This window comes from Capricornis sumatraensis, chromosome 14 (assembly GCF_032405125.1).
Source record: "Capricornis sumatraensis isolate serow.1 chromosome 14, serow.2, whole genome shotgun sequence".
In the NCBI taxonomy this organism is placed as follows: domain Eukaryota; kingdom Metazoa; phylum Chordata; class Mammalia; order Artiodactyla; family Bovidae; genus Capricornis; species Capricornis sumatraensis.
The window spans coordinates 54,442,165-54,556,392 of NC_091082.1; the positions used below are offsets into that span (position 1 = coordinate 54,442,165).

A 114,228-nucleotide genomic window follows, 5' to 3' on the forward strand; every position below is an offset into this window, starting at 1 on the left:
GCCCAAGGTTACAAAGCTGCTGAGCCAGGCTCTCCATCCTCCCCTGAACCCAGCTGTCCAGACACGAGGCCTCCTGCCAGGTCCCATAAAGACAGAGAAGGGTAGGGTGGCCAGAGCCTCAGATGCAGGCTGGGCTGACCACTAGTTGGGCTGGGCATATCGCTCTCTGACCCACTGCTCTGGGTTCCAGCCTCCCCTGGGGCCTGTCCCCTATCCTGCTTCAGGCTGGCTTCCTCCTGCCTCTGTGTTTGCAGGCTCTATCCCCTCTCTCCCTCCCTCTCTCCTGTAGCTGTCCTTGCTCTCATTTCCAGCTGCAGGCTGCCAGTACCAACTCTCCCAGGCAGCCTCCTACCCCTCCCATGGGTCTCTCCCTGGGGTCCCTCTCATTGCTGCTCTATCCTCACTTGATTCCTGCCTCACTCTCATCCCACAGTAATTTATTCTGTCATTTGCTTACTTGCCTTTCTCCTCCATCATCCATCCATCCATCACGGGAAGTGGAGGCATTTACCATTTCAAAAAGGAACAATTTTTCTTTCTTTTTTTTTCTGTGACTTGGCATGCGGGATCTTAGTTCCCTGACCAGGGATGGCACATTGGCCCCCTGCATTGGAAGTGTGGACCGCCAGCGAGGAAAGTCCAAAAAAAGAGCAATTTCTAATTATAAAATAATATATATTGATTTGGGCCATATGGGAAATACAGAAACCATATAAAAAAAGATAGCTAAAGTCTCTCAGAGTTCCCCTACCACCAGAAGATTACTGCTGTAAAATAATTTTGGCTTCTATTCCAATCATTTTTCCAGGTTCATCCGTATACTTTTGTTTTTCCCAAGTGAAGTCAGGATCACACTGAAAAGTTTTTCATTCTGTCCTATAAAATAACGTCCTGAGGATTTCCACCGTTGGCCAACATTCTCCCCCAACACGAAGTGAAGTGGGCGGTCATCCTGTTCCGTGAATGCCGCAAGGGCAGTGTCCCTGCAGCAAGGGCCCCCAGCGGGGCGCTTGGAGACCCTCCCGAGGGCAAGGCGGTCCCAGCGCGGACCTTGTGGGGCCGGCTGGGCAGGGTGGGGTGGAGGCGGATCGCCGGCTCGCGCCTGCACGCCCAAGTGTCGGTTTCGAGGGGGACCACACAGCCGGGGAAGCTATAGATTTCAAGGTGATTTCTCCGGACAACGGACATCCTGAAGTTTGGGGCCGACTCCTGGCAGACACCGGCGGTGACTTCTCCGCGCAGAACCAGGCTCCCTGCGGCGCCCCGCTCTGCTCCGCCTGCGTCAGGCGGTCCCTGTTGGCGGCACAGTGGGGCGGGGCCGCGGGGTGGGGCGCTCCCGCCAAATTCAGGCCCCAGCCGCGCGGCGCGGCGGTATCGCGAGAGCTTGCCGGCAGCGCGCAGGTCCTGGCGGCTCTTCGCGGCCGGCGTCGGCGGCGCAGTGCGCAGGCGCGGCGGGCAGGTTTCCCAGGGCTACGGCCGGCGCAGCCGCCGGCCTGTCCGCCTCCCTGCGCCATGGCAGGCTGCGCGGCGCGGGCTCCGCCGGGCTCCGAGGCGCGCCTCAGCCTCGCCACTTTCCTGCTGGGCGCCTCGGTGCTCGCGCTGCCGCTGCTCACGCGCGCCGGCCTGCAGGGCCGCACCGGGCTGGCGCTGTACGTGGCCGGACTCAACGCATTGCTGCTGCTGCTCTACCGGCCGCCGCGCTACCAGGTGCGGGCCGGACGGAGGGCCGGGGCGGGGATGGGGGCCGGGCGGGCTGGGCGTCACGAATGGGCACTGTACCCCCCCGGGGTCGAGGTCCAGGTCGGCCGACAGCGCGGCCCACGAGAGGGGCTGCCTACCCCGGCCGTGTTCTTAAGCAGCTGCGAGTTCAGGCGGCGGGAGGGCGTCCTCCCCGCCAGTCCTGGGGGGCGTGGGGTGCGGACCCCCTTCGCCCGGCGGAGTGGGTGGAAAATTGCAGTTGGCGCGGTTCAGCAGCTGCGGCAGATGAGCGCGTGGGGTGGGAATGAGCGGGCCCACGAGTTCTTTTATGTAATTTGAGCTGTGGAGAACTACCTACCTACTGTCAAGTCTGAGATCAGAGGCCCCCGCAGTAACGTGGAAGGGGCTGGGCGCGGAGTCCCGGCTGTCCCGACCGGATTCGCTGCGAGGATTTGGGAGAATCCGGCCAATACGCTAGGTTTACGCTGTTTTCCCATAGCCCTCAATAACAACAATCCTAATAGTAATGGCAGCTAAAAACTTATATAGTACTTCCTCTTAAGTACTTTATATGGGTCATTCAAACAGCAGTCCTTAAAGGTAGGTACAGTGGTCATCCCCATGTGTAGATGGAGAAGCCCAGGTCCAGAGAGGTTAAGTAACTAGCCTAAGGCCACAGAGAGGTGAATTTTGGATTTGAGTCCAGGCAGCCCTGCTTCACCCCTTTAACCTCTGAGCAAGTCGACTCAATGGACTTGGTGGTGGTCTGCTTAGACCAGGAAATAAGACATATGCTCTGAACAGCCAGGTGACTGAGCCTCTTTTGGGTCCGTTTCAGATAGCCATCCGAGCCTGTTTCCTTGGCTTTGTGTTTGGCTGTGGAGTGCTGCTAAGTTTTAGCCAGTCTTCCTGGAATCACTTTGGCTGGTAAGAAGTGCTTTGGGAACCATAGTTGTGAGTCAGGGGTGGGTGGATCAGAGGGTCAGTAGTGATGGTCCCGCGTCCCTGGCTGGCTGAAGGCTAGTGAGGGTTCTGAGGGATTGAGGCCTCTAGCTTCCTAGATTCCTGCATCCCGGACCTCTAAGGTAGAAGCAGGTCTCTCGTGGCATCCTCCCTGTAGGTGTTCTCATCCACTGCACCTTCAGTAATGTGACCAGCCCTTCCCAGAAAGAGGGTCTTGGTCCTCAGTGACAGGAAGGGGCAAGGCTCTGGCTCGTCTTCACAGGCCTTTTCCGTCTCTAATTTCTATTAGGTCACATCTAATGCTTCCCCCACGGCCTGTGTAGGATTTTCCCTACACTATGATTTCAGTCCCTTGAGCCTTCTAGTCCCTGACCTGGATATGAACCAGTGGCTTCCAGGTAAAAAGCTTTATCTCCTATTGTCAGTACTCTGAGCCATCTAATCCTCCTTTGCTGGAATTATTTCAGTTTTTTGGATTTTTGTATTCGACATACATCACTGCTTTATTTTGATACTTCTCCTCTTTCATGTTTTACTGTGCGTAATGTCATTTTTTTTTAAAGGCAGAAGGCCCATAATGCCTTCCTAACCTATGTTTTTCTTTTTTTTTCCCCCTCCTCCTGTGATGCTCAAAGACGTAGTCCCTTTACAACCCCACTTTCTGCAAACCTCGGGAGTAATGTGGGTGCCTGTGCCTGATATCCACTCTCAGGTGACAACTGAATATCATCAGAGAGTTCAGGGACAGTTCAGAACAAACCAGCGCTTGGACTTACGGCCAGCTTAATTCTCTGGCCTCAACTTACCTTATGTTCTTTTTGTTTTTAAATAGGTATATGTGCTCCCTGTCATTGTTCCACTATTCTGAATATTTAGTCACAGCAGTCAATAACCCCAAGAGCCTGTCCTTGGATTCCTTTCTCCTGAATCACAGTCTGGAGTACACAGTCGCAGCTCTTTCTTCTTGGATAGAGTTCACACTTGAGAATATCTTCTGGCCAGGTCAGTGTGCCCTGCTGTCCCTCTCCTGGGGAGATGGGCGGCCTCCGCAGGGGCCTGAGGACAGTGGCCTGGCTTCACCTCCCAGGTCTAATCTCTCCGAGTGATTTTCCCCAGATCTCTATCCTCACTAAGCTCTTTATAAAGGGCGAGCTTTGCCTGTGAATTCCACCTCTGGATTTTGAATGCGGGACATGTTGACCTTTCACTTTAAGCCCTGTGAGACATAGTTTGCACCATCTAACATGAAGTTCCAGCCTCTGATAGCTGTAACCCCAGTTTTATAATCAGGGGGGTCTGGATCTGTTCGTTTTCTGCAACTTGAGAAATTTCATGTGAAAATGTTTACTACCAAAAACCACTGCATCTGGTAGCTACTCTGACATTGAACTTTGTGCAACAAGTTAAATAACATATATGTAGTTCCTCAGATTCAGCAGAGGGCCAAGGTGGGAAATGCTGAGGCTTCTTTGCCTCACTTAGCTGCTCTAGTCCCCAGAGGAAGGATGGGAGCCCATCAGCTCTTTGCCTCGATGCTCTAACTGGACTGTTGGTGCTTCAGAGTAAATGGATGAACAGCACAGTTTTGGGGGCTGTGTTTTGCTTGTCATTAAGCTTCAGTGTGATGACCGGTGCTGATCCCCCACCCCCAGCATGTTTTCTAGTGTCCCAGTCTTTGGAGATAGGTTAATTTTAAGCCTGCAGAGGGAGAGCTCAGTGGTCCAGGGCCTTCACTCCCCCTTTGTCACCATCTCTGTCCTGCAGAACTGAAGCAGATCACCTGGATCAGTGCCACGGGGCTGCTGATGGTGGTGTTTGGAGAGTGTCTGAGGAAAGCGGCCATGTTTACAGCTGGTTCCAATTTCAACCATGTGGTGCAGAATGAAAAGTCGGAAACCCATACTCTGGTGACCAGCGGAGTATACGCTTGGTTCCGGCATCCGTCCTACGTCGGGTGGTTTTACTGGAGTATTGGAACCCAGGTATGGTGTCAGAATCAATACCAGTCCCCTTTAAAGTTTTTAAAAATAATACCTTAAATCGACAGATAATTCAAATACCGTGAAATTCACCATTTCAGGGTGTACGATTCAGTGTATTTCAGTGTATTTACAAATAATTCAAATACTGTGAAATTCACCATTTCAGAGTGTTCGATTCAGTGGATTTCAGTGTATTTACAAAGTTGTTGGTTCTCTCCCACCTTTTCTTTTTAAAATGTTGTGTTTATTTATTTATTTATTTATTGGTGGTGTCACATGGCTTGTGGGACCAGGGTTCCTTGACCAGGGTCGAACCTGGGCCCTAGACAATAAAAGCAGAGTCCTAACCACTGGACCACCAGAGAATTGCCTGTTGGCCCTTTTTTTATTTTTAATTTTTATGAATTTATTTGTTTTTGGCTGCTCTGGATATCCTTTGCTACTCGTGGGCTTTCTCTAGCTGCAGGGAGCAGGGGCTGCCCTTCCTTGTGGTGCTTGGGCTTCTCACGGAGGTGGCTTCTCTTGTGGAGCTCTGTCTGCTCTAGAGCACAGTAGTTGTGGCGCATGGGCTTAGTTGCTTGAGGCATGTGGAGTCTTCCCAGACCAGGGATAGAACCCTATCTATGTCGGCAGGCAGATTCTTAACCACTGGGCCACCAGGGAAGTCCTGGTCCTTTTTATATAGGTACACACGTTCCCTGCTGTGTTTCAAGTGATAATTGAATAAAAGTCAAAAGAACTGATTTAGTCTTTAACATTTTTTGCTGTATGCTTAAACCTGGGTGTCCCAAACTTGTAAACTCTCGGCGATTCTGGGTGCTGTTGCCCCATCTTTCATACCTCTTTTCTACTTCTTTAACTTAGATTTGGAGCCTCACCCAGTGGGGTGAGGACAGAGATGTGGATGTGGGGAGAGCCCTCTGCCACTCAAGGGGCAACTTACCTGATTTTCATTAGAAGCTGCTATTAATGAGCCCTGATGGCGCAAGTGGTAAAGAACCTGCCTTGCCAATGCAGGAGACATAAGAGATACAGGTTCGATCCCTAGGTGTGGAAGATCCCTGGAGGAGGGCATGGCTATCCCCTCCAATGTTCTTGCCTGGAGAATCCCCATGGACAGAGGAGCCTGGCGGGCTACAGTCCATAGGGTCAAAAAGAGTCGGACAGGACTAAAGTGACTTAGCACACAGCACAGCACACACACAGCACGTTAGTGAGCCCAGAGTCGTGTGTCAGGTTTAATGTGAGTGATGGAGGTTTGCTGGGTCTTAGGCTGCAGACTGAGCCTTGTGTCTGGACAGTTGTCTTTTGAATCTGTTCTCTTAGACCTAGAAGGACTTGGCCAGAGTATGTGGGTAGAGCTTAGAAGATTCATCACCTCTTTGGGAACATCCAGTCTGGGCCCCAGGCATCCCATTGCAGGCTGGTACCTGGGGACCCTCCGGTGACCCTCAGTGGTATACAGGGGGCAGCTTCTTGTGCGGCATTCATTTAAAAATGTGCATTTCTGCAGCTTCCTGTGTTAACAATCACATTCTCTGGATACAGACTGATTGCAGAGGAACCATGTAGTTTGCCATAAATGCTGACTAGTAAGCCTGAGTGCTCTAGGACTCAAGGTTTTGTTTTCCTTTTTAAATTTATCTGGCTGCGTTGAGTCTTCCCTGGTGGCTTGGTCAGTAAAGAGTCTGCCTGCAGCACAGGAAACCCAGATTCGATCCCGGAGTCGGGAAGATTCCCTGGAGAAGGAAATGGCAACCCACTCCAGTATTCTTGCCTGGGAATTCCCATGGACCGAGGAGCCTGGCGGGCCGCAGTCCATGGAGTCGCAGAGTTGGACAGGACTGGGCGACTGAGCACGCACGCGCCGGCTCTCAGGTGTGGCATCTGGCTCTTTGCTGTGTCCTGGGGAATCTCCGTTGCAGTGCACACTGACCGCTAGTTGTGGGCTCAGCAGTTGCGGTGGCATGTGAGGTCTTAGTTTCCTATTGGGATCAAACCCACTGCATTGGAAAGCGGATTCTTAACTAGTGGACCACCAGGGAAGTCCCTCAAGAGGTTTTCACACCTCTTTAACTGTAGATCTTTTTATACTGTGACCCAGCACACAGGTGTATGTGAATACAGAATAAATCTTTTCTGAAACAGCCCTTACCCTGCCTGTGTACAAAACACACTGTGTTCCAGCTTGTTAGTGTTTGTGGCGCTGTTTCTGATGGAGGGGATTGATTTCAGCTCCATGGCGGGGTGTGGCCTAAGAGTGGGAAGACCCACTGTAGGGTCTGCTGAGAGGCCTCACATGCCTGCCGGCCGGGTGGGTCCCAACTCTGACGTCCACTCCTTGGCCTCCCTTAAGTAGGGTGGCAGCACCACCTCAATGGGTTGCTCTGGGGGTTGAATGGCTTACTGGTCGGTGGTAAAGGGCTTGGCCTGTGCTGGGAACACAGGAGACACTCAGTAAACAGTGGTGAGAATAAGAAGTGAGGTCTGGTCACCCACTGGGGGAAACATATCCCGGGCAGGGTTGGGGAGGGGAGGTCAGAAGGCTTCCTGAGCTGCACAGAAGTGGGCCAAGAAGCTCCTTTTCTGGACTTTGAAAGCTGTGCTAAGGAGGCATGATTGAGGGCACAGTGCTTTCTGAGCAGGGGGAGTGTTTCGAGGGAGGACAGTGTACAGTGTGCATGCGGAGGCTGGGCTGGGGGCAGAGGACCAGGGAGCTGTGGGGTGGAACGAAGCAGGTCCCCATGGGTTGGGCTGGGGCAGGAAGTGGACAAACTGGGAGCCATGCAGGAAGGCAGTGGTACTTACAATGGGAATTCACACGTGGGGTCGCCCTTGTAATTTTTAGGTACCTGTCAGGTAAGAGGAACAAGAGAAAAGCAGACCAGCCAAAGCTACAGCAATGAGTGTTCAGTTCTGTTATGAAAGTGATGGTGTGATTTCAGGTCACGGTGCTCTGGCCCCGGGCTCAGGGTCTCCAAGACCCTAGTCACATATCTCGAGAGTCTCTTGGGGCCCTTGACAGGAAGTCCTCTGTGGGTGTTGGAGAGCGGCTGACGCCCTTCCGGCTCACGGTGTGGAGTCGCACTGACCCTGGCCCACTAACACTGTGTTCGCTCCATCAGGTGATGCTGTGTAACCCCATCTGCGGGGTGAGCTACGCTCTGACAGTGTGGCGGTTCTTCCGTGACCGGACAGAGGAGGAAGAAATCTCGCTGATCCACTTTTTCGGAGAGGAGTACCTGGAGTATAAGAAGCGGGTGCCCACAGGCCTGCCTTTCATAAAAGGGGTCAAGGTGGAGCTATGACAGGCCCAGGGTGGCCCAGGCCAGGCTGGGGGCCCTCCCGCTCCTTGCAGCCTGGGGACAGAACTGCCTCCTGTCGACCACTCTACAGAATGGATTTTCTTAATCATTTTCTATGTCATCAATTACTCTTCTGGAATATCACTCAAAATCAAATGGTCAGAAGGCCTTAGGACCAAAGGAACCCCCCCCCACCAACTCCCCTACTCCCCACCACCCTGGAGCAGCCTGCTCTTGGGCTGAATCAAGGTAGGATATAGATTAAAGGTGGACAAGAAGCAAATAACAGCAATACCCAGCAGCGCCCCCCAGACGTGCCTGGGGAGTGCCTAGGCCACACTTCAGCCCTCCACGAGGCCGGGGGTGTTGAGTTATAACCAAGACCCCTGGGGAGAGAGGTGACCTCCCCCCTCACGTGAGTGAGGCGCCTGCCACAGGAAGGGCCGCACGGGCTTATTTGTGTTAGAGACATGTTCAGAATCCTCACTTTAACGGAAAAACACAGACAGCACAGCTTTAACCTCCTTATTTCTGTCCTTACATGCGTGAGCTTTACAGTTTAAGACACTTCCTTTGGTTCCTCACATATCTCATCCTATTGACTTACCTATTTTTTAAAAATAGCAGTATAAACTCAAAGTGGACTTAACACAGTGTATGAGCCTCACCCTTTATTCGGCAGAAAGACAGCATGGATGCCCCCAATGACCTGGCCGAGGCTTCAGGTTACCAAGGCTTTCCGCGCCAGGGAGACCGTGGGCCCCTGTGGCTTTCCTAGGGTCCCGGCGCCTGCTCTCCTTCCAGAAGGGCCTGGCGCTACCAGTGACAGGCATGTCAGAGATGTGCCATTCGCCCTTTATCCAGGAAACGCTTCTTGGACACCTGCTCTGTGCAAGGCATTGTTAAACGTTGAGAAATACTGCTCTCCGTTTATTTGGGGGTTATTCTTATTTTACCATAGCTTATATTTTTGTGTTTTGATTCCTATGGTCTGTTCTCAAACTTCCATCATCCCTAATGCCATTTCAGACTCTTCCGAAGGGGTTTGAGCATAAGCAGCTATAAAATTCCAGCAAGTCGACTCATGAAAAAAATAGAGCTGAGATTTAGTCACTACTTTTGTTTTTCAAGTTTGGGGAGAGTGGTTGGCTTTACGAGTCAGACATATGAGCTCTGAGGCGCTTGTTGAATTCTGGATTAGAGAGAGGAACTTGGTCTCAGTGTGACTTCTGTCCATGAAGCCCTGCGGTGGCGCCCTTGGAGCGTGGATCAAAGGCAGCATCAGCACCTGGCTGGAGCACTGCTACACCACACCACCTGGCTTTCAAGGAGTCACTAAACCTTTCCGTGCCTAGACCTCCCCATCTGTAGAATGGGTCCATACCACCTACCTCACGGGGTGTTGTGAAGACTTAGAAGAACGATGTCAAATGTTTTTAACACTTTGGTGAGAGAGATGACAAAACCAGTACTGTGTGAGGTACACACAACTGGACATTGGATTCACTGTACCAGATACCGGAAACGTGTGTTCAAAAAAGCATCTTACCAACTCAAAATGCTATTTATTTCTAGATTTCCTGGCCGAATTAGTGTTTTCATGATTTTATATACCAAAGAGGTGTACGGGTTCGTCGGCAAGAGGTGTGACACTTGCTGGAGGGAGGACCTGACCGGCTCCAGTCTCGGCCTCCTGAGGTCTTGCCCGCCGATAGCCCAGGTGGCGGCCTCAAGGCGGTAGGTTCCTCTGGCGGTAATGCTGCCTGGTGGGATGTCAAATGCACTTGGTGTGTGTGGGGATTGAATCAGTCCTAAACTTGTTCCCCACGCCACACTCAGCAAAGTCAACCCACTTAGTAGGACTGCAGGATGGAGGCGGGTGTGGCTGGAGCTTTGGCAATGGCCCCCACTCTCCGAGGCAAAGTTCTTGCTGCGCTAGCCAGATAGGAGCCAGCTTTCCTCAACACTGGGGGCCGTGAGGCTGTCTAGCACACAGAGAGCCGCTAATAATGCCTGGCTTTATGGACTGTAAGACTGAAGGCTCTGGCCTCTGACGGTCTGTTCCTCCTCCGCCTGCCTGCCAGGCCGGGGGTTCAGGAGGCTAGCCCTGGGGTCCCAGGGAGACGATGCTGTCACACCGCCCACCCGGGCTTGACAAGATGTTCTGCCCTGCTTTGTCCCCCAGGGCGGAAATTAGCAATTACTTAGGGATCAGAGATGAACCGCTTTGGGACAGGCTTTGGCAAGCGATCGACGTTCATCTAGCACTGAGATCTTCAGGTTATTTTTAACTTCGTAAATTTAGCAGTGCCAGCGTGCAGGGAGGAGAATCAGGTTAATGAGGTACAGGCTTTTCGGGTATTCCCGAAAGCTTTTCTTTGGGTAAGGGCCACATCGCCAGTTCCCTCCAATTAAGAAACCGTCAGGAGACTTCTTTTTCCATCGCAGGTGTCAAAGCGGAGACGCTGAAATGGAAGAGAGGCACCGCATAGAACAAAGTTGTTTTGAAGCAGTGTAAAACAAAATACTTTATGGGAGTTTGCAGGCTGGGGCCAAGAATGCTGGTTTATGGAAAAGAAGTTGTGGGGCGAACCTGACAGAAGGCAGCATACCCCACCTTTTCATGGTCATGGGCCGTTTTGTACACCTAAAAAGTAAACTCTCTTAATCCCTTTAACTTTCTAACTCTGGTTGGTTATCATGATGGGGAAACGTCCTTGAACCCAGGGGTTGCGTTAATAGTAGCATCTCTTGGTAGCAGCCCCTCCATGATGGGAATGGTGACTCGCTGGCCCTTCTCTGCACTTTCTTAACTGCCTTAGATAGTTGTGCTCTTTCTCCGTTCTGCGTTTTGCTTCTGTAGCGACTTAGCAAGGCCAGGCCACCCCCAGCCTGTCTGGCTGTGGGGGCGGTGGTGGTGGGGAGACTTGCTGTCAGTCTGCCCTCCCGGGCTCGCTCCTGTGGGTCTGTCCCATAGCTAAGCTAGGAGAGTAACCTTACAGAGTAATTGCTCTTCTTTTTACATGCAGAAATGTTTATTTAAATATTGGATTTTCTTTCACAGATACTGATGATTTCCAATTCTTAAATAAAACTGTACTTGATTTCGCTATGAACAACAGTGTGACTGTGTGGGATTCAGAAACTCTTAAGGTCTTGTTACTTCCAGTTAAGAAACGTCCAGAACCTAGAGCATAAAGCCAGACGTATCTGCCTCCTTGGTTCTGTTCTGAGTTCCTCCCTTTAAGGGGTGTGTTCCTCCTGTCCATACCTCCCCCCCCCCAACTGTAGAGGTCCGCCCCTCCCCCACCACTGTGGAGGTCTGTGATGCTTTGGGATGGGACCTGCACACAGCAGGTATGCAGACCTTGGGTGCTGATGTGACCAGTGGACCAGTGTATTGACCTGCAGGCCCACCTGGCACATGAAAGCCACCTGAATCACTAAAACAAGCTGGTATTTGTTTAAGATGTGACTCTTGGCATCATTTTGCCACCAGAACTTTGAGTGTTAGGTCATGCAGTTCGTTGTCCAGTTGCTCAGTTGTGTCGGACTCTGTGACCCTGTGGACTGCAGCACGCCAGGCTTATCTGTCCTTCACTATCTCCTGGAGCTTATTCAAACTCATGTTTATTGAGTCAGTGATGCCATCCAACCACCTCATCCTCTGTTGCCCCCTTCTCCTGTTCTTATCTTTCCCAACATCAGGGTCTTGCAGGTTAATTTTCATGTTTAAGTGTTCTGTTTAAGTTCCACTTGACAAAAAGGCTACTGGGTAAGAATGAAAAACCACCGGAGCAAAGTTGCGGGTGAACTGTGCTTTAACGTCATCAGAGGTGCACACAGCAGAGTGACAGCAGGTGGGGACAGCTGTGGGTACAGGGGTACGGAGGTGCTCTTTCTTCGCTTTATGAGCTCAGCCCAGGCCCCACAGTGAGAAAAGCTGTGTTTTTCCCCTTGGCTGAGTCAGCACTAGGATCACAACGGGGTAGAACTTTCCAGCTAACGGCGGGGCCGTGGTTCAGAAGGAATAGGCTTCCTCTGAGGCAGAGTAGGTGCTGCCCAGTGGGTTAGTCCAAGAGGCTCGTTCATGAAATTCAGAGGGTGCACCCTGGCAGGAGTTCACAGCCCAGTATACAGGGAGGTGCAGGGTGAACTGGGATGCCTCCTGGAGCCACTGTGATAAGGGTCAGGACTCTGAACCACGAGAAGTCTAGCCTAAGCCAGAGAACCTGAAATAGGGACCTGCCGGAGTGTCTGGGTTTTATTGATGATAAATGATTACAGATTAAAAAAAGAAAATGAGAACTGTCTTTTCTTCACTCTCCTGGCCTTGATTGGCTTGTCGCAAAGTGCTTGACCCTGGAACTGGTCCCAGGCTAAGCTGGGCGCTCCCTCCAGGTGGGGGCATCACCCCCGTTTTTTGATCTGGGTCTGGGCGCATCTTTGTTTTTCAGTGGAGGCTCCTCTGCAAGGCCACCCAGAGCTCGGCTGTTTCTCAGCTCTGAGTTCTTCTCCTTCTTCTCTGCAACACTTACTGGATCACTCCTGAAGAAACACTAGGCGTGACCCCCTCTCCGCTCCTGTCCCCATCTCTTTGGTGTCCCAGCGCTAAAATCCACCCAGGCAGAGGCTTTTAGAACAGCAAGCCTTCCCGAAGGGCACCAGGGGGTGACCACAGCAGAACCAGAACCACACCACGTCATCTCCTAAAGGACTCATCTCGCTTCTAAGACTTGTAGCTGCAAAAACGTCCACAGTTCAGACCATTTCAGAGGCTTGTGACCCTGCTCTTTGAGTCGACCCTCCCTTGAAGCAACCACTCCAGGCACTCCAAACGGTGCCTGGAGTGGTTAGCGCTGCTTTCTGCTCTGTCACCAACCCCACGGTGGCTTTGGACACAGCTGACCTCTCCCCACCCACAGGCCCTCTTAGCTCTGATTTTCTACAACTCCAGTGAAACATGAGAAGATCTGTTTCTGACAGTGTCGCTCTGTTACTGCACATTCTTTTCTCCCTCTGGCAAGTATGTTGGCAAACACTGTGGCTCCAGTGAAGGAAGAAATAACCCTCAGTCACTTTTCCTTGAGTCACCTGGTGTAAGAGCCAGGGTGCTCAGAGGTGTGTGGGGAAGGAAGCTGGCAGCCATGGCCATCTGTGGTTACAAAACTCCGGTCATGTCCATCCAGGTCACATCTGTCATCTACGAGGTCACTGGTTTGAAGGCACCACCGAGATTAAGAACCTCTGCAACCCCAGAATTTATACACGGAGGCCCAGCCGAGGGTGTAGAGCTGGTCAGTGTCAAGCAGGGACCAAAAGAAAACCCAAAGTCTGTCTTTATCATCTGTGTTTGTCTCTGAGATTAAATCATTTGGCCTGCTCAGGTTGAAAAGACCCGCCTTACCTGGCCGGGGCCTCGGCATTCACGCCATCATCATGCGTGTTTTGTGGATGGTCTGATGGTTCATCCACAGGGACCTGAAACCTGCAAGACAGAAAGCAGTTCCCGGGGTCTGGACGCAGCAGAGCCGGCCCGGTGCATGTGCTCAGGTTCACGGCACAAACCCTAACCTGAGCACACCCTCAGGGCCCTCCTCGGGCTTTGGGCCTCAGATGTCTACCGGGGGCCAAGGCCATAACAGTGGACGAGAGAGGCTGGGCCCTGTGTTCCTGGGAGCCCTGTTCTGGTCAGGGAGACATACCAAGGTGGGGCACCGCAGGTCCGAATTGGGGGAGTGACTGTGAGCAAGACCTGCTTTCAATAGGAGGGTTCGGGAAGGCCTCTCTGTTGATGCTCAAGCTGAGGCCTGGGTGACATGGTCCCTGGAACAAGCTGAAGCAACAACATTCCAGGCGGAGGTGGGGAAGTGGAGCCAGTCCAGCTTCTTTGCAGAACCAAAAGGCTTTTGCGACAGGTGTGGGGAGGGGCTGACGAGGACAGAGGTGGGCAGGAGGGTCTCAGGACTCTCAGGCCCCAGGCCACACTGAAGGTGGGGTGTCTCAGAAGCAAGAGAAGAGCAAGATGAAGGTGACAGACAGTCCAGGCTCATGATCGTTGCTCCAAGGTCAAAGGATGTAGCTGGAAGGTCGCTGATGATGGAGCAAGAGCATATCCAGGGGGTGGGGTTGAAGGGGGTTCCCAGCACTGGGAGGTGAGGAGGCAGAGGGCAACTCTAGACCAACCTGCAAAGTGGTCCATGAAGAGGGGGAGGGGCAGCCTCCCTGCTCACCCCAAACCCCCAGGAACTGGGCTCCAGCCTGAGCTCCTTTCTATTCACTGACACCAACCACAGATGCTGCTTCCCTACAGAGGTGTGACTGCCAGGGTATTGCCCCTTACAGGCAGGCAGGAGCACACTACTGGCAGCCAACTGCTCACCAAAGCAGGGCACACGGAAGGGGAAGGATGCCCACAGAAAAAGCGTGGCTTAGAATGGGCACACAGTGTGAACAAGTGGGGTCTGTGACACCACGACGTCACCTCCACTCAGAGGGCCCCAGGATTGTGTCCATCCTGACTGTATGTAACACTAGAGGTTAGTTCTGCTTGGTTTTGAGGTTCTATAAATGGAATCACACAGTATCTGGAGTAAACTGCACAGCCTAAGAGGACACTGTCATTAGTCCTGGGTGGACAGGGATTTGATCAAGACTGCAAGAGGAGGACTTTCCTAGCAGTCCAGTGGCTAAGACTCCTCATTCCCAATGCAGGAAGTCTGAGTTGGATCCCTGGTCTGGGAACTAGATCCCACATGCTGCAATTAAGACTTATGCCGCAATGAAGGTCCCACATGCCACAACTAAGACCCAGGGCAGCTAAATAAGTGAATATTTTTTTAAAACTGCAAAAATTATGATGAGTGCAACCACTCAGTGTGACTTGTTAAAGTAGTCACTTAAAAGGTCGCTTGGGGCTTCCCTCGTGGTTCAGTGATTAAGAATCTGCCTTGCAATGCAGGGGACACTAGTTTGATCCCTGATCTGGGAAGATCCCACATGCCACAGGGCAACTCAGCCCATGGGCCACGACTAATGAAGAACCATGAAGAACCATGCTCTTAGAGCCCATGCTCCACAACAAGAGAAGCCAACTCAATGAGAAGCCCAAGCACTGCAACTAGAAAGTAGCCCCTGCTCACCACAACTAGAGAAAGCCCTTGCACAGCAATGAAGAGCAGCACAGCCAAAAATAAATATGTAAATAAATATTTTTAAAAGTAATAAAGTTAAAAAATAAAAAGTGGCTTGGCAGTTCTGGATGAATACAGCAATTGTACACACACACTCTTAATTTCCCTCCTTCCCAAAACTCACTAAAACTAGTAAAGGGACCAAAACAATGAGGGGGGAAATCCTCTCCAGGTTGACAGCAGGAAAGAATAACAGCGACATCTGGAAGCTGGAGAGCAGTAGACAAGTGTCCACTAATTCAGCAGACCTGAGAAGCTGCGGTCCCACCAGTCCCCACCACAGAATCCCCAGGACCCCAGGAACAGGCAGCCCCGTTGCGTCTGCAGCTCAGGGGCTGGGACTGAAATAGGACAGTGAAGGTTAAGATCCCTACCTCTGAACAGCTGCAACCTCCCAACCCTGAATTCGGAAAGGTTAGTCCTTGGGAGGGTATGACACACAGATGAGAACTACTAAAAACCAGAAAATTAGGTGTGCAGACAAACGATCCACATGGTGACCTTCCAGGAAGGAAACTGGGCAAAGATCTAAAACTGACATTGGGGCATTAAAAAAAATGAATCATGGGGCTTCCTTGGTCGCTCAGTGGTAAAGAATCCTCCTGCCAATGCAGGAGACATGGGTTCGATTCCTGGTCTGGGAAGATTCCACATGGTGCAGAGCAATTAAGCCTGTGCTCCACAGCTACTGAGCTTATGTTCTAGAGTCCAGGAGCTGAAACTACTGAGCCCATGCTCCACAACAATGGACGCCTCCTCAATGAGAAGCCTGCTTGTGGCAACTAGAGGGCAGCCCTTGCTCTCTGCCACCAGAGAAAAGCCAGAGCAGCCACAAAGACCCAGAACAGCTAAAAGTAGAAAGAAAAAAAAAAAAAAAGGCAAAACAAAAAACCCCACTTACCCAGATGCCTCACATGACCCACGTGCTCAGAGCTTGAGCCTGCTCTCCCCCACCTCACTCCTAACATGAAGAGGCAATCAAAGATTTCCTGACATCTGACCAAAGCCTTTATCATGAAAGGTAGAAACTGAAATGGAAAGTAACTTGGAGAAAACAGCCTTCATGGAGAAGGAAACTTAAAAAAAAAAAAAAAGCAAAAAAGTCTATCAGCTCTATCGTGCCCATGAAACAACAGAATGCTATGTAACTAGAGCAGTCAAAGTACCAAAAACATCTCTTTGGAAGTGAAAGCCAATTTATAACATTCAAGAGAGCTCTTGGGGACCACCCTGGTGGTCCAGTGGTCTCTGTGCTCTCAATGCGGGGAGCATGGGTTCAATCCCTGGTCTGGGAACTAGATCCCACATGCCACAACTAAGAGTTCAGGTGCCACAGCTAAAGGTCACAATGCAGTAATGAAGATCTAAGATCCCACGCGCTGGAACTAAGACCCAGTGCAGCCAAATAAATATATTGTTTAAAATAAAAGAGCTCTTGGAAACTTTCTTCAAAAATGAACTAAATAGACAAGCTGGAAGATAAAAGAAGAAATCTCCCAGAAAGTATGGCAGATTAATGAAGAGATGGAAAAAAAAGGACTGAAAAGGGAAGGTAAATCAGAGGACCAGCCGCAGAAGGCCAGTATTCAATAAGAATTTCAGAAAGTGGAGAAAATCAATTAACCAGTTCAAAAAGAAACATGCCCAGACAAGGACACATATTTCCAGATTGAAAGGACCGACTGGTACCCAATGGATAGAACATTTGCTATTGTTTACTTGCTAAGTCACGTCCTATTCTTTGCAGCCCCATGGAGTATAGCTAGACCTGCACCAATGTGAAATTTTATAACACTGGGAACAGAGAAGATTCCACAAGCTTCTAAAGAGAATAAGTAGGTCACATTACAAGGATTAGGAATCAAAATGCTTTCAAACTTCTCAAAGACAACCTTGGAAGCTAGAAGACAATAGAGCATTGCCTTTAAAGGAGATAATTCCCAATCTAGAATTTCCATTGAGAATTCAATACCCAGCAAAACTATCAGTCAGTCAAGCACGAAGGCAGAATAAAGATACTACAGGAACTTCCCTGAAGGTCTAGTGGTTAAGACTCCAGTGTTCCAATGCAGGGGACAAGTGTTCAATCCCTGGTTGGGAATAAGATCCCGCATGTCTCACAGTATGACCAAAAGATAAAAAGAAAGAAAGATACAGCAGACTTGTGCTGTTCAAAACATGTTTGTCCTATCCTCTCAAGATGCTGTTTGGAGGATAGAATGTGAAAGTGAAGTCGCTCAGTCGTGTCTGACTCTTTGCAACCCCATGGACTGTAGCCCACCAGGCTCCTCCATCCATGGAATTTTCTAGGCAACAGTACTGGAGCCACCAAATCATGAACGAAGGCACGTGGCATATTGGAGTCAGGAGATCTCACTTTGGAACAAGGCAAATGGAGTCCCCTGGAGGGTGGTAGAAGGAGAATCTAGGCTGACCACTGTGTACCAGTGCTACAGGCCAACCACCCTGGGGCTTGTGACAGGCACACTGAGGACTTGCCACCAAGAAACCCTCTGCCCCAGTAACACTTCCTGTGCCCAAGGATGGTGCTGAGAGTCTGGTACAGGTCCTGTCTAGACTTGGTTTAACCATGGGCTGGGGAAGTTCTCTCTCCTCTGTGTCCTGCTGCCTGGATCAGCTGAAGATCCTCATTTCACCCCCGAAGTGTAAAGAGGTGGGTGATGTGTGCCTAGAAGCAGAAACTCAGAGCAGCCCACTCATTCTGTGTTTCAGCCGAGGTCCAGCACTTGACCTGCCCAGATCATGACCTGGCCCACTTCCCTGACAGGAACTCTTCCAATGGTGTGGCACTTTCTCTATCCACATCCTGAAGTATCTTGGTCCCCTCAGAATACCTCCAGCCTCACCTGGGCTCCAGTCGCTCCTTCACCTTGGCAATGGAGCGGATGTAGGGCGTGATTTGCTTGGTGATGGTGGTCAGGTAGGCATTCTCCTGCTTCAGCTGGAGAAGGTCATGGAGCTGGGCTGTGGGGGCCCAGGCCAGAGCATTAGGTCTTGTTGGCTTCAGATCCTCACTCTCCAGCCTCGATCCATGTAAATATCCCAACTATTTGAGTGATTACCTCTAATTAAAGCATGAGGTAAGATTCCTAAAGTCATCCTACTTACTGAATTCTGACCTCAGATATATTTTTTGGGGGTCACTTAGCAGCTGTGAGTCAAGAACTAAGTGGGGGACTTCCTGGTGGTCCAGTGGCTAAGACTCCACACTCCCAATGCAGAGGATTTGGGTTAGATCCCTGGTAAGGGAACTAGATCCTCCATACCACAACTAAGACCCGGCACAGCCAAATAAATAAGAAGAGCTTGGGAGTTCGAATCTGGTTATTGGGTAACTGGCTTCCTGCCCTTGAAAGCATGTGGAGGGGAGCACTCAGTAGCAGCTGCCCGGGACCTTCATATATCTCCTGTTCGTTAGCCACCCGCTGGTAGGAGTCCTCCCAAATCTGAAAGAGAAAGTAAGTTGGATATTGCACATGGCCGAGTTGGAAGTTCCATCGGGGCCATTTCTGTCCTCTAGCTGCTCAGACCACAGGGTGCTCCCAGGCAGTTCCTGGGTTCCAGGCAGCAGAGACCCAGGTTCCAGAGCCTGTGAGGGCCTCCTGGGGCCCCAGGCTGAGTCTCTCCCCCCACCCCCGCCCCGCCACTTCCTGTCTGGGGGTAGCCCACTGACATGCTGACAGGGCTGCAGGGGAGAGAGGTGCCTTGGGAGGGGCTACCTCCTGGAAGACTGCTCTCAGGCCCTCCACGGAAGCATACTCCGAGGCGATCTGGGCGTCCACCTGCAGGGCCTTGTGTAAGATGTCGCCCATGATGTCAGCTTTGATGAGCGAATGGTGCTTGGTGAGGTCCCGGTGCAGCTCCTGTACCTGGTCCTTCAGGTTCTGCATCTCTGCCTGCAGGCGCTGGGGGAGGGGAGAGACCGGTGTATGCCTGTGTGCCCTGCAGGCTGGGTGCACTGCGGGGGCCTCGGTGGAGGTGCACCTGGCAGCCCTGGTGGCCGGATGAGGTCTGGCCACAGCACCTTGGCGCGAAGGGTGGGGCCTTTCCTCGCTGGCCCATTCCGGCCCCCTCACCCGGTAGGAGTCCTCGTAGTGGCGGCAGTGCTCCGTGAAGGGTGAGTCGTTGCCCTCCGCCAGCAGCACCTTGGTACTGATGGACCGGTGCAGTGTGGGCTTTTGGACCGGCGACCCCAACATCTTCCCTATCGGGGAAGGGCAGCCGCGCCCCCTCAGCACCTTGGGGCCTGAGCCCCCTGCGAGCCTGGGGAGAGAACTCATGTGGATGTGGCTGTGGGGGTCCAGAGGGTCCTCCCTTACCCCAGCCTCTCACCCCAGGCGGCACACCAGAACCACACAGGGGCCCTCAATAAACCTGATGCCAGGCTTTGTCCACCCAAGACCAATGACATCAGCAGGGTATTTTTAAAAGTTGAGAGTTATGCCAGCATGCAGAAGAGTCCATCAGGATGTCCTCAGGGCTGGTCCCCAGCACACCGTAAGTTCATGCACACACGTGGGACCTTGCAAATTTGGCCTGATACCCAGTCTCCTATGCCTGGGGCCCTGGGACCCCTGGCAGACAACCCCAGCTTAGGCATTTCTCCTAACTCCTAGGGATCTCCAGCTCTTTAGACTGACCCCCTTTCCCAGAAGTCAGACCCCCTGTGGCTTCTGGTGACCGAGACCCCACTCTAAGCTACCCTTCCTTTCAGGGATTAGACACCCCAATCCAGGTGCACAACTGCGGTTGGCGGCAGCCCCTGAGTCCTCCTGTTTACCCCTGACCCGGCTCCAAGCCCAGTCTACGTGGGCTTCCGACCAGGATGGCTGCTTTCAGGCTGGGCAGGCTCCCGCGTGGGAGCTTGGTGAGCTGAGAAAGTCTGCCCCCACCCCAGTGGAAATCTTGTGCCCGCCTCCCCGTTCCCGGTCCCGGCGCCCTCGCGGCTCACGTGCTAGTGCCACCCCCAGCACCCGCCGCGTGGCGTGGCCCCAGCAGCAGTAGCGGCTCCAGGCAGCGCGCGAACTCGGCGCGGTGGTCGCTGGCGATCTGGGTGGCAGGATGAGGTAGTGAGGTAGGTCCCTCCCCTGCGGGCCCGCGCCCCCGCCCGCGGCCCACCCCATGCCGCGGTCTCCCCGGCCCACTTTGCGTCCTCGGCCCGTGCCTCCACCCCCGGCCCACCCCGCGCCCCCACGCACCTTGCTGCTCTGTGCCGGCCGCAGGCGATGTGGCCGCGTGACGATGCCCTGCAATCTCTCCATCAGCTCCTGCGGCCGCGGGAGGGGGAAAGGGGAGGGCTCTCAGGTGGCTGGGGTGACACTGAGGGGAGGGGTCCGGAGGGCGAGTCTGCCTTTAGGATGGTTACTTGCCTTCTGATCCTCCCTGGGATTGGCCCCCACCCCAAATCGACAGGAAAAGTTGGGGTGTCTGGACTTCAGTAGACTCTGCATTTTGGGGAGGAGGTTTATGCTCCCTCCAGGCTCTGCTTGTCCTCTTATTTATGTATTGGCTGCACTGGTGGCTTTGGGGGATCTTAGTTCCCCCGCCCGGGACTGAACCTTGCAGAATCCTAACCACTGGAGACCACCAGGGGATTCCCTGCTGTCCTCTTAAAAGGGCTCCGCTGGCCCCCAAGTAGTTTGTAGATGACAATGTGAAGGAGGTAGCCAGCCTCCAGGGAACAGGCTGCCCAGCCCTGAGGTGGGGGTCTCAGATGTGCACACTGGGTTCCTGCTGGGGAGGGGGGACCCAGGAGTTGGGGGCACTCACGTAGCCCAGGTCCAGGAACTCGGCCTTGTTGGCCAAGCTGAGGAAGGAAGAGCAGATGACCAGGTGAACCTGCAAGGGGGACACTGCTCAGTGCCTGGGCGGGGTGTCCAGCCCCATGCCCCCAGCTCTCCTTACCTGCAGGGTGGGCAGCAGAGTGGCCAAATGGGAGAGCTGCTCCTTGAAGGCCTTGTCCTTCTCTTCATACTGGCTGGGGGAGGGGCAGGCAGCCTCATCTCCAAGAGGAGGGCTGCCCACCCCCAGCTGGGTGGGGCCTCAGAACTGGGTGGTTTCATCTCCCCACCCACTTTATGCATCCTTCCCTGTCTCCCCTTCCCTGAGCCACCCTGCCTTCCCCCCATGGGGTGGACACCTGGATGTCTTGCTCTTAGGTGGGATGGGGGTGGCCTAGGCTCCAGCTGGTGTCTGGAGGTCAAGGGGCAGAGGGTGGAGACCTGCCATCACTCACCTCTGCACGGCCTGCAGCAGCAGCGCTTTCCTCTCTGACAATTTGTCCTGGGAGGAACGGTCCACTAACTGACTGAGCAGACTTGGCCCTGCTCCTTCCCAGCACTCTCCCAGGCTCCTGGGCCCCAGCCACACAGCTGCTTAGGCTGGCTCTCTCTCCAGCCCACAAGCTCTGCTACCCCCGCCTGGGAGCACCAGCAGCCTCATCTTCAATGTCACCTCCTACGGGAAGTCTTCCCTGACCACATCACATCACAGACCCCAGCCTAGGGCAGGCCCTTGCTCCTCCTCTGAATTTTCCAGGCTACTGAGATTAACTCCTGAAAGTAGTTTAGTGCTTGCTACACTGGAATCTCTAGGAGGGCTGGGGCAGGCCTGGGCCCCAGTCAGGTCATGCTGATAAGGATTCTGGGCTGTAGCTGTTTAGTCCCCCTACCCCTCACCTGCATGCTGCTGAAGAGGGCCTGGATGGCGGCCTCCTCCTCCGCCGCGCTGCGTCGCACCTCCTCCACCATCGCCTGCAGCAGCTCGATGGCTTCTCGAGTGGCGGTCTGCAGGGCCTTCACCTCCTGGGGACAAGGCGGCCTCAGCCTCCTGGGGGCACGCGTTCCCAGCCCCGGCCCCGGGGCGCCCGGCAGCCCGCGCTCACCAGCACCGCCTGCTGCAGCCGCTCGCAGCCCTGGACGTAAGCTGACTCGAGGTCCACGCAGTGGACGCGGCTCTCCCTGCAGGGACCCCGCGCGTGAGCCCCGCTCCGGGACGCTCGCCAGCCCCTCACCTCCTGCGCCCTCTACCCACCCCTGCATGTCCCGGAAGCAGCGGATGCACAGCAGCGACTTCTTGTCGGTGGAGAACAGGACATAGGGCTCGGAGTGCAGCGCTGCGGCGGGGGCGGCAGTGAGGGCGCCGGCCAGCGCCCGCCCCCATCCCCGCCTGGCGCCGGCCCCGTCCCCGCACGCCGCACTCACTGCACTTCTGGAGCACGTCGCGGCTGCGCTGGCCCAAGGCCACGATGTCGTGGCGCGCGAACATGCGTGCCCGGTGCGTCTCGTCTCGGCAGCGCGCGCACAGCGGCTGCCCACACGTGTTGCAGAAGTATGTGGTCTCCGCGTCCTGCGGACAGAGCTTGGGCTCAGCCCGCCGGTGAACTGGAAGCCTGTGTTTTCGAGTCTCCGGCAGCGGCAGGGCCGCCGGCAGCCCTTTCATGTAAACCCGACGCGCAGCGCTCTGTATCCCCAGTTTACAGACGAGAATATCGAGGTTCAGAGAGTAGGTGAGGGGGAGGTACCCAGAACGGGCTTGAGGAGGGGGTTCCCCAGGGTTGTGGGGAGGGCAGATACTGTATTTGCAAAACATTTAACCTACAACAGAAATGTATGTGTGCCCGTGGGCAAGACCTGTCAAGCCCCTCTTGGCACCCTCAATAGGAGCCACATGGCTGTGTTCACCCCAGCCATTTGAAGTTGGGACTTGACTGGGAGGGGGAAAGGGGTGGAGGTGTGCAGGTGCCCTTCCCTGTGGCTGAGAGTCCAAGGCATCGATCCCAGGAATGGATGTGAAAACACAGACCCCCAACTTCTTTGGCATTCAAGGCCATTTCCTCCTCAAGCTCTCCCTACCTCCGGCCCCTCACCTACTGCCCCTTACCTCCATACTTCTGGGTAGCATATATTCTAGAACTTGCCAGCACACCCTGACCTCTTGCTCCTGTACGGACATCCTCCTGGGATTCCTCAGACCAGGTTCCACAGTCCGGAGAGAGTCCCCTGTGCACTTCTCAGTCCAGCCCAAACCTGGCCTCTGCTCCCAGGTCCTTCAGGATGACCTCTCCCTCAAAACACAGTGTGCTCACATCCCCTGTCCTCTCTGGCTGCAGATAGCGGCTTGCGGCTACCCAGGTAGCAGTGGACCCTGGAGGGACTCCAGGTCTGTGCACTGGATTGCTCTTCCTGTTCCATTTCACAACTCTGCCCTGAGTTGGGGGCCAGTAAACTACCCCCAAATCCAAGTGGCTTTAACCCCTGCACCTAGCAGACTGTTGGTTCAAGTGAGTTGTTTCGGACTTCAGTCTCCATACCAGTAAAGTGGGGCCTCTGTTCTGGATAGGAGGTGCCTTAGAGAGGGGCTGGAGAGCCCGCTGTTGGGTGATCCTCTGAGGATATGGCATCAGGACAGTGCAGCCTGGCACCCTCCGCTCCCCACTGCACCCCAGGTGCCCCTGCCTGCTTGCCGCACTCCAGGTCACAGTTGGCGCAGCGCACCACCTCGGTGCCATCCCCTGAGCTGTCCACCAGGAACTGCAACAGCCGATCCACTGGAGGGAGCCCGCTGGGGCCCTTCACCACCGTCTGGTGCCTGTGGAGAAGCTTCAGCCTAGCTCCAGATGCCCCTTCCCCAAGGCTCCCTACCCACTTCCTACTGTGTACATTCCAGGCAGAACTAAAAATAGGGTGGGAGGTGGGGTGCCTGCAGGCCTGACATCTATAAATATTTCAGCCAGTGCGCACTCCAACTGGTCCCTTCCCAGCCCTGGAGGGATCCTGGGAGGGGGTTGGCGACTCAGGGTGTCAAAGGCAGAAGCCTCCCTTCAAGCCCCTCTCACTGCATTAGGCAAATTCAGGGCCACCCCAGGTATCCTGAGCTTCCCTGGTAGCCCAGCGGTTAAAGAATCCACTTGCAATGCAGGGGACAAAGGAGGCTTGGGTTCAATCCCTGGGTCAGGAAAATCCCCTAGAAATGGCAACCCATTCTAGTATTCTTGCCTGGAGAATCCCATGGACAGAGGAGGAGCCTGGTGGGCCACAGTCCATGGGGTCACAAAGGCTCAGACACAGCTGAGCACAGATGCACAGGTAGCTTGAGCCAATGTAACTTGCTACTTTGACCTGAGACTTAAGGACCCCTATGCGAGTCATTGAGAGTGTCCCGACGCTGAGCTGAGATCACCTACTCCAGCAGCATCCAATTCCACAGCACAGGCACTCTAGCCTGCCCTTGGCCCCTGATTTATCTTGAGAGGCCTTGGGTTATAATCCCAGGTCTCAGTTACCCTGATCTGTAAAATGGGCAGGAGCCTTCACAATCTCTGGCAGAGAGGCACCAGCTGGGTGCAGTCTCTCCCAGCCTTCTTCCTGAAGAGTCTTGGCCTCCCAGCACCCAGATCCCTTCCCAGAGGGAGCCAGCCTCCCCTCCTCCGAGGTTTCCAGGCACTCACTGGCACAGAGGGCAGGCGAGGCGGCCATCAGTAGCGCGGCCACGCAGGCAACCGGCGCAGAACTCGTGAAAACAGTCCAGCAGGCAGGGGCGCTCATACTGCGCGTGGCACAGCGGGCACACGAGGGGGTGGCCGCTTGTCCCGTCCAGGGCGCCTGGGCCCTCCAGAGGCGTGAAGATAGCTCCGGACATCTTCAGGGACAGCGCAGGAGGGCGGTGGAACGCCCTTGGTTGGGGAGGGCTCTCACCGTGCCCGCGCCGGCATCCGCAGCCCCCCTTCCCCTGCGCCGGTCCCCCTTACCTGTCCGGCCCGGACCCTTCGCGGCGTCCAGAGATCGTGGAGCGGGGGAGCAGCTAGGGTTCAGGGCTGGGGGTTAGCGCGCCGGGGCGGGGAGGATGGGCAGGAGGCTCGCAGAGAGGCCAGACCCTGTGCGTCCTCCCACTTCTCCGAGGCGGCCCCTGGAAGGTCAGTGCATCCTACCCAGCGCCCGGCCTCCCTCATTACCCCCCACCTAACCTCCCCTTACTCCCACCTCAGGAATTCTCCTGCCGGTGTCCTCTGGATGACCCGCAGGCGGCACCCCTTCCGCCCCCCGGTGCTCCGGTCCACCTTTCCCAGGTCGGCGGCTGCTGCCTCGCCGCGAGGGCCTGCACCGAATGAACTCCGCGCTCCCCCACCGCTCTGACCCAGGGCCCCGGTCACAGCCACGGCCACGGCCACTGTACCCTCCGCCCGGAGGAGTGTGGCGGGAACGCGCGGCTGGAAACGACCCCGTGGGGCTAGGGTTCGAAACTTGGACTGGATCCCGCCCGGGATGACAGAGCCCCGAGCCCGGAGTCGCCGGAGCGCCGCACAGAGCGGAGCCCGAGGGCCCTGGCTGCGGGCTCCTCAGGGGTGTATGGCCCCCCGGCCAGGCTGGCTGTGTCGGGTCGGACTTGGCCGGGACAGTTTGCCTGCGCGGTCCTATTTCCTCAACGGCCAGTTGAGGGCGCCCGAGAGCAGCAGCCGCCCCTCCCACCCATTGGCTTGGGAGGCACGAGAGAGGGCTTGGCAGGCCAGGGCTGCGTTTGGCAGGTTGGGGGCCCCCGTCCGATCTCTCAGAGCCTCGGGGTGGGTTAGAAAGGGGGACCTCCCGGTGATCAGGGCAGATTTCAATGAAGTGAAATGCACGTCCCAAGCCTCCAAATAATTAAGACCCCAGCCCCATCAGCAGCGGAGTGCCCCACGAAGAGGTAGGTTCGGGAGGGAGAGAGCGAGAGAGGACTCGCTGAGCCTTTCCACCTGGGCCTCTCTGCCTTTCTTGGGCTGCCGTATACTTGTTTCACGCAGGGTGATTTTCTCCAAATTGCCTGCTTTCTCTGCACATGCCATCCTGAGCTCCTGGAGAGCAGCCCCGTCTCTGCTCCCGCCACCGACCCACCCCCACCCCCGACCCCGTCCCGGAAACCAGGGTCAAGCCACAGCCTGACCCATGGAAAGTGCTCAATTAAATCTTACTAATCAGTTAGAAAAAACTAGGAGATAATATTCTAGCTGGGTTTTGAAGGATGAGTGTAAGTTTGCAAGCGAGAAGAAAGGAAGTGAATTTTAGGCAGGAAATACCTATTCTTTTCAGGGTTGATAGCTTATGGTGGTAGGTGTCGAGTTTGTGGTCTCTGAAGAAGGTTTCATTCCAGAACCAAAGATGCAGTCTCAGTCACTCAGAACTTTGTGCAGCAAATATTTTAATGAAATGAAAGGACCGAGAAAGCTTCTGATCAGAAGAGGGTAGGAAGAGTACCCACTTTGCTAGATTGAGCAGGGCATTATACACTTTTGAGCTGGCTGCTGAAAATAGATAAAAAGAATACCTCAAGACTGAAAGTTTTACCAGACCCTTTCCCAAGCCATACATCCTGAGATAACTTTGACACAAGATTCAGTTCAGTTCAGTTCAGTCGCTCAGTCGTGTCCAACTCTTTGCGACCCCATGAATCGCAGCACGCCAGGCCTCCCTGTCCATCGCCATCTCCCGGAGTTCACTCAGACTCACGTCCATTGAGTCCGTGATGCCATCCAGCCATCTCATCCTCTGTCGTCCCCTTCTCCTCCTGCCCCCAATCCCTTCCAGCATCAGAGTCTTTCCAATGAGTCAACTCTTCGCATGAGGTGGCCAAAGTACTGGAGCTCCAGCTTTAGCATCATTCCTTCCAAAGAAATCCAAGGGCTGATTTCCTTCAGAATGGACTGGTTGGATCTCCTTGCAATCCAAGGGACTCTCAAGAGTCTTCTCCAACACCACAGTTCAAAAGCATCAATTCTTCGGCCCTCAGCCATCTTCACAGTCCAACTCTCACATCCATACATGACCACAGGAAAAACCATAGCCTTGACTAGACGGACCTTAGTCGGCAAGGTAATGTCTCTGCTTTTGAATATACTATCTAGGTTGGTCATAACTTTTCTTCCAAGGAGTAAGCGTCTTTTAATTTCATGGCTGCAGTCACCATCTGCAGTGATTTTGGAGCCCCCCAAAATAAAGTCTGACACTGTTTCTACTGTTTCCCCATCTATTTCCCAAGAAGTGATGGGACCAGATGCCATGATCTTCGTTTTCTGAATGTTGAGCTTTAAGCCAACTTTTTCGCTCTCCTCTTTCACTTTCATCAAGAGGCTTTTTAGCGCCTCTTCACTTTCTGCCATAAGGGTGGTGTCATCTGCATATCTGAGGTTATTGATATTTCTCCCGGCAATTTTGATTCCAGCTTGTGTTTCTTCCAGTCCAGTGTTTCTCATGATGTACTCTGCATATAAGTTAAATAAGCAGGGTGACAATATACAGCCTTGACTACTCCTTTTCCTATTTGACACAAGATTAGCCAGGGAGAATGGGTTCCAGGCAACATGCCTCTGGGAGAGATACAGTGTTGCTGAGAAACAGGTTCCCAGGCAAGATTTGTTACAATTATAATCATTAACATAGAGCCTAAGTAAAACATACCCATGAGTAAGATGTATTACTGCTCTGTAATGATTAGCTCCAGATCTAAAGAAAAGCGAGGTCTCAGGCAAGATACATTGTTACACAAGGCTTAAGGAAAGCATGAGCAAGACACATTATTGCTTTTGCAGCCTATGTGACTAAGGCAAAATAACTGGAACAAGAATGTTCACTTCGTCCTTAAAGGAGCCTTGGACTCCCTATCAACCTGCCTAAGTTAATGCTAGAACAGTCCTCTCTAGCCCTTGTGCTCCAAGTCATAGTAACAGTGGCCAGTGTTTACAGGTCAAGGTACTATTCAAAGTTCTTTTACTTGTATTATCTCAACTAATCCTGACCATTTTTTAAAAAGTGAAAGTGTCAGTTGCTTAGTTGTGTCCTGACTGCAACCCTATGGCTATAGCCAGTCAGGCTCCTCTCTGTCCATAGAATTCTACAGGAAAAAATACTGGAGTGGGTAGCCATTCCCTTCTCCAGGGGATCTTCTCGACCCAGGGTTTGAACCCGGATCTTCTGCATTGCAAGCAGATTCTTTACCATCTGAGTCACCAATTCTGACCACCTTACAGCCTTACTATTTGAGTAGTATCAATATTTACTGAGCATCCACCATGGGCCCTATACATAGAAATGGGCAAACCAGGTTCACCAATACACAAATCAACAAATACAACAAGGACAGACTATGTTAAATACTCTGAAGTTAAGAATCGGGATGGTGTGATGGAGGGCAGCTGGGAGGAGGTGAAGCTGAAGACACACTAGATAACCATGGATGGGCAGAGCTCCTGGAGGATGAGAAGAAATGAGACACAAGAAAAGCCAGGAAGAGTTCAAAGCTGAGCCAATGGCAAGTACAAGGTCCCAGAAGTGGGAATAAATGTGAAGGAAGGAAAGGAAGACCAATGTGGGTGGAGAGGAAGGGATGCAGGATTGGGGTGAGGCTGAGGATGGAGAGTGGGGGCAAGGGCATGTAGAGTTGAGGGTTGCATCTTTGGGGTGAAGGTGGTCATCTTGACCTTCTAGAGAGGAGTCCATGCTGGATGCTGTACATACAGATTTGGGGAGTCATATTTAAGGTTATGTGTCTGGACTTCCCTGGTGGAACAGTGGTTAAGACTGTGCGCTTCCACTGCAGGGGATGCAGGTTTGATCCCTGGTCAGGGAACTAAGATCCTGCATGCCCTGTGGCATGGCCAAAAAGAAAAAAGACGTGTTTGGAGCATGGCAAAGGTCAAGTGTAGATAAAGATGAGAGGGGCTTTGTTTCCTGTAGACCTTCAAGTCCAGGGAGGAGGAGAGGGAGCAGCAAGGAGATGGAGGAGTGGCCAGAGGTGGAAGGAGAACCAGGAGAGATTGAGGTCCTGGGGACCCAGGGAAGAAGGGTCACCAAGGACGAGTGACCTCTGGTACCAGATACTAATAGAAGCAGGAAGACCAGGACCTAACCCCAGTTCTTTTTTTTTTTTTTTTTAATTTATTTTACTTTACAATACTCTATTGGTTTTGCCATACATTGACATGACTCCACCACGGGTATACATGCGTTCCCAAACATGAACCCCCTTCCCACCTCCCCTAACCCCAGTTCTTAACAGGAGGACATCATCAGTGACCTTGATGAGAGCTGTCCTGGTGGCTGGTGGGGGTGTCTATGTGAAAAGCCTCCCTCCCCTCCCGCCCCGCCCTAAGTGGGTTCAAAAGGAAATGGGAGGAGAGAAAGTGACAGTGCACAGAGGAAACTTCCAAGGAAATTGGCCATAACAAAAATATCAAAATTTCTGGTGTATCAGAAATTTCTCACAGTTGTGAGGCCTGGAAGCCTGAGATCAGGTGTAGACAGATGGGGCTCCTGGTGCAGCCACTCTTCCTGGCTTGTTGTCGGCTCTCTTCTCTCTGTGGCTGGCATGGCAAGACAGATCTCAGGTGTCTTCTTTGCCAGTCCTATCATGAAGCCCCACTCTCATGATTGCTTATAAATCTAATTACTTCCCAGAGGACTTGCCTCCAAATACCATCACTTTGGGGACTAGGGTCTCACTTATGAATTTGGAAGGACAAAAACATTCAGTACACAGCAGACAGGAGACGAAAGGGGTGGTATGTGACAGGAAATGTTGTGGGTTGAGAGACTGCTTTTTCTGTTTTAAGATGGGAGGTTTTGTTTTTTTTATTATTATATTTGTATAAGATTAGCAGTCAACTTTTAAAAAATATTTATTTATTTGTGGCTGCACTGGGTCTTGGGCTTCCCTGATAGCTCAGTTGGTAAAGAATCCTCCTGCAATGAGGGAGACCTGGGTTCGATCCCTGGGTTGGGAATATCCCCTGGAGAAGGGAAAGGCTCCCCACTCCAGTATTGTGGCCTGGAGAATTCCATGGACTGTATAGTCCATGGGGTTGCAAAGAGTTGGATACAACTCTTGGTGTCTTAGTTGCAGCAGGAGGAACTTTGTTCCTTCAGCTGAGAGAAGTGCGCCGGCTTCTCTCAGGTTGTGGTCCAGACTCAGTAGTTGCAGCATGTGGGCTTAGTTGCCCCGAGGCATTATGAGATCTTAGTTCCCCAACCAGGAATCAAACCTGCGGCCCCCCCTGCATTGGAAGGTAGATTCTTAACCACTGGACCACCAGGGAAGTCCTAAGATGGGAGATTTTAAAGAATGGATAAGTGCTGATGGGAAAAAATCCAGAAGAAAGGATACATTGATGATTTCATGGGGTAGGGGTTGGGGTAAGGGCTACTGGAGTAGTGTCCTCAAGTAGGTGGAAGTATGCCAGGTGAGTGCCCTAGTGCCGGGGTTGACCTCAGATGGGGGTCTTATGACCCTTCTTCCATAGTAACAGGAGGGAAGGCAGAGTAGGGTAAAGATGTTGCTGGATGGGTAGGTGTGTAGGTGGGTGTACCTGAAAATTCTTTTTGGATTGCTTCTGTGTTTTCAAAAAGAGAGCAACGGAGGTCATCAGTTGAGAGGGATGTTTTGGGGTGAGGAGCTGACATTCTGACCAGAGGTATGAAAAAAATTACTTAGAGGACTGGCAGGCAGCCCCAAGGCTTGCTAAGTTAAGAGAGGGGTCAGGTCACTCAGGAAAAAGCACACTAAGGACTGTTAATCAGGTACAAAGGTTTGTGAACTAGGTAACTTGAGGGGTGAAATAAGAACTCTAGCTAAACTGCAGGAAGTAACTGGCACTCCTGCTGCTGCTGCTGCCGCTAAGTCACTTCAGTCGTGTCCGACCCTGTGTGACCCCATAGACAGCAGCCCACCAGGCTTCCCTGTCCCGGGGATTCTTCAGGCAAGAACACTGGAGTGGGTTGCCATTTCCTTCTCCAATGCATGAAAGTGAAAAGTGAAAGCGAAGTCGCTCAGTCGTGTCCGACTGTTCGCGACCCCATGGACTGCGGCCTACCAGGCTCCCCCGTCCATGGGATTTTCCAGGCAAGAGGACTGGAGTGGGGTGCCATTGCCTTCTCCAACTGGCACTCCTAGGATGATCCTATTAGAATGTAGACACTTGAAGGAGGGGGCTCAGGAAGCTGATATCTGAGAAGGGAGCACTTCTCAGCTGGTGTTGGGGAGAAGACAAGGAGGCTGGTTCTACAAGTGTTGGAATAACTGCAACTGGATTCAGCTGAGGTTTCTGGAATTTCCAACTGCTGCTACCAGGATGAAGCAACAGGAGGAGGTGACACCAACAGGACAGGCACAAGCAGGAAGTAAACCAAGACAAGTCTCTCCTTTTTCCTCCAGCCAGCAGTTTCCCTCTAGGCCCCTGTTGAAAGAACCTGACCAGAGCCAGCTGGCAAAGCAGAAATGTGGTTTGCAGTCAGCAATAGCAGCGTGGGGGCTTTCTTGGTGTCTCAGTGGTAAAGAAACCACCTGCCAATGCAGGGTTCAACTCCTAATCAGGAAAGATTCCATATGCTGAGGAGCAACTAAGCCTGTGTGCCACAACTCCTGAGCTTGTGCTCTAGAATCCAAGAGTCAAACCTACCGAGTCCATGTGTTGCAACTACTGCAGCCCATGTGCCCTAGAGCTTCTGCTCCACTGCAAGAGAAGCCACCACAATAAGAAGCCTGCACACCCCAATTAGAGAATAGCTCCCACTCCCTGAAACTAGAGAAAAAAGCCTGCAAAGAAGATCCAGCACAGCCAAATACGAATAAATACATTTCATTAAAAAAAAAGAATAGCAAAGTGGGTCTGGAGCTTGGTCAACTGGCAGAGTAGGACTGAAGGTACACCTAGAGTACTCAGCACGGAGAGTATCCTAACACCACTGTAAGCTAGGCTTGGGCTTCTGATAGGTGACTATATGGCAGGTGGATGCAGGGACTGGAGGGTGTGTGCAAGTGAGTGATTATAATGCAGGACCCTGGACTGGAACTGGTAATGTTGCAGGAAGGGGGACTCCTTCCAGGGCCAGAGAGTGGTCTTGTCTATCACTGAGAAATGAATTGTCTGAGGAGACACATGTGCTGACAACGCAAGAGACTTTATTGGGAAGGGGTGCCCGGGCAGAGAGCAGCAGAGTAAGGGATCCCAGGAGGACTGCTCCGCCACATGGCTTGCAGTCTTGGGTTTTATGGTGACGGGACTAGTTTTTGGGTTGTTACGATTGAAACACTCAGATCTCAATCAGTCTGATTGAGGGTCCTTCCTGGTGGCACATGCATCAACTCAGCCAAGATGGATTCCAGCAAGGAGGATTCTGGGAGGTTGGTAGGATAACGTGGTGTCTCCTTTTGACTTACCCGAAATTATTCTGGTTGGTGGTGGCTTGTTAGTTTTGTTTTTACCAGGATGTCATCTCATAAAATAAATCATGCAAATAATTACTATGGTGCCTGGCTAAAGCGGGCGGTTCCAATCAGTGTTTCCCCTAATAGCAAGGACATGAGGGACTGAAAGTAGTCCAGTGAGTGGAACGGTAGGTCTAGGGATGAAGATCTCTTGCCACTCAACTTTGGTCCGCGGACTAGTAGCAGCAGCAGTATCTCCTGGGAGCTCTCATGAAGCGCAGAATCTCAGGCCAATGAGCCCCACTGAACTGGAATCTGGAATGAGATTCCCAGATGATTCCTGTCTGTATGTCAGTATGGGGAGCGCTGGCAGACGAATTTTTGAAGCGGGGAAACTAGAAGGGATGAAGGACTTCCCAGATGGCGCTAGTGATAAAGAACCTGTCTGCCAATGCAGGAGACCTAAGAGATTCAGGTTCGATCCCTGGGTGGGCCCACTTCGGTATTCTTGCCTGGAGAATCCCTCGGACAGAGGAGCCTGTCGGGCTACAGTCCATAGGGTCTCAGAGAGTCGGACACGACTGAAGCGGCTTAGTACGCACCAGAAGAGATGAGCTGGAAAGAGGATGATCCGAGGATGGGCAGCTTGAGCCTGAGGTGGTGGAGAGTGTAACTGACTGCAGCCTAAAGGGCTAGCACCGGGATGCAGCCCCTGCGCACCCGCTTCCTGACTGGGACTTTGGGTAGGAAGAAGCCAAGTGCTTTCGGACATTGGGACCCCAAATTAGGCCTCATCTCCCCAAGTTAGTGGGTTCGATTCCCATCCCACTACCTGGTTATTGATGGTTTATTGAATCTCTTTATTCATTTTTTTAAAGACTGTCAAAAGTAAAGCGAACCCCTTTATTTAAAATACTCTTCGGGCTCGTCTAATCAGGCTCCCCCCCTCCGATCCTTCGCAGTGGGACAGGCTACTCGGCTTCCTCCCTCCCCCTACAATACTAAGTGGGAGGGGCGTGGGACGATGGGTTTTTGCATTCAGGTAAAAACAATCGCTCCCCGAGAGTACAGAACGGGGCGAGACAGTGGCTACCGAGGGGCGTGGCGGAGAGATTAGTGCGGCCTGAGCCCTGCGTGCTCTGCGCGCTGCGGCCTCTTTGCGTCTGCGTAGTTCGCTCACCTCCCTTTCTGCCTCCGCTGCCGCCATGGCGCCTGTGGTTAGTATGGCTCCGCGTGAGGCCTCGGCTCTGGGGGAGGCACGTGGGCTTCACCGGCTCGGCCCCTACCTGGCTCTTGGCGGACGGCGCTCAGCATCGTCCTACCGGGGCCTGGCTAGCAGGCCGGCCGGAGTGAGCCAGTGTGGCCGCCGATCCCCGCAAGTTGTGGGCGGAGGAGGCCGCGGCCCGAGGCTCGAGGGGGAGATCTGGGGCTTTCGGAAGCCGCCGATCGGGCTTGGGCTCCTGCCTGTGGTCAGCAGGGAGCTGGGGGACTGAGATTGCAGCCTGGGCTGGTCAGCGATCCTTGGAGCCGGCGTAAGGCAGCGGAGGCCTGGGCCCGGTTACCTGGGCGGAGGGAGGGGAAGGAGGGGACCTGCCACTCTCGGGGACCGTGCGCAACCGGAAAGCCTATACCGGGACTCGGAATCAGGGTCCACGAACGGAGGCCTCTCTGGCCAGATTTCACGAGGAGGCCTGGGCTAGAGGACCCTTTCGCGTCTCCGGAGGAAGTTAGATCTTCAGGGCGCAGCTCTGCAGATCCTTTCTGGTGTCCGGCGAGGGCCCAGTTGGATTCTGTGTCGGCCAGGCTGAGTCTGGGCCGTGTGGCGCCCTCATGTCACTGGCTGCAGATGGTCTCCTCCCAGGTTACTTGGAGAAAGTTTCCCTACTCTTCTTTGTTGGGACACCTTTATTAACAGTTTGGGCTCATCTCTAGCTTTCTGCCTGGGTGGGCCTTTAATACTTTTAGGCGTTTGTATGTTTTTGATTTAAAACCATCGTGTGGTGGGTATGGAGCCCATATCCTGCCGGCAGCCCCTTTGATTGTTACTAGGAAGACATGTTAGGAAGGAGTGACTTTTGTCGAAGCCTAAGTGTTTGAAAAAATTCATCCAGTTAATACAAGTTTTAGGTGAAGCTGTTTGAGACAGGAAAGGATGTGAAATGTGTTCTTGCAACTACAGGTAAGTATGTTGTCCAAGTGCTTTTTTTTTTAAATTGGAGTTGGAATTTGTAGAGGGAGAATATTTATATAAGGATCTTTGTGAGAATGAAGGAGCTGGAACCTTGTAGCTAAACTGGTGGTTTGAAAGTGCTCATTCAGAGATTAAATCAGTCAAAAGACTAGAAATTGTCAACAGTCTTGTAATTAGAACCTTTAGCTAAACCCTTGTTCCATTTGGGGTTAGATGGGCTGCTAGGACGTGTGGTTCTGGTCACTGTCCTGAGAAAGTAGATGAGACAGGATGAAGGGAAAAAACAGATCAACTGGATTGCCCCTGAGTCGGAAAAGTTAGGACATGTATTCAATTCAGATTAAAACTGTTTTAGGTATGCAAGGCATTTTCATGCCTGTGCCTTAATCCTGGAAGAAAACAAGTGAGTATTTCTTTATTTTGGAAATTTTAGAGTGAATAAAAGGAAACGTTTCTTTTATTTTAGTTCTTAAGCTAACAGACCTTCCATTATTCCCCTGGAAACTAGGGATGCTGGAAAGTGTAAGTGGGAAAAGAGTGCTGTAATGAGTTTCCTCTTCTAGAGGGCATGACCCCAGAGCAGCATCTTGAGTATTATCCATCCTCCATCCTTGGCGCCCTTGCAGGGAACAGAATCCCATGGTTTTTGCATTTGTGTGTACTTTTACAACTCTGGTCTTTCCACTTCTGTTAATTTTTTTTGTTTTTGACTGGTTATGCGTTTATCTCTCTCATTTGTATCCTTTTCTTAGAAAAAGCTTGTGGCGAAGGGGGGCAAAAAAAAGAAGCAAGTCCTAAAATTCACTCTGGACTGTACCCACCCTGTAGAAGATGGAATCATGGATGCCGCCAATTTTGTAAGTTACCCCCCTGATGCCACCCTGGACAGTAGCGAACCCTTTTGGATATTGCTGAGAAGACATACTGGAGCCTGTTTGTTTGCAGGCTCAGGCTGCTCTGCAGTTCTTGCTGTTGGGTTCGACTCTGGATCTCTGTCTGGTTCTGGTTCTAAGCCTTGCTTTCTCAGGGATGTGACGGTGGTGAAGAGTAAAGGAGATGCACTGGAGCAAGTCACTGCCAGAGGGCCTCATTTTCTTCTTCGGTTTCCAAAAAGAGTTTACTTAAAATTTATCAGGTGAACTTCCTTGGATCCAGCATCTCCTCTGCACTTAGGTGTGTTTAGGTGTAAGCTTGGCCCTGACACTGACCTTTTGGGCCCAGGGGCTGCCTGTGCCCTGGGCCTGATGCTTGGTTCTGGGGCCTTGGACAGAGGACAGCATTTCCTTGAGCTTTCTGTTGTATTAAGCATCAGAGCTTCAGTATTCGTGTGAAAATATCCTGCTTGCTGATTTGTAGTTGTGGCTTGGTTTTTTACAGACCTTGCTCTGTACTGATATTTTTGCTCTCATGTTGGCCCCATCCCCCAATACTTCTCTATTTCGCCTAAATCTAGAAGAATGAACCCAACTGCCACATTTTGGAATCTGCAACTTGGTTTTGGCATTTTACACTTTTACTCTCCATAGCCAAGCAGAGCTTGGGGGAGTTCAGACATACTGTTGTGCAGAGCCCTAAGTTGACATTTTCTCTTCAGTCTCCAGAGGTCAACTATTGCCAAGATTAATATCATTACAACAAGAATAATTTTCAAATTAAAAAATTAGCAGCTTGGCCTGTGGCCACGACTTACAGAGTGTGGTGTCTGGGTAGCCTGTAGTTGACTGCCCTCTTGTAGATGCCTGCCGTGGCCCTGGCCTGGCCTGCAGGAGGTCCCTCCCTGGCTCCGTGTTCCTTCTGTCTTCTTGCTTTTCTCCGGGGCCTCTTGTCCCTCCTAACTTGTAGCTTCTTCCACGTTGTGTCTGATGGCCCTGTTCTGTCATTATTCCCTCCACTGTCTCTCAATATGTGTATATGACTGTCTTCCTTTTAGGTGCCTCCTTTGGATAGAAAACAGGAGTTGTTTATGAGTCTTAAGACACGAAAGTCAAGATTTCTGACCTCATCACACCTCCTGTAGACAGTTAACATATTGTATATTGGTGTTTTTTTTTTTGGCTGTGTTGTGCAGCATTTGGGATCTTAGTTCCCTGACCAGGGATTGAGTCCATGTTCCCTATAATGGAAGTTCAGAGTCCTAATACCAGCAGGAAACTCCCCAGATTGGAGTTTTTAAATAGAGGACTGTAGGGGTGGGAGCTGAAGGGCCTTCTTGTCATTGCAATATCAAGAAAACCATAAAAGTCCTCCTTTTTGGTCCAAGAGGTGAATGACCAGCCCACGCTTCCTCTGGGATTTTCCTAGAGTCCCATCTCTGGGCTTCTGGGCCAGTGTCCCTCCTGCTGTTCAGTGCTGGTGCAGGTGGCCCCTCAGCAGATAGATATGTAATTGCTCTGGTTGCTGTATGTTTTTGTTCTGCTTGGTTGAAGATTTATTTTCTCCGATCACTCCGAGGACAGTGCTTTACATGTCTTAGGTTCAGAGGCTGCTTGCCATTTTGGTTGCCTATATCTACAGTTGTAAGTTTGGGCCTAGGTTTCCTGTCTACTCTTTACCCTTGACCCAAGAGTCAGAGACTGAACATATAACCAGCTATATGCTTAGAGATAGGAGTATAAAAAAATATTTTGGGACTTTTGGGATGGTCCAGTGATTAGTGCTCTATGCTTCCAATGCAGGGGTTGTGGGTTCGATCCCTGGTCAGAGAACTAAGATCCCACATGCCATGTGGCGTGGCCAAAAAATTAAAAATAAGTAGTGTGTGAAAGTGGTTCAGTCATGTCCAGCTTTTTGCGACCCCATGGACTATACAGTCCATGGAATTTTCTAGGCCAGAATACTGGAGTGGGTAGCCTTTCCCTTCTCCAGGGGATCTTCCCAACCCCGGGATTGAACCCAGGTCTCCCGCATTGTAGATGGATTCTTTACCAGAAGAAGAGAAATTAAATCGAAAAGTGTTTTGCTGGTGATGTGAGTGAACTAGTCTCCTCACTAACTGGTCCATTTGATGATTTCTACAGGAGCAGTTTCTTCAGGAGAGGATCAAGGTGAATGGAAAAGCTGGCAACCTGGGTGGCGGTGTTGTAACAATCGAAAGAAGCAAGAGCAAGATTACTGTAACTTCCGAGGTGCCCTTTTCCAAAAGGTATGGGAAGGAGAGGCGTTACTTGTCCATGTCCTCAGCTAAGGTTCCCACCCACCCTGGCCAGGAAGGTTGCTCCCTGCAGAGTCATTTGCTTTGTGGTTGCCTCTGTTAACTTCTGGAGCAGTGTCCAGTGTGAGGGGTGGTGAATGAACGAATGTTACTGTGGTAGTTAAAAGTATTCACCTCTTGGTAGTTTTCTGCAGTTTAGTTTTCCGCAGCCTAAAGCAGTGGTCCTCAACCTTTTTGGCACTAGGGACCAGGTTTCTGGAAGACAGTTTTTCCACGGCGGAGGGAATGGTTCTGGCAGTAATACAAGCCATGGGGAACTTCGCTGTCTGGCCTGCTGCTCACATCCTGCTCTGTGGCCCACTTCCTATCAGGCTTTGGACCAGACAAGTCTCACGGCCTGGGGTTTGGGGACCTTTGGGCTAAAGGATTTCCAGCAGTAAAGATGCTCAGACTTGCTTAGACTGTATTCTTAAAAGTGAGCCTTCCTTTGCCTCTAGATCACTTTGAAGAGCTTTCATTTTTATTTTAAGTGTTTTTTTTTTCTTTTGTTCAGTTGCTAAGTCGTATCCCAGTCTTTTCGACCCTGTGGACTGCAGCAACACTAGGCTTTTTTTTTTCCTGTAAATGCTACCAGAATTAGATGAGGGATCAGAAGTCTCAGTTTAGACTGAAGCCACCTCATTTAATTCCTGTAGGCCCATTTATTTATTTTTTTTGTCCATACCACGTGGTTGGCAGGATCTTAGTTGCCAGACCAGAGAATGAACCCTTAGTCTTGGCAGTGAAAGTGCTGTGTCCTAACCACTGGACCACCAGGGAATTCCCCTTTGCTTATGTTTTTAACTAAATCAATCAGCAAATGACTGGGTCCCTTCACTATTCATCTGAAACTATCACAACATTGTTAATTGACTATCCTGATACGAAATGTTTTTGGTGTTAAAAAAAAATAAAATTTAAATTAAAAAAAGAGAGATGACTTTAAAGCTAAGTGAATTACTCCTTTTTTTCCTGGCTGTGTGACTTGTGGAATCTTAGTCCCTGATCAGAAATTGAACCTAGGCCCCCAGCAGTGGAAGCATGGAGTTCTAACCACTGGCCTGCCAGAGAAGTCCCTGAACTACTCCCCTTCTGCCTGGCTGTATTATTTTATGTGTGCAGAAGGCAGTTAGATGGCATGAGAGACAGGATAACTGAAGGGCTTCCAAGGCGTACTTAACACCTGCCCCACCAGCCTCTGCTGAGCTCGCAGGGAAGAGCCTGCAGTCCTGTGGTCTGTTTCCAAATCTCCTAACCTAGTGTGAGAATGTCTCCTAACACGTGTCACTTCAGTTTCACAGACTTTCTCTCATTTGCCAAGTAGGGAAGGAAAAGAACCTGATCTGTTAGAACTATGTTTTCTTGAAACATTCAAGGAGCTCCTAATCTAGAACGTTCTTTTGGCCACACCAAGTGGGATCCAGTTCTTGACCTGGGATCTAGTTCTTGACCAGGGATCAAACGCGTGCCCCCTGCAGTGGAAGCTTGGAGTCTTAACCACTGGGCCATCAGGGACCAGTGGAACATTTCTCGCTTATCTCTGAACCTCTGTGTTTTAACCTAGCTTCCCCCCGTATTCTATTATAAAAACACTCAAGCCACCTAAACTTTTGAATTAACCCACTTTACCTGGATATAATATAGTAGAAATAGTAAATGGAAATAAAAGAGAATACTTTGTAGGTGAAACGACCAAATTGTTTTATTTTTATATAGGGAAAAGTGGGTAGAATTGAACTGAGATCTTCACATCTTTGTGAAGATTGCTTGGTTGACGTGAGTAACACAGTGGAACAGTGTTTGTTTCCTGGAGGTGTCGGGTTTCTCGGTTTGTTAACACTTGGTCCATCTAAAATGCCAGTTTGCCAGTGCATCTCATTTAGTCCTTGTACCAGTCTGAAGAGATGGTGAGTATCTTGAGATCTGTTTTATAGAGGGTGACACTGAGGTCTAGAAAGACTAACTTGCCCAGTGATGGGTTTGCTGAACCTTCTATTCCCTCTTTAGGTTCTGGGAAGATGCCAGAATAGATAAACCCCAGGGCCTCATAAGCAGATGGATGAGAGAGCAGGACTGTGGGCTTTGTGTTCAGCACAAGAGCCTTTGTTGCCTTTAGGTGAATGGTTTCCTGACAGCAGTGTTTGGGGTTGAGGCTTAGCTCACACAGGCTCAGGTGGCCACTGGGCGAGTGGACTAAGGAGGCCAGGTGCTTAAGTGTACAGCTCGAGTCAGGGCAGTTGCAGGGGAGGGGGTTGGGAGATGGGCATCTCAAAGTGGGAGTGAGAATGTGATGGCCCTGAGCTGCGGTCCTAGGAACCAGCAACCTCAAAAGGAGGTTTTAGTCAATGAGGCGCAGTACTTGGAGCTTGTTAGGAACCCAGCAGTTTCTCATTTAAAAGATATTAAGATTGTGTGCTTAGCTTCCAAGTGACCACCTTGATCTCTTTCCCCAGTGGTCACTACAAACCATTTTATAGGTGATGGCTCTTGTTTCATGGACAGTGGTCACATCTTAATCTGTTCTCATTTTTATGGCCAGGTTAATTAGAAGAAATGTGGATGATGTTTATTCTCATTAGAACAGTGACTGGGTGTATTTCCCAACTGCCATTATTTTAAACCATGGGAAAATACCTTGAATTGTAGTGACTTTGAATGCACAGGTTTCATAAAAGTTACAGTGTTTCAGAATATAAGAAGGTCTTGTGTCTAGTGGAGTTCTCAAGTATTCTTTCTCTGCAGGTATTTGAAATATCTTACCAAAAAATATTTGAAGAAGAATAATCTACGAGATTGGTTACGCGTAGTCGCTAACAGCAAAGAAAGTTACGAATTGCGTTACTTCCAGATTAATCAAGATGAAGAAGAGGAGGAAGATGAGGATTAAAACTCAATCTGGAATATTTGTATAAGTTCTTAAATAAAATTTATCAACTGAAATGGTGGTTTTCCTTGTATCTCTGCTGTGTGGACTGAACAAAATTGGAAATCATAGTAAAAGGGCTTCCCTTGGGCTGCCTCTCACTTGTTATTAAACTTTTTTCTGCTTTTTTTCTGTTCTTATGGTAGAAACAGCAAAACAGAGCTAAGGCTCCTTCGAGGGAACTGACTGTTGTGTGACACTGAGCAGGTGGAGGAGGGCGTGGGCATTGGGGGTGAGTTAGTTACTATTTTACACGAAAAGGGTGAGTCAGTTCCATTTGGTGCCTCTCAAAGACTGAGGAATACAAATGTGGCAACTCCCGATTCACTGCAGGCAGAACCAGGGGCTTGCTTTTGAGGTTCTCTTCTTTTGGGAAAGTGGCAGTGTTGAAAAAATGCAGGGTTCTGGGGCAGTTTTGTGATTCTGTCTTCATTTTGTGATCACAAATTACTCTTGATACACATGGTTGCTTTGTATGCTAACCCTTTTTCTTCCCATGGAAATAAAATGTGGCCCTTCAGTGTTGCCTTGTATTCTGCTTCACCTCAGGAAAGGGTCTGGGGAGTGGCTCCTTTAAAAGTCCCAGGTGTTGGATTAAGGAAAGATCTACACTATAGGAATTTGTAAAATAATTGTTTCTGCAAATCTTTGCAGTGAACTGTCATTCTGACCCCAGCAGGGGGAGCTGGAGATGAGGCGTAGTGGAGATTCCAGAAGAGGGTGAGGATCTGTGGGATAGAGACATGGGTTGGGATTGGAATTCTTCGATGCCCAGAGCTCTGGAGTCTGCTTGGGGTTGGGTGTGAAGGGGAGGGGCTGGGAGTCAACTCAGGCTGAAGAGAAGTGTCCAGATTCCCAGGGAATAGTTACTTCACGCAGTTCGCCGTTCAGGCCACAGCTAGACTTAATGTCATTCTACAGACTAAATTGAAGGCAGTGTTCCCACCATACCATTCCCACAATGTGTTCTGTTTGCCTGTGTGTAGAGGCTAGAGATCCGAGGTCATTAACAAGATTGTAAAGATGTGACTTGCTGATAGAATCAAGAGGGAGAAGAGGACCTGATACCTTAAGGTGCCCTCCTTAAATCTAAACCATTCTGCAGGAAAGTGGATTGTCTTAAGATGATATAACAAATTCCTGGTTTTCCAGAGCTTGCCTACGGTTCATTTCCACACCTGCAATTCTTACGTTCTTGCTAGTTGCATAGCTAGAAATGTTTAACATTTGGTGCTTTTTGAGTTGAATTTAACATTGAGGGTTTGCAAGTCATTTGTGGTAAAGTACCATTTTCTTTCTATGCAAATTTCTTGAAGCAGAATTATTTGCATGTTTCTGTTCTAGAGAAAGCAAGGTTTCTTTCAAATTTAACTGAAGCTTTTTGGTACTGTCCCTTACTATGATTATTAATTTTGTTAACAAGGTTGTGACTTGGGTTTGCAAATTGTACTTGTTTGTTGCACTGATGTTCCATTATAGTTTCATTGTAAAAAATTATCCCTGGGCTGAAATTAGTATATATGTTTTTTCTTTTAAACTATTTTAAACTATTCCCAGGATTTAAAATTTGTAATAAAATTGAAACTGATTGGGTTTTCTGTGCCTTTTTTAACTCATATTTTGACTTCTGATTGCATACTAAAGTGGCTAACACATGGCTACTATTATTGTGCAAGGATCTTTTTTTTTTAAGGACTGCATGTCAATCTGTTTAGCAACAAAAAAATTGGTTGTCCTGCTGTACCAGCAATGACCTTGAACTTCATTAAGTTTGATAAGAACATGTGTATTTTCTTCCCTCTTTCTTTACCTTACTTTGCTGTGCCTCAGGTTCTGGAGAGTACTATAACCAAACTCTCCATGTAGAATTTCTTCAGACCCAGAGCCAGAGAAATACCTTGGCAAACACATGACTTTTTCTGATGGATGTGATGTGAACTTGAATTACTTGGCACCCATTATACCAGCTGGGCCTGGGCCACATTTTAGACCAATTTTCTTTTGATCTGTCTTGCCTCATGACTCACCTGCCTGATCAAGGCACAGGAAAAGATTAGGTCATGGAGAGTTTGAAGCTGAGATTTAAGTTCGTGCAGGTAGTGAAGTAGGAAGTTGGTACAGTCTTGTTCTCAGCTGACTCCAACTCCACTTCACACTTGGCTTGATCAATACCAGCTGTTAACTAAAGGTTTAACTTTGTTTTCCTTTCAAAGGCCCCTGTGGACCACCCCCCCCCCCCACCCCAACCCGTGACTCCTTCAGTGGTGAAGGTGTGCTTTTCTGAGTCATGTCATCCTTGCAGCATTTCAGGAGGAGACTTGTGTTAAAATAGATCAGTTCCAGCTAATCAGTGGTGCCTAGCACTGTGGTGCTCAGAAACGTGTCACAGACATGGAGAAAGTGGGACAGTGATCATGTCAAATACTTATTTAAGACAATTGGTCGAAATTAATGGGGCATTTAGACCTCAGCATTTTTAGGACTCACTTGGTTTCTTGGAAGGTGAGCAGCACTCCCGTAAGTTGATAATGGTCCTCCAGCCACTGATAGGCTCAGGGGAGCCTGGAAACTGGCTTTGGCAGTCTGCTTTTGTCTCCCTTTTGCTGCCTGGCCTGTCTTCTGACTTGCCCCCAGACTTTTCAAGGCTGTATGTAGGGTCCTGTGCTGACCCTTTCCTGTGAGGGGGCACACCCCTAGGAGGTGGGTCCCTGACAAGACAATCAGATTTGGCAGTACCATGGCGTTTGGTTGGTAACCTTGGACAGAGCCAGTAGAGTCTTTTTTTTTTTTTTTGGTTGCGCTGGATCTTTGCTGTGCAGGTTTTTCTCAAGTAACAGAAAGGGCTGCTCTAGTTAACGGTGGAGGATGATGACTGATGAACATCTCGACTCTGATTTGCCAAATTAAGCAGCTGGAACTCTTCTTGGTTGAAAGATATCTGACTTTCTCAACGTCATCTTGGGAACTGGAGCCACAGTTAATGGTTCCTGTGTGGTGAGGGGCTTTCTGGTGACGGGAAATACTGTAGGTCCCAGCTTCTCTACAGTGGGACAGGGGACCTGTGGAGGTGCCCTGACCTAATTCCTCCATCTGGGAAGGGCTGGGGGCAGCTCGTGCTGCAAGGGTGGGCAGTTTTAGGGTTTTCTCCTGGATGGTTAATTTTCAGGAAGACAGGAGGTCTGGGAAGAGGAAGGCAGCCTTGCTGGGGAAAATGCAGGCCTGCTGAGGCATCTGTGATTGAGGCTCCCTCAGCTAGGTGCCCAGGAGGTGAAATACAGCTTCAGGAGACCAGGAGGGGCCGTTGCTTTCTTAGCCCGCTTCCTCCCTGCCTGTCCCTTGACCCTGGCAAGGTGCCTGCCCAGGGTGGATTCAACATCTCTCCTAATGTGGTTTAAAAGCAGTTCAGGAGATGGTATTCCCAGCTCTCTGCACTTTGTCCAGGAGGCTGGATAGACCTGTCCTTGCCCAGGAGTGAATGAAGAGGAGCTTTGGCTTGAGGCTTACTGGAAATCCATTAGATGGGAAGGGAGAGGAGAAATGTGGGACACATCTTTCCAGCCTTGCTTGTGCCATCTATCATCTTCAGGCCACTTCCTCAGGAGGTCTTGCACTGGGGCTCCTCAAAAGCCCCAGGAAGGGTGAGCCTGCCTGGTGATGCCAGTGTGGCATGGGTACTGGTGTCTATCCAACTGGAGGAAGCAGGTGTTCAGCCAAGACCAGAGAGGTGGATGCCAGAGAGGAGACCGTCTCATAGCTGCTTTGGGCTTCCCGAGTCAGGTGGTTCCTGTGGGTCCCTGGCGCCACTGGGTCTCCAGTGGGTTCCTCCAGAGATGTCTGGCCCCAGGCAGTGAGGTGAGGGTTCCGGGTTCTTCCAAGATTAGAAAGCTGGCCAGCCTGTCCTTCGCTGAAACTTTTGCGTTCTTAGAGTAGCATTAAGACTCGCTGCAGCCGAGACTGGCAGCGCTTATTTAAAATTCCAGTCTTGCTCCCGAGGGCTTTGGCCTCCATCTTCACCTTTAACAACCGAGGACTGGTGGCGCGGTTCCTTCCCACTCCGCGACAGGTGTCGCTTCTGAGCGGGAGTTTTGGGCACAGAGAACGCGGTTCCACCTCACCCCCGAGGGGCTGGATATATTTAAAGCGGACCGGCCAGGAGGGGCGTTTTGGGAGGGGATACGTGGGCGGTGGGAGCCCGGTGCGGTGGAGTGAGGGAGGAGCCAGCCTGCAGATTTTTCTGGAGGAATCAGACCCGCTGTCTCCAGAGCGGCCCTTCCCCAAGTGCGGAACGCTGTTTCCTTCGAATGTTCTTTGGAAAGGGGGTTATAGAAGCGTGTTTGGTTCGGTGCGAGGCAACCAGGGGCTGGGCGCTTGTGAGCAGTGAGGAAGCTCGGTGCCCGCTGCTCCAAGGACCCTGCCCCTGCGCGCTTGGGGACCCATCTCGGGCGGGGGCGGCGGTGGCAGCGGGCCCCGCCGCGGGTACGCGCGGGCCGGCCCTTCCCTCCACTGGGCCCGGCCCGCCCGAGTCCCAGCTGCCCGCTTGGCCGTCGGGTCCCCAGGCGCGCGGGCGCCTCGACGGCTCCCCCTGCCGGAGTGCCGGGTCCCCCACCCCGCACCCGGAGGCTCCGGACTAGTCCCCCCAACTTGTTCTCTGCTGTTAACTAGTCGCGCTGCCGGAACGATGGGATGGGGTTGCCACAGCAACCAGACTGGACGTCACAATCCGGGCATGTGTGCCTCCCCCCCGCCGTGCCGCCGGCTCTGCCGCCGCCACCTCGGCCGGCTGCGGGACTCGGGCTTCGGGGCGCGGTGGGCGGAGCAGTCTGGGCTTTGCGGGGATCTGCGCGAAGGCGGCCGAGAAGAAGGGGGTCGAGACGGGCGGGTGGAGGTTTGGGGGGGTAGGGGGGGCAGGCGGCCGCCATCTTCTCGCCGAGGCCGCCTCGCCCGCCGCGCGCGCCCGTCCGGCAGCGCACGGGTTAAGGCTGGCACCGCGCCCGGCGGGAGGGGGGGCGCCCACCTCCCCTCCCCCCCGTGCCGGGCATGCGGGGCCCGCTGGGCACCGAGGAGGAGCTGCCGCGGCTGTTCGCGGACGAGATGGAGAACGAGGACGAGATGTCAGGTGAGCGGGGCGCCGGCTGCGCTCCGGGCCAGGGCGGCGGGGGGCGCGGGGACCGGCTGGGCCCGGGGGCTGGACCTCGCGGGCGGCGCTGGCGGCGCGCGGGAGGAGGCGCCGGGCTGCGGGCTGCGCTCCCGCCCTGCTGGCGCCGCGCGGCCAAGGGCGCGGGGCTGGGCGAGCGCCGGGGTGCGGCGCGCGGGCCGCCAAGGGCGGGTGCTATCGGGGCCACCCTGGCCACGGCGCGGGCGGAGGACCGCCGGGGGCCTGCGCCGGGCGCCGGAAGCGGGGCGGGGGCTCGGAGCCGCGGGGGTCAGCCCGCGTGCCCTTGAAGGGGGCGGGAATCGCGCTCGGCTGCTGGAGCCGCGAACCCCGCGCTCTCGCTCCGTGCCGCGCACCCTTGCCCTCGCGGGGACCGGCGGGCGCTGGCGGGACCAGATACCGGGACCTGGCCTATCTCGGTTCCTGGGTGGGCTGGGTGGGGCCCGGAGCGGGAGGAGGACGGGACGGACTAGGGGACCGGGCGAGTGCCCGGGCAGGGGTGACTTCCCTCCGGGCCCACGAAGGCTCCAGGCTGAGGCGCCCGGGCTCGGACTCCGCTCCCGGTTCCCGGCCGCCGGGTGCCGCGACCGCCGCTCCCCAGCACTTTGCCCGGGCCGCCGGCGTCGTCCTGGCGCGCCCTAGCGCCGGCCGGCGTCTCCAGCCCGCGGTCGCCCGCCTATTGGCGTTCCCAGCCCACCCTGCTTTGGCTCCGGGCCTGACTCCCAGGGCCACCGCCCCAGCCTTTGCCATCCCTCTCCAGAATTCAGTAGAAACCAGGGTTTGTGCGTCAGGGGCAACCTTGCAGGATCATTCCTTACTTAACTGTTCACCGTGTGTTTGGGACGTTCCCCTCACGGCACAGCTGGGCAGGGCCTCACACTGTGGACCGGCCGTCTTCGTTCCCTTCCAGAGGACTCTGTCACATCTCAGCGTCCCCACACCAAGTCACGGCCCTTCTGGCCTCCCAGGAAACTTGTGGGAACTGCGGGAGCCCTCCCTCGCCCTTGAGTGTGATGTTTGGCCCCTGGAGCCCTTTCTCCAGGGGCGAGAGTATCCTGCACATTGGCACCTCAACTCCTGCGTGCAGGAGGTGAGAAGGGGAGGATCCAGGTGGCAGTTCTGTCTCTTCCTAGAGGGGATTCCCATCAGGTGGCCACGCCCACTGGGGGGGCCTCCTCACCCTCCCCCACTTGTTTGCTTCCTTTAACATGGTGACTGGGGCTTCACCCTGCTCAGATAGTTTGGCCAGGTTTGCAAAGGGCCTGCTGGGGTGAGGGGATTGGGGGTGAGATGGCCCCACATGGGTGGAGATGCTTGGACAAAGTTGACTCTTACATCCTGGGGTCCAGGGAATTAGGCCCATTTCCTGGAAGGGAACACAGAGGCCCAGCACAGGCACTGAAACCCAGGGCTGTTTTTCACCCAGGAAGCTAGCTTAGGGAAAGCTGGTTACTGCCTTCCTCGGGGCATGGCACTCAGGGCGTGGCCCTTTGTGGCACTGATTGATGGGGGCAGTGGACAGCTGAGAGTACCTGAATAGGTTTATTTCTAGGACTTCATCAACCTCCTGATGGGGTCCTCTGTTTCCCTGTCCTATACACTTTGAATCTCTCTGGTTGTGTCAGGGCTTCGAGAGTGGGGAGAGGAGAAGGCCAGGGAAGTGCCCCCAGGCCGATGGGCACCCAGCTCACTCCTTTAGGGCCAGAGGGCTTGGGCCTCAGCCAGAGTCACCTGCCCGCCACCTTGTCTCTCTCCTGCTTGCATCCATTGCTCCAGGCAGGTGTGGGGGGTAGGGTTGGCCCTAGGGTCTCTAGGAAGCCCCTCAAAGCCCTGCCAAACAGAGATTACCCTGCCTTCCACAAGACCAGGTGCTTGACACCAGGGAGACACCTTCAGAGCGTGTCCTGAGCCTTTCTGAGCTCCTAGCCCTTCTCTGTGTCCCTGGTCCCAGCCACTGTCCCCTCTACCTGGGGACTGCAAAGCCTCCTAACCAGTCCTCACTGACCACACTCCACTCAGCAGCCACAAAGCAGACCCCAGCCCACTGGTGTGAACCGATTGCAAAACCCCTGTTCTACTCCACCCCCATTGTCACTTCCCACCTTCTTGCTCACGTATTAGCCTTCTAGAGTCTTCTGGAACTCCCCAGGCTCCATCCTGCCCTGAACATTGACCGTGACCTCTGCCAGACCCAATATTCCCCAGCTCACGACCACATCCTTCCTGCTACTCAGGTCTCCAGCTCCTGGCTGAGTGTAGGCCCGCCTCTCTCATTCCCAGGCCCATTTTAATGCTTCATTTTCTTGACAGTATTTCCCTGGAATATTTTCATCAGCTGACTTGTATCAGTGGGCTTCCCCTCTTGAGGTTGACCCTGTGACCACCTACTGGGCCTGGCACTGTGGGTGCTGGAGAGAGGGGCACAGTCTTGGGGTCTGAGGGCTGGGGGGTCCCTGGGTCACCCTGAGCTCTGGATATGATGACAGCCTCAGCCTAGGCCTCGTATCTCTCCTGGAGAGCTGGCCGCCCAGGCCCCTGTCCTCCACTTCAGCCTCTCTGCAACCCTCAACCTGAGCTGGTGACCCTGGCCTGCAGGGGTGGGTCCTGCATGTGGCAGTTTGCTGGTGGAGGAGCCGGTGTACTAGGAGCTGTCACTCCAAGTTTTCAATCTGCTGTGGTGGGCTCAGTACTTGTCACATCTACTTTCCTCACTCCGCCTGTCTCCCACCCTCCTCAGCAGTGTTCTTGCCACCTAGATTTGCCCAGGCCAGCTCTCTGGCTTTGAGGCCAGTGGGTGAGGAGGAGGGAGGAGGGCGGCTTGGAGGAGGAGGAGGGCAGGGTGCCTGCTTCTTGGGCGCAGGGACCCTGGCTGCCAGGTTTCTTGGGGATTCAGAGGGCTGGTCCACGAGAGGGCTCGAGAGAGTCAGTGGCTCTGCCCCTGCTGCTTGTTCACGGCCTGACCCTGGGCAGGACACCTGGTCCCTCTGCCTCAGTGTCCCCAATTGTGGAATGGGACTGTGACACCAGCTACCTCATAGAGGGGTTATTATGAGGACTGGTGAGATGGTGCACGTGGAACATGTAGGTCACAGTGCCCAGCACATGATAGGTGCCCGTAAAGTGTGGCTTATAGCACCATCCAAGGGGGGCAGTTGGCCTGCCTTCCCCAAGGAAATGCTTCCGAGACATGCACCCTCATCTGGTAAGCTGGGGGCAGGGAGCCTGGGCTTGAGGGGCTGGAGGGAGGTAGGGAGGAAGGGAGAAGAGGGCTTGGCACTCCAGGCCTTTTCTTCAGAAGTCCCCGCCTGGTAGGCCCAACCCTTCCATCCCACACAGTCGGGGGGGGGGGGTGGATTTCCTAGAGCTGGTGAGCCCAGCTTCTCTCCTGGCTGGGTAGTGGGACCACTCTGGCACTTGACTGGCCTGTGGACCCACAGGACTGGGCCCCATCTAGGCTTCTGTGGGCAGAGGGACCAAGAGGGAGAGAGCACCATGTTTCCCAAAGGTCTATATTTTCTTAACCCATTCCCCCGCCACTGGGGAAATGGTGAGAGCCTGGTCATATTTAATATGTTGTGCTGAGAGGAGGGGGGCACAGTGATCAGCACACTTTGCCCAGTGGGTTGGCCTGTGAGAGACTCCCCTCATTCCCAGCTGATCTATTATTTCATCAGTTCATTCAATCACCCACCCCCTTGTTCATCCAACCACCCATGTATGTACCCTCCGAACATCTACCCATCCAGCCACAAAACTAACCAACTGACCATATACACCCACTACCCACTGGCTAGCCATTGTACCCACTCATCATCCATCCATCCATCCAACCCAGTCTCCATCCATCCATTTATCCATTCATCCATCCATCCATCCTCCTGGTGTGCTGCAGTCCATGGGGTCACAAAGAATTGGACATCACTGAGTGACTGAACTGAACTGAATTCATCCATCCATCCATCTATCCACCCATCCATTTATTTATCTGTCCAGTCCATCTATCCATCCATTGGTCCATTCATCTGCTCATCTATCTGTCTATCCATCCATCATCTGTCCATCCATCCACTCACGCACCCAAGACAGATTTCTCGCATGCCTTCTCTGAGCCAAGTACTGAACATACTGTAGTGTCTGACCGTCTGGGGGTTTTGCAGGTCGAACTTGGAGACTTTCTGCCTTTGGCTCTGTCCTTATTCCCTTCTCCCCGTTTGTCTTCTCGCCTCGCCCTCCCGTTTGCCCCTTTGTCCGTTTTCCGAGTCTGTCTTCCCTGAGTCTTTGCTCCTCTCTGTCTGGCTGTCCCTCTCCTTCCCTCTTGTGTCCCTGGCCCTCCAGGGCTCTCTCCCCATCCCCTCCCTCCTGCCTCTCTTTCCTCCTCCTCCCCGGCAGTGCTCTGGGCCCTCACCCTCCTCCCTCCTCACTCTTTCCGGGCCCCAGTCCCTTAGGGTAAAAGCCTGCCCTGTTCCCCGCTCCTGCTGCCTGCCTGTGGTGCTCAGGACTGACTCTTTGATGAGACGCCAATGAGGTGATGTCTGGGTTTTGTTAAATGTCATAAATAAATTATTAATCCTCTCCTGGGCAGAAGTACTGCCCCCCCTCCTGCCCCTGCCATTATCTGTGGAGGTCCATGGTGTGGGGGCACTTCAAGGACTGATGGGGACCTTAGTCTTGGTGGCCCCTCCTTGGTTGGCCCTAGAGTAGTCCTAAGAACCCCTGGCCCAGCGATGCCTGAACCCCCAAGTCCTTCAGTTCCTGCCATCCTAACCTCCCTGAGGCCCTGGGCCCCACCTGCCATTGCCAAGCACATCAGTTGCATCTCAGTTTCTAGTTCCTCATCCTGTGAGAAGGGCAGTGCTTGGCCCATTTGTTTTTTAATTTTTATTTATTTATTTTTGGCCACATCACTCAGCTTGGAGGATTAGTTGCCCAACCAGGGATCACACCCGTGCCTTTGGCAGTGGAGGTGTGGAATCCTAACCACCGGACCACCAGGGAATTCCCAGGACTCGGCCCATTATAAGGATGAAGATGTGAGCTCAGGGGGAGAAGGGACTGGGGGCCACCCCACCAGGCAGGGGTGGTGGTTTGAAGCCTGTGCTCCCCTGTCCCTCCTCCTGGTCACCAGGTGGTCTTGTTTCCTGCCTGGGGGAACGGAAGGAGCCCCTCTCCCCAGGCTCTGGAGGGGAGGGTGGACGTTGAGCTGGGTCCCCATCACTGACATTTGCTCACTCTTCTGGACCTCCGTGATGGAGCTCTTGATCTGGCTCCTGGCTCCGCCTCCCCAGATCCATCAGCTGCCTGGAATCAGATGACCTAACTTCCTTTCACAATCATATTTTTCTTCTGCTCTGATCACCTTGTGTTTGCTAAGTTGCCTGGGGGGCTGCCCTCTTTCCCAGGCCCCTCTGGGCTCTGCTGCTACCCCTCCCCAGAGGACGGGGGCAGGGGATGGGCAGAGCATGGGGACTTGGGGTGGACTAGCCCAGACCACCCCCACTCCGAGGGAGCCCAGATGACCTTCCAGACCAGGGGCCAGCCTCAGTCACCTCAGCGTCCCTAGGGCACATCCACGTGTGGCACAGGGGCAATGCTGTTTAAATGCCTGTTAAGTAAGTGCAGGGAAGGGCTGAGTTCTGGGGGGGTCCTACACCTGGAGGGAGGGGCAGGTGTGGGGACCACCAACCAGAGTTCTATCCTGGCTCTGCCACCTGCCGGCTGTGAGACTGAGAAGTGGGCAAGTGATGAGATCCTTGGAGCCTATTTCCTCATCTGCAAATGAGGGTAATACTGTCTCCCCGGGTTGCTGTGTGGAGTAGATGAAGTCCTAGAAACAAACATACGCTACCTGCTTTGAGCCTGGTGCAGGCGGTAGGTAGATCCGCTGTTTATTGTAAGGTGTTTCTCTGGGAAGGGTCCATGCCCCTTGCCTGGGCTGCAGCCTGTTGAGCAGCCTTGGGCTCCCTCAGGGCTAAGCCCATGTGTGCAGGGAATTGGTGAGGGGCTGGGGATAAACTCGGGGAAAAGCCACAGAAGGCACCTGTGTTCAGGGTCCCCCGCCTGTCCCCCTGTCTTGTCTCTGAAGCAGCCTCCTCTGCCCCCTCCCCAGGCCTGGGAGACAGAACAGGGCAAATGGGTCCTAATTATAGCCCGTCTGGGATCCATGGAGCCTGGGGCCCTGGAGGGGCAGGTTGGTGCAGGAGGACACTGCCAGGCAGCCTGGAAGGGCTGTGTGGGGCAGCCAGGCAGAGCTGGGAGCTGAGCGGAGCTGGGAGGCGGCAGGATGAGGAGTCCTGAGGCTGCTTCTCCTCGGTGCCCTCACCCCAGGGCCTGCGGGCTCCCATGTTAGCACTGGCTGGATGCCCTGGAGAGGGGATGCAGGGCTGGGCTCTGGGAGGGGCACCAGGAAGGGTTGCTTGGATATGACTCCTCAGGTCCGGTTCTGGAAACTCAGAAGACGGAGGAGGGGGCAGGGCTGGGCGGGAATTATGGGGGTTTGTGGGAGCACTGTCACAGAAGGTCAGCCCTGGGGGTCCTCAGGGCTACCAGAAGCCGTGTGGGAGAAGACAGTGCGGGTGGGCAGCATGGGGTCCTCTTCATCGTGTGCCAGTCTGGAACTTTCCCAGAGGAGGGATTTAACCAGGCAGATGGCCCTGGGCTGTAAGGTCTCCTGAAAATGGAGGGAGGGGTCTGTCCAGGGGCAGAGGGCCTGAGGCCTTATCCTCTTAAGGCTCGAGGTGCCCCTACCCAGTTCCCAGGCAGGATGGGGCACTGCCCATGGGCGATCCCCGCTTTCTTCTTGAATCTCCTGCAGCCACCTGCACATCCCCTTGTCTGTGCCTGCCGGCTGGTCAGTCTGTGACTGTGTGCTGGGCTGGCCTCCCCAGTCTGGGGGATTGCCCTGCTGAGGGGATGGGGGATGTGGGGAGGAGGCTGGAGGCAGGAGGGAGAGGCCCCCTCCTGATTGCATCAGCTGAGCCTGTTACATAACTGTGCTGGGCATTGCCAGGGTGTGGGGGTGGCTCTGCCCAGGCGGTCTCTTTGCAGCTCCAGGGGAGGTGGAGGTGGGTGGGGGAGTGGGCAGGCGTGGATGGGCATCGGATCCCCAACCTGGCTCCCAGCCAGCCATGTCGTTGTTCCCCAGAGCCCTCCACTCTTGAATGGCTCTGGGAGTGCCCATGCACCTTTCCAACTGGCACAAGAATCCTTGCCCCTCCCACATCAGGGTCCAGGGGACAAGATGGGATTGGCTCCTGCCTCCTCTGCCCGGCTCCTCTCAAAGCCTGCCCACGTGAATCCCAGCTTTGGGCCCACCCTCACTGCCTGGCCGTTGTGCCAGCCACAGCAGCTGTGCCTTCCACAGGGTCCTTGTCACTGCCCCCCCCCTCTGCTGGTCAGGACCCCTGAGCTGGCCTCCTGGGGATGGCCAGCACTCAGCCCACTGTCAGGTCACTCCTTCTTCCATGGCAGCTCCCTCACCTGCCTGGAGTTGGCTCTCTCCATGTCTGTGTTCACCTGGCAGGATGGGGAGGGACTGGGACTCGGGCGTGCCCTGCCGCCTGCTCCAGTGGACCAACCTCTGCTGTGCAAGATGTAGGGTGGGGGCTGTCAGGCCATAGGCCCCTGGCTACCCTGGAGGAGAACCTGGTGCAGAGTGGTGCCCAGTCAGTGGTGCAGCCCCTACCTTCCCTAGGGAGGGAGTAGAATGAGTGGGAGATGGCCCTCCAGGGCATAGGGGTGGGAGGGGCATTCACTGGGCCGCCAGAGTCACCAGAGCCCTCTAGCTATATCCAGAGTGTGACGAGGGGTACCTTCCCCCTCCCCACTGGTGACTGTGGGGGTCAGGTGTCTCAGGCCCCTGCCTGTGTGCTAAGTCGCTTCAGTCGTGCCTGACTCTTTGTGATTCTCTGGACTGTAGCCGCCAGGCTCCTCTGTCCATGGGATTCTCCAGGCAAGAATGCTGGAATGGGTTGCCATGCCCTCCTCCAGGGGATCTTCCTGAACCCAGAGATCGAACCCACATCTATTATGCCTCCTGCATTGTCTTCTTTACCACCAGTGCCACCTGGGAAGCCCCCAGGCCCTGGAGTAGACCCCTGTGGAGGATGGGGGGGATGTTGGGGGTGTCCAAGGTGCAGACGTGTGTCCAAACATCTGTGGGTCTGACACATTCAGCAGCCAGGATGTTTTGCTCTAAAAGGTGTCCTGGTGGGGCCCTGTTATTTAAACTTGATTCGTCGAGGACACTCGGTCCATTTCCCAGAGGAAAGTCCCCTGGGTGGCCCTGGCATGTCTTGCCTTCCTCAGAGTCTCCCAGAGTGTCAGTCTCACAGTGGGGTCCCTCTCAGAGGCCAGCCTGAGGCTGAGACTCCCTGTCCTGTCCCCACCCCCTGGTGCTTCTCTCTGTGCCCCCGCCTGTGCACGTGGGCCGTGAGGGTGGGGGTGGGGGTCAAGCTGCTGGTGTGGGGGACTGGCTTTCTTGAAGCCCCTTTGGTGTGGACCCTTTGGAGGTTCTACTGGCTCATTCTGGAATCTTCCTTCATCCCAGAAGGACAGATATAGCTCTCCTCTAGGTGTTTTTTTTTTTTTAATAGCATTTTATATACTTAAAAAATTCTTTATTTGGTTGCACTGTATCATAATTGCAGTACGTGGGATCTTGGATCTTTGCTGCAGCATGGGGGAATCTTTGGGTTTCCCAGGTGGCGCTAGTGATAAAGAACTTGCCTGCCAATGCGGGGGACATAAGAGATGAGGGTTTGATCCCTGGGTCAGGAAGATCCCCTGGAAAAGGGCATGGCAACCCACTCCAGTATTCTTTCCTAGAGAACCCCATGGACAGAGGAGCCTGGTGGGCTACAGTCCATGGGGTCGCAAAGATTTGGACATGACCGATGTGACTTAGCACATGGGATCTTAAGTTGAGGAATGTGAACTCCTAGTTGTGGCATGTGGGATCCAGTTCTCTGACTAGGGGTTGAACCTGGGCCTCCTGCATTGGGAGCTCAAAGTCTTATCCACTGCACCAGCAGGGATGTCTCTGGGTGTTTGTTCTTCCTGTGTTGTCTTGCTGCCATTTGCCCCCAAGAGGACCCTCCCATTCCCCACCCCCACAGAACTCAGGGGTCATACTCTTTATCCCCCTGACGTCCTGGGTGGGAGTTAGACCCCGGCCACAGGCTCCCTTTGGGGGGTGGCGAGAAGCACAGAGATGCCCACGTGACATACTTGTCTGCTCACCTGGACTTTCGGCTGGAGGAAAGTGCTAGGAATTCAGGAAAGGCAGGCGGTTTCTAGAAAACGCACCTCTCTCTGGGGACTGTCACGCTGTCTGGAGCACCCAGTGGAGTGTGTTTGGCACCCCGCTGTGCGTGTCCGGGTCCACGTGACGGGGATGGGCCTGCGTGGGTGCAGTTGGGGACTAGGCCGGGTGGCGGGGCAGCATGGCCTTCAAGTCCCTATTAAAGGGAGTCCTGGCATCTGCCCCGCTGGTCTCTCCTCCAAACTCCCAGGCACTTGTCCCACAGCACACCTGGCATCACCTAGGGTGATGTTACCTGCACTCATGAGCTGTCTCCTGGCCCCGCTGTAGGCCTCTGGAGGGCAGAGGTAGGCCCTGACCCTCCCTGTGCCAGCTGGAGATGGCTTTCTGACTCTGTGGAACTGCTTTCTTTCCGAGGAGCCTGGCTTGTTAGTTACCAAAGTTAGTCGTTTTTGTTTCAGTTTCTGGAGCACTGTTGTAGCAAGGAAGATGGTTATTGTCTGATTTTACAGATGACAGGAGGAAAGGCCCAGAGAAGTGGAGTGGTGTGACACGGCCCGAGGGGCTGGGGATGACTCTGAGGGGTTGGGGCAGGGGAACTAGATGGAGGGAGACGGGGTGGGCTTTAAGTGGGAGCAGGGAGGGGTGGGTGGCCCTGGCCTGGGACAGTTGGATGGCAGAGGAGGTTGCTGTCCAGCGGCCCCACCTCTCGCTCTGTTCCTGGGTTGGGGAGTGAATCTCCCTAAAGGCAGCAGAGTCACTCCCTCTCGCTTCTTATTCCTCCAGAAGAAGAAGATGGTGGCCTTGAAGGCTTCGATGACTTTTTCCCGGAGGAGCCCGTGAGCCTCCCCAAGAAGAAAAAGTCCAAGAAGCTCAAGGAGAACAGGTCCAAAGGGAAGAGGAAGAAGAAAGAGGTGAGCAGGGCCGGGGATCTTGCGGGGCTTGGCTGCTCCTCCTGGGCCTGAGAAAGACCTGGACTCCCAGGACCTTCCAGAGAGGGAGGGTGTGTCCTGAGAACCGAACTTGTGTGAGAACACCAAAATGGGCATCTGCTGTGAGCAGTGCCCACTGATACCTGCCCGAGACAGATCTCATGTCGTTCCTCAACCAGGGATTGAACCCTGGCCCTCGGCAGTGAAAGCGCAGAGTCCTAACCACTGGCCCGCCAGGGAGTTCCCAAGTGTGCTGTCTTCTTAATCAGAGTGTTCTGGGGTGTTTATTCTTTCCCCCTTGGTGGCTGTCCTGGGCCGTGACAACACGGGGTCCCCGGTGCTTGCACCTCTTCACTGAAGGGCCCTTTCTCTTGCTTGCACCTGTGTCCACTGCCTCCGTGTCCACTTCCTTGGTGCCCTGGGCAGCACCTTCTGCCACCGCTGGCAGGCATCTGTCCCTTGGGTTTGCTGCATCCAACCTGTTGTGACTTGGGGTCCTGATGGACATGATCAAAGTGGGAGAAGAATGAGGAGACCTGAGTATGGGATGGGTCTCCTCCAAGTAATCTGAGTGCACATTTCCAGAACACTCCACACAGAATCACTTTATCCTCAATATCAACCTTGGGAATCGGGGTCAGATGATCATCACCTCCTGGCAGAGGGGCAACCTGGAGTCGACTTGTAGCTTAAAGCCCCTCGCACTCAGAGGGGATGATCCTAGGGCAACGTGGGGACTCCTGTCTCCCACCACGTGGGAGCAGCCACTGCTCCTTGGAGTCACCCCATCCTCTGGGTAGTCTTACAGGGAGGGGGTGGTGTGCACCTTGGTTTACAGAGGAGGCTCAAGAGATGAACTTGCCCAGGGTCATGGCGACATGGCTGAGATCTGGCCCCAGGGACGTCCAGCAGCCTGTCCCCCCAGCCTGGTCCTCCCCTGGCCTGTGGGGTTTTTGATGGGGAAGCGCTGTCGGTTCTTTGGCTTTCTCACCTCCCCTGTCCAGAGGAGACCCTCCTGGTCCAGCCTTGCAGGGGAGGCTGTGGGGGAGGTGTTAATGGGCTTGGTGACCCTGGGGGCAGAGTAGCAATGTGCTTGTGTGTGTGGAGCCTCCTGGAACTCTCTGATGTGCCTCAAAGGCCACTGTGGGCCTTTGGCTTGTCCCTTGCAAGGCTTTGTGCAGGTGGGGGAGTGTTATGACTTCGCTGTGGAGGGTCCTTGAAGATGATGCAGGGAGTGGGGAGAAGGAGACGCCTGAAGACAAAGGGCCTGTGATGGCGGGCAGGCCATGCTGGGTGGGATTCTTCCCCAGATCTTCCCAGGCCACTGTCTGCACCTGTCTGAGCCTCACTTCTGTGTCTGCAGTAAGAGGGGGTGGTCATCATTTTGCCCCCAGCCCCTTGTTGGGGGGGCAAATCAGATGTGGGCCGGGAGGGAGCCTTCATGTGACCAGTGCCATGGGGAAGGCCAGTAGCCTTGGGGACATCCAGAATGTTACCCTACAAGTGTCTGGAGGATGGGGCCTGCCCTGGACCACGCCCCCGGGTTCTCGTGGTGGTCAGCTGGGGCTGGCCTATCAGGAGCTCAGGGACTGGGGCAGGGAGGGGTCGGCCCCACCTCCCAGCTGGAGCCTTACAGGTATGTCCTGTCTGTGCTGTCCCCAGAGCTTGGGGTCAGCATCCTCCCCGGGACTGCCCGCTGAGCTGTTGTCCTCGCTTCTGGGGGGCCCCCATAGGACAGCTGCCCTGTCCAGGCTCCTGGCCTAGGCTGTCCCCGAGCCTCTCCCTGCCCTCTGCGGCCTTGGCAGGCTGTTTGTCTCCTCGGGCGCATATAAACTGCCCATTCTGCCCCTGGAGGGGCCTGAGTCTCCGCCGGGCCCAGCGCCACTCCTCTCCAACACTCTGCTCTTCATCACTGTTGCACCTCAGTTTTGTCCGCACTGCCCGCTCCTGGCATCCTGTGCTCCCAGACAGACAGGTCTGTCCCCTCCCAGGACACCCCACCCCTAAACCCAGGGCTGCGTGTGGGAAGGTCTGTGAGCTGAAGCGTCCTGTCCCCATTATCCAGGAGGGGAAGTGGAGGCAGGAGAGAGGAAGAGGGGGACCCCTGCCTGGAGGCTCGCCATCAGGGAGGTGCAATGGACCGGGCCCCTGCAATGGGGGACCTGTGCAGCTCCTCTCCCCACCCTGGCCTGCAGGTCTGTCCTTGTTGGGAGTAGAGAATAGATGGTGTGGGGCTGGTGGGGCCCTGGGATCCAGGGGTTGACTTCCTGGTCGAGCTGCGAAATCTGGATCTGCTGCGGCCACTGGGCTCACTCCCCAGACCCGGGTCTCCCTGGATGCGGGTGGAGGGGGATTCTGGGTCCTGGGGCTGAGCACAGGCGCCTCCTTCTCCAGGTCCTCAGCGATTTCTCTCTTTCAGCTCCTTTCCTGGGACAGGGAGGGAGGCTGGGCCAGCGTGGGCTGTTCCATCTGGCCCTTGGTCTCAGGCCTCAGGCTGGGCCTCTGCCCGGTTCCCAAATGGTGATGAAGGCCCATGAAGGGGAGCCCCAGGGGCCTGTGGCCTCCCTTCCCTGCTCCAGGTGGGGGTGAGCTTTCTCTGGCCTTTCTGGATACCGGTACAGCAGGCCCCTCCCCGAGGCCCTGGTCAGGAGGGAGGCAGGATGTGGGCAGAGTCTTGGCGGTGGTGAGGCGGGGGCTGGGTGAGGGGCCTGCGACCAGGGGAGAGGGGCTGGTGGCTTCTGAGGACAGGAGGGCTGGTGCCTGCCATCCTCGTGCTGGGATCACCCTGATCACCCAGGTCTCTCGTCTCCTTTCTCCGGCCCTACCTGGACACAGGGTTTTGCTTTTGTCTCTGAGCCCAGCTCTCACTCCTGTGGCTGGAACTTGGCCTCTGTGAGGGACTCATCTCTCACTACCTCTTCCCTGGCCTCCTCTTCCCTCCTCTGCATTTCTTCCCCGCCCACCTCATCGTCCTTCTGCCCTCTCCCTCATCCTCTCCTCCCTCCTCTCACTTCCTCACCCGCTCTCCTCTGCACCGAGATGCAATTCCAGATCTCAGAGGGGATGGAGGCCAGGGGAGACTGGAGGGCTGCAGGAGCTGGGCAGTGCCAGGCAGGCCCCCAATGTGGCCCTCGGACCATTGCTGCCCCCTGCCCCCCACCACCGCACCGCTGAGAGCCTGGCTTGGCAGCTGTCAGATTTCCGAGATCTAAACACACTGCCTCTGGAGAGAGGGATCTTGGCCGCCATGTGCCCACTGCCCGCTCCTCCACCCTCCTGCAGATCCGAGTTCTCATGATGTGGGTGGGGGAATGTCACCCCTTTGCTCCTTTTCATCTCCATCCAGGTGGCCTCAACCCAAGACCATGGGTGGAGGGAGCAGAGGGCCCCCCCGGGTGGTGGAACCCATGCAGCAGCAGGCTTTTGGCGGGGGCTGGGTGGAGGGACAGGCAGGGAGTCGTGAATTCTGATTTACATAAAATAACCGGGCTTCGGCCGGAACCTGAGCATATGTAGATGAAGCTCCTTGTCAGACCCAGCGCAGGAGGGAGAGATGATTTCAACCTGTACTGCAGCGGTTACCATAGCAACCAATTATTCAGTGCTAAATTATAACTGTTTATAACACTCGTGAATGGGAAGGCTCATATTTCATTCTTTCTTTTTCCCTCTCAATTTTGAAGGACCTCAATTTGAGAATGACCGACTCTCCGAGTCCCTCCTTTTGAGTTGAAATGCCTCCTTTTTAAGAGATGTGGTGTGTGCCAAGCTCAGGCATAGAAGGAAGGGAGAGGGAGATGGAAGGCCTGGATGGAACGACATCTGCAGAGCTGCAGGGGGGAAGGGTGGACACTGGCTGCCTGCTAGGGATCCCCAGGGCCTGCATTGGTGGCTTACTGTGCCTTCTGTGGGCCTGAGGCTCAGGGCAGAGACCCCTCCTGCCTACCCCCAAGTCCTTACACGCCCAACTTGGGAGTAATATCTAAGGCAGCTTTGCACATGGATTCTGTTGGGACTCCAAGTTTACTTGAGTTCTTCAGCCATCAGGGGTGTCCCCTGTAGTCACGCCTGGGGCAGCTGCAGCCCAGAGGACAGCGCCAAGGTCACAGCCTGATGAGTCCTGATGTTCAGAGCCTAGGTGTGGCTTGGGGCTGAGGTTGCTTTAGGGAATTTTTTCAGGGATTTTGTCCTGTGCCTGTACCTCCCTTGTGAATGTGGCTTGGCCTGCACCACCCCCAAAAGTTTCAAGATGCCGTATGGCTGGTCTCCTCCTAGTGTTTGGTCCTTCCTGCCCTTCTGGCCACTGGCTGCTCTGCATCCCTCCGGGTCCTGCTGATAGGTGACCCCTCTTCCAGTTGTTTTCAGAACCATGTGCTGCCCTTCCTTTTGCTCCTTTGTCTGCAAGGGAAGATTTTGGAAAAACAAAGCACAGAGAAAGGAGGCCCTGGTCTTGATGGATGCAGAGAGGTGCTGTGGGTACAGAATTATTGCACCAGCAGGAAACTCATTCCCAAAGCCCTGTCCTGCATCCCACCAGCCACCAACCCCCCTGCTCCTGGCTGTGTGAGCAAGAGGGCTTGGATGAGATTGGGGTACAGATAGGGATGGACCAGGCAAGGTGAGCCTCATTTTGGTGGGGGGAGAAGGAAGGGCACAGAGGAGATTAGGGAATGGATGGGGAGTTGGAAAATTGGGGAACCACCTCTTCTTTCCGGCCAGCTTTCCTCAATGCAGGTAGACGGGGTGATGAAAGGTCTCCCCATTCTGTGAAATAGGAGGCTGCCATCGTTGTCACCCTAGTGGGTGATTGGGGCCACTGACATGCCCAGTGTGACTCCAGCTCATTCCTCTAGAAGGAACTTTGCCCTCCTGCTGCCCCACTTAGATCAGAGTGGCTGCTGGACCAACCCTCCTGGCAGTGCCCAGCTTGGGGCCCTCTGCCAGGCCTGCGCCTCCTGGACTGTGCACACACAGAGTGTCTGCCGGAGGGGCCTTCCCTGCCTCTTCCTCCCTCTAGCTCCATCTGGGCCCTGCCTTCAGAGCTGCGCCGGCCACCTCTCACTGCTCCTGCACTTGGGATGTGGTAGCCTGGGATCCGGCTCCCAGCAGATGCTCAGGAAAAACCCCACAGATGCAGCCACAACAGCCCCTTCTTGTTGCCTGTGTGTGTGTGTGTGTGTGTGTGTGTGTGTGTGTGTGTGTGTGCACGCACATGTGTGCTCAGTCGTGTCTGACTCTCTGTGACGCCGTGGACTGTAGCTCACCGGGCTCCTTTGTCCATGGGGATTCTCCAAGGAAGAATACTGGAATGGGTTGCCATTTCCTCCTCCAGTTGAAGAGTTGAAGGAAGGGTTGCCTCTTCCTGACCCAGGGATTGAATGCATGTCTCCTGTGTGTCTCCTGCGTTGGCAGGCAAATTCTTTACTGCTAAGCCACCAGGGAAGCCTCAGCTACACTGTAATTGTTGTCCAGCTGCAGGCGTTGTCCATGCACTTGACTTTAATCCAGTCTGCATTTGCAGAAACGAGGGAGATGAGGCTGGTTGGGTCCTCCAGCTTGTGGTCCTGGTCGCATCTTCGACTTCCAAGCAGAACTGGGGGCATTGTGGGTACTTGAGTCTCCCCTATTTCAAAATATTTAAAGCTCTCTCTCACAGGACCTCCTTTGTTCCTCTTACTGCCATTTATAGCATCCCCATTTCATAGATGAGGAGACTGAGGTCAGGGTGTTGCAGTGACTTGCCCAGTTTCCTGGTTAGCAAGGATTTCATAGCTCAGAGACAGCTTCTGTCCTGAAGCCTCTCAAGGGAGCCCCAGAACCTGTCATGGGTCCACCTGTCTCATCCCTGATCTGGTCTGTGGGCGGGTGAGAGCCAGCCCCAAGCCCCTCCCTTGTCAGGCCCCACAGCCCTGTCCGCGGTGCTGAAGCTGGTGGTGGCTGCCTCTTCCCATCCTTACCTTCTCTGGGGTGTAGGCCCTGTCTCTCAGGTCTTCCGAAGGGTGCTCTTTCCAAGCTGGCCGAACTCTACACCCTCAGAGGAAATGGACATCACTGTGTGACCTCTGCCTCCCCAGACAGAGGCAGAGCTGGGAGCTGTGGCTATGATCGCTGAGAACAGGATTGCGTGTGAGGCTGTCCTGTCCTGGGTAGGCTCTGGCGGCTGCCAGGACCGGTTCACTGCCCCTGGGGCCCAGTGTGGCCGACCGAGTCAATATTCTGGGAAACACTTGAGTTCTGGAAAGGCCCAGGCCCTGCTGCCTGTCAGCCACCAGCTAGCACACTGACTCAGCAGCTTAATGAGCATAAAAGGTTTGGAAGCAGGGAGCCGGCCTAGGCAGAGAGTGAGCTGAGCAAGCAGAAGCATCAGGAAGTGCAGGAACCCCATAGGTGGGTCCTTCCCCAGATGTACCTCAGGGAGAACCTCCCTCCTGGAAAGAGATGCTCCGACTGTAAACATGGCTGGACAGGGCAGCAGTTGGCTTGGACAGACAGACCCACTGTCCTTACTGCCCTCTGTCTGCTCGGCTCCTCTTCCATCTGCTCCTTCCCTCCCCCACCTTCCCTCCTCTCCCTCGTCCCCTCTTTCCTCCTCCCTCTCCATTTCCTCTTTTGCTTCCTTCCCGCATTCTCCTTTCCTTCTTCTCACATCCTTCATCTCCCTAGTTCTCTCTTCATCTCTACTGTGCCTCTCTTTGCTCACCTTGAAGAGAGAGTAAACCACCAGCATGACAATGCCAAACATCATCTTCCTTGGAGCATCTGTGTCCAGCCTCTCCTGCAGGCCCTGGCTTGAAGGGGCCTCCTCAGCCCACTTGCATCTTCAAAACCCGAAATACACAGCTTTCTCAGAGGGACAGTGACTTTCTAATAGGGGATGCTCTGTCTGTAAACACCCTTATCTCCATATATATGAGCCATTTTCTGCCTGTACAGATGGGAAACTAAATCAAGGAAGCCAAGCTTAAGAGCTGCCTAAATTACCTTGTCTCATATTGAGATGAAGCAGCCAGGATGAGGGCCGTGGGGAAGGTGGGCTTGTGCCTTAGCAGCTCCTGGAGAGCCCACATGCAGATAAGACTGGGATGACTTCCTTGGCGGCTCAGTGGGTAAAGAATCCATCTGCAGGAGACACAGAAGATGTAGGTTCAATCCCCAGGTCAGGAAGATCCCCTGGAGAAGGGCGTGGCAAACCAGTCCAGTATTCTTGCCTGGAGAATCCCATGGACAGAGGAGCCTGGTGGGCTACGGTCCATAGGGTCGCAAAGAGTTGGACACGACTGAAGTGACTGAGCACTGAGCACGTGCGCTGTATGTTAACCACAGGTTTCACTTGACACAAACAGTTCCATAGGATGCAAAGATAAGCAGAGTGGTGCGGAGGTGGGGTCCGGGGCAGAAGCCAGGGGCCCTTCTCCAGCCTAGCCTGCATTTTGTTTTTTTGGCTCTGGGCATCACATCCTCTGTGTGTCCAAGTGTCATCCCTGACACTTGTGTTACAATCCGAGTCCACAGAAACCTGAGGCAGAGCCTGGACCTCACTCTGGGGCCGTCCAAACAGCTGCCCTGCGCTTGTGCATTGTGAGGGTGAAGCCTGGCTTCACACGATACCTTCACTCACCTGCACGGCACCGTTTGTCATGTCGAGGATGAGACCCTTGCCCCATACTGGTTCCAGGTGATTGGAGCTTTGGTGATCTGGTGGCTGAGACTGATCCAGAAAGCATGGGCTGACTGACTCTTCCAGGAGGCCACTTGCAGGGCAGGACTGCTGCCTAGGACTGGGGGCCCTTGTTTGTCCTCACCACCCCCCTTTCTCTTCCAGGGGAGCAATGACGAGCTGTCGGAAAATGAAGAGGATCTGGAAGAGAAGTCGGAGAGTGAAGGCAGTGACTACTCCCCGAATAAAAAGAAGAAGAAAAAACTCAAGGACAAGAAGGAGAAAAAAGCTAAACGGAAAAAGAAAGATGATGAGGAGGATGATAATGAAGATGGGTGCCTCAAGGTAACACTGAGGCCTGGCTGGGGGTGGGGGGTACTCAGGAGGGGGGCTGAGCCCCTGCTGCCAGCTCTCTGCCTTCTGACACCAGAGCCCCTTCGTGAAGAGCCTTCTTTTCCACCAGTGGGTGTAGGGGCAGATGGGTCTGGGGGTGTGAGTGTATCCATGTGCACATGTGGAAAAGTTGGACACGAGTTTGTGAGAAATACTGTATCTACAAGTCTTCCAGACACATCAGAAATAACAATGGGATGACCATTAAGAGTTGAGGGAGGAAGTCAGGCAGCCTTTTGCTGATGTCCGTTGTTTTGCCTGGCCTAGCGCAGAGCTGTTTCCGAGGGGAGTGATGGTCTGAACTCAAGCTTGGTGTCCGGAGCCTCTCGCTCGGAACAGTTTGGGAAAATAGAACAAATGGAGCTTTTGCCAAGAAGCAGCAGCTGCGGGACTTCCCTGGTGGTCCAGTGGCTAAGACTCTGCACTTGGAATGCAGGGGGTATGGGCTCCATCCCTAGTTGGGGAACTAAGATCCCATATATTGCGTGTGTGCATGCTCAGTCATGTCCAACTCTCCGTGACTCTAGGGACCGTAGGACACTAGGCTCCTCTGTCTGTACGATTCTGCATGAAAGAATACTGGACTGGATTGCCATGCCCTTCCCCAGGGGATCTTCCTGACTCAGGGACTGAACATGGTACAACCAAAAATTTAAAAAGAGAAAGAAAGAAAAAAAAGCAGCAGCAGCTGGACAGCTCTGCTTACTGTAGAAGGGGGATTTACTTAGCACGTGTTCTGAAATTCTGCCCGCGTGGGTGTCTAGGAGAGTGTCCCAAGGAGCGTGAGCCAGGGGAGCTGTAGCGATGGGCCTACAGCTCTCCCCAGGGGCAGAAGCCTCTTCCTCGTGAACATGAATGTGGGGAGCAATGTGACTGAGCCAAGGCTCCGGAAATCTCAAGGCCACTCCATGGAGCGGGGGCGGACTGAGGGTAAGGTGGGCAGGGGTAGGTGACAGCAGCATACCCGGGTGTCTCCTGCTTCCGTCCATCTCTCCCCGAGGTTCCGTTTGGGCTGGCTGCAGATCTGCAGATTAGCACTCTGTAAATATTAGTACAGTGGCTGATGGGTGAGGCAGAGGTGGTGACTGTCAGCCACTGAAGTTGGGAAGTGCCCGTGGTGCCCTGACACTCAGGGGGAAGCTCATTAGCTGGCTGGCGTGTTGTGAGTCATCTGTGACTGATAACAGCTGAGAGGCTGACAGCTTTGGAAGATGAACTTATGGGAGCGATTCAGGGTGATCCTGGAGTGATGCCATTGCTTGCTCACTTGTTGCTCTGCTTCCTGGTGGGAGCAGAGGCCTGATATGCCTCCAGGAATGACTGTGTGTCAGGGGCAGGTCGGCCCAGGGAGGAGATCCCACATGGGAGGATCTCTGAACCATCACAGAGATCTGCAGGCCAGGAAGCGGGTCCCTTGGGGCTGAGGGAGACTGTGTGTTCTGGATGGCCTTCTCTTGCTGGAGCAGACAGCCCTCAGCAGCCCCAAGAGCTGCGAGGTAAGGGGACTCCAGTTTGGGGGACCCGATGGTGTGATCCAGGGCCCTGTTTCTTTGCCTTTGTGGGGTCAGTTCTGGGTTCAGGCCAGGCATCCTCAGGGCTGAGAACGAGTGTAACAGCAGCTCAGGGTTTCTTGGACTCCCATTGTCCCGTCCAGCAGGAGGGGAAGCTGGCCTGTCTCCTAGTTTTCCTTATAGGAGACCTAGGGCTGCCCTTGCCTGGACTGGTTAAGTCACATGCGCACCTGGACCAAAGATGCAGCCTGGGAGTGGTATGTGCTGATTGGTGGAATGGATTGGTGGGTGGGGCTGGGCTGCCTAGAACAAGTTGGGGAATCTGAGTGAGGGCACTGTTCCAAGGACCTCTGCTAACTCCTTCCCTCCCATGAGGTAGGTGCTTTCACCGCCATTTTACAGATGGGGAAGCTGAGGCACAGAGAGGTGAAGTTAGCTTGTTCACTTCTCACTGACACTATGTGGCAGAACCAGGATTGGTACTTGAGTCTGATTGGCAGGTTCTAATCTCGTAGTCAGCACTACCTGCTGTCCCCCATCCTAGCCATCCCGGGTCTGCTTGGTGACCTGATGCCCGGGCTGGCCATCTCTGTTCCCTTGGGAATTCACACACCTCCCTGTGCCTCTGCTCCCAATGTGAAGCAGTCGCTGAGGGCCCCTCTCTGGGCTCTGCCCCCAGCTGGACCACTGCTCCATGCTCTGCTCTGGCCAGGGCACACCTTCCTGGCCCCAGAACCCAGCAGCAGCCTGTCCTTTTATGAGGTCCAAGTGTGACTGTATCACCCCAAGGTGACAGCCTGGGGCAGAGAGAGTGAGTCCTGTACTTATTCCTACCCTGGGCATGCACATGGCTTCCCCCCAGATACATGGTCCTGCACCCCCTCATAAGCTGGCATCTGAGCCATTCCTACTGCTCAAGGGACTGGCAGCCTGGAGTGCTCTAGGATATTTTCAGTTTGGGGTGTGAACTGCTCTTGTTAAGTTGCACGTTGCAGACATGATCACCCCGGCTTTTCCCAGGCCTCCTGGGTGGGGCCCCAGGGATGGGGGTGCAGGTTAGAAGGACCCCCACCTTTGATTCCATCTCCGGCCCCTGTGTCTGTAGGAGCCCAAGTCCTCGGGGCAGCTCATGGCCGAGTGGGGTCTGGACGATGTGGACTACCTGTTCTCCGAGGCCGACTACCACACGCTGACCAACTACAAAGCCTTCAGCCAGTTCCTCAGGTGGGCCTCGGGGCCACCATGGCTGGGCACCCACGGAGATGGCCTTTTTGGGGGAACCGAGTGGGGAGCCAGAGGGATAGGGTCCTGGGCTCCTGGGGTGGGGGGAGTGTCGGGCTGACATTGACCCTGGGCAGAGCTGGCAGGAGGGACAGGACCTTCCACTTCCACAGATGGTCCTGCCCTCCCTTGCTGGTCCTGCCCCCAGGAACCATGGCGCCAATCAGTCCCGAGGTCTTAAACCCCCGTGGCCACTCTCAGCTCTAGAAGAAATGGAACTGGACCCCTAGGGTCCTGCTGGAGGCCCCTGCCTCTGGGCCTTTGGTCTTACCGGGTCTGGAAACCCAACTAGAAGGTGACCAGCCCTGTAAATAGGAAATCAGGGGTGTTGAGGGTGGACGGCTCTCTCTGGCTTGATCCTCTTCCTTGGCCCTCCATTCAGCCCACTTTTCCCAGTTTGCCACATATTCCAAATGTGGGAGAAGATGAGTGGGCCCTTCAGGAGTCACATGGGGGTCTTGTCCCCTCCATGGGGCTGCCCTCACCCTCTGCCTCCTCCCACCCCTGTGCAGACCGCTCATCGCCAAGAAGAACCCGAAGATCCCCATGTCAAAGATGATGACTGTCCTGGGTGCCAAGTGGCGGGAATTCAGTGCCAACAACCCCTTCAAGGGCAGCTCGGCGGCAGCGGCTGCAGCAGCAGTGGCTGCGGCCGTGGAGACGGTCACCATCGCGCCTCCCCTGGCTATCAGCCCCCAGCAGGCACCCCAGCCTGTGCCCATCCGCAAGGCCAAGACCAAAGAGGGCAAGGGTATGGCTGCGGGTGGGTGGCACCCAGTCCTGCTGTCTGAGGTCCCCCGGACCCTATAGCTTGGGGCGGCTGGGACAGCTGGGCCGGTCTTTACCCAGGACCTAGTGCCTTGGTGGACCTTGGATCCACACGCCCTTTTTCACCTATGTGGTAGCATCTGTCCTGTCTCCCTTCTGGGGCTGGTGGACAAGTGGAGGGGACAGTGGGCTCAGAGTTTTGGGAGGTTTCCCGGGTATGGAGGAGGGGACCGCAGCGGCCCAGGCTGCTGGGAGTTGAGGGGCTCTTGTGTTTGAGGCTGCACCATTCCCAGGAGAAGGGGTCCTAAAATGACCCGTTGATCCCTCTTGTGAGTGCCTGGGCCGGGTGGGCATGGGCATGGTCAGGGCTGGCCTCCCAGGGAGACCCAGAAGGAGATCCAGATACAAAATTGGACTCCGCGGTGGTATCTGGGTAGGGACAGCAGAGGCACTCTCTGCGACTTGAAGTTCTCGGGGAGGGGCTTCTCTGCCCTGAGTGGAGGGCTTCTGGCCCCCGTGGGGGTAGGGCCGTTGATCTCCCCCAGACTCTGAATGGTGGGCTCACCTGCAGCTCACCTTCCTGGTGCCATGACCTGGGTTTTGATGGAGGGCGGAGGAGACTGTGGGGACCTCTTGTTTCTGCCCCAAGCAGCTCTGGTCTCTGGGACAACGCATTCCTTTGCCAGGTCCCACAGGGACCCTGGTGGGCAAGTGATGCGGTCTTCAGCACCTGCTCCCGCTCAACTCCCTTGCCAGCCGCCCAGCCAGCCTTCTTTCTCATTTCTTCTTGGGCTCCAGCTGCTGAGTTATCGATTCCCTGAGCTGCCTATTCAGAGCCTGAAAAATTGAAATAGATTTTCCATGGCGCCACTGAGGTTACAGCTGGGCTGCCAGCCCCATCTCTCTGTGTGAATGTGGATAGAGGAGGGCCTCGGCTGAGGCCATCTGCCTCCAGGCCCCCACCTTCCCTGCTCAGCCTAGTGGGAAAGGCTGCTGGAGGCGGGTCATTACTCCCCAGGTGGATAACTGTCCTGTGGCCAGCTCCATAAAAACACAGCCTCACCTCTACTGGCCACAGAGGTGGGGGAGGTCTTGCGTGGTGCCAGTGTTGGGGTATAGTAGGCAACCTGGAGGCTGGCTGCTGGGGGAAGGGCTCCTTGCTCTAGTCCAACCCTCCAGGACCCAGGTATGGACTGCAGGTAGGTGGGTGTGCCCTTGGTGGCCCTGGTGGCCCTGGGGGTCTGTGGCTTTACTGGGGACAGCTCCTTTCTGGGGAGAGGGATGAGACAGGGCTGTTTCCAAGAGGGCAGTGCAGTGGCTAGGACTGAGACCGGACCAGGATTATGCTCTGGCCTCCCCTGCTACTTGCTGTGCAGCTTTAAGCAAAGATGTCACCTCTCTGAACCTCAGTTTTCTCGTTGGAAAAGAGGTGACAGCAGAAATGATCCTTTCCTTACCAGGTTGCTATGAGGCTGAGTGAAAGCATGGTGGTAAGTGAGCGAGCCGTGTTGCTTTTCAGGGCCTGGAGTGAGGAAGAAGATCAAAGGCTCCAAGGATGTGAAGAAAAAGGGCAAAGGGAGAAAGGTGACTGGGCTCAAGTTCCGCTTCGGAGGGGTCGGCAGCAAGAGGAAGAAGGGGTCCTCGGTGAGTGCGAGTGTGAGCGTGAGAGTGTCTGGAGTGCACACCATGCAAAGACTGGGTGACTGAAAAGCAGGCTGTCAGTTCATTCTCCTGTACCAGGCAGGGGGCAGGTCCTGTTCCCCTTCCCCACTCTCTCTTCCTACGCTACATGCCTGCCTGCTGGGCTTGTGTCCCCACCTGACTGGTGAGGGGGTCAGCCTGGATCCTTCCAAGGGTCCCTGGAGTGTGGCCTCTGGGTGGTCCATGCCTCCAGCTCTTTCTCCTGCCCACCCTGCTGAGCTGGAGTCTCAGTCCCAGCTCCCTTGGCCCCAGCTGCCTCTCTATCTGGGCAGCAGGCAGGAGAGTCCTGGTGGGGCCTGGATGCCCAGGTCTGCTAGGAGAGTGGGCCCAGGAAGGAGGCCTGCATGTGGGGGCAGGCAGGGCTCCAGCCCTTCAAGGGCAGCTCTGGCACTCGGTTCAGAATGACCCTAAGTCCGTGTCTGAGCCTTTGAGCCCTCTTTCTCCGGGGGTAGGGGGCATTCATCCCTACCTCCTGCTCCCATAGGTTACCTACTTCCCTCCACCTCTCAGCCCTGCAGAGGGGCAGGGATGGAAGCCATCTCTTTGTCCTTTGGAAGAGGCAAGTGACAGGTTTCAAGTGTAGCTGCTGTGGAGGGGAGCATGGAGCAGCAGGTGTCCCCATTCAGCTTAGCTTTTGAGCCGAGACTAAGGTGCTCGGCCCTCTGCTCCACTTTGGTGCACCCTGCTCTGGAGCTGCTCACAATCTGGAAGGGTTTGGGGGCATGTACTAGGAGAGAGCCAATGACATGCAAATGGAATAGGCCGGACCTGGTACACAGGGTGTGCAACGGGTCTCATTAGGGAGAAAGCTGAGAAGGCTCCTCGGGGGAGGCGTCCCTAGGGCTTCCCCTTGAGGGATGTGTTGGAGTTTGGCAGGGTAGAGGGCAGGGCCTGGGAGAGTTATGAGGGCTGGAGAGCAGGGCCTGGGGAGGGTGGCAGGCCATCAGCCTGGACCAGAGTGCTAGGGGATGTTCTAGCTGGGTGGCAAGATGAGATGAACTGCAGACAGCACCCTGTATCTGGAGCTTCCATGGTACCCTGCCACACCCTACCCTCTGCCCAGACCTGAGAAGCCTTGAAACGAGCCCCTTGGGCCAGCTCTGGGCTCACAGGGCCCTCCCTTGCCCCTGCAGAGTGAGGAGGATGAGCGAGAGGAGTCGGACTTCGACAGCGCCAGCATCCACAGCTCCTCCATGCGCTCCGAGTGCTCTGCTGCCCTGGGGAAGAAGAGCAAGAGGAGGCGCAAGAAGAAGAGAAGTAAGACTTTGTAGGGTTCCTGTGGGCATCACATGGATGTGGGGTGCAGAGGCCCCTTTGGGGAGCAGGGAAGGGCATCCTCAGGCCTCAGCCAGGCCAGGCAGGTCCCCTGTGTTTCCTCAACCACCCTCACCTATGTGTTTAGGAGAGGGGGGTCCTGTCTCAGTGGGTCCACATCTATTAGGAACCCATAATGTGAGTCACCCCAGGGCATTTGCATGGCAGAGGGGCACAAGAGAAGGAATTGTCTCAACCACATACACCGCCCACTTATTCAGTCATCCACTCTCTACTTATCTATCCCCCCACCCCCAGCCTTCCCACCCCCCCTTCCATATCTTGGTCCTTCCTCCCTCCCCTTTTTCCATCCAGCCGTTCATCTTTCTGTCCATCCACATACCTTTCTGCTTCCATTCTTCCTTCCTCCCTCCCGTCGTCCTTTCCTTTTACTTGTCTTCAATCCATCTCTTCACCCCTTTACATTTTTTCTTTTCTTTCTGGCTGCACATAGTCATAGTGAAAGTCACTTAGTTGTGTCCAACTCTGCGACCCCATGGACTGTACAGTCCATGGAATTCTCCAGGCCAGAATACTGGAGTGGGTAGCCTTTTCCTTCTCTGTGGGATCTTCCCAACCCAGGGATCGAACCCAGGTCTCCTGCATCGCGGGTGAATTCTTTACCAGCTGAGCCACCAGGGAAGCCCAAGAATACTGGAGTGGGTACCTTATCCCTTCTCCAGCTGATCTTCCTGACCCAGGAATCGAACCAGGGTCTCCTGCACTGCAGGCTCTCAGGGAAGTCCTGCACAATGGCTTGTTCTTAGTTCCCTGATTAGGGACTGAACGAGAGCCCTAGTCAGTGAAAGTGCAGAGTCCTAACCACTGGATCCCCAGGAATTTTCCCTCTTTACTCTTCAATCATTCTGTTCACCCTGTCTGTCCATCGCCATCCATTCATCCATCTGTTGAGTGCCTAGTATGTGCCAGGACAGCCTGCGGTGGAGATTGGTTGTGCATGGGGAGTGGGGACACAGCCCTCCATGACTGCCTCTGCCCCCTTCCCAGTCGATGATGGCGATGGCTATGAGACGGACCACCAGGACTACTGTGAGGTGTGCCAGCAGGGTGGGGAGATCATTCTGTGTGACACCTGCCCGAGGGCCTACCACCTCGTCTGTCTGGACCCCGAGCTGGAGAAAGCTCCTGAGGGCAAGTGGAGCTGTCCCCACTGTGTAAGCCCTTGGCAGACGCAGGGGGTGGGGGTTGTGTCAGTCCTGGTCTTCCAGACCCCTGCATGGTCTTCTCCGGGCAGAACATGGAGCGGTTGCGAGTGTGAGGGAGGGAGCTGCACCACGGTGGAGGGGCGTCCTGGCCCAGGGTGCCTCCACCTGGACTCCCTCCCCCCACTCCAGGAGAAGGAAGGGATCCAGTGGGAGCCGAAGGACGACGACGACGATGAGGACGAGGGCGGCTGCGAGGAGGAGGAGGACGACCACATGGAGTTCTGCCGCGTGTGCAAGGACGGCGGCGAGCTGCTCTGCTGCGACGCCTGCCCCTCTTCCTACCACCTGCACTGCCTCAACCCGCCGCTGCCCGAGATCCCAAACGGTGAATGGCTCTGCCCGCGCTGTACTGTGAGTGTTACGCCGGCCCGCGCCGAACGCCCCGCCCCCGACAAGTCTAGGTCCCTCCTGCGGCAAGGCCCCGCTCACAAAGGTCCCACCCATCAAGGCCCCGCCTCCACCAATCCAGGCCACGCCCACCACGGCCTACGCCCAGGCCGCTCCTGCCTCCTCCAGCCCCCACCCACCTAGGCCCCGCCCCAGCAGACCCTGGCCACCAAGGCTCCGCCTCCGCTGGCCACCCACGAGCTCTGAGCTCCCAGCCTGCCAAGGCCTCGACCCGCCCCCGCCCGCCGAGGTCCCGCCCACAAGGCGTCTCCCCGTTCTGGCGCCGCCCCATTGTCCATCTGCTCAGTCCCAAGCCCTCTCCAGTCGCCTCGAGTCCCGCCCATCGCCTCACCTAAGCCTGCGCCGCTTCTCAAGTCCCTTTAGACTCGCTGGAAACAGCTATGAAAAGAGAGGTGGTCATAAACCTGCCACTGCCCATAAACAGCCACTGTTTACTGGGCGTCTCTCTAATGCTTACTGAGGTTTCAAGTACCAGGCCTTTGTTATTTTCATTTTTAGATGAGAAAACTGAGGTTCAGGGAGATAAGGTGACTTGCCCAAGGTCACACAAGGTCTCTTAGGCTGGAGCCTTGGTTTCAGCAGGGAGAGGAGAGCACCCCTCCAGTCGCTATAGGTGTTTGAAGGTGTCCATGCTCTGAGATGTACCCAGCCACCCCCAGTGCTGGATACCCCACCCTGTGGGCTGCGCCAGCCCTTGGTCACCCCATGTGCATCTGGGCTTCCGTTGTGTGTGTGCGTGTATGTGTGTGCATGCGTGTGTGTGCAGACACACATTGCCTCATCTGCCCGCACGGCGTGGGCAGGCTCCTGAGGACAGGGTGGTGTCTTGGAGTCACTGTGGTGCTGTCTGACTTGGGGAGCAGAGCAGCCTGTTGGAGGGAGCCTCGGGGTGGCGGCCTGAAGCTAAGCCCTGAACTTGGGGACCTTCCTCTGTCCACAGTGTCCCCCACTGAAGGGCAAAGTCCAGCGGATCCTGCACTGGCGGTGGACAGAGCCCCCAGCCCCCTTCATGGTGGGGCTGCCGGGGCCTGATGTGGACCCTGGTGTACCCCCGCCCAAGCCCCTGGAGGGCATCCCGGAGAGAGAGTTCTTCGTCAAGTGGGCTGGGCTCTCCTACTGGCACTGCTCCTGGGTGAAGGAGCTCCAGGTGAGGTACCTGGGCAGGTACAGCTGTGCTTAGGACATGAGGTGCTCTGGCCAGCTCCCTAAGTGAGAGACATTGTTGGGCGCTGGGGAGGGGGAGGAAGAAGGTGAGAATTGTCCTGCCTGGAACTCAGGCTGGGGGCTGGGGGGATGGGGGAGGAGCTGGTTTGGGGGACACTGGGGGTCATGGCCATCTGCCTTCCTTAACCTCTGTCCCCTCCACAAGCAGCTGGAGCTCTACCACACAGTGATGTATCGCAACTACCAAAGAAAGAACGACATGGATGAGCCGCCACCCTTTGACTATGGCTCTGGCGACGAGGACGGCAAGAGCGAGAAGAGGAAGAACAAGGACCCTCTCTATGCCAAGATGGAGGAGCGCTTCTACCGCTACGGCATCAAGCCTGAGTGGATGATGATCCACCGCATCCTGAACCACAGGTGTGTGCCCAGCACATGAGCTGTGCTGTACACGTGGGCCCTTCAGTCTGTTAAATGGGCACAGGACCACATACGGGTGTGGTGAGGGCAGGAGGGGAGGCTGAGGACACCCACTGCGGGTGATTTGACCATCCAGCTGGAGGGGTTTTCATGCACATAGGTACATGTATGGACCCATGTTTACACTTGCATATGTGGCTCAGATGGTAAAGCGTCTGTCTACAACGCGGGAGACCCGGGTTCGATCCCTGGGTCGGGAAGATCCCCTGGAGAAGGAAATGGCAATCCACTCCAGTGCTATTGCCTGGAAAATCCCATGGACAGAGGAGCTTGGTAGGCTACAGTCCATGGGGTCGCAAAGAGTTGGACACGACTGAGCGACTTCACTCACTCACTCACTCACATGCACATGTTACAGTCATGGTAGAACAGTTCCTAAGTCATATGTATAAAAGGGCAACTTGATGAATGGCCTGTGAAACTTGCAGATGGGACACTTGGGGGGCTGGGACCCTTGTGCTCCTAGGCCTCTGCTGAAGTGAGTGTTTGATACCTGCGGGAGGGTCCGGGGGACCACAGTGGGCCTGAGCTGTGGGTGTGGGTACACGTTTGCTCCTCCTTATAACATAGCTATCACCACTGAGTGCCATCTACACAAGAGGTAGGCCTTTTACCTCTGCCTTTGTGTTTGTGGACACCATCAAGGTTAAGTCACTTGCCCAAACCCACACAGCCAACAGGCAGGGGTGCTGGGATTGGAACCCAGTTCTTCCCTGATGGCAGGACTTGCTTTCTTGGCCACTATTCCAAGTTCCAGTGCCCTCGATAGCCCTTCATGGAGCAATCCAAAATTCCCTAGGTAACAGTGGTCAGAGGCTGCAGAGACCAGACCAAAAGACCAAGGCAGAAGGCCTCCAAGAGTTTGGCTTTGGTTTGTTGGGCAGTGGGAGCTCTTGCTGATTCTTGAGCTCAGGTGCCTGAGAACCAGTGGTGGCTGACAGGTGGGCATAGGGTAGGGTCCATGGAGGCTCTGTCTCAGAGCGACCTGGGGTCCAACAGACCACATGTGTCCTGAAAGCAGGAGCTGGGTAGAGCAGAGCTTCGGAACCTGAGTCTTCCACTCGGATCCCAACCCTGGCTCCCAATTTTCTGGGCTCTGAGCCTCTGTGTTTCTTTTTTATTTATTGATTTGAGTGTGCTGGGTCTTTAGTTGTGGCATGTGCAATCTTACTTGCAGCGTGTGTGACCTAGTTCCCCAACCAGGGATCAAACCTGGCCCCCCTGGTTGGGGAACTAGAAGTCTTGGGAGTGTGGAGTCTTAGCACCTGGACAACCAGGGAAGTCCCCTGAGCCTCTGTGTTTCTAATGGGAAACGGGATGTGAGAGTACCAACCGCACAGGCTGCTGTCGGGGCTCAAGGAGGATGCCAGTGCCTGATAACAGGGCCATCAAGAAGCAGTGGTGGGGAGTGTGGGAGAATTTGAAAAAGCCACCCCCTTGATTATGAAATGCCTCCTCCTCCCATCCCCTACCCTCACTGACAGTGACTTGAGGCCCCTCCACCGCTGAACTGATCTACAGTTTTTTACCTTTGTTAAATTGCATGTTCAAAACGTAAATGCCAATTTTTCTCCCTGCCTCCAAAGTGGGGCAGGTGAATTTCCTCAAATATATTACCTGAATAGAGTCTGAGTAACAACCACTCATTTATTAAAGAAAAAAAAATCCATTGGTTCCGTGGTGACTGGGGATTGGTACCTCTGTGTGTGGTCCCCAGGCCTAGCCACTGCTATCTTGGGAGCCGTGGCGCCCTCACCCTGCAGTGCTGCCGGCTCTGTTGCTCAGTGCAGTTGTGTTGGGTGGGAGGTCCTTAGGAGCTGTATTCAAGCTGCAATGTGTGATAGGCTTCTCTGGCGCATCCTCTCTGGCTGGGCCATCAGGTCCCTGGGTCCCCGGGGGTCTTTGGGAGAGGACAACCCACTGGAGGAATCATATCCTTCTCTACTTCTTGGGGATGGGCCCCAGACTGGGATGGGTACCCCTCCAGTCTTTGGGAGTTCTTTTTTCCTTTTCAAACTTTTTATTTTGTACTGGGGGTAGAGCCAGTTAACAATGTTGTGACAGTTTCAGGTGAACATCTTAGAGACTCAACCGTACACAGACATGTATCCATTCTCCCCAAACTCCCCTCCCATCCAGGCTGCCACATAACACTGAGCAGAGTTCCATGTACTGTACAGTAGGTCCTTGTTGGCTATCTATTTTAAATATAGCGATTTGTACACGTCCATCCTGAACTCCCTATAACTTGGGAGTTTTTTGAAAAAGCTTAATATTTTGGGTGCGCTGGGTCTTTGTTGCTGTGCTTGGGCTTTCTCTAGTTGCGGCAGGTGGGAGCTACTGTCTGGTTTGGGTGTGCTGGCTTCTCATGGTGCTGGATTCTTTTGTTTCAGGGCATGAGCTCTAGGGTGCATGGGCTCAGCAGTTGCAGCACACAGGCTTAGTTGCCCCATAGCATATGAAATCTTCTCAGATCAGGGAAGGAACCCACGTCCCCTGCACTGGTAGGCGGATTCTCAACCATTAGACCACCAGGGAAGTTCCTCCTTGGGACTTCTTAAGCAAAAAAACAAACGTCTTTGGTCAGGGGAGAACCATCTGACTCAGCAGTCGAGAATTCTGGAGGACTCCTCATGACGGAATGGCACTCACAGCCACAGAGGATGGAGAAGACACTGGATTTGCTCCTCTGCTAGCCTGGGGGACCCAGATATCCCTCTGCTTTGCCACTCACCCCGTGCCCTCCTACCTCCTTCCCACTAGCTGTGTGGCCCTTGGGAGTCCCTGCCTGGTGTTGCCCTCCTGGCCGGGGCTCCCAGGAGACCCCTGAGGGTGAGAGGCTTTGCATCCTGTGAGGTGCCCTCCGTGGTGCCTGGATGACCCGCCCTCCTCCATCTGTTTACGGTGTTGCAGCTTCGATAAAAAGGGGGACGTACATTACCTAATCAAGTGGAAAGACCTGCCCTACGACCAGTGCACCTGGGAGATTGACGAAATTGACATCCCCTACTACGACAGCCTGAAGCAGGCCTACTGGGGCCACAGGTGCGCCACGCTGGGGCCCCTGGGTGGAGCCTTCCGCCTTCCCAACGGCCTGAGCTCTGCTTTCTCATCCCGCCCTCTTTCCCAGGGAGCTGATGCTGGGAGAGGACGCCAGGCTGCCCAAGAGGCTGGTCAAGAAGGGCAAGAAGCTGAAGGATGACAAACAGGAGAAGCCCCCGGACACACCCATTGTGGATGTGAGTGGGAAGGGGTCACAGGGTGGGGTTGCCACCCAGGCTGGGCGTCGGAGGAGGGCACGGTCTCTGAGGAACTCTGCCCTGGGTCTGTGCTCCTGGAGCCGTGCCCATGCAGGAGGGGGCGCTGCGGCTCAGCCCACTCCTGCCAGGTACCTGGTGGGACAGGGACGATGGGACCCAGCCTTCCCCGCAGAGGAGGCTCACTCCCTGGGGTCCTGGTCCCCATCGTCCTGTAGAGCGGCAGCTTCCAGGGGACAGAGCAATTTGAAGAATGGGTCGGGTCTTGGTGCACCAAGGAGATAATCTCTTCTCAGAGGAGTTTATGAACTTGTGTTCTTTTAGATGAGTGAATTCCAAATATTTCTTTCTTTATTTATTTGGCTGTACTGTGTGGCACGTGGGATCTTAAGTTCTCCAATTAGCAATCGAACCTGTGCTTCCTGCAATGGAATCGTGGTCTTAACCACTGGATCACCAGAGACGTCTCTGTAATTCCAAGTCTTTAAATCAAAAAGTGCCCCTCACTTCAGGAGTACAGCAGCTGATTTGCTAATTATACACCATTCTTATCAGTTCGGGGGAGGAGCTTAACTTAACTGGGAGCTTTGAGCCTACTGGGGAGTGGAAGGTTGGCTTTTATTCCTTTAGCAAACCTCTCTGGGATGTTTGCTAGTACCTGGCCTTGAGGGGCAAGGCCCTACCCCACTGTTCCACGAAGTGCTCATCTTCCAGGGGCTCATGGAAGGTCCAAACAGAAATGGGGATTTGGCTTGGGTCTGAGATGCAGGGTAAGGCACAGTGGGTCTGATACATCAGGGGGACTTCATGGGGGTGACGGCCTTGAGCTGTGGACTAAAAGACACAAAGAGGGTGATGTTCAGGATCAGGCACACTGGGCAAGCATCAAATGGGTATTGACTCAGTGCCTGCTGTGTCCGAATAGGACCAGTATGGTGACCACAAGCTGGGCTCAAAATCAGAGAATGCAACAATTGGGAAACTGCCCTGATAGATGTATGGGGCCACCCTGGGAGAGCATGGTGGGAACACCTAAGCCAAGCCTGGAGTCAGGGAAGACTTCCTGGAGGCAGAGGCATTCCATCTGAGGCCTGAAGGATGAATAAGTTAGCAGGGACAAGAGGAGTGGAAAGAGTATTCCAGGCATAAAGAATCATGCCTGTGAAGGCCTATTGGTGGACCTTGGTGGCCCCAGGATCCAGGGTATGTCTGAACCTCTGCTTTTTCTGCAGCCCACTGTCAAGTTTGACAAACAGCCATGGTACATCGACTCCACGGGCGGCACGCTGCACCCGTACCAGCTGGAGGGCCTTAACTGGCTGCGCTTCTCCTGGGCCCAGGGCACTGACACCATCCTGGCCGATGAGATGGGTCTGGGCAAGACTGTGCAGACTATCGTCTTCCTCTATTCCCTGTACAAGGAGGTTCGAGGGTTGAGCGGGGTGGCCAGGGAGGGGTGGCCGGTGTGGGCTGTGGCTGGGCAGCCTCAGCGCATCTGTCTCCCTCCCCAGGGGCACTCCAAAGGGCCCTACCTGGTCAGTGCGCCCCTGTCCACCATCATCAACTGGGAACGTGAGTTCGAGATGTGGGCCCCTGACTTCTATGTGGTCACCTACACGGGGGACAAGGAGAGCCGCTCTGTGATCAGGGAGAACGAGTTTTCCTTTGAGGACAATGCCATTCGGAGTGGGAAGAAGGTGTTCCGGATGAAGGTGAGCATCCCTACCCCCGGGAAGGACTCTGCACAGGAGCCCAGTCTGCCCTGGGGTGGGGGTGCACAGGGGTTCTGCAGTCTATCTGAGGTCTCTCCTCTTGGGCTCCAGCAGAGGCAGCGGCTGGCAAAGAGTTGCTTTTAAGGCAGGATTTCCTTGTATCCGTGTCCTGGGGCTGCAGTAGCACAGGGTGGAGTGGGGCTGAGAATAACACTCACCCTGTCACTGTTCTGGAGGCCAGGAGTCCGAGACCCAGCTACAGGCAGGGCCCTGCTCCCTCGGAAGCAGGGTGGACCCTTCCGCGTCTCCTCGAGCACCTGGCGGCTCTTCCTTGGCCGTCCTCGCTTTGCAGCTCCATCTCTTCGGTTTCTGCCTCTGTTGTCATGTGGCTGTCTCCCCTGTGTGTGTCTGTGTCTGCTTTTCTTTTTTTAAATTTGATTTTAGTGTATTTATTATTTATTTTTGGTGGCACTGGATCTTTGTTGCTGCGCCGGCTTTTCTCTAGCTGTGGCAAGCAGGGGCTACTCTCTAGTTGCGATGCGTGGGCTTCTCGTTGCGGTGGCTTCTCCTGTTGCAGAGCTCTAGGGTGCTCGGAGTCAGTAGCTGTGGTGCACAGGGTCAGCTGCTCTGTGGGATCTTCCCAGATCAGGGATCAAACCCGTGTTTCCTGCATTGGTAGGAGGATTCTTTACCACTGAGCCACCAGGGAAGTTCTCTCTCTTTTTTTAAATTTGTTTTTGGTCATGCTGCGTTGCATGTGGGATCTTAGTTCCCCAACCAGGGATGGAACCTATGCCCCCTGCCATGGAAGCTCAGGATCTTAACCACTGGACCACCAGGGGAGTCCCAAGATTCCGCATTTCTGACGAAGTCCCAGATGGTGTGCACACTTCTGGTCCTCAGGCTGCACTCTGAGAAGCGAGGACACGGAGCGCTCAGTGCTTCTTGCACCTGGCACATGGGGGCCCTTGGGCAGCATGGCACTCACTCTAGCTGCCGTGCTGGGGGCTGGCGGACCACCCCCAACCTCCCCAAGGGTTCTCACCTCGGCTTTCTCCATCCTCTAGGAACAACTGTGGCCCTGGGAGATGCCCAGTAACTTTTATTTGGCTGCGCTGCGAGGCTTGCAGGATCTTAGTTCCCTGACCCGGGCCACAGCAGTGAAAGCAGAGTCCTAACCACTGGAAAGTGAAAGGGAAAGTATTAGTTGCTCAGTCGTGTCCAATTTTTTGTGATCTCATGGACTATAGCCTGCCAGGCTCCTCTCTCCATGGGATCCTCCAGGCAAGAATATTGGAATGGGTAGCCATTCCCTTTTCCAAGGAATCTTTCTGACCCAGGGGTCAAACCTGGGTCTCCTGCATCACGGGCAGATTCTTTACTGTCTGAGCCACTAGGGAGGCCCTTAATCACTGGACTGGCAGGGGATTCTCGATACCCATTTGTTTAATGAGGGTGATAAGCTCAGTGGTTCCAGAAACAACTTCTCTCTGAGCTCACACTGGGCTCATGTGATGGGCTGGGTGCTCTGCTGATTCAGTTGTTTAACTTACTGTCTTTTAAAAAAATTGTGGTAAAATACACATAACATAAAATTTATCACCTTCACCATTTTTCCAAGTACAGTTCAGGGACACCAACTACATTCACACTTCTCTGCAGCCATCACTCCGTCATCTCCTGAGCACTATTTCATCTTGCAAAACTGAAACCCTGTCCCTGTTAGGCACTGACTGCCCCCAGCCCCTGGCAGCCTCGTCCTTTTGGTCTCTGGCTTTGATTATTCTCGGTGCCTCGTGTAAGTGGAATCCTGCCGCATCTGTCCTTTGTGTCTGGCTCATTTCACTCAGCACGTTGTGGCGTGTGTCAGGGTTTCTTTTCAAGATTGGATAACATTCCACTGTATGTGTATGAATGGACCACTCAGCCCAGGGACACTGGGTGTTTCCACCTTTAGGTGCTTGTGAATAATGCTAGGAACATGGATGTGCAAAAATATTCATTCAAGTCCCTGCTTTCACTTCTTCTGGGTCTATACCCAGAAGCGGAATTGCAGGATGGTACAGTAATTCTATGTGTAATTTTGTTTGTTTCTGTTTTTCAAACTTTTATTGGAGTATGGTTGATTTACAATGTTGTGTTAGTTTCAGGCATATAGTTATGTGAATCAGCTATACATACACATATATCCCCTCTTTTTTAGATTCTTTTTTCGTATAGATCATTACAAAGTATTGAGTAGAGTTCCCTGTGCTATATAGTATGTTCTTATTTATGATCTATCTAATATGTAGTGTGTATCTATGTCAAATCCAATCTCTCAATTTATCCCTCCCCTGTTTCCCCCCTGGAAACAAGTTTGTTTTTTACATCTGTGACTCTGTTTCTCTTTTGTAAAAAAAAGTTTATGCAATTTAAAAAAATTCCACATATAAGTTATCTTTGCCTTACTTCTCTCAATATGACAATCTCTAGGTCCATCCATGTTGCTGAAAATGGCATTATTTTGTTCTTTTTTTTATGGCTGAGTAATAATATTCCATTGTATATATGGACGACATCATCTTTATCCATTCCTCTGCTGATGGAAACTTAGGTTTATTCCATGTCTTGGCTATTGTAAATAGTGCTACAGTGAACACTGGGGTACATGTACCTGTTCGAATTTTGATTTTCTCCTAATACATCGCCAGGAGTGGGATTGCTGAATCATATGGTAGCTCTGATTTAGTTTTTAAAGGAACCTCCATACTGTTCTCCATGGGCTTCCCAAGGTGGCACTAGTGGTAAAGAACCCATCTGACAATGCAGGAAAAGGAAGATAGAATGTGTAACTTTTTGAGGCACATACTTAGCTCTTTTAATTCTTGTGGCATTCTTCCCAAACACAGTATTGCTACCTTTTTACAGGTGAGGAGACAGAGGCTTGGGGAGGTTAACTCGATCAAGGTCTAGCTCAAAATAACAATTGTTGCAGTTGTTGCTAAGTCATGTCCAACTCTTTTTTGAACCCATAGACTGTAGCCCACCAGGCTCCTCTGTCCATGGGATTTCCCAGGCAAGAATACTGGAGTGGGTTGCCATTTCCTTCTCCAGGGGATCTTTCCAACTTAGGGATCAAACCCCTGTCTCCTGCTTGGCAGGGATGAGTGCAAACTGCCTACAGGCTCCCTTCTGCCCCTCTGATCTCTGCTCCCTCTCTTGGGGACAGTGCTCTGGGCCTCAGCTGACCCCCTTGACTTGGTGGCCTGTGACTTCCTCTCGGTCTCTAGGCTCCCTAAGCTCTCTGGGGGTCCTGTCCATACTCCTTTTGGCTCCTTTGTCTCTGGAGACCTTGATCCACTGGCCCTCCCAGCTCTCCTCCCAAATACTCCCCTTTCCCTCCAGAAAGAAGTGCAGATCAAATTCCACGTCCTTCTCACCTCCTATGAGCTCATCACCATCGACCAGGCCATCCTGGGCTCTATCGAGTGGGCCTGCCTCGTGGTGGATGAGGCCCACCGGCTCAAGAACAACCAGTCCAAGGTAGGAGGTGCTGAGCACTGGCCCCTGGAGCCGTCTGGGTGGGCTGGCCACCCTGTGCCCCCTGACGGGCCCCCTGTTCCCCTCTAAGTTCTTTAGGGTCTTGAACAGCTACAAGATCGATTATAAGCTGCTGCTGACAGGGACCCCCCTTCAGAACAACCTGGAAGAACTGTTCCATCTCCTCAACTTCCTGACTCCAGAGAGGTTCAAGTGAGTCAGGGGGGCTGGCCGGGGAGGTGGAGTGAGGGCAGCCAGGGAAGGGGCATCAGTGGCTGTCTGGCTCTGGGGCTGCTCCCTGGGCCTCAGTTTTCCCATCAGTAAAATGGGAGTGTTAGCAGAGCACTGACACGCTGAGCGCTTGGGGAACACCCACTGCTGCTCAGCCTGTGGTTTTGTATCGGCTTTACCCCAGAAGACCTTGGGGATCTTCCTTGGTGCCTGTCCCTCCCCCATGCCCCAGATTATCCCTGTCCCTCCACAAAGATCTGAATGATCACATCAGTGACAGTGTTGGGAGGCAGAAGGCTGGGGGTGATGGTGGAAATGGGGGTGAAGATGGAGCTTCCTTGCTTACCTACCCCCATGTTCCTGCTTGGAAAGGGGATTCAGGGTGAAAAATGCTGATTTTGGAATCAGGAGATATAGATTCAAGGGCAGGCTGGACTGTATAATCATGGGCACCCACCAGCCTCAGTTTCCTTCTCTGTAATATGGGTAAGAGTCCTAAGGACTGCACGTCCAGGACAGCTTTGAGGACAGGAAGATAGCCTACGTGGCTGAGACAGCTGCAGTGTGTGGGGGTGACCTAGGCTTAGATGGAGACTGGAAGGACACCAAGGGCAAGGCCTGTGCTCCCTGGCCCACCAGCCAGCTAGCCTGCCTTCTGACCCTCTGGCAGGTGGCAGGGGGCTGGTTGGCCTTCTCCCTACCCCAGTCCTGGCTCCCTCTACAGAGGGCTTTGGCCTCCTCCAGGCTATCATTGCGTTTTTTCCTTGCAGCAACCTAGAAGGCTTCCTGGAGGAGTTTGCTGACATCTCCAAGGAAGACCAGATCAAGAAGCTGCACGACCTGCTGGGGCCGCACATGCTGAGGCGGCTCAAGGCTGACGTGTTCAAGAACATGCCGGCGAAGACTGAGCTGATTGTCCGCGTGGAGTTGAGCCAGATGCAGAAGTGAGCAGCCTGCTCTGAGTCCCCTGGGCCTGTCTTCTCCCAGAAGGGCCTGAGTGGGCCTTCCTGGGCCACTGCCTGGGATGGGTGGAATGGCCTTTGGCCTTGCCCTTGCCTCCACTCAACTTTTGCACAAGCTTCCTTCTTGGGGTCTCTTCTCAGATTTCACTGATCAGGGTTGGGGCTGCCAACTTTGTCCTGTCCCCCAGTAACTTGCTGGGTGATGCCAGGCCTGTGGCTTCACTTCTTGGGGCTCCCCTTGGTCTCTCTGCAACTGTGCTTGGCTGCTAGGCCCCAGCCTTCCTGCAGACCAGAGTGTCCTCTCAGAGGCTGGCATGGCCAGGTACATGCAAACTGCCTTTCCTCCTTGCTCTGTGACAGGAAGTACTACAAGTTCATCCTCACACGGAACTTCGAGGCGCTGAACTCCAAGGGGGGTGGGAATCAGGTGTCACTGCTTAACATCATGATGGACCTGAAGAAGTGTTGCAACCACCCCTACCTCTTCCCTGTGGCTGCTGTGGTAGGTCCCCCGTGGCCACTGTGGGAGGTCCCCGGTAGCTGCCTCTGTGGGAGGTCCTCCGTGGCCACTGTGGGAGGTCCCCGGTAGCTGCCTCTGTGGGAGGTCCCCCGTGGCCGCGGTGGGAGGTCCCCTGTGGCTGCCTCTGTGGGAGGTCCCCCGTGGCTGCCTCTGTGGGAGGTCCCCCGTGGCCGCGGTGGCAGGTCCCCCGTGGCTGCCTCTGTGGGAGGTCCCCAGTAGCTGCCTCTGTGGGAGGTCCCCTGTGGCTGCCTCTGTGGGAGGTCCCCCGTGGCCGCGGTGGGAGGTCCCCCGTGGCCGTGGTGGGAGGTCCCCCGTGGCTGCCTCTGTGGGAGGTCCCCCGTGGCCGCGGTGGCAGGTCCCCCGTGGCTGCCTCTGTGGGAGGTCCCCCGTGGCCGCGGTGGCAGGTCCCCCGTGGCTGCCTCTGTGGGAGGTCCCCAGTAGCTGCCTCTGTGGGAGGTCCCCTGTGGCTGCCTCTGTGGGAGGTCCCCCGTGGCCACTGTGGGAGGTCCCCGGTAGCTACCTCTGTGGGAGGTCCCCTGTGGCCGCGGTGGGAGGTCCCCTGTGGCTGCCTCTGTGGGAGGTCCCCCGTGGCCTCGGTGGGAGGTCCCCTGTGGCCGTGGTGGGAGGTCCCCCGTGGCTGCCTCTGTGGGAGGTCCCCGTGGCCACTGTGGTAGGTCCCCGTGGCCGCGGTGGCAGGTCCCCTATGGTTGCCTCTGTGGGAGGTCCCCTGTGGCTGTTGTGGTAGGTCCTTGTGGCCACCTTGGTAGGTCCCCTCTGGTCACCATGACAGGGGCCCGTGACCACCACGGTGAGTGCCTGAGGCTGCCGTGTCAGGGGCCTGAGATCATGGTCCATGCACGTGGCTGCTGTGGGGGGTTTTCTGCGGCCCTCATGGCAAGTGATCATGGCCGCAATGGTGCCCCTGGCTGCTGGGACAGGTGCTCAAGCCTTCAGCCTTCAATTCTCCCCGAGTGTGAAGACTGAGAGGTGATACAGGTCCCCACTGTGCCAGAAGTTTCTGTAAAGCTACCTCTGTCCAGTGCTCGGGCAGGCCCTCTCCTTTCCTGGGCCCCTATGTGTGACCATAAAGTGATAGGTGACATTTTATGTAAGAGTTCCTTACAGCCTCAGGGACCCCAGGCCAGGGATCCGAGGGATGACTTGGCTGCACTCAGTCACTGAGGGAGTCAGGGAGGCAGGCCTGGGTAGTGATTGTGATGTGCAGTCCTAGGTGAGAGACCAGAGTCCCAGTTAGACACCTGGCCCCAGCCTTGTGGTCTCAGGACCGTCAGTGGTCCTCTTGGAGCCCTGGGTTTATCCTCTATAAAATGAGAACAATGACAGCATCTCTCGAAAGAGTGAGGACCAGATGAGAAAGTCTGTGTTCGGTGCCCACATGGAGAGCCTGGGACATCAGTACTCATCACCCTCACAGCTGTTCTGGTTCTAATTTAAACCCTACACAGTTTATACCTCCCCGCACCCCCACTCCACCCCCAAACAGGAAGAGCAATGCTGAGTTAAGCGTGGCGGCTCTGCTGTGGGTGATGCAGACTCGGGCAACCCCAGGCTGCTCTCACTGCTCTGAGAGCCTTTGAGCTGAGGGTCTTTCCAGCTGGGAGGCTGGGTTGGCCTTCCCTGGATGTGCCTTGCAGGACTGCAGAGGCCAGGCCAGAACCTTGTTGGGAAGGCCAGCTTGCCTCAAGACTGTCATCCATCCGTCCACCTATGTCTGTGGTCTTGGTGGAGTGCCAGCAGCGGGAGACAGAGCCCAGGGCTGGCGAGTTTGAGCCCTGCCTGGGGACACAGTGCAGGGAGCATCTGTGTGGCCTGCTCGTATGTTCCTGCAGAGGCTGGCCTGACCTGGGCTTGGGCTTGGTGCTCAGTTCATTGCTGGACCCTCATCCCTCCCGGCTCCTGCCGCCTCCCAGACTTCTTTGGTGGAGAGCCAGAGAGAAGAGGGGGGCCCCCACAAGACCCCACCTTGTGCTGTGTCTGCAGGAGGCCCCCGTCCTGCCCAATGGCTCCTATGATGGCAGCTCTCTGGTCAAGTCTTCAGGGAAGCTCATGCTGCTACAGAAGATGCTCAAGAAACTGCGGGATGAAGGGCACCGTGTGCTCATCTTCTCCCAGGTGAGCTGCCTGCAGGTGGCTGACTGCCTTCTCCACCTCTCTTAGCCCACGCTAGCTGAGAGCGCACGCTGCCTGCAGCCCTCAGGGCCTGATGCTATCTCCATGTGGGTTGTGTGTCAAAAGTCACTCCTCCAGGCCTTGGCATGATGCAACCAAGGAGAGCTGGCTGGGTTCCAAGTTCAAGGCACTTAGGGCACATTGGCCATAGGGACCAGTGTCCTCCCCACTACTTGACCCTCTGGCCTGCTCCTGCTGGAGCTTCTGTCCAGGCTGGGACAACAGCCCTCACCCTTCACCCCTGCAGCCCCACTGCTCATGAACCAACCCAAGGTGGGGCCCCTTGGGTTGGTTCACAAGGAGCCCTGTGTTGGGTTAGCTGGGGGAAGTCCTCTCTGAAGCTTGATCCTGAAGTTGTACTTGCAGCATCACGTTTGAGGTGGTCAGAGGCAGGGCTGTCTAGCTTCAGAGATTTGTTCATCAGTGCACTTGTTCCTTTGTCCTTTTGCACTTGTCGTATGTCAGGCTCTGTGCTAGCCACAGGGGTCCAGTTCTTGTTCTCAAAACACTTACAGTCCAGAGTGCGAGATGGAGGTAGACACATGTCTGTAACAGGAGTCATTGATGCTCCTCAAGCCTGGTATGAAAAATGCTGCCTGATGGTGGGACTGAGCCAGGTCCATTGCTCAAACCAGAGACTAAGATGTGGCTCCTCTGTGTACTCTGGGTAAAAGTCTGCTGGTGACAGCTGCTCCTGCCTGTAGCCCCTGATCCCACCAGGGGCCTGCAGCAGGCCGAGGGATCTGGGAAAAGCAGATCAAGCCTGTGACTGTAGACTGGCCTGGACACTGGATCCAGAATCCCCTGTGTTCTGTTTAGTCGCTCAGTCATGTCCAACTCTTTGCGACCCCATGGACTGTAGCCTTCCAGGCTCCTCTGTCCATGGGATTCTCCAGATAAGAGTACTGGAGTGGGTTGCCATGCCCTCCTCCAGAGGATCTTCCCAACCCAGGGATCGAACCCAGGTCTCCTGCATTGCAGGTGGATTCTTTACCAGCTGAGCTACCAGGGAAGCTCCCAGAATCCTCCAGCCCCCTGCTAACATAAGATGATTCTGAACTGAGGTCTTGAGGGACCAAGTAGAGAAAACTGCACAACTTCTAGAAGTGTGCACAAAGAGAAAGTGACAGAGACGGGGCCCTGACATCCAGAATGAGCCTGCAGGGGGAGTTCCCTGGCGGTCTAGTGGTTATAACTCCTCACCTTCAGTGCCGAGTTCCTGGGTTCAGTCTCTGGTCGAAGTACTAAGATACCACAAACAGCGTGGCATGGGCAAAAACTCCCACCAAAACAAAAGCAACTCCAATAAAATAAATAAGCACGAGCAGCAAGAAATGAAATAAGAACAACTAGCTAGAAAAAGTGTTAGCTGCTCAGTTTTGTCCAACGTTTTGCGACCCCATGGACTATAGTCTACTAGGCTCCTCTATCCATGGAATTCTCCAGGCAAGAATACTGGAGTGGGTAGCCATTCCCTTCTCCAGGGGATCTTCCTTACCCAGGGATGGAACCTGCTTCTCCTGCATTGGCAGGCAGGTTCTTTACCACTGAGCCACCAGGAAAGCCCCTAATCAGGGAAAGGATCTGCTTAAAATGGAAACAGAACATTTCAATAGATTAGATAAACTCTCAACACTGTTGAAGAGAACACTGATGAATGGGAACCTGGCATTGAGGAATTTTCCCAGAATGCAGCACATAAAGACAAAGATAAATATGAGACATTGCCCGGAAAACACCTTGAGAGGCTCTAGTAACTAACTATTCAATATGTATCTATAATAGGAGTTGAAGAAAAAGAGCTAGAGAAAATGGTAAAGAAGTCAGATTTAATGAGAGTCTGTAGACCTAGAGAAAGACATGTGGGCTCAGGTCTGAAGCACACTCTGGAGTACCAAGAAGTAAAAGTAAAAATATAAATATGAAAGGAAGCCCTAGGCACATTGTAGGGAAAATGCTGCACTTTTCAGATCTTGTACCTACAGAGGAAGGACAATTAGACTGTCCTCAGATTTCATATCAGCAGTAGAAGTGGCAAAAGAAAATGGCAATATTTTCATTACATTATGGGAAAATTGCAACTGATAATTTTATGTCTAGCTAAACTGTCTCTCAGGATTGATTATGGAGGATTATGGGAGCTCAGAAGGGCCTGCCTTTTTCTTCTCATAGGGAGGAGTGAAATCAGGGAAGATATCACAGAGGAGGTGCTCTTTGAGTCCCCTAGGCAGTAAGAGGGTGGGAAGAAAGTCCAGGTAATCTGGGATGGTTGTGGGATACAGAGGAAGCATTGGGATATGAAGGCCCAATGGACTGGCACCAATTTGGTGCCAAGATGAGGATTTGGGACTTTATTCTGAAGGGTGACATCAGGGTGGCACATGCTCTGAGCTGTGTCTTAGGCAGAAGGCTGTGGGGCTGGTGTGGGGATGCGGTGGCTCTGGGGGTTGAGCTTGGAAACTGCATTTTTCTTCAGAGGATGGTCCCAAGTCAGGCCTGCCTGGGTCCCACCTGTCTCCCCACTCAGTAGGTTGCTCTGTCTCTCCCCAACTGTCAATGAGGTCTCTGCCCATGGCCCCTATGGGGGTCCCTCCTCTGTGGCAGCCCCTCAGGAATACCATGTCCCCTGCAGATGACCAAGATGCTGGACCTCCTGGAGGACTTCCTGGAGTATGAGGGCTACAAGTATGAGCGGATTGACGGTGGCATCACGGGGGGCCTTCGGCAAGAAGCAATTGACAGATTCAATGGTACCCAACCTTACCCAGGGCTCTTGATGGGGACCCCTGTCTGTCTCTCCTCCCAGACTAGGATCTTAGCCAGACCAGCCAATTTACGGTCAGGTTAGCTACTCCTCAAACAGATGGAGAAAGCAGACCTGTCCTTAGGTCCTAGTAGCTGGTAAAAAGAATTCATCCCATGGAACTTTCCAGGGGCCTGCTTGTGTGTTTAGAACTGAGAAATTAGGAGGAGGGCAGAAGGGGAGGAAAATTCCTCTGTTACTAAATGAAGCTGGTGTGGAGGGTCTGGCCAGCACCTCTGGGCTTCTGATACTGACACCAGCTAAAACTGCAGTTATGAGCAGGGCTGGACGGGGGCCTGTCCCTGCAACACAGGCTGCTGCAAGGAGGGACAGAGCTGAGCAGCACTGCCCTAGGGAAAGACAGAGGAAAGGGCAGGGCCACCCCAGCTCAAACTGTCTCCCTGGTGATCTGGGAGGCTGGGAGCTGGCTCTGGAGTGAAGGGAACATCTGGAGACATGGTCCAGCACCTCGTTAGTGGGAGGTTTTCAGAAAGAGATGAAGTGATTTTGTGGCTGCTTCCTGCCTTCCACCCTCAGAGCAGGTCTGGGACCCTGTGGCCCCCAAACCCAAAGCAGCGATTCCTATTGCCCACTCATGTCAGAGGTAAGGCGAGTATGGTTTCAGGATGTACATGTGGTCCCGTTGCACATGGCAGTGGGAAGCATCAGGTGGATCGGGGACCTGTGTGCAGCTCAAGCAGGTGCCATGGTCAGTCCCAGGTCACTTAATGGGCCTGAGACCCAGCTGTCTTGGGGCAGTGGGGACTGACCAGACGGCTGGCCCGTGCCCTGGAGCTGTGACCCTGAGTGTTCAGTGGTCACTCTGACGGCATTGCATGCGGTGGTGGCTGGGAGGGCATGAAGGATGAGCTCTGCTGACCTCCCAGGGGCCTGACCTTCAGGGGCTCTGCTGGTCTTTGCTGGCTTTTTGTAGTTTCTCCTTTGCCCCTCTGGGCTTTGAAAATCAGTTCATTCTCGTTTTATCTTCTTCCTGTTGGGTCAGGGCTCAGAGCACAGCTGTGGGCTATGTGGGGCTCAGGTGGGCTGCCCTGTCTCTGCTCCATGCCCAGGGGCCCCAGGCCTCTTCTGGCTTCCCCCCAAGCACAGCTGAAGCCATTGTGGCCTGAGATGGGGTCACAGTTCCTGCCCCCTCCCCGTGGTCTCCCCTGTGCCCTCCTGTCTGCCACACCCTTGTCTCCCATCTCACCCCTCTGAGTATGCCCCTTACTCACCCTTCTGGGCACCTGCCTCTCTTCCTCAGCCCCTGGGGCCCAGCAGTTCTGCTTCCTCCTTTCGACCCGGGCAGGTGGCCTGGGGATCAACCTGGCCACGGCAGACACGGTCATCATCTATGACTCGGACTGGAACCCGCACAATGACATCCAGGTGTGTGGCCCCAACACCAGAACCCTCTCAGAGGGTCCCTTGCTGCCCCTGGCTTTGTGGGCATTCCCTCTCCCCCACCCCCAGACTGTCTCAGGGCTTTACCTCTGCCTGGACCCACCTCATAGAGTCCCAGCCCCAAGGGCTACCTGGAAGGTGAGCCCCCCACCATTATACAAAAGAGGAAACAGCCCAGGGAGGGCAAGGGATGTGTCCAAGAACATGCAGCAGTCTGTGTGAACATGACCTCTGTTCTGTCCCATCACTCTTAGGATGAAGGCCATGGGGGGAGTCAGGATGAGGGGTCCTGGGACCCAGAGGGGGCCAGTTTGGGAACAGCAGGAAAATAGAGGGGACAAGGCCTGTGGAGGTGGAAGGGAGGAAGAGGCACTAGTGGAGGAGGGGCACTGGAGCTGGTGAGGAAGGGTGGGAAGGTTAGGGGGTGCAGGAGCAGAGACACACTCTGCTGTCTCCTGCCCACCCTTCTTGGGACAGGACCCAGCACATACATGCATTATACTCTTAGGGCACACATACAAACTCATGTCTCATGCACACGCATGTGCACCTGTGTGAGTTGCATACACAGACCTTATTACACTGAGCCAAGTCATGTGGATGCCTGATGCACAGAGCCTCAAGCCTGTCCTCATGTCACACCTGTCCTTGCAGGGTAGCTGTACCTCTCCAACAGGTGGGCTCACAGCCCCACTAGTGGTCACTCTCAGGGAGGTGCAGCCCCCATCTTGGCATGAGTGCCATCAGTGCCCTGTGTGGCTTCACTACATCGAGTGCACTGGCCACACTGCCCCTCACACCTACCCCTGCACACCTGCGATCACACTGAGTTACCCCTGCACAGGCCCGCACTAGACCACACACAGGTCGGGAGTGCAGGTGCCCTGGTGCACATCCATCTCCATGGGCAGTCACACAGCCCATTCCATGCAGAGGGTGCTCATGAGCTCATTTGCATGCCTTCCCCCCGACCCTGCCCCCTGGTGCCTGGCCCTGGGGCCCCAGTCCTCTGTTGAACCATGGGTGCTAAGCTACAGGTTGCCCCCAGGCCTTCAGCCGTGCCCACCGCATTGGGCAGAACAAGAAGGTGATGATCTACCGCTTCGTGACACGGGCCTCGGTGGAGGAGCGCATCACGCAGGTGGCCAAGCGCAAGATGATGCTCACCCACCTGGTGGTGCGACCTGGCCTGGGCTCCAAGTCTGGCTCCATGACCAAGCAGGAGCTGGATGACATCCTCAAGTTTGGCACAGAGGAGCTCTTCAAGGATGACGTGGAGGGTGGGTGTCCTGGGTGCTTGGCATGGTGGGGGGTGGCCCTGCTTGAGACACTCCTCTCCCAGGGCACCCCCAGTGCCCAGTCCCTTCTTCTGCTCCCCACTCCTGGCCAGGATGGGCAGGGCCAGGGTGGCATCTCTGGTACTACCCCCCAGCCCTGCAGCTCCCCATCCCCATGTCCTACAGGTATGATGTCTCAGGGCCAGAGACCCGCCACACCCATCCCTGATGTCCAGTCCTCCAAAGGGGGAGCCTTGGCCGCCAGCGCCAAGAAAAAGCATGGCAGCACTCCGCCAGGTAGGGACCCTCCCAGCCCAGCCCCTGTACCCTGGACGGCTGTTCTGGAAGGAAGTGGGCCCCCAAACCCATTTTGTCAGGTTCCCTTGCCTGCTCCCCTTGGGTGCCTGTGGACCTTATATGGAGGGGCTGAGGGGCGGCTGTGACAATACAGGTTCCTCTCTATGGTCACTTACTGTCCAGCTGCAGCCCCTGGCGGGAACTGGGAAGCACCATTGTTTGGAACCTGCTCTGGTGGGGGGGTGGGTCCCCTGACTCTGCATCCTGGCTGCCTCCAGGTGACAACAAGGACGTGGAGGATAGCAGTGTGATCCACTATGACGATGCGGCCATCTCCAAGCTGCTGGACCGGAACCAGGATGCCACGGACGACACGGAGCTCCAGAACATGAATGAATATCTGAGCTCCTTCAAGGTGGCACAGTATGTGGTGCGCGAGGAGGATGGCGTGGTAAGCCCCGCCCCTCCGCGGCCCCGCCCCTCGCGGCCCCGCCCCTCGCGGCCCCGCCTTCACCGCTTTACGACTGATCCATTTAAGAAACTCTGGCTCCCGGGTCTCTCCTGAGTGGCTCCTCTCCTTACCTCTCAACTTCCACGGCCCTACGCGCAGAGCGTGGGTGCTAATTATTCTAAGTGCCACTTTTCCTTTTGAAACTGGGGGCCTCCTGAGGGCAGGGGTGGCGCTTATTCAATTCTGTATCTCAGTGCCTGGCACAAGGCCAGGGCATGCTTGTGGCATGAATGAATGGATGAGTGAATTACTGAGACAGGAGCAGGAAGAGGAAGGCCTGCTGGGGCTGGGGTGATTAGGGAGGGCTACCTGGAGTAGCCAGGCTTTCCAGTTCCCCTTGAGCCGCTAGAGGGTGAGCTGTGGTAGAGGCAGTGAGGCCTCCGCGGGGGCGGAGATGCCCGCTGGCCCCGCCCTCACGGCATCCGCGGCCCCGCGCCCCCAGGAGGAGGTGGAACGGGAGATCATCAAGCAGGAGGAGAACGTGGACCCCGACTACTGGGAGAAGCTGCTGCGACACCACTACGAGCAGCAGCAGGAGGACCTGGCCCGCAACCTGGGCAAGGGCAAGCGCATCCGCAAGCAGGTCAACTACAACGACGCCTCCCAGGAGGACCAGGGTGCGTGTCTGGTGGGCAGGGTCCTGCTGGCGGGGAGGACATCCTTGTGGCAGGAATTCCCGGGGCAGGAGAGTGGGAGCCGTGTGGAGTGGCTGAGCCAGGAGACGGTTGGAAGACTTCTTGGAGAAGTGAGGCTGGTAGCTGGTGTGGGGTGTTGGGTTTTGGGGGGAACGAGATGGGTAGTGACTCAGTGACTTCACTGCTAGTGGTTTTAGTCAAGCCTCAGTTTCTCTATCTATTAAATAGGGCCATTGATGGTATAAGGCCTGAGAATGTAGTGTGAGGTTGTTAAGGGAGCTCTTAGGAAGTGCACGGTGGCTGTTTTCATCACCACTGTTATTGGGCTGGGTGTGAGGGGCTCCGGCGGGCTTCTGCTTGAACGGCCCACTCTGTGCCCCTCTTCCTGACCCCCCGACAGAGTGGCAGGACGAGCTCTCAGACAACCAGTCTGAATATTCCATTGGCTCTGAGGATGAGGACGAGGACTTTGAGGAAAGGCCGGAAGGGCAGAGTGAGTCAGGGCTGGTGACTCCGGGCTGGGGCCAGGCTGTGTGTCGGGGAGCTGATGATCAGGTTGGGGGTCCCGGGGGTATCGGGACCAGGATCTGTCCTTTGGAGTAGGCCCTGAAGGGTCATGCTGTCTGGGGCATTTTGGGGGATAGGGTGGGTCAGGACATCTTGGGCCCCGCTGAGGGCTTGTGGCGGGGCTGCTCCCCCAGGTGGACGGCGACAATCCAGGAGGCAGCTGAAAAGCGACAGGGACAAGCCTCTGCCCCCTCTTCTTGCCCGGGTCGGCGGCAACATTGAGGTGGGGCCCGCATGCACCCCCACTTTCCCACTTCTCTTTCCTGGAATTTATCTCATCTTTCAGAGCTAAGAGCTTACCCCTGCTGCCACCCCGGGATGTGGAGGAGGGACAGGAGGGCTGGGATTACGCTGGGTCACATGCCAAGTGGAGGTGGGGGGAGGGGACAGACCCTTGGTCTGGGCTGTGCCCTTTGGGTCCTGCCCCAGGTGAAGGCCCCCCGCCCCCGTCTCCCCGCCTGCTCCCCCATCTCTTCCCCTCCCTGTGTCTTTCTCTTCAACTCTGAGTTCCTTGCTCCCCAACCCTGCTGCCCCCTGCCCAGGTGCTAGGCTTCAACGCCCGCCAGCGGAAGGCCTTTTTGAACGCCATCATGCGCTGGGGCATGCCCCCCCAGGATGCCTTCAACTCCCACTGGCTGGTGCGGGACCTTCGTGGGAAGAGCGAGAAGGAGTTTAGGTAAAGGGGCCGAGGTGGTGGCCCAGGGTGTGGCCGCCTGCCTGTAGTGGGCAGGCTCCTCTGGACGGGCCAGCACAGTGGGCGGTGTTACTGCCAGGCTGGGGCTGGCCAGAGAACTCACTGCTGTCTGATGTCTGGTAGCTGAAGTCCAGGCCTGGGCAGGGTTCCTGTGCAGAGAATGTGACTGGTCACCTCTGCCAGGGCAGCTGGTGTTAACAGAAGCACAGAGGATCTGGGTTCTCCAGGGGAAGGGCTGTCCCAGGAGGGTCCCCTGCCCAGGGCCCCCTCTGTTCTTCCCTGGGGCTTGACCCAGCAGGCCTGGTTGGGAGGCAGGTGATGGGTGATGATTCCAGCCAGGAGGTCCCCTGGGGTCCTGCCGGCCCCCCACTCCCTGAGTCCCAGTCCCCCCCACCCCAGAGCCTATGTGTCCCTCTTCATGCGGCACCTGTGTGAGCCGGGGGCTGACGGCGCGGAGACCTTTGCGGACGGCGTGCCCCGCGAGGGCCTCTCCAGGCAGCACGTGCTCACGCGCATCGGGGTCATGTCACTAGTTAGGAAGAAGGTGGGTGAGTAGCCTTTACTGGGCTTTTCCTGGTGGTCGCCCATGGCCTGGGTGTGCCCCAGGGTGGGTCAGTGGGCAGAGAGCAAGCGCCTGGCTGTCCAGGGTCTGAGTTAGAGGGATGGACCCAGAATGCATCTCTGGGTGGGGAAGTGGGCGGTGGTGGGGAGGGGACTGGAGGCCAGGATGACAGGTGGGGATGGGTGGGGGTAGGGCCTGGCATGGGGATCTGCGGTCAGCCTTGGGTGGAGTCAGCAGCCACCCCAAGCCAGGGACACCCCCAGTCCTGCCAGCCACCCTAAGGCCCTCACATCTGAGCTGTGACCACCTCCCTCCTGCCTCGCTCCCACCTGCCCAGGTTCAGGAATTTGAGCACGTCAACGGGAAGTACAGCACCCCAGATCTGATCCCCGAGGGGCCCGAGGGCAAGAAGCCGGGCGAAGTCATCTCCTCGGATCCCAACACACCAGTGCCCGCCAGCCCTGCCCACCTCCTGCCTGGCCCTCTGGGCCTGCCAGGTCTGGACTCCAGTGAGGAAGGGTGGGCACCCAGGTCATGGCAGGAGTGCCAGGAGACCCCACGTCCTCCTCACATCCCACCCCCACAAAGCTTCTAGCTGAAGAAGTATCACTTCCCTAAGAGATTTTCTTTTTAATGACAGCTTTGAGATGTGATTCATACACCACAATATTCAGTCTTTGCGTGTGTGCTAAGTCACTTCAGTCGTGTCTGTTTGCGACCCTATGAACTGTAGCCTGCCAGGCTCCTCTGTCCATGGGATTCTTTAGGCAAGAATACTGGAGTGGGTTGCCATTTCCTTCTCCAGGGGATCTTCCCAACCCAGGGATTGAACCTGCGTCTCTTGTGTCTCCTGCATGGGCAGGCAGGTTCTTTCCCACTAATGCCACCTGGGAAGCCAAAAGCCTTTAAAAGTGTATTAGCCAATTGTTTCTAGCATATCTATGGGATTGTGCAACCATTGCCTCTGATTCCAGGATGTTTTCATTAACCCCCAAAGAAACACATACTCATTAGTAGTGACACCCCATTCCTTCTCCTCACATCTTTCCCTGGCAACCACTGATCTCTCTGTCTCTATGGGTTTGCCTGTTGTGGACATTTCATGTAAATGAAATGCACTGTGTGGCCTTTTGCGCCCAGCTTTCACTAGCATGCAGTGTATTCCAGATTCATCCAGGTTTTAGGGTGTCAGCACTTCATCCCTTTTTGTAGCTGAATAATATTTGATTCCATTGTTTGGATCCACCACATTTTGTATATCTATTCATCAGGTGATGGATTTGGGGTTGGTTCTACCTTTAGCTATTGTGAATAATGTGGTGAGTAACATTGCTTTGAACTTTTGTGTTCAATTGGAAATAGGTGTTTTCATTTATCTTGGGTGTATAGGTAAGAATAGAATCACTGGGTTACCAGCTGGGTCATTGCTGGTATAACATTTTGAGGAACTACCAAACTTTTTCACAGTGACTGCACCATTTTACATTCTACCAGCCATGTATGAGGTTCCAATTTCTCCACCTCCCGGCCAGCACTTATCTAACTTTTGGCTTATAGTCACCTTAGTGAGTGTGAAGGGGGAGTCTCATTGTGCTGTTTTACTTACTTATTTTTGGCTGTGCTGGGTCTTCGTTGCTGCTTGGGCTCTTCTCTAGTTGCAGCGTGCAGGCTTCTCACTGCAGTGGCTTCTCTTGTTGTGGAGCACGGGTTCTCAGGCTTCAGTAATTGCATCACATGGACTCAGTAGTTGCAGCTCCTGGCCGCTAGAGCACAGGCTCAGTAGTTGTGGCACACAGGCTTAGCTGCTCCGAGGTACGTGGCATCTTCCCAGACCAGGGATCGAACCCATGTCTCCTGCATTGGCAGGCAGATTCTTTACCACTGAGCCACCGGGGAAGCCTGGTGGTTTTGATTTCCATCTCTGGTGGCTGAAGATGTTGAGAATCATTTCATGTGCTTCTGAGCTTTTTGTGCATCTTCTTTGGAGAAATGTCATTTCACATCCTTTGTCTTTCCTTAATGGGTTTTTTGTCTCTGAGTGTCTTTTTGATGATCTGTGTGTTTATCTGGGTAAAGGCCTGGGGCATCCTGCCTGTCCTAGGTGACAGGCGAGGCCCCGAGAGGCTCAGCGCCTCTGAGGACATTCTGCTCCTGGGCACAGGTGCCCTCTGGAGGTGCCTAGTTTTCTTCCTGGCCCTGTGCTTGTGGGCAGGTGCCTTAGCCCATGAGCTCTGTTTTCTCATCTGTGATGTGAAGATGGGTAGTGATCACCTCCCAGGACTCCTCAGAGCACGTGGGTCACTGGCCTTTTGCAGTGACTCAGCATGGAAGAGGCAGGTGGCCAGCCAGCCAGCCTGAAAGCCAGGACCACAGCTGGGCTATGCTGGCTCTCAGTGGGGCCTCCACCCACCTCACCTACTGCTTCCAGACGAGAGGCCCCTGCAGCTTGTATTTCTGTCCTACTGGCCCCTGGCTTTGACCTCACTGGGCCCAGGGTCCCCCACATTGCAGGCCTGTCCCAGGATCTTTGGCTCCCCTGGTTCACCTGTCCTTCTGCAGGTGCCTGGCCCAGGATCCTCTCTGACTCCCCATTTCCTGCCCTTCTCCCTCCTCCCACCCCAGCCCACCTGTCTCACCCTTCTCCCTTGTTCTTTCAGACAAAATGGAAGCCCCACTAGGCTACATGGATGAGAAGGAGGTGGGGGTGCAGAAGCCAAAGAAGCCCCCAGAAATCCAGGTAGAGAAGATGCCAGTGTCTGGGCCCCTGTGGGTATTGGGTGGGGGCTGGGTCCAGGGACCTTCTCAGGTTTTGCCCTTGGCAGCTGTAAGCCAGGCCTCCCTCCTGGCTCCAAGTTTGAGCCCCTAGGACTGGAGCATAGTTGAGAGCAAGCACGGGGAACCAGAGAGTGGGTTCTAAGCCCAGGGCCCCTTCCTTGGCTCCTATTGAGGTCCAGGCCCTGTAGCTCCCGAGTCTCTCCTCCCTAGGCCCTGCCAACTGCCCTGGACAGAGTGGAGGGAGAGGACAAGCAGGAGAGCTCCGATGGCAAGGAGAGGGCCCGAGAGGAGCGACTGGAGGAGATGGAGAAGGCCCAGCCCTCCCCGGAGCAGCTGCCGAAAGGTGTGGGCTTCCGCCCTGATGGGGTGTCAGGCCTGTCTCTCCCTGGCTAGGTGGGGGGCCATGCACTGCTGTGTCCTAGTGCCATAGGGCCCAGGATGAGGCGAGAGCCAGGGGCTCAGTTCTCTGCATGTGGGCTATAACTTTTCCTACTGTACACTTTGGAGGTTATTGGGCTACATCTTATTGGTGATTTTTTTTAAAAAAACATAAATACTATTAATTTGGCTATACCAGGTCTTAGTTGCAGCTTGTGGGATATTTAGTTGAGGCATGCGAGCTCTAAGTTGCGGTATGTCGGATCTGTTCTCTGACCAGGGACTGAACCTAGGGCCCCTGCATTGGGAGCATGGAATCTTAGTCACTGGATCTCCAGGGAAATCCCTGTTAGTAAGTTCTGAATCAGCCACATTGTGGTCTGAACACATGAGTCTGTATGAAATTGTTGAAACCTTTTCTTGCTTCATGTGGTCAGATTTTATAAATGCTCACGTGTACTTGAAAAGAATATCTATTCTTTTATTGCTGGGTGTAAGGTTCTAAATATGTGCACTAGATTAGGGGTCCCCAAACTCCAGGATCTAATGCCTCATGATCTGAGATGGAGCCTATATAATAATAATAGAAATAAAGTGAACAGTAAATGTAATGCTCTTGAATCATCCCCCAGGTCCGTGGAAAAACTTGTCTTGCATGAAACTGGTCCCTGGTGCCAAAAAGACTGGGGACCGCTGCATTAGATCGTTGTATTGTTCAGATTTTGTATATCCTTACTCATTTTTGGTTTGCTTTGATCAGTCAAGTCTGAGAGGCTTATGTTAAAATCTCTGTGATTGTGGGTTAGTCTCTGTTCTCCTAAAGCCAGATTTTGTTTTAGTTTGGGATTGGGTTGTTAGGTGCATATTGGTTCAGGTTTTTTCCAATTTTCTGGTGAAATGTTTTATTTATTATGTAATAACCTTCTTATTCCTCTTGATTCTTTTTGCTTTAAGGTTTATTTAGGCTTCAATGGATTGAGCTTACTTTTGGGCTTCCTGGTGGCTTAGGTGGTAAAGAATCTGTCTGCCATGCAGGAGACCCAGGTTTGATCCCTGGGTCGGGAAAGATCCCCTGGAGAAAGGGAATGGCTACCCACTCCAGTGTTCTTGCCTGGAGAATCCCATGGACAGAGGAGCCTGGTGGGCTACTGTCTACAGGGTTGCAAAGTGTTGGACATAATTGAGCAACTAACGCTCTCGTTTTCTTTCACTGAGCATAGTGTTTTCGAGGCTCATTTGTGTTGTAGCATGTATTGGAACTTCATTCCTTTTTGTTGAATATATTCCACCCTGTGGATACACCACGTTTTATTTTTCCATTCATCAGTTGATGGGTTTTGGGGTTATTGCTGCGTTTTGGCTATTATGAATAATGCTGCTGTGAATATCCCTGTATAGGTATTTGTGTGGATAGGCTTCAGTTCTCTTGGGTGTATACCTAGGAGTGGAATTGTTGGATCGCTTGGTAATTTGCCTGTTTGGAGGACCTGCCAGATTGCTTGCTGCAGTGGCTGTACCACTCTACATTCCCACCCACAGTGCATAGGGTTCATTTCCCCATATCTTTGTCAACACTTGTTATTATCTCTCTTTTGGATTTTAGCCCTTCTAGTGGGTGAAAAGTCATAGCTCAAGTGGTTTTGATTTGTATTTCCCTTGTGTGTAAAGATATTGAGTATCTTTTCAAATGTCATGGGCCATTTTTATATCTTTGTTGGAGAAATATCTTTTCAGATCCATTGTCCATTTTTCAACTGGGTTATTTATCTTTTTGTTTTGAGTTATAAGGGTTCTTTATAATACATGTTCCATATCAGATACGTGATTTGCAGGTATTTTCTTACATTTCTTAACTTTTATTTGTATAATTGAGTTTTAGGTATACCTTTTGTAAATAGTATATAGTGGGACTTGTTTTAAATCTAATCACGGAATCTCTGTGTTTTAGTCAGCAATTTACTCTCTTTAGATTTATTGTAATAGCTAGGTATCTGGATGAATTTCTGTTCTTATTTTGTGCTTTATATCACCCTTGCCTTTTCTTTTTTTTTTTTCTCCTAGCATCTTTCGGATTGATCAGAATTTCTATTCCCCCCTTTCTTCTCAACTCCTTTGGAAAGTTTGCAGTCACTTCTATTTTGTACTCTTAAAATTTTAATATGTTGCCTCCTGAATATTATAAGGACTGTAGGCAACTTTAGCTCTGACCCACTCCCTCTTATCTCCCATGTGCTATTACTTATTTCTAAACTATAATCCTTATTTAGATCTTCCCACCCTCTTAACAATTTTGTGTTTTCTAGTATGTTCATTGTTGCTTTGTTCAATGTCCTTCCCAAAATATACCCTTCAATGGTGCTTTCAACAAATTTCTGTGGACGCAAATTTCTCTCATTGTATGTTATTTTTCCTTTATGTCTTATTGTATTTCCCTTGAATAATAGTTAGCAAAATTCAAGGTGGGTTAGGAGTTTTCCCTCAGCACTTTGAAGATGTTATTTCTTCTGTATTCTGACTTCCGTTGTGCTGAGAAGGTTGCTCTCAGGGTAATTGCTGCTCCTTTGTAGGAAACTTGCCTTTCCTATCTTTCCTAACATGGTAAGACCATTCATTTTTAAGACTTTCTCTTAGTCTTTGGTCTTGTACAGTTTCACTGTAATGAAAATTTTATTTCTCCTGCTTGTGATAAATCCTGGCTGTGATTCTTAAAGTTGAGTATTGTGTCTTCTATTGATTATGGGCAAATTCGCAGTCATTCCCTCCTTGAGTGTTATCTTTCCTCCCATTATGTTTATTTTCTTCTGGAATTCCTTTTACTCATTTATTCATTCATTATCCAACAAATATGTTTTGAACACCCACTGTGTGTTGGGAGCTGTCCCAGGCACTGGGGACACAGACAGTGAACCAAAGCCAAAGCCTTCGCACAGAATTTGTATCCTACTGGGGGACCCAGGTGATCAGCAGTAGACACAAGTAGCTCTTGTTTAACAACAGGCTCCAAATTCAACAAAGAAAAGAAGCAGGTACAAGATTTGTTTCTCTGCAAGGCTTTTTGAATCACCCTCAGATCTAGCTTCAGTTCTTACTTTCTTCATACAGCTGTTTTTAACCTATTTGTACTATTTTCTATGGTTGCGCAGTGAATTATTACAAATTTAGCAGCATGAAATGACACCCATGTGTTAGCTCATGGTTGCATGGGTCAGAAGTCTGTGGCAGTGTGACCGGATTCTCCGCCAAGGGACTTGCAAGATCGAAGTCAAGGCATTGACTGCACTGAGTTCTCATCTGGAGGCTTGGGGGAAAAGCTACTTCCGGGTCATTCTTGTTGGCTAACTTCAGCTCCTTGGGGTTGGAGGACTGAAGCCTTTTTCCTATGCTGGCTCTCAGTGGGGGGCCATTCTCAGCATCTAGAAACTGCCTATGTTTCTTGCCATGGGGCTCATTCTGTCTTCAAGCCAACAGTGGTACACCAATCCCCACCATGCTTCAGATCTCTGATGTCCTTTTCTGTGACCATTCAGAGAAAACCCTGCTTTTAAGGGGCTGGTGTGATGAGGTCATGCCCACCTGGATAATCTCTGTCTTTTAAGATCACCTGTGCCTTGTCACATGACTTGCTCAGGAAAGTAGAATCCATCATGTTCACAGTTCTAAGGATTATGTACAAGGCTTGTACTCCAGGGCCAGGAAGTCTGGGAGGACACTTAAAAAATATGCAGTAAAACGTCTAACATACTAGCGATTGTGTATTTCATTTCTAGAGTTTTTAATCTAGCTTTTTCTACTTCCTTTTTTTTGACTTGTCTTTTCCTGTGTATTCTCTTCCTTCTCTGTCTGGCTGATGGATGTTGTTTTCTTTTTTTTCTTTTTTAAAAAACAATTCTTATTTACTTATTTTATGGTTGCACTGGGTCTTTGTTGCTGCACATGGCATTTCTTGTAGCAAGTGGGGGGTTCTCTTCATTGTGGTGTGTGGATTTCCCATTGCACTGGCTTCCCTTGCTGCAGAGTACAGGCTCTAGGGCGAAGGTTCTAGTAGTTGTGGCTTGCGGGCTCTAGAACATGGGTTCAGTAGTTGTGGCCCATGGGCTTTAGTTGCTCTGCAGCGTGTGGATTCTTCCCAGACCAGGGATCAAACCTGTGTCTCCTGCATTGCCAAGTGGATTCTTATCCACTGTACCACCAGGGAAGTCTGGGTATTGTTTTCCGAGTTTCATTTGGGTACATCTTCATCAGGGATTGTTTTATCCTTGAGAACCCATGTCACTTGGGTAGCAGGAATGTCCCCCTTTCTGTTTCCAGAACTCTGGGGCCTCGTGGCCTGACTAGTGGCTTGGCTGGTGTGGGGCCAGTCTTATGGCACAATTCAGATTCCACAGCCTACACACCTGTGTGTTGGGTTTGGCTCCTCACTGGAGACTTTCTGACCCTGGACTCCACATCGGAGCCATTCTTTCACAACTTGGCCATGAGCTGGTGGATGACACTTTTCCTCCTTTGCAGAGGCATAGTGGTTGAAGAGTGTCAGTTTCTTGATTTAATTCCAGTTCTCTGCATGTTTGCGGCCTCGCCCTTCCTGTTCAGTGCTGACACAGCTGGAGTCCCGCAGGCCTCTTTCTGGTGTCCACTCACCCCCAACCCAGGACCCCCGTGCATGCTTCTTGAGCTTTTAGTTTCCCTTCATTTATAGAAAGTGAAACTGTTAGTCGCTCAGTCGTGTCTGACTCTCTGCAACCCTATGGACTGTAGTCCGCCAGGCTCCTCTGTCCATGGAATTCTCTAGTAAGAATACTGGAGTGGGGTGCCTTTTCCTCCTCCAGGGGATCTTCCCAACCCAGGGATTGAACCTGGGTCTCCTGCATTGCAGGTAGATTCTTTACCTTCTGAGCCACCCAGGAAGTTCCGTCTTCATTTATGGCACCTGATAATTTCCTTTAGTTGTGTGAGTGCACTTATGTGTGTTTTTTTTTTTTTGTAATGTGATAGGTTTTGCCTGACATTTCTGGGTGTCTGTAAGAGGTGCTTTGTGTTGATGAAGGCCTGATGTGTTGCCAGAACTTTGAGTCCTCTGGTTGTCTCTGCAGTAGAGAGGATCTGGGGACTGTGCCTTGAGAGAAGTTTAGGAGAGGCTGCTGCTGAGATGGGTGGGTGGAATGAGGCCCTGTCCCCACCTGCCTCCCCAGTGGATCCTCCCAGATGCTGCCTGTTGGACTTCTGAGTAAGATGCTAGAGTGGATTCTGTGAGTGGCTACAATACTGTTGGGAAGCCACCAGGCCAGAGTCCCCGCTGCCCTCTGGACCCCTCCCCGCTCTCTGAACACCCTTTATCTTGCAGAAGAAGTGCTTCCTGAGAAGGAGAAGGTTCTGGACAAGCTGGAACTGAGCTTGATTCACAGCAGGGGCGACAGCAGCGACTTCAGGCCAGGTCGGGGGCTCTGGACTTTGCTCTGTCCCATGTCCCCTTGGTCTCTTGAAGGAGCCCCGAGGAGCCTCCTGAGCCTCCCCTTGGCCCCAGGCCCTGATTAGAGCTGCTGCGTGCAAGGCCTGGACTTGCCGGCCCTCAGGGACAGACCCTCTACCTCCTATCTCCTGACCCCTCCTGTGGCCCCGGCCACCACTAAGAGGAAGGAGAGCTGGTTACAGAGTTTGGCCTGGAGCTTTGGGGTCCGGCTGGCAGCCTGTGTCCTTCTAAGTGTTGGAATGTTCTGGAATAGTTACCCCCAGATCAGAGCCCTGAGGCAGCATTGCCATGTTTCAACATAAGCTACATTTTCACAGCCCCCCCCCCCGCCCCGCCCCATTTTCCCAGGTGGTCCTGACTTGGTGGTGGAGGGGCACCCAGGCCCAGAGCAGCCCTCCCTGCTCAGGACAGAGAGCGGGGCCTGCTGATTAAAACCCTTGGGGGCAGTGAGTCCCTTGCGGGTGGGGAGGTGTGTTTCCCGCTTGCCTCGGGGTCTCCAGTGCTTGGTGGAGTAAGCCCTCCCCCGGGCACTGTCTTTGGGGTAGACGAGTGAGCGTGGGTCTGTCCTCCCCCAGATGACACCAAAGCTGAGGACAAGGAGCCTGTTGAGACCCAGCAAAATGGTGACAAAGAGGAAGATGAAGAGGGGAAGAAGGAGGACAAGATCGGGAAGTTCAAGTTTATGTTCAACATTGCAGATGGGGGATTCACAGGTACCGGGGTGAGGCCATGGGCTTGAGAGCTACAGACTTCCTGACCGTGGGTCCCAGGAGTCTGGGCGGATGGCTGTTTGATACTACTGTGTGAATGGTTGACAAAGTCCATGGTATAACCTTTCCTAGTAGCACTGGAACACTGAAGTGCTCGGGGTGGGGGTGGTGAGGGAGAGGCTTACCCAGGCCCACCCCTATGCGGGACGGGGGCACCTCATCCTGCTTCCCTCGGGTGGCTTCCCAGAGCTGCACACACTGTGGCAGAATGAGGAGCGTGCCGCTGTGTCTTCGGGGAAAATCTATGACATCTGGCACCGGCGCCACGACTACTGGCTGCTGGCGGGCATCGTCACGTATCCTTGGCCACACCAGCGGGGCAGGGCTCCGGTGTGTCCCTCAGTGGGCTTCAGGGAGGGGTGTGGGGCTGGTGGGGGGAGGAGTCTGGGCTGGTGCTCCTGACCAGGTACCAAGGACCCCTTCCTGGTGGTGGTGATGATGACAGTGACTGTGATCATAAAGGTAGCTTGTCCCTTTATACTCAGTACTCACTCCATCTCACAGCAGCCTTCCCAAAGGGTTGCTACTCTGATCCCCATTATATGGAGGAGGCAGTGGGTGTTCAGAGAGGCCAAGTGACTTGCTCAGGGACACACAGCCCTTCCATCTGACTCTACAATGAATGCTCCTAATTCCTACCTGATCCAGACCTTACCTCCTCTCAGTGATGACACCTGAAGGGTGCTTCACCATTTAGGAGGGCTTTTATTCATTTGTTCATTCTTCAATTCCATCTTTACTGATGATCTACCATGTGCCAAGCATGGAGTATGCAGCCATGAATGAAACAGCCCCAAATCTCTGTCTAGCCAGAGCTCATATCCAACTAGGGGTAGACAGTGAAAAATATAAATTAGCAAAGTTTGGGACACAGTGAACATGAAAAGGTGGGGATGAGGCAAAGGGAGCTTTGGGGGTGGGGGTTGTGATTAATGTGAGGTCAGAGAAGGTGATATTTAAGTGCAGACCTTCCAGAGACAAGGAGAGGGACACAGAACTACCTGGGGAGCAAAGCTGGCGTTGATGACAGTCTCGAGTGAGACTAGGCATTATAATGAGAGGTGGAAAGCTGTAGGTCAGAAGTCAGCAGATCTTTCCTGGGAGGGACCCAGGAACTTCACAGAGGACTCCTCCACTCTGCCAGGGTAGCAAAAGTAACCACGATACGTAAACCAACAAGCATGGCCATGTTCCAATAAAACTTTATTTACAAAACCAGGCTGTGGGCTGGATTTGGCCTGCAGGCCACAGTTTACTGAGGTTACATTGCTTGGAGCTGGAACTTTACTGGTGGTTCAGTGACTTAAGATTCTGTGCTCCCAGTTCAGGGGATGGGAGTTCAATCCCTGGTCAGGGAACCAGATCCCACATGCTGCAACCAAGACCCAGTGTAACTAAATAAATAAATAACACACACAGAGTTAAAAAACAAAAAAAGATGCTTGGAGCTAGCTTGCCTGGGTTCAGATCCTGACTCGGCCCCTCTCTAGCTGTGGGCCCTTGGCAAGAAAACTTCGCGGTGTTTCTTTGTTCCCTCTGGCTCCAGGGGAGGCCCCTTCCTTGCCTGCCCCTGGCTCCTTGGTGCTCCTTGGCTCACAGCTGCATCATTCATCTCTGCCTCTGTTGTCACAGGGCCTTCTTCCCTGGGTATCTCTTTGTCTGTGTCCAAGTTTCCTCCTCTTTTGTGGACCTCAGTCACTGGATTGGTGCCCACTCCAGCCCAGGATGACCCTTTCTTAATTTAATTAATTGATTTGATTAATTTGCAAATGCCCTGTTTCCAGCTAGGGTCACAGCACAGGTGCTGGGGGTTAGGACTCAGCTGTCTCCAGCCTCTGGATTTGGGGGATGAAGAAGTTCATCCGGTGAAGCCTCAGGCCCTGCCTGGGCCCCTGGGGGCCCCTGTCGGTGTCCGCTGATTGTCAGGTCACTGTCACCCACGTGATCCTCTTGCAGCCAAGGTTAATGCCTGTCTGGAAAGCGCAGAGCCAAGATGCCAAACCCTGGGCTGGTTCCCCGCCACTCCCTGCCTCCACCCCTTGGCCAGGTTTGCCTTAACGGCCCCCACCTAGGCATGGCTATGCCCGCTGGCAGGACATCCAGAACGACCCGAGATACATGATCCTCAACGAGCCCTTCAAGTCTGAGATCCACAAGGGCAACTACCTGGAGATGAAGAACAAGTTCCTGGCCCGCAGGTTCAAGGTCAGTCCTTGGCAGGGGCCAGAGGTTGAAGGTTAGGGGGCCGCAAGAGGGTGGGTTATGAGAAGGCCTGGGGCAAAGAAACGAGCAAGCATTTCTTATACCCCACCCGAATATCCGGGTGTGGGCCAGACCATCCATGAAAGGGAATCGTTGAGTCAGTCAACCAACAGGTGCTGGCTCCTTGCTCTGAAGCCAGACCCCGCTGGGCGAGCGTCCCTGCTCTGGGTAATGGGTGCAGAGGATCCAGCTTGAGGAGGGCTCTGAGGGGTGGCCAAGAGAATGGACAGCAGCTGGGTGGAGAGGGGCTGTCCTCCTCCTTCCTTTCTTTCAGAGCCCTGGCCGGTGGGAGTGGGTGCTGCTGGGGAGGCAGCCAGGCCAGCACTCAGTCCCTCCCCTCACCCTGACCCCCCCTCACCGCACCCCCACCAGCTGCTGGAGCAGGCGCTGGTCATTGAGGAACAGCTCCGGAGGGCCGCATACCTCAACATGACCCAGGACCCCAACCATCCCGCCATGGCCCTCAACGCCCGCCTGGCTGAGGTGGAGTGCCTTGCCGAGAGCCACCAGCACCTGTCCAAGGAGTCTCTCGCGGGAAACAAGCCTGCCAATGCTGTCCTGCACAAGGGTGAGTGAGCCCATCCCCTGGAGATGGGCCCACAGCTTGCATCTGCCCAGTGGCTCCTTGGCAGTAGGTGGGGGTGTGGGACCTCAGCCCCGAGGGCACAGCCTCCAAGCCAGATGGGACAGACTGTCACCCAGCCTCTGCTCTTACCTGCAGGAAAAGTGAGGCCCTTGCTTTTCTGGCTTTTTTCTGAAGGTCAGCGCTGTGTAGGCCCTGGGTGGGGGGGTAGGTGATATAGCAGAATATTAAGTTGTACAGGCTTGTTTGTTGAGCCCAGACAATATGCTTTATTTCTATTTTTTAACTTCTTTTAGTGAAAGAGATAAGGACCCTTTAAATTTTTTTAGTTTTTATTGACATATAATTGATTTATTATGTTGTGTTACTTTCTGCTGTACAGCAAAGTGAATCAGTTATACATATAGATCCGACTCATTGGAAAAAATCCTGATGCTGGGAAAGATTGAGGGCAGGAGGTGAAGGGGGTGACAGAGGATGAGATGATTAGATGGCATCGCCAACTCAATGAACATGAGATTGAGCAAACTCTGGGAGATATTGAAGGACAGGGGAGCTTGAGCATGCTGTAGTCCATGAGGTCACAAAGAGTCAGACACAACTGAATGACTGAACAACTCTCAGATTCTTTTCCTTTATAGGTCATTACAGAGTATTGAGCAGAGTTCCCTGTGCTGTATAGTAGGTCCTTATTGGTTATCTATTTTTTTTGAATATTTATTTGGCCTTGTCAGGTCTTAGTTGCTGCATGTGGGATCTTTGTTATGGACTCTGGTTGTGGTGTGTGGCCTCAGAGTTGTGGTGGGAAAGCTTAGTTGCTCTTTGGCATGTGGGGTCTTAGCTACCTGATCAAGGGTTGAACCCACATCCCTTGCCTTGCAAGGTGGATTCTTAACCACTGGACCACCAGGGAAATCCTTATTTTATATATAGTACTGATATATGTCAATCCCAGTCTCCCAATTTATATTAGTATCTTTAAACACATTGTCCCTTTACTCTTTGTAATATTTTTAAGTGGTGAGATTTCTTATCTCATTTTAAAGTTGGGGACATTGATGCTTAGGGAGGTGAAGTAATTGCCCAAGGTCTCCTGGGATTCAGACCTTTGACCCTCGTCGTCCTAAGCCTGAGAAAGTGCCCAGGCTGGTTAGGGGGAGAGTGAGCCAAGCTCACCGCGAGGGCCCTGGACTCTGTGGCCCTGGCTGTTTGGGAGAAGTTTCTCCAGGCGGCTCTGCTCCTGGGCTTGGCCAGGGCTGCAGACCTCCCTGGGCGCCAGGAGGCTGGCTGAGGGCCCGGAGGGAAGCCCAGTGTTGGGTCAGAGCTCCCGGCTCTCATCTCTGCAGCCCTCGGGGCCCCCTGGAGAAGCTGTTTGGAAAACCGAACTCGTCCAGCGGGCAGGTCTCTAACGTGTTGGCTGGGAGGGCTGAGTTGGGGGCGCCCCCTGGCGTCCGCTGTGTGGCGTGCAAGTTACACGGTAACACAGCCTTGTTATTAAGCACCGGCCTGGGCGTCCGCGTCCCAGCTCCTTCCCCTCCCTGCCTCCCTCCCCAGTCCTGAACCAGCTGGAGGAGCTGCTGAGCGACATGAAGGCGGACGTGACGCGCCTCCCCTCCATGCTGTCCCGCATCCCCCCGGTGGCCGCCCGCCTCCAGATGTCGGAGCGCAGCATCCTGAGCCGCCTGACCAACCGAGCCGGCGACCCCACCATCCAGCAGGTCAGGCTCTGCGCGCGCCCTGGGCCCCAGCACCCCACGCACGCACGTCCTGGGCGCCCTGAGGCGGGGCTCGGCCGGTGCGGGACTTGGACTTTTAAACCTGAGTCCTTGCCTCCAGGGCGCTTTCGGCTCCTCCCAGATGTACAACAACAACTTTGGGCCCAACTTCCGGGGCCCTGGACCGGGAGGGATTGTCAACTACAACCAGATGCCCCTGGGGCCCTATGTGACCGGTAGGTGCCCGTCTGCTCCCTGGTGGCATGTGCAGAGGCGCCCGTGGGCCCCGCCCGCGTTCGCCGCCCCAGCGAGCCTAGCTTCCCTCTCTCTGCACAGATATCTAGCCGGCCCCGAGACCTCGCTCTGGTGCAGCGCTCCTTTCCAGCGGAGGTGAGGCCTCTCCAGGGGCTCCGCGGTCCCTCTCCCCTCCATGGCTGCACCAGTCAGTCTCTGCTCCCTGCGCTTATCCGCAGCCCTGAGTCTGGGGTCCTCTGCTGCCTCTTGGGGCTTAAGGGGTCTTGCCCTCCCCCTCTGGGGACCATCTTGGGGCCGGTGTGTCTTTCCAGGCTTCCAGACACTCCCCTGGGAGGCTGGAAGGTGGGACATGGGCAGGTACACGTGGGGATGCTCCTTTGTGTACACGGGTGTGTCTGTGTGCACATATGCAGGGTGCGTGCATGTCCGTGGTAGTGAGTCAGGGACCATTGCCTCCAGCCTGGAACCCTTTTCTGCCTGCACTTTCCTGCTGGCTGGTGGGCGCCCTGGGACATCACTCCCCATCCCCTGGCCACCCCACCTTGTGCCCAGGACCAGGAGGGTGGCTCAGGGTGTGTGTGAGTCGGTGTCACTGGCTGGGAGATGGTTTTCTTCATGAGAAGCCACCAGTCCACTCTGGCCTCCTCCACCTGGTGGGCAGCCCCTGCTAAGCTGTCTGTCCTGGTAGAACCACTGCTTCAGGGTAGAGGCCCTGGGGTGGGGGTGGTTTCCAGACGGGCCCTCCCTGGGGTCCCCGCTTCCTATACTCCAGGTGTGGGAGGTTTGGGCTAGGAGCCCCTCTGGTTGTAGTTGGCTGTGACAGATGGCAGTGGTGGCTCCAGGGTGTTGGTGAACCCCCAGTGGGGATGTGAGCACCCAGCTCTGTGACCCATGACCCACCTCTTGCAGCCACACCTGCCGGGCCCCCTGCCTGACCCCCACAGGAGAGAAAAGCTGCCGCCTTTCTAGAGCCAGGCCACCCGAGGACAGAAGGGGAAACTGAGTCATGCCATCACTGGGGACAAGACCCAGCCAGAAGTGCCACCTGCTCTTAATCCCAGTGTCCCCCACACCACCTTGGCCGGCTCTGCCAGGATGACTTCCTAGAAGAGATTTCATTTCTTTGTACATCTTTTTGCACTTTCCTATTGAAGACTTGAACAAATTTGTCATGATAAAAGTTGAGTGATGTGTGGAGGAGTCTGACCTGCAGCACTTAGGCCTCTCTCTGTGGACGGGCTCTGGACCCGAGGGAAGCCCCCAGGAGCCCAGCCGCCACCTTGGACTTGGCCCTGTTGAGGAGGACGCGGTGCCCGCCCTGGATGCGCTCTGTGTGCCCCTCTCCCCCATCCTGTCTGCACCGTATGACTGCCCGTACTCTGACCCTGGCCCAGCGGGGCCCCCCAGTGCCAGGTGGGTCAGAACTGGGGAGCCGCCTGGCCTGCAGGTAGAGACCTGGCTGGCATCCAGGCCAGGCCAGGCTGCATCCTGGAAGGCTGGAGACCACAGGTAATGTGTTCTCTCCGTGGGGGAGAGGGCTCCGTCGGCACGTATCTGACCCTGGCCCAGCCTGTCTCACAGGCCCCCTGGACTCTGTCGTCACCCGTGGAGGGTCTGTGGCCCCTGCACTGTGTGGCAGGTCACGGCATGTGCTCTCCAGAGAGAAGAGATGGCAGGTGTCAGCCTGGGGGCTGCTGGGACCTTGGTCTCAGGCAGCTGCAGGAAGGGGCTTACTCTCCCTCCCCGGGTGTGGATGCTGTCCCAGCAGTGCTGAGAGTGGCCCCGGAGCCCCTGGTCCTGCCCTGTGCCCTGGGAGGCCCTTCACACCCACTCCCCATGTTGTCTTCTGGTGGCTGACATGGAGAAACCAGGCCAGCTGCCTGGAGCCTGGACTTATCCCTCCCCTGTCCCTGGAGAGGCCTTGATCCCAGCACTTGCCCCCTGGGGCAGGCCTGTGACAGCCCTCACTGTGTTCTTCAAAGGTCTGGGGAAAGCTTGGAGACAGGGGACTGGATCCACTGGCCTCTCCAGTCTTCCCAACTGGAGTGTCCCCAGCCTCCTGCCCTGTTTGCTGCCAGGAGCGGCCTGCTGGAATCCCGATCGCCTTCCACCCAGCTGGTGGCACCCTCTGACGGCTCCAGTTCAGAGGAGCAGAGGGATGGGCCAGGACCTGGGTCTGTCCGTGTCTGATGTTCCCTCTCGCCCAGCCTCAGCCTGGAAGGGATTTCTGAGCCTTGACCAGGGAGCCTTGACCTTCCTGGAGTGGAGCCCTGGTGCAGAATCCTGTCCAAGTGAGAGACAGGGTGGGCCTGGTGGGGGGGCACCATGGGAGGGCTCTGTTCAGCTCCCTGGCCAGGACTAGGGCCAGGATTTGGGGGTGTCTTGGGGACCTGGGGCCATTGGCTAACCCTCCCAGAGCCCTCATCTATAAATGGCTCTCCCCGAACCCCTAGAGGACCGGACCCGAAGGCCCTGTTTATCTCCAGGCTGACTGACCCTGGCATTGTTGGTGGAGGAATGGGAGGTAGCCTAAAAGTGGTACACGGGTGTACGTGTGGCAGGACATACGTGGCAGCAGGTGACCTCGCCCTCCAGGAAGGGTTGGGTCACTCCTGTCCACTGTGGTTTTTCCAGTGCCACGTGGGCCTGTATGTTCCTTGCAAAGGCTCTGGCTCAGGCCATGGGCTGGGTGACTGCCGCAAACCCCCCACCCAGGGCCCCGTGACTGTGTCCTCCCAGGCAGGTGGTCAATCCTGCGACTGGGCTTGTGGGGAACACGGTGGACAGGTCCTGAGTGTCAGGGGGCACCTGGTGGAGGACAGGGGCCTGCGTCCCCACTGCCCAACTCCAAGAGCGGGTGGTCCTTTCTCCACCAGCCCTTGCTTCCCGCCCTCCCTCCGTCTCTTCCCTAGGCCTCTGCCCTTTTCCACTACCAGCTGGACCAGGCACCAGGGATCGGCCCAGCCACCTGCACTGCCTGGTCCAGGAAGGGCTCAGCTCTCCAAGACCAGCACCTGGGAGGCCTGGGAGGGCGACTGCAGTCGGCTGGGGAGTGGGTTTCTGGTTTTGGAGAGGAAAAAGGATCTAGAGAATGTTTTTTGTTGGTTTATCAGTTATCTCCCTCCCAGAGTTGTAGTGGATTGTGGGGAGCAGGGCATCCGTGCTCTTGGACATCTTCAGGCTGGTTTTGTTTTAGCTGTTTTGCACAATGGGAGTTGTTGTGCAAGCGGAAGCCTCAAAGTGCCAGCCCCATTTTTGTCCCCAGCCACTTTATTATTTAGACCAGTGCTGAGTAGGCTTTCTGTTGAACCATCTTTGGGCAGAGTCTTGGAGAGCATTGCCTCCTGGGCTCCCTGGTGACCACGGGAGTTTGGGCTGGACTGTGTCTGGGGGTCCCCTTGCACACGCCCACCACGGAAACAACCTGAGACTCCCCCTGTGCTCGGAGACCCTCCCTGCAAGCCGCCTTCAGAAGCTCCTTTGTTTTCTGCAAGTGATGACTGTGGGCCCATCCTGCTGGTATTCATGACTGGTGCAGGCACCTGCCCTCCTGCTGGTTAAGGGTCCCTTCCCAGGGTCCTCTGGGGGATCCCTTGCCCAGGTTGGGGGCTGACCAAGTCTCACCCCATGGACACCTGCAGCCTTTGCTCCCAGTCATTGGGTCCCAGGGATGTTGAGGGCCTGAGGGGGTCGTGTAGAGGGTGGGCTTGGGAACCTCCAGAGTGGGGTGGCAGGAAGGAGCTTGGGTGGGAGGCGGGGGCTGAGGTTTTGGCCTGGCCACAACCCAGTGTTCCCACTTTGCACCTGCAGCTGTCCTCTGCTGATGACCCGTCTCTGTTGAGGAAGCCGCCCCCCCCACCCCGATTTTATATTTCTGGAAGTTTACAGGTTGTGGTGCATCAGCCCAAAGTCATTGGCTTGTGTTTTGGGATTTTTTTCTTAGTTTTCAGATTTTTTTTAAACAAAGTATTTTTTTAGGTGCGATAACCCAGAAAGGGCCCGTTGGGTGTGTGTGTGTCCTGAACCCCTGATACCGAGGTGGGAGTCCGAGCCTCCTATGCTCCTCTGGGCCTGAGCATGAGGGGGAGGGTCCCACCTGCACTGGCCCCCTCCTCAGGCATCAGTGCGTGGGGGGATGAGGGAGCAGAACCCCACCCAGGCCGGCATCTGGCCCTGCTGAGAAGCGCCTGCCCCTTCCCCAGCACAAGCCCAGGCTGGTGAAGGGGCTGGGCGCTGGGGTGAGTCGGGGCAGGGGAGTCCCAGCCAGGAGCTGGCTGGAGGCTGAGCCCCTGTGCGTGGTGACCTATCCGGTCCTCGGGAGGACGTGTGGGAGGCTTGACAAGGACTGTACCCGACACCGTCCCCTTCACTTTGTACTCTGTGTGTATGTCTTGGTTTTCCGTGTTTTAATAAATCCTCTGGGAAAGGATTGAATCAGAGTGTTCTAGCTTCTCACTGATCTAGGATGGGGGTGGGGAAGTTTGTTGGGGGGAGGGGGTGTCACCTGAAGCTACCTCCCACCTGAGAAGACATGGCCCCATGAAGCTGGGGGGCTTGCTGGGATGGGGGGCACCCGAGAAGGGGTGTTCAGGGGTGGTGCTGGCCCCTCCCCCTGCACCCTGAAATCGCATTACTCAGGAACACTGAGCCCCCCAGAGGGCCTCCCTGCAGGCCTCCCTGGACCCTGGCCTCTCTGTCCCTGGGGGCCCAGCAGCCTGCCACCAACCTGTGATGGCAAGAGAGACGGTGTTGGTGAGGGGGGCAGGCAGGGTATTCCTACCCCCAATCACCTGGGACAGATTTGGGTTCTCAGTCCCCAGTCTTCTCCCCCAAGGGCCCATGTCTCCCAACCTCCCCTTGGCTCCAGGCTCAGGATTTGGGCTGCTGGCCTTTAAAGGTACCTCCTCCCACTGCCCTCGACCCAGCCCTGACCCTGAATATCCTGCAAAGGAGAGGAGTGGAGAGGAGCAGAGCCTGATGGGCTTGGGTTTTATTTTGTCA

The 114,228-nt window shown here is 54.3% G+C and overlaps 4 protein-coding genes across 4 annotated transcripts; 3 read left to right on the top strand and 1 right to left on the bottom strand.

Annotated features, from left to right (window-relative positions):
- The first annotated feature begins 1,512 nt into the window (after window positions 1-1,512).
- On the top strand, window positions 1,513-10,962 carry ICMT (isoprenylcysteine carboxyl methyltransferase). Its single transcript, XM_068985988.1, has 5 exons — window positions 1,513-1,707; window positions 2,537-2,625; window positions 3,494-3,663; window positions 4,426-4,643; window positions 7,769-10,962. Exons 1-5 carry the CDS (start codon window positions 1,513-1,515, stop codon window positions 7,949-7,951), a joined length of 855 nt encoding a protein of 284 aa, XP_068842089.1. The 3' UTR covers window positions 7,952-10,962.
- RNF207 (ring finger protein 207) lies at window positions 10,371-24,801 on the bottom strand. The gene is made up of 17 exons (XM_068985987.1): window positions 24,611-24,801; window positions 23,619-23,751; window positions 22,365-22,509; window positions 22,195-22,276; window positions 22,046-22,121; window positions 21,840-21,965; window positions 21,398-21,444; window positions 21,067-21,139; window positions 20,932-21,000; window positions 20,361-20,429; window positions 20,114-20,211; window positions 19,239-19,425; window positions 18,882-19,067; window positions 18,557-18,608; window positions 18,009-18,126; window positions 13,356-13,436; window positions 10,371-10,413 (listed from the first exon to the last, which is right to left on the bottom strand). Exons 1-17 carry the CDS (start codon window positions 24,799-24,801, stop codon window positions 10,371-10,373), a joined length of 1,776 nt encoding a protein of 591 aa, XP_068842088.1.
- An 8,708-nt stretch (window positions 24,802-33,509) lies between these two features.
- Window positions 33,510-40,669, top strand: RPL22 (ribosomal protein L22). The gene is made up of 4 exons (XM_068985701.1): window positions 33,510-33,548; window positions 35,275-35,379; window positions 37,540-37,664; window positions 40,455-40,669. Exons 1-4 carry the CDS (start codon window positions 33,537-33,539, stop codon window positions 40,597-40,599), a joined length of 387 nt encoding a protein of 128 aa, XP_068841802.1. The 5' UTR covers window positions 33,510-33,536; the 3' UTR covers window positions 40,600-40,669.
- Window positions 40,670-45,672: 5,003 nt separating this feature from the next.
- Window positions 45,673-111,417, top strand: CHD5 (chromodomain helicase DNA binding protein 5). The gene is made up of 43 exons (XM_068985744.1): window positions 45,673-45,751; window positions 55,833-55,960; window positions 63,801-63,980; window positions 66,645-66,763; window positions 67,333-67,571; window positions 69,108-69,232; window positions 70,423-70,546; window positions 71,612-71,778; window positions 71,959-72,180; window positions 73,178-73,384; window positions 73,610-73,821; window positions 76,795-76,926; window positions 77,012-77,120; window positions 78,371-78,562; window positions 78,650-78,850; window positions 82,238-82,375; window positions 82,464-82,585; window positions 83,374-83,547; window positions 83,926-84,067; window positions 86,087-86,218; window positions 88,908-89,025; window positions 90,340-90,464; window positions 91,528-91,759; window positions 91,943-92,053; window positions 92,332-92,504; window positions 93,007-93,181; window positions 93,600-93,692; window positions 93,901-93,989; window positions 94,309-94,442; window positions 94,860-95,004; window positions 95,360-95,519; window positions 97,680-97,759; window positions 98,008-98,140; window positions 103,517-103,606; window positions 104,218-104,355; window positions 104,600-104,708; window positions 106,485-106,617; window positions 107,047-107,242; window positions 108,812-108,975; window positions 109,094-109,201; window positions 109,309-109,362; window positions 110,480-110,640; window positions 111,210-111,417. The coding sequence occupies exons 1-43, from the start codon at window positions 45,673-45,675 to the stop codon at window positions 111,415-111,417; spliced, it is 6,273 nt and encodes a 2,090-aa protein (XP_068841845.1).
- The last annotated feature ends 2,811 nt before the right edge of the window (window positions 111,418-114,228 follow it).

Bases quoted from the DNA above. Each gene is read 5' to 3' on its own strand.
- ICMT (XM_068985988.1), top strand. From the start codon at position 1,513: ATGGCAGGCTGCGCGGCGCGGGCTCCGCCGGGCTCCGAGGCGCGCCTC. The intron at 3,664-4,425 runs GTCAGTGTGCCC...TCTGTCCTGCAG, and splicing joins TGAGAATATCTTCTGGCCAG to AACTGAAGCAGATCACCTGG. The intron at 4,644-7,768 runs GTATGGTGTCAG...TCGCTCCATCAG, and splicing joins ACTGGAGTATTGGAACCCAG to GTGATGCTGTGTAACCCCAT.
- RNF207 (XM_068985987.1), bottom strand. From the start codon at position 24,801: ATGTCCGGAGCTATCTTCACGCCTCTGGAGGGCCCAGGCGCCCTGGAC. The intron at 21,140-21,397 runs GTGAGTGATGGC...CCCCTCCCCCAG, and splicing joins CTGCTGCAGGCCGTGCAGAG to CCAGTATGAAGAGAAGGACA. The intron at 19,068-19,238 runs GTGAGGGGGCCG...CCCCTCCCCCAG, and splicing joins ACTACGAGGACTCCTACCGG to CGCCTGCAGGCAGAGATGCA.
- RPL22 (XM_068985701.1), top strand. The intron at 35,380-37,539 runs GTAAGTTACCCC...TGATTTCTACAG, and splicing joins TCATGGATGCCGCCAATTTT to GAGCAGTTTCTTCAGGAGAG. The intron at 37,665-40,454 runs GTATGGGAAGGA...CTTTCTCTGCAG, and splicing joins GAGGTGCCCTTTTCCAAAAG to GTATTTGAAATATCTTACCA.
- CHD5 (XM_068985744.1), top strand. From the start codon at position 45,673: ATGCGGGGCCCGCTGGGCACCGAGGAGGAGCTGCCGCGGCTGTTCGCG. The intron at 90,465-91,527 runs GTGTGTGGCCCC...GGTTGCCCCCAG, and splicing joins ACCCGCACAATGACATCCAG to GCCTTCAGCCGTGCCCACCG. The intron at 92,505-93,006 runs GTAAGCCCCGCC...CCGCGCCCCCAG, and splicing joins TGCGCGAGGAGGATGGCGTG to GAGGAGGTGGAACGGGAGAT.